Here is a 144,179-nt window from a genome sequence, read left to right on the forward strand (position 1 = left end):
TCAATGTCCCCCTGCAGACTATCCCTCCTCCGTGTGCCCCTGGAGACTATCCCTTCTCAATATTGCTCTGCAGACTATCCCTCCTCAGTGTCCCCTGCAGACTATCCCTCCTCAGTGTCCCCCTTCAGGTTATCCCCTCTCAGTGTCCCTCTGCAGACTATCCCTCCTCAGTATCCCCTGCAGACTATCCCTCCTCAGTGTCCCATGCAGACTATCCCTCCTCAGTGTCCCATGCAGACTGTCCCTCCTCACTGTCGCGCTGCAGACTATCCCTCCTCAGTGTCCCTCTGCAGACTATCCCTCCTCAATATCCCCTGCAGACTATCCTTCCTCAGTGTCCCCTGCAGACTATCCCTCCTCAGTGCCCCCAGAATATCTCTCCAGTGTCCCCTGCAGATTATTGCTCCTCATTGTCCCCTGCAGACTATCCCTCCACATTATCCCCCTGCAGACTGTCCCTCCACAGTATGCCCCTGCAGACTATCCCTCCTCAGTGTCCCCCTTCAGGTTATCCCCTCTCAGTGTCCCTCTGCAGACTATCCCTCCTCAGTATCCCCTGCAGACTATCCCTCCTCAGTGTCCCATGCAGACTATCCCTCCTCACTGTCGCGCTGCAGACTATCCCTCCTCAGTGTCCCTCTGCAGACTATCCCTTCTCAATATCCCTCTGCAGAATATCCTTACTCAGTGTCCCCCACAGACTATCCCTCCTCAGTGTCCCCTGCAGACTATCCCTCCTCAATGTCCCCCTGCAGACTATCCCTCCTCCGTGTGCCCCTGGAGACTATCCCTTCTCAATATTGCTCTGCAGACTATCCTTCCTCAGTGTCCCCTGCAGACTATCCCTCCTCAGTGTCCCCCTTCAGGTTATCCCCTCTCAGTGTCCCTCTGCAGACTATCCCTCCTCAGTATCCCCTGCAGACTATCCCTCCTCAGTGTCCCATGCAGACTATCCCTCCTCAGTGTCTCATGCAGACTATCCCTCCTCACTGTCGCGCTGCAGACTATCCCTCCTCAGTGTCCCTCTGCAGACTATCCCTTCTCAATATCCTTACTCAGTGTCCCCCACAGACTATCCCTCCTCAGTGTCCCCCTGCAGACTATCCCTCCTCAATATCCCCTGCAGACTATCCTTCCTCAGTGTCCCCTGCAGACTATCCCTCCTCAGTGCCCCCAGAATATCTCTCCAGTGTCCCCTGCAGATTATTGCTCCTCAGTGTCCCCTGCAGACTATACCTCCTGTGTCCCTTTCAGACTATCCCTCCACATTATCCCCCTGCAGACTGTCCCTCCACAGTATGCCCCTGCAGACTATCCCTCCTCAGTGTCCCCCTTCAGGTTATCCCCTCTCAGTGTCCCTCTGCAGACTATCCCTCCTCAGTATCCCCTGCAGACTATCCCTCCTCAGTGTCCCCTGCAGACTATCCCTCCTCAGTGTCCCATGCAGACTATCCCTCCTCACTGTCGCGCTGCAGACTATCCCTCCTCAGTGTCCCTCTGCAGACTATCCCTTCTCAATATCCCTCTGCAGAATATCCTTACTCAGTGTCCCATACAGACTATCCCTCCTCACTGTCGCGCTGCAGACTATCCCTCCTCACTGTCGCGCTGCAGACTATCCCTCCTCAGTGTCCCCTGCAGACTATCCCTCCTCAATGTCCCCCTGCAGACTATCCCTCCTCTGTGTGCCCCTGGAGACTATCCCTTCTCAATATTGCTCTGCAGACTATCCCTCCTCAGTGTCCCCTGCAGACTATCCCTCCTCAGTGTCCCCCTTCAGATTATCCCCTCTCAGTGTCCCTCTGCAGACTATCCCTCCTCAGTATCCCCTGCAGACTATCCCTCCTCAGTGTCCCCTGCAGACTATCCCTCCTCAGTGTCCCCTGCAGACTATCCCTCCTCAGTGTCCCATGCAGACTATCCCTCCTCACTGTCACGCTGCAGACTATCCCTCCTCAGTGTTCCCCTGCAGACTATCCCTCCACATTATCCCCCTGCAGACTATCCCTCCACAGTATCCCCCTGCAGACTATCCCTCCTCAGTGTCTCAAGCAGACTATCCCTCCTCAGTGTCCCCCTGCAGACTATCCCTCCTCAGTGTTCCCCTGCAGACTATCCCTCCACATTATCCCCCTGCAGACTATCCCTCCACAGTATCCCCCTGCAGACTATCCCTCCTCAGTGTCTCAAGCAGACTTTCCCTCCTCCGTGTGCCCTGCAGACTATCCCTTCTCAATATCGCTCTGCAGACTATCCCTCCTCAGTGTCCCCTGCAGACTATCCCTCCTCGGTGTCCCCTGCAGACTATCCCTCCTCAATGTCCCCCTGCAGACTATCCCTCCTCCGTGTGCCCCTGGAGACTATCCCTTCTCAATATTGCTCTGCAGACTATTGCTCCTCAGTGTCGCCTGCAGACTATCCCTCCTCACTGTCGCGCTGCAGACTATCCCTCCTCAGTGTTCCCCTGCAGACTATCCCTCCACATTATCCCCCTGCAAACTATCCCTCCACAGTATCCCACTGCAGACTATCCCTCCTCAGTGTCCCCCTTCAGGTTATCCCCTCTCAGTGTCCCTCTGCAGACTATCCCTCCTCAGTATCCCCTGCAGACTATCCCTCCTCAGTATCCCCTGCAGACTATCCCTCCTCAGTGTCCCATGCAGACTATCCCTCCTCAGTGTCCCATACAGACTATCCCTCCTCACTGTCGCGCTGCAGACTATCCCTCCTCAGTGTCCCTCTGCAGACTATCCCTTCTCAATATCCTTACTCAGTGTCCCCCACAGACTATCCCTCCTCAGTGTCCCATACAGACTATCCCTCCTCACTGTCGCACTGCAGACTATCCCTCCTCAGTGTCCCCTGCAGACAATCCCTCCTCAATGTCCCCCTGCAGACTATCCCTCCTCCGTGTGCCCCTGGAGACTATCCCTCCACATTATCCCCCTGCAGACTATCCCTCCACAGTATCCCCCTGCAGACTATCCCTCCTCAGTGTCCCCTGCAGACTATCCCTCCTCAGTGTCCCCCTTCAGATTATCCCCTCAGTGTCCCTCTGCAGACTATCCCTCCTCAGTATCCCCTGCAGACTATCCCTCCTCAGTGTCCCATGCAGACTATCCCTCCTCAGTGTCCCATGCAGACTATCCCTCCTCAGTGTCCCATACAGACTATTCCTCCTCACTGTCGCGCTGCGGACTATCCCTCCTCAGTGTTCCCCTGCAGACTATCCCTCCTCAGTGTCTCAAGCAGACTATCCCTCCTCCATGTCCCCCTGCAGACTATCCCTCCTCCGTGTGCCCTGCAGACTATCCCTTCTCAATATCGCTCTGCAGACTATCCCCCTCCTCAGTGTCCCCTGCAGACTATCCCTCCTCAATGTCCCCCTGCAGACTATCCCTCCTCCGTGTGCCCCTGGAGACTATCCCTTCTCAATATTGCTCTGCAGACTATCCCTCCTCAGTGTCCCCTGCAGACTATCCTTCCTCAATGCCCCCCTTCAGATTATCCCCTCTGCAGACTATCCCTCCTCAGTATCCCCTGCAGACTATCCCCCCTCAGTGTTCCCCTGCAGACTATCCCTCCACATTTTCCCCCTGCATACTATCCCTCCATAGTATCCCCCTGCAGACTATCCCTCCTCAATGTCCCCCTGCAGACTATCCCTTCTCAATATCGCTCTGCAGACTATCCCTTCTCAGTGTCTCCTGCAGACTATCCTTCCTCAATGTCCCCTTGCAGACTATCCCTCCTCCGTGTGCCCTGCAGACTATCCCTTCTCAATATCGCTCTGCAGACTATCCGTCCTCAGTGAGCCCTGCAGACTATCCCTCCTCAATGTCCCCCTGCAGACTATCCCTTCTCAATATCGCTCTGCAGACTATCCCTTCTCAGTGTCTCCTGCAGACTATCCTTCCTCAATGTCCCCTTGCAGACTATCCCTCCTCCGTGTGCCCTGCAGACTATCCCTTCTCAATATCGCTCTGCAGACTATCCGTCCTCAGTGAGCCCTGCAGACTATCCCTCCGCAGTATCCCCCTTCAGATTATCTCCTCTCAGTATCCCTCTGCAGACTATCCCTCCTCAGTGTCCCATGCAGACTATCCCTCCTCAGTGTCCCATGCAGACTGTCCCTCTGCAGACTATCTCTTCTTAGTGTCGTGCTGCAGACTATCCCTCCTCAGTGTCCCTCTGCAGACTATCCCTTCTCAATATCCCTCTGCAGACTATCCTTCCTCAGTGTCCCTCTGCAGACTATCCCTCCTCAATGTCCCCCTGCAGACTATCCTTCCTCAGTGTCTCATGCAGACTATCCCTCCTCAGTGTCTCAAGCAGACTATCCCTCCTCAGTGTCTCAAGCAGACTATCCCTCCTCAGTGTCCCCTGCATATTATCCCTCCTCAGTGTCCCCCTGCAGACTATCCCTCCTCCGTGTGCCCTGCAGACTACCCCTCCTCAGTGTCCCCTGAAGACTACCCCTCCTCAGTGTCCCCCTGCAGACTATCCCTCCTCAATGTCCCCCTGCAGACTATCCTTCCTCAGTGTCCCCCTGCAGACTATCCCTCCTCAGTGTCCCCCCGCAGAGTATCCCTCCTCAGTGTCCCCCTGCAGACTATCCCTCCACATTATCCCCCTGCAGACTATCCCTCCACAGTATCCCCCTGCAGACTATTCCTTCTCAGTGTCTCAAGCAGACTATCCCTCCTTAGTGTCCCCCTGCAGACTATCCTTCCTCAATATCCCCCTGCAGACTATCCCTCCTCAGTGTCCCATGCAGACTATCCCTCCTCAGTGTCCCATGCAGACTATCCCTCCTCAGTGTCCCATGCAGACTATCCCACCTCAGTGTCCCATGCAGACTATCCCTCCTCAGTGTCCCATGCAGACTATCCCTCCTCAGTGTCTCCCTGCAGACTACCCCTGCTCAGTGTCCCCCTGCAGACTATCCCTCCTCAATGTCCCCTGCAGACTATCCCTCCACATTATCCCCCTGCAGACTATCCCTCCACAGTATCCCCCTGCAGACTCTCCCTCCTCAGTGTCCCAAACAGACTATCCCTCCTCAATGCCTCAATGCAGACTATCCCTCCTCAATGCCTCAATGCAGACTCTCCCTCCTCGATGTCCCCCTGCAGACTCTCCCTCCTCCGTGTGCCCTGCAGACTATCCCTTCTCAATATCGCTCTGCAGACTATCCCTCCTCAGTGTCCCCTGCAGACTATCCTTCCTCAATGTCCCCCTGCAAACTATCCCTCCTCCGTGTGCCCTGCAGACTATCCCTTCTCAATATCGCTCTGCAGACTATCCCTCCTCAGTGTCCCCTGCAGACTATCCCTCCTCAGTGTCCCATGCAGACTATCCCTCCTCAGTGTCCCATGCAGACTATCCCTCCTCAGTGTCCCCTGCAGACTATCCCTCCTCAGTGTTCTTCTGCAGACTATCCCTTCTCAATATCCCTCTGCAGACTATCCTTCCTCAGTGTCCCCCTGCAGACTATCCCTCCACATTATCCCCCTGCAGACTATCCCTCCACAGTATCCCCCTGCAGACTATACCTCCTCTGTGTCCCCTGCAGACTATCGCTCCTCCGTGTGCCCTGCAGACTATCCCTTCTCAATATCGCTCTGCATACTATCCCTCCTCAGTGTCCCCTGCAGACTATCCCTCCTCAGTGTCCCCCTTTAGATTATCCCATCTCAGTATCCCTCTGCAGACTATCCCTCCTCAGTGTCCCCTGCAGACTATCCCTCCTCAATATCCCATGCAGACTATCCCTCCTCAGTGTCCCATGCAGACTATCCCTCCTCAGTGTCCCATGCAGACTATCCCTCCTCAGTGTCGCGCTGCAGACTATCCCTCCTCAGTGTCCCTCTGCAGACTATCCCTCCTCAGTGTCCCTCTGCAGATTATCCTTCCTCAGTGTCCCCCACAGACTATCCCTCCGCAGAGTCCCCCTGCAGACTATCCCTCCTCAGTGTCGCGCTGCAGACTACCCCTCCTCAGTGTCCCTCTACAGACTATCCCTTCTCAATATCCCCCTGCAGACTATCCCTCCTCAGTGTCCCATGCAGACAATCCCTCCTCAGTGTCTCATGCAGACTATCCCTCCTCAGTGTCCCATGCAGACTATCCCTCCTCAGTGTCGCGCTGCAGACTATCCCTCCTCAGTGTCCCATGCAGACTATCCCTCCTCAGTGTCCCTCTGCAGACTATCCCTCCTCAGTGTCCCTCTGCAGATTTTCATTCCTCAGTATCCCCCTGCAGACTATCCCTCCTCAGTGTCGCGCTGCAGACTAACCCTCCTCAGTGTCCCTCTACAGACTATCCCTTCTCAATATCCCCCAGCAGACTATCCCTCCTCAGTGTCCCATGCAGACTATCCCTCCTCAGTGTCGCGCTGCAGACTATCCCTCCTCAGTGTCCCATGCAGACTATCCCTCCTCAGTGTCCCTCTACAGACTATCCCTTCTCAATATCCCCCAGCAGACTATCCCTCCTCAGTGTCCCATGCAGACTATCCCTCCTCAGTTTCCCATGCAGACTATCCCTCCTCAGTGTCCCATGCAGACTATCCCTCCTCAGTGTCCCATGCAGACTATCCCTCCTCAGTGTCTCCTTGCAGACTATCCTTCCTCAGTGTCCACTGCAGACTATTGCTCCTCTCCAGTATTGGTGGCTGCGCTGTCTCTGTTTCTCCCCCAGATGACGTTAACCCTTGCAGTGCCGCGGTCCCTGCTGTGAATGGTGGCCGTGTGGATGACGTCTGGGCCGGGGGTCTCGGCTTTGTGTCGGCTCATCCATCACCTGATTATATTTAGCCCCTGGACAATGGTGGTCTCCAGGCTCGGCGGCCATTGTCCCCCGGACGCACAGATTTATGGGGGGCTCTTTGTCCGGCTGCATTTTATTCCCAGCACATTCCAGAGTGAACGTCACAGGTGACGCGGGGCTGAAATAATGAGGGGGCTGCCCCCCCCCCACCTGGGAGCGGACCCCCGGCTCACCCCCAATGTACTATCCCCACCATCATCCTGTGCATTACTACACTCATCCTGTGCTGCCCCCGCTGTCTCCCCGGTGATGTATGGGGGGATTAGCGCAGATTACACTGATCCTCTGACTCCATCACCGGAAATAATGAGGCTCCGAATCCACCAGCTATAAATACTCGAATGTGCCACCGCCGAGGCCTGACAACCCGACGCGTCCCCCGCCGAGGCCTGACAACCCGACGCGTCCCCCTGCCGAGGCCTGACAACCCGACGCGTCCCCCGCCGAGGCCTGACAACCCGACGCGTCCCCCGCCGAGGCCTGACAACCCGACGCGTCCCCCGCCGAGGCCTGACAACCCGACGCGTCCCCCGCCGAGCCCTGACAACCCGACGCGTCCCCCGCCGAGGCCTGACAACCCGACGCGTCCCCCGCCGAGCCCTGACAACCCGACGCGTCCCCCGCCGAGCCCTGACAACCCGACGCGTCCCCCGCCGAGGCCTGACAACCGGACGCGTCCCCCGCCGAGGCCTGACAACCCGACGCGTCCCCCGCCGAGGCCTGACAACCCGACGCGTCCCCCGCCGAGGCCTGACAACCCGACGCGTCCCCCGCCGAGGCCTGACAACCCGACGCGTCCCCGCCGAGCCCTGACAACCCGACGCGTCCCCCGCCGAGCCCTGACAACCCGACGCGTCCCCCGCCGAGGCCTGACAACCCGACGCGTCCCCCGCCGAGGCCTGACAACCCGACGCGTCCCCCGCCGAGGCCTGACAACCCGACGCGTCCCCCGCCGAGCCCTGACAACCGGACGCGTCCCCCGCCGAGGCCTGACAACCCGACGCGTCCCCCGCCGAGGCCTGACAACCCGACGCGTCCCCGCCGAGGCCTGACAACCCGACGCGTCCCCCGCCGAGGCCTGACAACCCGACGCGTCCCCGCCGAGGCCTGACAACCCGACGCGTCCCCCGCCGAGGCCTGACAACCCGACGCGTCCCCCGCCGAGGCCTGACAACCCGACGCGTCCCCCGCCGAGGCCTGACAACCCGACGCGTCCCCCGCCGAGGCCTGACAACCCGACGCGTCCCCCGCCGAGGCCTGACAACCCGACGCGTCCCCCGCCGAGGCCTGACAACCCGACGCGTCCCCGCCGAGGCCTGACAACCCGACGCGTCCCCCGCCGAGGCCTGACAACCCGACGCGTCCCCGCCGAGGCCTGACAACCCGACGCGTCCCCCGCCGAGGCCTGACAACCCGACGCGTCCCCCGCCGAGGCCTGACAACCCGACGCGTCCCCCGCCGAGGCCTGACAACCCGACGCGTCCCCCGCCGAGGCCTGACAACCCGACGCGTCCCCCGCCGAGGCCTGACAACCCGACGCGTCCCCGCCGAGGCCTGACAACCCGACGCGTCCCCCGCCGAGGCCTGACAACCCGACGCGTCCCCGCCGAGGCCTGACAACCCGACGCGTCCCCCGCCGAGGCCTGACAACCCGACGCGTCCCCCGCCGAGGCCTGACAACCCGACGCGTCCCCCGCCGAGGCCTGACAACCCGACGCGTCCCCCGCCGAGGCCTGACAACCCGACGCGTCCCCCGCCGAGGCCTGACAACCCGACGCGTCCCCCGCCGAGGCCTGACAACCCGACGCGTCCCCCGCCGAGCCCTGACAACCCGACGCGTCCCCCGCCGAGGCCTGACAACCCGACGCGTCCCCCGCCGAGGCCTGACAACCCGACGCGTCCCCGCCGAGGCCTGACAACCCGACGCGTCCCCCGCCGAGGCCTGACAACCCGACGCGTCCCCCGCCGAGCCCTGACAACCCGACGCGTCCCCCGCCGAGCCCTGACAACCCGACGCGTACCCCGCCGAGCCCTGACAACCCGACGCGTCCCCCGCCGAGCCCTGACAACTCGACGCGTCCCCCGCCGAGGCCTGACAACCGGACGCGTCCCCGAGGCCTGACAACCCGACGCGTCCCCCGCCGAGGCCTGACAACCCGAAGCGTCCCCCGCCGAGGCCTGACAACCCGACGCGTCCCCCGCCGAGGCCTGACAACCCGACGCGTCCCCCGCCGAGCCCTGACAACCCGACGCGTCCCCCGCCGAGGCCTGACAACCGGACGCGTCCCCGCCGAGGCCTGACAACCCGACGCGTCCCCCGCCGAGGCCTGACAACCCGACGCGTCCCCCGCCGAGGCCTGACAACCTGACGCGTCCCCCGCCGAGGCCTGACAACCTGACGCGTCCCCCGCCGGGGCCTGACAACCTGACGCGTCCCCCGCCGAGGCCTGACAACCTGACACGTCCCCCGCCGAGGCCTGACAACCTGACGCCCCCCGCCGAGGCCTGACAACTTGACACCCTGATACGTCCCCCGCCGAGACCTGACAACTTGACACCCTGATACGTCCCCCGCCGAGGCCTGACATGTCACCCGCTAAGGCCTGACACCCTGACACGTCCCCTGCTGAGGCTTGACAACCTGACAAGTCCCCCGCTGAGGCCTGACAACTTGACACCCTGACACGTCCCCCGCTAAGGCCTGACACCCTGACACGTCCCCTGCCGAGGCCTGACACCCTGACACGTCCCCCGCTAAGGCCTGACACGTACCCCACCAAGGTCTGACACATACCCCACCAAGGTCTGACACCCTGAAACGTACCCCACCTTTAAATAGCAGGTTCTGAAACACAGGCAACCTCTTACTGACAGGTCCAGGAGCAAAGGCAACCTCTTACTGACAGGTTCTGGATCACATGTGATTTCTTACTGACAGGTCCTGGAGCACAGGCGTCCTCATACTGACAGGTCCTGGATCACAGGTGTCCTCTTACTGACAGCTCCTGGAGCACAAGTGTCCTCTTACTGACAGGTCCAGGAACACAGGTGTCCTCTTACTGACAGGTCCTGGATCACAGGTGACCTCATACTGACAGGTCCTGGATCACAGGTGACTTCTTACTGACAGGTCCTGGAGCACAGGCATCCTCTTACTGACAGGTCCTGGAGCACAGGCGACCTCTTACTGACAGGTCCTGGAGCTCAGGCATCCTCTTACTGACAGGTTCTGGAGCACAGGCGACCTCTTACTGACAGGTACTGGCGCACAGGTGACCTCTTACTGACAGGTCCTGGGTCACAGGCGACCTCTTACTGACAGGTCCTGGAGCACAGGCATCCTCTTACTGACAGGTCCTGCAGCACAGGCGACCTCTTACTGACAGGTCTTGGTGCACAAGCAACCTCTTACTGACAGGTCCTGGAGCCCAGGTGTCCTCTTACTGACAGGTCCTGGAGCCCAGGTGTCCTCTTACTGACAGGTCCTGGAGCCCAGGTGTCCTCTTACTGACAGGTCCTGGAGCCCAGGTGTCCTCTTACTGACAGGTCCTGGAACACAGGTGACCTCTTACTGACAGGTCCTGGAACACAGGTGACCTCTTACTGACAGGTCCTGGAACACAGGTGACCTCTTACTGACAGGTCCTGGAACACAGGTGACCTCTTACTGACAGGTCCTGGGTCACAGGTGACCTCTTACTGACAGGTCCTGGAGCACAGGCATCCTCTTACTGACAGGTTCTGGAGCACAGGCAACCTCTTACGAACAGGTTCTGGAGCACAGGTGACATCTTACTGACAGGTCCTGGAGCACAGGCAACCTCTTACTGACAGGTCCTGGAGCACAGGCAACCTCTTACTGACAGGTTCTGGATCACAGGTCACATCTAAGTGACAGGTCCTGGAGCAAAGTTGTCCTCTTACTGACAGGTCCTGGAGCAGAGGCAACCTCTTACTGACAGGTTCTGGATCACATGTGATGTCTTACTGACAGGTCCTGGATCACAGGTGTCCTCTTACTGACAGGTCCTGGATCACAGGTGTCCTCTTACTGACAGGTCCTGGAGCACAGGTGTCCTCTTACTGACAGGTCCTGGAGCACAGGCATCCTCTTACTGACAGGTCCTGGAGCAGAGGCTTCCTCTTACTGACAGGTCCTGGATCACAGGTGTCCTCTTACTGACAGGTCCTGGATCACAGGTGTCCTCTTACTGACAGGTCCTGGATCACAGGTGTCCTCTTACTGACAGGTCCTGGATCACAGGTGTCCTCTTACTGACAGGTCCTGGATCACAGGTGTCCTCTTACTGACAGGTCCTGGAGCCCAGGTGTCCTCTTACTGACAGGTCCTGGAACACAGGTGTCGTCTTACTGACAGGTCCTGGAACACAGGTGTCGTCTTACTGACAGGTCCTGGAACACAGGTGTCCTCTTACTGACAGGTCCTGAAACACAGGTGTCCTCTTACTGACAGGTCCTGGAACACAGGTGTCCTCTTACTGACAGGTCCTGGAATACAGATGACCTCTTACTGACAGGTCCTGGAACACAGGTGACCTCTTACTGACAGGTCCTGGGTCACAGGTGACCTCTTACTGACAGGTTCTGGAGCACAGGCAACCTCTTACTGACAGGTTCTGGATCACAGGTGACATCTAACTGACAGGTCCTGGAGCAAAGTTGTCCTCTTACTGACAGGTTCTGGAGCACAGGCATCCTCTTACTGACAGGTTCTGGAACACAGGCGACCTCTTACTGACAGGTCCTGGTGCACAAGCAACCTCTTACAGACAGGTCCTGGTGTACAGGCAACCTCTTACTGACAGGTCCTGGTGTACAGGCAACCTCTTACTGACAGGTCCTGGAGCACAAGCAACCTCTTACTGACAGGTTCTGGAGCACAGGCGACCTCTTACTGACAGGTCCTGGAGCAAAGGCGACCTCTTACTAACAGGTCCTTACTGACAGGTTCTGGATTATAGGTGACCTCTTATTGACAGGTCCTGGATCATAGGTGACCTCTTACTAACAGGTGCTTACTGACAGGTTCTGGATCATAGGTGGACTCTTACTGACAGGTCCTGGATCATAGGTGACCTCCTACTAACAGGTGCTTACTGACAGGTTCTGGATCATAGGTGACCCCTTACTGACAGGTCCTGGAGCACAGGCATCCTCTTACTGACAGGTCCTGGAGCACAGGCATCCTCTTACTGACAGGTCCTGGAGCACAGGCATCCTCTTACTGACAGGTCCTGGAGCACAGGCATCCTCTTACTGACAGGTCCTGGAGCACAGGCTTCCTCTTACTGACAGGTCCTGGAGCACAGGTGTCCTCTTACTGACAGGTCCTGGATCACAGGTGTCCTCTTACTGACAGGTCCTGGATCACAGGTGTCCTCTTACTGACAGGTCCTGGATCACAGGTGTCCTCTTACTGACAGGTCCTGGATCACAGGTGTCCTCTTACTGACAGGTCCTGGAGCCCAGGTGTCCTCTTACTGACAGGTCCTGGAACACAGGTGTCGTCTTACTGACAGGTCCTGGAACACAGGTGTCGTCTTACTGACAGGTCCTGGAACACAGGTGTCGTCTTACTGACAGGTCCTGGAACACAGGTGTCCTCTTACTGACAGGTCCTGGAACACAGGTGTCCTCTTACTGACAGGTCCTGGAATACAGATGACCTCTTACTGACAGGTCCTGGAACACAGGTGACCTCTTACTGACAGGTCCTGGGTCACAGGTGACCTCTTACTGACAGGTTCTGGAGCACAGGCAACCTCTTACTGACAGGTTCTGGATTACAGGTGACATCTAACTGACAGGTCCTGGAGCAAAGTTGTCCTCTTACTGACAGGTTCTGGAGCACAGGCATCCTCTTACTGACAGGTTCTGGAACACAGGCGACCTCTTACTGACAGGTCCTGGTGCACAAGCAACCTCTTACAGACAGGTCCTGGTGTACAGGCAACCTCTTACTGACAGGTCCTGGTGTACAGGCAACCTCTTACTGACAGGTCCTGGAGCACAAGCAACCTCTTACTGACAGGTTCTGGAGCACAGGCGACCTCTTACTGACAGGTCCTGGAGCACAGGCGACCTCTTACTAACAGGTCCTTACTGACAGGTTCTGGATTATAGGTGACCTCTTATTGACAGGTCCTGGATCATAGGTGACCTCTTACTAACAGGTGCTTACTGACAGGTTCTGGATCATAGGTGGACTCTTACTGACAGGTCCTGGATCATAGGTGACCTCCTACTAACAGGTGCTTACTGACAGGTTCTGGATCATAGGTGACCCCTTACTGACAGGTCCTGGAGCACAGGCATCCTCTTACTGACAGGTCCTGGAGCACAGGCATCCTCTTACTGACAGGTCCTGGAGCACAGGCATCCTCTTACTGACAGGTCCTGGAGCACAGGCATCCTCTTACTGACAGGTCCTGGAGCACAGGCTTCCTCTTACTGACAGGTCCTGGAGCACAGGTGTCCTCTTACTGACAGGTCCTGGATCACAGGTGTCCTCTTACTGACAGGTCCTGGATCACAGGTGTCCTCTTACTGACAGGTCCTGGATCACAGGTGTCCTCTTACTGACAGGTCCTGGATCACAGGTGTCCTCTTACTGACAGGTCCTGGAGCCCAGGTGTCCTCTTACTGACAGGTCCTGGAACACAGGTGTCGTCTTACTGACAGGTCCTGGAACACAGGTGTCGTCTTACTGACAGGTCCTGGAACACAGGTGTCGTCTTACTGACAGGTCCTGGAACACAGGTGTCCTCTTACTGACAGGTCCTGGAACACAGGTGTCCTCTTACTGACAGGTCCTGGAATACAGATGACCTCTTACTGACAGGTCCTGGAACACAGGTGACCTCTTACTGACAGGTCCTGGGTCACAGGTGACCTCTTACTGACAGGTTCTGGAGCACAGGCAACCTCTTACTGACAGGTTCTGGATTACAGGTGACATCTAACTGACAGGTCCTGGAGCAAAGTTGTCCTCTTACTGACAGGTTCTGGAGCACAGGCATCCTCTTACTGACAGGTTCTGGAACACAGGCGACCTCTTACTGACAGGTCCTGGTGCACAAGCAACCTCTTACAGACAGGTCCTGGTGTACAGGCAACCTCTTACTGACAGGTCCTGGTGTACAGGCAACCTCTTACTGACAGGTCCTGGAGCACAAGCAACCTCTTACTGACAGGTTCTGGAGCACAGGCGACCTCTTACTGACAGGTCCTGGAGCACAGGCGACCTCTTACTAACAGGTCCTTACTGACAGGTTCTGGATTATAGGTGACCTCTTATTGACAGGTCCTGGATCATAGGTGACCTCTTACTAACAGGTGCTTACTGACAGGTTCTGGATCATAGGTGGACTCTTACTGACAGGTCCTGGATCATAGGTGACCTCCTACTAACAGGTGCTTACTGACAGGTTCTGGATCATAGGTGACCCCTTACTGACAGGTCCTGGAGCACAGGCATCCTCTTACTGACAGGTCCTGGAGCACAGGCATCCTCTTACTGACAGGTCCTGGAGCACAGGCATCCTCTTACTGACAGATCCTGGAGCACAGGCATCCTCTTACTGACAGGTCCTGGAGCACAGGCATCCTCTTACTGACAGGTCCTGGAGCACAGGCATCCTCTTACTGACAGGTCCTGGAGCACAGGCATCCTCTTACTGACAGGTCCTGGAGCACAGGCATCCTCTTACTGACAGGTCCTGGAGCACAGGCGACCTCTTACTGACAGGTCCTGGAGCACAAGCAACCTCTTACTGACAGGTCCTGGTGCACAAGCAACCTCTTACTGACAGGTTCTGGTGTACAGGCAACCTCTTACTGACAGGTCCTGGTGCACAAGCAACCTCTTACTGACAGGTCCTGGAGCACAGGCTTCCTCTTACTGACAGGTCCTGGAGCACAGGCTTCCTCTTACTGACAGGTCCTGGAGCACAGGCTTCCTCTTACTGACAGGTCCTGGAGCACAGACGACCTCTTACTGACAGGTCCTGGAGCACAGGCTTCCTCTTACTGACAGGTCCTGGAGCACAGGCTTCCTCTTACTGACAGGTCCTGGAGCACAGGCTTCCTCTTACTGACAGGTCCTGGAGCACAGACGACCTCTTACTGACAGGTCCTGGAGCACAGACGACCTCTTACTGACAGGTCCTGGAGCACAGGCTTCCTCTTACTGACAGGTCCTGGAGCACAGGCTTCCTCTTACTGACAGGTCCTGGAGCACAGGCTTCCTCTTACTGACAGGTCCTGGAGCACAGACGACCTCTTACTGACAGGTCCTGGAGCACAGGCTTCCTCTTACTGACAGGTCCTGGAGCACACACTGCGGTTTCATCCATCATCAGCGGGATGAGAATCTGCTCGTTGCTCCGCAGGTCGCGGCGACATCTACACCTCTGTAAGTTGCTATGTGATTCAATGGGGTGATGGATGGAGGGGGTGACATTCCCAAGCCCCCTGTAATGGGGTGAGAGGGTCTCCCAGGGAAACGCTCCCCCTCACTCTGCAATAAATGAGCCCCCCCCTGATGCCCCTCCATATATATGTCTGCTCCCTTCGTCCGTCCTCAGACCTGACCAGTCCTGAAAGACCAGGACAGACACCAAACCCTGCGCCCCGGACCCCCGGCACCACCAGACAGCCCCACTGAAGTAGAGGGCAACAGACCCAGCACCAAGGCAGCTCAGGATGAAAGGATTCTCAGCGGTCACAGTGATGACCCTAATAATAGTGGGGGTCTCAAGCAGAGCATCCCCCCAACTCAAGCAACTGAAGGTAAGGGGCAGCCGAGAGTATATGAGTCAGCGAGGGGGGGGGTGTATAGATATGCACACACACACATACATACTAACATACACATACATATATACTGTACATACATATACACACACACATTATATATCTACACATATATACACACATATATACACACATATATATATATACACTAGTCAAGATGTCATTTGGTCCAATCTGAGGGGGACGAAATGTCATGCATAGTGTATACAGGAAGGAGGCGGTGTGTACAGTGTATAGCATATACGGGGAGGAGGTGTGTACGGTGTAAACGGGGAGGAGGCGTGTGCAGTGTATAGCATATACGGGGAGGAGGTGTGTACAGTGTATAGCATATACGGGGAGGAGGTGTGTGCAGTGTATAGCATATACGGGGAGGAGGTGTGTACGGTGTATAGCATATACGGGGAGGAGGTGTGTACGGTGTATAGCATATACGGGGAGGAGGTGTGTACAGTGTATAGCATATACGGGGAGGAGGTGTGTGCAGTGTATAGCATATACGGGGAGGAGGTGTGTGCAGTGTATAGCATATACGGGGAGGAGGTGTGTGCAGTGTATAGCATATACGGGGAGGAGGTGTGTACGGTGTATAGCATATACGGGGAGGAGGTGTGTGCAGTGTATAGCATATACGGGGAGGAGGTGTGTACAGTGTATAGCATATACGGGGAGGAGGAGGTGTGTGCGTTGTATAGCATATACGGGGAGGAGGTGTGTGCAGTGTATAGCATATACGGGGAGGAGGTGTGTACAGTGTATAGCATATACGGGGAGGAGGTGTGTACGGTGTATAGCATATAAGGGGAGGAGGTGTGTGCGGTGTATAGCATATACGGGGAGGAGGTGTGTACAGTGTATAGCATATACGGGGAGGAGGTGTGTGCAGTGTATAGCATATACGGGGAGGAGGTGTGTACAGTGTATAGCATATACGGGGAGGAGGTGTGTACGGTGTATAGCATATACGGGGAGGAGGTGTGTGCGGTGTATAGCATATACGGGGAGGAGGTATGTACGGTGTATAGCATATACGGGGAGGAGGTGTGTACAGTGTATAGCATATACGGGGAGGAGGTGTGTACGGTGTATAGCATATACGGGGAGGAGGTGTGTACGGTGTATAGCATATACGGGGAGGAGGTGTGTACAGTGTATAGCATATACGGGGAGGAGGTGTGTACGGTGTATAGCATATACGGGGAGGAGGTGTGTGCAGTGTATAGCATATACGGGGAGGAGGTGTGTACAGTGTATACGGGGAGGAGGTGTGTACAGTGTATACGGGGAGGAGGTGTGCACAGTGTATAGCATATACGGGGAGGAGGTGTGTGCAGTGTATAGCATACACGGGGAGGAGGTGTGTACAGTATATAGCATATACGGGGAGAAGGTGTGTGCAGTGTATAGCATATACGGGGAGGAGGTGTTTGCAGTGTATAACATATACGGGGAGGAGGTGTGTACAGTGTATAGCATATACGGGGAGGAGGTGTGTACGGTGTATAGCATATACGGGGAGGAGGTTTGTGCGGTGTATAGAGTATACGGGGAGGAGGTGTGTACGGTGTATAGCATATACGGGGAGGAGGTGTGTACGGTGTATAGCATATACGGGGAGGAGGTGTGTGCAGTGTATAGCATATACGGGGAGGAGGTGTGTACAGTGTATAGCATATACGGGGAGAAGGTGTGTGCAGTGTATAGCATATACGGGGAGGAGGTGTGTACAGTGTATAGCATATACGGGGAGAAGGTGTGTGCAGTGTATAGCATATACGGGGAGGAGGTGTGTACAGTGTATAGCATATACGGGGAGGAGGTGTGTGCAGTGTATAGCATATACGGGGAGGAGGTGTGTACAGTGTATAGCATATACGGGGAGAAGGTGTGTGCAGTGTATAGCATATACGGGGAGGAGGTGTGTGCAGTGTATAGCATATACGGGGAGGAGGTGTGTGCAGTGTATAGCATATACGGGGAGGAGGTGTGTGCAGTGTATAGCATATACGGGGAGGAGGTATGTACGGTGTATAGCATATACGGGGAGGAGGTGTGTACAGTGTATAGCATATACGGGGAGGAGGTGTGTACGGTGTATAGCATATACGGGGAGGAGGTGTGTACGGTGTATAGCATATACGGGGAGGAGGTTTGTGCGGTGTATAGCATATACGGGGAGGAGGTGTGTACGGTGTATAGCATATACGGGGAGGAGGTGTGTGCAGTGTATAGCATATACGGGGAGGAGGTGTGTACAGTGTATAGCATATACGGGGAGGAGGTGTGTACGGTGTATAGCGTATACGGGGAGGAGGTGTGTACGGTGTATAGCATATACGGGGAGGAGGTGTGTGCAGTGTATAGCATATACGGGGAGGAGGTGTGTACGGTGTATAGCATATACGGGGAGGAGGTGTGTACGGTGTATAGCATATACGGGGAGGAGGTGTGTACGGTGTATAGCATATACGGGAAGGAGGTGTGTACGGTGTATAGCATATACGGGGAGGAGGTGTGTGCAGTGTATAGCATATACGGGGAGGAGGTGTGTACGGTGTATAGCATATACGGGGAGGAGGTGTGTACGGTGTATAGCATATACGGGGAGGAGGTGTGTACGGTGTATAGCATATACGGGGAGGAGGTGTGTACGGTGTATAGCATATACGGGGAGGAGGTGTGTACGGTGTATAGCATATACGGGGAGGAGGTGTGTACGGTGTATAGCATATACGGGGAGGAGGTGTGTGCAGTGTATAGCATATACGGGGAGGAGGTGTGTACAGTGTATAGCATATACGGGGAGGAGGTGTGTACGGTGTACAGCATATACGGGGAGGAGGTGTGTGCAGTGTATAGCATATACGGGGAGGAGGTGTGTACAGTGTATAGCATATACGGGGAGGAGGTGTGTACAGTGTATAGCATATACGGGGAGGAGGTGTGTGCGGTGTATAGCATATACGGGGAGGAGGTGTGTACGGTGTATAGCATATACGGGGAGGAGGTGTGTACGGTGTATAGCATATACGGGGAGGAGGTGTGTACGGTGTATAGCATATACGGGGAGGAGGTGTGTACGGTGTATAGCATATACGGGGAGGAGGTGTGTGCTGTGTATAGCATATACGGGGAGGAGGTGTGTACGGTGTATAGCATATACGGGGAGGAGGTGTATGCGGTGCATAGCATATACGGGGAGGAGGTGTGTACGGTGCGTAGCATATACGGGGAGGAGGTGTGTACGGTGAATAGCATATACGGGGAGGAGGTGTGTACGGTGTATAGCATATACGGGGAGGAGGTGTGTACGGTGTATAGCATATACGGGGAGGAGGTGTGTACGGTGTATAGCATATACGGGGAGGAGGTGTGTGCGGTGTATAGCATATACGGGGAGGAGGTGTGTACGGTGTATAGCATATACGGGGAGGAGGTGTGTACGGTGTATAGCATATACGGGGAGGAGGTGTGTACAGTGTATAGCATATACGGGGAGGAGGTGTGTGCAGTGTATAGCATATACGGGGAGGAGGTGTGTACAGTGTATAGCATATACGGGGAGGAGGTGTGTACAGTGTATAGCATATACGGGGAGGAGGTGTGTGCGGTGTATAGCGTATAAGGGGAGGAGGTGTGTGCGGTGTATAGCATATACGGGGAGGAGGTGTGTACGGTGTATAGCATATACGGGGAGGAGGTGTGTACGGTGTATAGCATATACGGGGAGGAGGTGTGTACAGTGTATAGCATATACGGGGAGGAGGTGTGTACGGTGTATAGCATATACGGGGAGGAGGTGTGTGCAGTGTATAGCATATACGGGGAGGAGGTGTGTACAGTGTATAGCATATACGGGGAGGAGGTGTGTACAGTGTATAGCATATACGGGGAGGAGGTGTGTGCGGTGTATAGCGTATAAGGGGAGGAGGTGTGTGCGGTGTATAGCATATACGGGGAGGAGGTGTGTACGGTGTATAGCATATACGGGGAGGAGGTGTGTACGGTGTATAGCATATACGGGGAGGAGGTGTGTACGGTGTATAGCATATACGGGGAGGAGGTGTGTACGGTGTATAGCATATAAAGGGAGGAGGTGTGTGCAGTGTATAGCATATACGGGGAGGAGGTGTGTACGGTGTATAGCATATACGGGGAGGAGGTGTGTACGGTGTATAGCATATACGGGGAGGAGGTGTGTGCGATGTATAGCATATACGGGGAGGAGGTGTGTGCGGTGTATAGCATATACGGGGAGGAGGTGTGTACGGTGTATAGCATATACGGGGAGGAGGTGTGTACGGTGTATAGCATATACGGGGAGGAGGTGTGTACGGTGTATAGCATATACGGGGAGGAGGTGTGTACGGTGTATAGCATATACGGGAGGAGGTGTGTGCGGTGTATAGCATATACGGGGAGGAGGTGTGTACAGTGTATAGCATATACGGGGAGGAGGTGTGTGCGGTGTATAGCATATACGGGGAGGAGGTGTGTGCGGTGTATAGCATATACGGTGAGGAGGTGTGTGCAGTGTATAGCATATACGGGAGGAGGTGTGTGCAGTGTATAGCATATACGGGGAGGAGGTGTGTGCGGTGTATAGCATATACGGGGAGGAGGTGTGTGCGGTGTATAGCATATACGGGAGGAGGTGTGTGCGGTGTATAGCATATACGGTGAGGAGGTGTGTGCAATGTATAGCATATACGGGAGGAGGTGTGTGCAGTGTATAGCATATACGGGGAGGAGGTGTGTACGGTGTATAGCATATACGGGGAGGAGGTGTGTGCGGTGTATAGCATATAAGGTGAGGAGGTGTGTGCAGTGTATAGCATATACGGGAGGAGGTGTGTGCGGTGTATAGCATATACGGGGAGGAGGTGTGTACAGTGTATAGCATATACGGGGAGGAGGTGTGTACAGTGTATAGCATATACGGGGAGGAGGTGTGTGCGGTGTATAGCGTATAAGGGGAGGAGGTGTGTGCGGTGTATAGCATATACGGGGAGGAGGTGTGTACGGTGTATAGCATATACGGGGAGGAGGTGTGTGCGGTGTATAGCATATACGGGGAGGAGGTGTGTGCGGTGTATAGCATATACGGGGAGGAGGTGTGTGCAGTGTATAGCATATACGGGGAGGAGGTGTGTACGGTGTATAGCATATACGGGGAGGAGGTGTGTGCGGTGTATAGCATATACGGGGAGGAGGTATGTGCGGTGTATAGCATATACGGGAGGAGGTGTGTGCAGTGTATAGCATATACGGGGAGGAGGTGTGTACAGTGTATAGCATATAAGGGGAGGAGGTGTGTACGGTGTATAGCATATACGGAGTGGAGGTGTGTGCAGTGTATAGCATATACGGGGAGGAGGTGTGTACAGTGTACAGCATATACGGGGAGGAGGTGTGTACGGTGTATAGCATAAACGGGGAGGAGGTGTGTGCAGTGTATAGCATATACGGGGAGGAGGTGTGTACAGTGTATAGCATATACGGGGAGGAGGTGTGTACGGTGTATAGCATATACGGGGAGGAGGTGTGTACAGTGTATAGCATATACGGGGAGGAGGTGTGTACAGTGTATACGGGGAGGAGGTGTGTGCAGTGTATACGGGGAGGAGGTGTGTGCAGTGTATACGGGGAGGAGGTGTGTGCAGTGTATAGCATATACGGGGAGGAGGTGTGTACAGTGTATAGCATATACGGGGAGGAGGTGTGTGCAGTGTATAGCATATACGGGGAGGAGGTGTATGCAGTGTATAGCATATACGGGGAGGAGGTGTGTACGGTGTATAGCATATACGGGGAGGAGGTGTGTACAGTGTATAGCATATACGGGGAGGAGGTGTGTACGGTGTATAGCATATACGGGGAGGAGGTGTGTGCAGTGTATAGCATATACGGGGAGGAGGTGTGTACGGTGTATAGCATATACGGGGAGGAGGTGTGTGCGGTGTATAGTATATACGGGGAGGAGGTATGTGCGGTGTATAGCATATACGGGAGGAGGTGTGTGCAGTGTATAGCATATACGGGGAGGAGGTGTGTACAGTGTATAGCATATAAGGGGAGGAGGTGTGTACGGTGTATAGCATATACGGAGTGGAGGTGTGTGCAGTGTATAGCATATACGGGGAGGAGGTGTGTACAGTGTACAGCATATACAGGGAGGAGGTGTGTACGGTGTATAGCATAAACGGGGAGGAGGTGTGTGCAGTGTATAGCATATACGGGGAGGAGGTGTGTACAGTGTATAGCATATACGGGGAGGAGGTGTGTACGGTGTATAGCATATACGGGGAGGAGGTGTGTACAGTGTATAGCATATACGGGGAGGAGGTGTGTACAGTGTATACGGGGAGGAGGTGTGTGCAGTGTATACGGGGAGGAGGTGTGTGCAGTGTATAGCATATACGGGGAGGAGGTGTGTACAGTGTATAGCATATACGGGGAGGAGGTGTGTGCAGTGTATAGCATATACGGGGAGGAGGTGTATGCAGTGTATAGCATATACGGGGAGGAGGTGTGTACGGTGTATAGCATATACGGGGAGGAGGTGTGTACAGTGTATAGCATATACGGGGAGGAGGTGTGTACGGTGTATAGCATATACGGGGAGCAGGTGTGTGCAGTGTATAGCATATACGGGGAGGAGGTGTGTACAGTGTATAGCATATACGGGGAGGAGGTGTGTGCAGTGTATAGCATATACGGGGAGGAGGTGTGTACAGTGTATAGCATATACGGGGAGGAGGTGTGTACAGCATATACGGGGAGGAGGTGTGTGCGGTGTATAGCGTATAAGGGGAGGAGGTGTGTGCGGTGTATAGCATATACGGGGAGGAGGTGTGTACGGTGTATAGCATATACGGGGAGGAGGTGTGTACGGTGTATAGCATATACGGGGAGGAGGTGTGTACAGTGTATAGCATATACGGGGAGGAGGTGTGTACGGTGTATAGCATATACGGGGAGGAGGTGTGTGCAGTGTATAGCATATACGGGGAGGAGGTGTGTACAGTGTATAGCATATACGGGGAGGAGGTGTGTACAGTGTATAGCATATACGGGGAGGAGGTGTGTGCGGTCTATAGCGTATAAGGGGAGGAGGTGTGTGCGGTGTATAGCATATACGGGGAGGAGGTGTGTACGGTGTATAGCATATACGGGGAGGAGGTGTGTACAGTGTATAGCATATACGGGGAGGAGGTGTGTACGGTGTATAGCATATACGGGGAGGAGGTGTGTACGGTGTATAGCATATACGGGGAGGAGGTGTGTACGGTGTATAGCATATAAAGGGAGGAGGTGTGTGCAGTGTATAGCATATACGGGGAGGAGGTGTGTACGGTGTATAGCATATACGGGGAGGAGGTGTGTACGGTGTATAGCATATACGGGGAGGAGGTGTGAACGGTGTATAGCATATACGGGGAGGAGGTGTGTGCGGTGTATAGCATATACGGGGAGGAGGTGTGTACGGTGTATAGCATATACGGGGAGGAGGTGTGTACAGTGTATAGCATATAAGGGGAGGAGGTGTGTACGGTGTATAGCATATACGGAGTGGAGGTGTGTGCAGTGTATAGCATATACGGGGAGGAGGTGTGTACAGTGTACAGCATATACAGGGAGGAGGTGTGTACGGTGTATAGCATAAACGGGGAGGAGGTGTGTGCAGTGTATAGCATATACGGGAAGGAGGTGTGTACAGTGTATAGCATATACGGGGAGGAGGTGTGTACGGTGTATAGCATATACGGGGAGGAGGTGTGTACAGTGTATAGCATATACGGGGAGGAGGTGTGTACAGTGTATACGGGGAGGAGGTGTGTGCAGTGTATACGGGGAGGAGGTGTGTGCAGTGTATAGCATATACGGGGAGGAGGTGTGTACAGTGTATAGCATATACGTGGAGGAGGTGTGTGCAGTGTATAGCATATACGGGGAGGAGGTGTATGCAGTGTATAGCATATACGGGGAGGAGGTGTGTACGGTGTATAGCATATACGGGGAGGAGGTGTGTACAGTGTATAGCATATACGGGGAGGAGGTGTGTACGGTGTATAGCATATACGGGGAGCAGGTGTGTGCAGTGTATAGCATATATGGGGAGGAGGTGTGTACAGTGTATAGCATATACGGGGAGGAGGTGTGTGCAGTGTATAGCATATACGGGGAGGAGGTGTGTACAGTGTATAGCATATACGGGGAGGAGGTGTGTACAGTGTATAGCATATACGGGGAGGAGGTGTGTGCGGTGTATAGCGTATAAGGGGAGGAGGTGTGTGCGGTGTATAGCATATACGGGGAGGAGGTGTGTACGGTGTATAGCATATACGGGGAGGAGGTGTGTACGGTGTATAGCATATACGGGGAGGAGGTGTGTACAGTGTATAGCATATACGGGGAGGAGGTGTGTACGGTGTATAGCATATACGGGGAGGAGGTGTGTGCAGTGTATAGCATATACGGGGAGGAGGTGTGTACAGTGTATAGCATATACGGGGAGGAGGTGTGTACAGTGTATAGCATATACGGGGAGGAGGTGTGTGCGGTCTATAGCGTATAAGGGGAGGAGGTGTGTGCGGTGTATAGCATATACGGGGAGGAGGTGTGTACGGTGTATAGCATATACGGGGAGGAGGTGTGTACGGTGTATAGCATATACGGGGAGGAGGTGTGTACGGTGTATAGCATATACGGGGAGGAGGTGTGTACGGTGTATAGCATATACGGGGAGGAGGTGTGTACGGTGTATAGCATATAAAGGGAGGAGGTGTGTGCAGTGTATAGCATATACGGGGAGGAGGTGTGTACGGTGTATAGCATATACGGGGAGGAGGTGTGTACGGTGTATAGCATATACGGGGAGGAGGTGTGTACGGTGTATAGCATATACGGGGAGGAGGTGTGTGCGGTGTATAGCATATACGGGGAGGAGGTGTGTACGGTGTATAGAATATACGGGGAGGAGGTGTGTACGGTGTATAGCATATACGGGGAGGAGGTGTGTACGGTGTATAGCATATACGGGGAGGAGGTGTGTACGGTGTATAGCATATACGGGAGGAGGTGTGTGCGGTGTATAGCATATACGGGGAGGAGGTGTGTACAGTGTATAGCATATACGGGGAGGAGGTGTGTGCGGTGTATAGCATATACGGTGAGGAGGTGTGTGCAGTGTATAGCATATACGGGAGGAGGTGTGTGCAGTGTATAGCATATACGGGGAGGAGGTGTGTGCAGTGTATAGCATATACGGGGAGGAGGTGTGTGCGGTGTATAGCATATACGGGGAGGAGGTGTGTGCGGTGTATAGCATATACGGGAGGAGGTGTGTGCGGTTTATAGCATATACGGTGAGGAGGTGTGTGCAATGTATAGCATATACGGGAGGAGGTGTGTGCAGTGTATAGCATATACGGGGAGGAGGTGTGTACGGTGTATAGCATATACGGGGAGGAGGTGTGTGCGGTGTATAGCATATACGGTGAGGAGGTGTGTGCAGTGTATAGCATATACGGGAGGAGGTGTGTGCGGTGTATAGCATATACGGGGAGGAGGTGTGTACAGTGTATAGCATATACGGGGAGGAGGTGTGTACAGTGTATAGCATATACGGGGAGGAGGTGTGTGCAGTGTATAGCATATACGGGGAGGAGGTGTGTGCAGTGTATAGCATATACGGGGAGGAGGTGTGTACGGTGTATAGCATATACGGGGAGGAGGTGTGTGCGGTGTATAGCATATACGGGGAGGAGGTGTGTGCGGTGTATAGCATATACGGGGAGGAGGTGTGTGCGGTGTATAGCATATACGGGGAGGAGGTGTGTGCAGTGTATAGCATATACGGGGAGGAGGTGTGTACGGTGTATAGCATATACGGGGAGGAGGTGTGTGCGGTGTACAGCATATACGGGGAGGAGGTATGTGCGGTGTATAGCATATACGGGAGGAGGTGTGTGCAGTGTATAGCATATACGGGGAGGAGATGTGTACAGTGTATAGCATATAAGGGGAGGAGGTATGTGCGGTGTATAGCATATACGGGAGGAGGTGTGTGCAGTGTATAGCATATACGGGGAGGAGGTGTGTGCAGTGTATAGCATATACGGGGAGGAGGTGTGTACGGTGTATAGCATATACGGAGTGGAGGTGTGTGCAGTGTATAGCATATACGGGGAGGAGGTGTGTACAGTGTACAGCATATACGGGGAGGAGGTGTGTACGGTGTATAGCATAAACGGGGAGGAGGTGTGTGCAGTGTATAGCATATACGGGGAGGAGGTGTGTACAGTGTATAGCATATACGGGGAGGAGGTGTGTACCGTGTATAGCATATACGGGGAGGAGGTGTGTACGGTGTATAGCATATACGGGGAGGAGGTGTGTACAGTGTATACGGGGAGGAGGTGTGTGCAGTGTATACGGGGAGGAGGTGTGTGCAGTGTATAGTATATACGGGGAGGAGGTGTGTACAGTGTATAGAATATACGGGGAGGAGGTGTGTGCAGTGTATAGCATATACGGGGAGGAGGTGTGTGCGGTGTATAGCATATACCGGGAGGTGTGTACAGTGTATAGCATATACGGGGAGGAGGTGTGTACAGTGTATAGCATATACGGGGAGGAGGTGTGTACAGTGTATAGCATATACGGGGAGGAGGTGTGTGCGGTGTATAGCATATACGGGGAGGAGGTGTGTGCAGTGTATAGCATATACGGGGAGGAGGTGTGTACGGTGTATAGCATATACGGGGAGGAGGTATGTGCGGTGTATAGCATATACGGGAGGAGGTGTGTGCAGTGTATAGCATATATATGGGGAGGAGGTGTGTACAGTGTATAGCATATAAGGGGAGGAGGTGTGTACGGTGTATAGCATATACGGATTGGAGGTGTGTGCAGTGTATAGCATATACGGGGAGGAGGTGTGTGCAGTGTACAGCATATACAGGGAGGAGGTGTGTACGGTGTATAGCATAAACGGGGAGGAGGTGTGTGCAGTGTATAGCATATACGGGGAGGAGGTGTGTACAGTGTATAGCATATACGGGGAGGAGGTGTGTACGGTGTATAGCAAATACGGGGAGGAGGTGTGTACAGTGTATAGCATATACGGGGAGGAGGTGTGTACAGTGTATACGGGGAGGAGGTGTGTGCAGTGTATACGGGGAGGAGGTGTGTGCAGTGTATAGCATATACGGGGAGGAGGTGTGTACAGTGTATAGCATATACGGGGAGGAGGTGTGTGCAGTGTATAGCATATACGGGGAGGAGGTGTATGCAGTGTATATCATATACGGGGAGGAGGTGTGTACGGTGTATAGCATATACGGGGAGGAGGTGTGTACAGTGTATAGCATATACGGGGAGGAGGTGCGTACGGTGTATAGCATATACGGGGAGCAGGTGCGTGCAGTGTATAGCATATACGGGGAGGAGGTGTGTACAGTGTATAGCATATACGGGGAGGAGGTGTGTACAGTGTATAGCAAATACGGGGAGGAGGTGTGTACAGTGTATAGCATATACGGGGAGGAGGTGTGTACAGTGTATAGCATATACGGGGAGGAGGTGTGTGCAGTGTATAGCATATACGGGGAGGAGTTGTGTACGGTGTATAGCATATACGGGGAGGAGGTGTGTACAGTGTATAGCATATATGCTGAGGAGGTGTGTACGGTGTATAGCATATACGGGGAGGAGGTGTGTACAGTGTATAGCATATACGGGGAGGAGTTGTGTACGGTGTATAGCATATACGGGGAGGAGGTGTGTACAGTGTATAGCATATACGGGGAGGAGTTGTGTACGGTGTATAGCATATACGGGGAGGAGGTGTGTACAGTGTATAGCATATACGGGGAGGAGGTGTGTACGGTGTATAGCATATACAGGGAGGAGGTGTATACGGTGTATAGCATATACAGGAGGAGGTGTGTGTGGTGTATAGCATATACGGGGAGGAGGTGTGTGCGGTGTATAGCATATACGGGGAGGAGGTGTGTGCAGTGTATAGCATATACGGGGAGGAGGTGTGTACGGTGTATACCATATACGGGGAGGAGGTGTGTGCGGTGTATAGCATATACGGGAGGAGGTGTGTGCAGTGTATAGCATATACGGGAGGAGGTGTGCGCAGTGTATAGCATATACGGGAGGAGGTGTGCGCAGTGTATAGCATATACGGGAGGAGGTGTGCGCGGTGTATACCATATACGGGGAGGAGGTGTGTACGGTGTATAGCATATACGGGAGGAGGTGTGTGCAGTGTATAGCATAAACGGGAGGAGGTGTGCGCAGTGTATAGCATATACGGGGAGGAGGTGTGTACGGTGTATAGCATATACGGGGAGGAGGTGTGTGCAGTGTATAGCATATACGGGAAGGAGGTGTGTGCAGTGTATAGCATATACGGGAGGAGGTGTGCGCAGTGTATAGCATATACGGGAGGAGGTGTGCGCGGTGTATACCATATACGGGGAGGAGGTGTGTACGGTGTATAGCATATACGGGAGGAGGTGTGTGCAGTGTATAGCATAAACGGGAGGAGGTGTGCGCAGTGTATAGCATATACGGGGAGGAGGTGTGTACGGTGTATAGCATATACGGGGAGGAGGTGTGTACGGTGTATAGCATATACGGGGAGAAGGTGTGTACGATGTATAGCATATACGGGGAGGAGGTGTGTACAGTGTATAGCATATACGGGGAGGAGATGTGTGCAGTGTATAGCATATACGGGGAGGAGGTGTGTACGGTGTATAGCATATACGGGGAGGAGGTGTGTGCGGTGTATAGCATATACGGGGAGGAGGTGTGTGCGGTGTATAGCATATACGGGGAGGAGGTGTGTGCAGTGTATAGCATATACGGGGAGGAGGTGTGTACGGTGTATACCATATACGGGGAGGAGGTGTGTGCGGTGTATAGCATATACGGGAGGAGGTGTGTGCAGTGTATAGCATATACGGGGAGGAGGTGTGTACAGTGTATAGCATATACGGGGAGGAGGTGTGTACGGTGTATAGCATATACGGGGTGGAGGTATGTACGGTGTATAGCATATACGGGGTGGAGGTGTGTGCAGTGTATAGCATATACGGGGTGGAGGTGTGTGCAGTGTATAGCATATACGGGAGGAGGTGTGTGCGGTGTATAGCATATACGGGGAGGAGGTGTGTACAGTGTATAGCATATACGGGGAGCAGGTGTGTACAGTGTATAGCATATACGGGGAGGAGGTGTGTACGGTGTATAGCATATACGGGGAGGAGTTGTGTGCAGTGTATAGCATATACGGGGAGGAGGTGTGTACAGTGTATAGCATATACGGGGAGGAGGTGTGTGCAGTGTATAGCATATACGGGGAGGAGTTGTGTACGGTGTATAGCATATACGGGGAGGAGGTGTGTACAGTGTATAGCATATACGGGGAGGAGTTGTGTACGGTGTATAGCATATACGGGGAGGAGGTGTGTACGGTGTATAGCATATACAGGAGGAGGTGTGTGCGGTGTATAGCATATACGGGGAGGAGGTGTGTGCGGTGTATAGCATATACGGGGAGGAGATGTGTGCAGTGTATAGCATATACGGGGAGGAGGTGTGTACGGTGTATAGCATATACGGGGAGGAGGTGTGTGCGGTGTATAGCATATACGGGAGGAGGTGTGTGCAGTGTATAGCATATACGGGAGGAGGTGTGCGCAGTGTATAGCATATACGGGAGGAGGTGTGTGCAGTGTATAGCATATACGGGGAGGAGGTGTGTACAGTGTATAGCATATACGGGGAGGAGGTGTGTACGGTGTATAGCATATACGGGGAGGAGGTATGTACGGTGTATAGCATATACGGGGAGGAGGTGTGTACAGTGTATAGCATATACGGGGAGGAGGTGTGTACGGTGTATAGCATATACGGGGTGGAGGTGTGTGCAGTGTATAGCATATACGGGGAGGAGGTGTGTACAGTGTATACGGTGAGGAGGTGTGTGCAGTGTATAGCATATACGGGAGGAGGTGTGTGCGGTGTATAGCATATACGGGGAGGAGGTGTGCACAGTGTATACGGTGAGGAGGTGTGTGGAGTGTATAGCATATACGGGAGGAGGTGTGTGCGGTGTATAGCATATACGGGGAGGAGGTGTGTACAGTGTATAGCATATACGGGGAGGAGGTGTGTACAGTGTATAGCATATACGGGGAGGAGGTGTGTACGGTGTATAGCATATACGGGGAGGAGGTGTGTGCAGTGTATAGCATATACGGGGAGGAGGTGTGTACGGTGTATAGCATAAACGGGGAGGAGGTGTGTACAGTGTATAGCATATACGGGGAGGAGGTGTGTACGGTGTATAGCATATACGGGGAGGAGGTGTGTACGGTGTATAGCATATACGGGGAGGAGGTGTGTACAGTGTATAACATATACGGTGAGGAGGTGTGTACAGTGTATAGCATATACGGGGAGGAGGTGTGTGCAATGTATAGCATATACGGGGAGGAGGTGTGTACAATGTATAGCATATACGGGGAGGAGGTGTGTGCAGTGTATAGCATATACGGGGAGGAGGTGTGTACGGTGTATAGCATATACGGGGAGGAGGTGTGTACAGTGTATAGTATATACGGGGAGGAGGTGTGTACAGTTTATAGCATATACGGGGAGGAGGTGTGTACAGTGTATAGCATATATGGGGAGGAGGAGGTGTGTGCGGTGTATAGCATATACGGGAGGAGGTGTGTGCAGTGTATAGCATATACGGGGAGGAGGTGTGTACGGTGTATAGCATATACGGGGAGGAGGTGTGTGCAGTGTATAGCATATACGGGGAGGAGGTGTGTGCAGTGTATAGCATATACGGGGAGGAGGTGTGTACAGTGTATAGCATATACGGGAAGGAGGAGGTGTGTGCGGTGTATAGCATATACGGGAGGAGGTGTGTGCAGTGTATAGCATATACGGGGAGGAGGTGTGTACGGTGTATAGCATATACGGGGAGGAGGTGTGTGCAGTGTATAGCATATACGGGGAGGAGGTGTGTGCAGTGTATAGCATATACGGGGAGGAGGTGTGTACAGTGTATAGCATATACGGGGAGGAGGAGGTGTGTGCGGTGTATAGCATATATGGGGAGGAGGTGTGTACAGTGTATAGCATATACGGTGAGGAGGTGTGTACAGTGTATAGCATATACGGGAGGAGGTGTGTGCAGTGTATAGCATATATGGGGAGGAGGTGTGTACGGTGTATAGCATATACGGGAAGGAGGTGTGTACGGTGTATAGCATATACGGGAAGGAGGTATGTACGGTGTATAGCATATACGGGGAGGAGCTGTGTGCGGTGTATAGCATATACGGGGAGGAGGTGTGTACAGTGTATAGCATATACAGGGAGGAGGTGTATACAGTGTATACGGGGAGGAGGTGTGTACAGCGTATACGGGGAGGAGGTGTGTACGGTGTATAGCATATACGGGGAGGAGGTGTGCACAGTGTATACGGGGAGGAGGTGTGTACGGTGTATAGCATATACGGGGAGGAGGTGTGTGCGGTGTATAGCATATACGGGGAGGAGGTGTGTGCAGTGTATAGCATATACGGGGAGGAGGTGTGTACAGTGTATAGCATATACGGGGAGGAGGTGTGTGCGGTGTATAGCATATACGGGGAGGTGGTGTGTGCGGTGTATAGCATATACAGGGAGGAGGTGTGTACAGTGTATAGCATATACGGGGAGGAGGTGTGTACAGTGTATAGCATATACGGGGAGGAGGTGTGTGCAGTGTATAGCATATACGGGGAGGAGGTGTGTACAGTGTATAGCATATACGGGGAGGAGGTGTGTGCGGTGTATAGCATATACGGGAAGGAGGTGTGTACAGTGTATAGCATATACGGGGAGGAGGTGTGTACAGTGTATAGCATATACGGGGAGGAGGTGTGTACGGTGTATAGCATATACGGGGAGGAGGTGTGTGCAGTGTATAGCATATACGGGGAGGAGGTGTGTACGGTGTATAGCATAAACGGGGAGGAGGTGTGTACAGTGTATAGCATATACGGGGAGGAGGTGTGTACGGTGTATAGCATATACGGGGAGGAGGTGTGTACGGTGTATAGCATATACGGGGAGGAGGTGTGTACAGTGTATAACATATACGGTGAGGAGGTGTGTACAGTGTATAGCATATACGGGGAAGAGGTGTGTGCAATGTATAGCATATACGGGGAGGAGGTGTGTACAATGTATAGCATATACGGGGAGGAGGTGTGTGCAGTGTATAGCATATACGGGGAGGAGGTGTGTACGGTGTATAGCATATACGGGGAGGAGGTGTGTACAGTGTATAGTATATACGGGGAGGAGGTGTGTACAGTTTATAGCATATACGGGGAGGAGGTGTGTACAGTGTATAGCATATACGGGGAGGAGGAGGTGTGTGCGGTGTATAGCATATACGGGAGGAGGTGTGTGCAGTGTATAGCATATACGGGGAGGAGGTGTGTACGGTGTATAGCATAGACGGGGAGGAGGTGTGTGCAGTGTACAGCGTATACGGGGAGGAGGTGTGTACTGTGTATAGCATATACGGGGAGGAGGTGTGCACAGTGTATACGGGGAGGAGGTGTGTACGGTGTATAGCATATACGGGGAGGAGGTGTGTGCGGTGTATAGCATATACGGGGAGGAGGTGTGTGCAGTGTATAGCATATACGGGGAGGAGGTGTGTACAGTGTATAGCATATACGGGGAGGAGGTGTGTGCGGTGTATAGCATATACGGGGAGGTGGTGTGTGCGGTGTATAGCATATACAGGGAGGAGGTGTGTACAGTGTATAGCATATACGGGGAGGAGGTGTGTACAGTGTATAGCATATACGGGGAGGAGGTGTGTGCAGTGTATAGCATATACGGGGAGGAGGTGTGTACAGTGTATAGCATATACGGGGAGGAGGTGTGTGCGGTGTATAGCATATACGGGAAGGAGGTGTGTACAGTGTATAGCATATACGGGGAGGAGGTGTGTACAGTGTATAGCATATACGGGGAGGAGGTGTGTGCGGTGTATAGCATATACGGGGAGGAGGTGTGAACGGTGTATAGCATATACGGGGAGGAGGAGGTGTGTGCGGTGTATAGCATATACGGGGAGTAGGTGTGTACAGTGTATAGCATATACGGGGAGGAGGTGTGTACAGTGTATAGCATATACGGGGAGGAGGTGTGTACAGTGTATAGCATATACGGGGAGGAGGTGTATACAGTGTATAGCATATACGGGGAGGAGGTGTGTGCGGTGTATAGCATATACGGGGAGAAGGTGTGTGCAGTGTATAGCATATACGGGGAGGAGGTGTGTACAGTGTATAGCATATACGGGGAGGAGGTGTGTGCGGTGTATAGCATATACGGGGAGGAGGTCTGTGCGGTGTATAGCATATACGGGGAGGAGGTGTGTGCAGTGTATAGCATATACGGGGAGGAGGTGTGTGCGGTGTATAGCATATACGGGGAGGAGGTGTGTGCGGTGTATAGCATAAACGGGGAGGAGGCGTGTACGGTTTATAGCATATACGGGGAGGAGGTGTGTACAGTGTATACGGGGAGGAGGTGTGTGCAGTGTATAGAGTATACGGGGAGGAGGTGTGTACAGTGTATAGCATATACGGGGAGGAGGTGTGTACGGTGTATAGCATATACGGGGAGGAGGTGTGTGCGGTGTATAGCATATACGGGGAGGAGGTGTGTGCGGTGTATAGCATATACGGGGAGGAGGTGTGTGTTGTGTATAGCATATACGGGGAGGAGGTGTGTACAGTGTATAGCATATACGGGGAGGAGATGTGTGCAGTGTATAGCATATACGGGGAGGAGGCGTGTGCGGTGTATAGCATATAAGGGGAGGAGGTGTGTACAGTGTATAGCATATACGGGGAGGAGGTGTGTACAGTGTATAGCATATACGGGGAGGAGGTGTGTGCGGTGTATAGCATATACGGGGAGGAGGTGTGTACAGTGTATAGCATATAAGAGGAGGAGGTGTGTGCAGTGTATAGCATATATGAGGAGGAGGTGTGTACAGTGTATAGCATATACGGGGAGGAGGTGTGTGCGGTGTACAGCATATACGGGGAGGAGGTGTGTACGGTGTATAGCATATTCGGGGAGGAGGTGTGTACAGTGTATAGCATATACGGGGAGGAGATGTGTGCAGTGTATAGCATATACGGGGAGGAGGTGTGTGCGGTGTATAGCATATACGGGGAGGAGGTGTGTACAGTGTATAGCATATACGGGGAGGAGATGTGTGCAGTGTATAGCATATACGGGGAGGAGGCGTGTGCGGTGTATAGCATATACGGGGAGGAGGTGTGTACAGTGTATAGCATATACGGGGATGAGGTGTGTGCGGTATATAGCATATACGGGGAGGAGGTGTGTACAGTGTATAGTATATACGGGGAGGAGGTGTGTACAGTGTATACGGGGAGGAGATGTGCACAGTGTATACAGTGAGGAGGTGTGCACAGTGTATACGGGGAGGAGGTGTGTACAGTGTATAGCATATACGGGGAGGAGGTGTGCACGGTGTATAGCATATACGGGGAGGAGGTGTGTGCAGTGTATAGCATATACGGGGAGGAGGTGTGTACAGTGTATAACATATACGGGGAGGAGGTGTGTGCGGTGTATAGTATATACGGGGAGGAGGTGTGTACAGTGTCTAGCATATACAAGAACGAGGCGGTGTGTACGGTGTATAGCATATACGGGGAGGAGGTGTGTGCAGTGTATAGCATATACGGGGAGGAGGTGTGTACGGTGTATAGCATATACGGGGAGGAGGTGTGTGCGGTGTACAGCATATACGGGGAGGAGGTGTGTACGGTGTATAGCATATACGGGGAGGAGGTATGTACGGTGTATAGCATATACGGGGAGGAGGTGTGTACCGTGTATAGCATATACGGGGAGGAGGTGTGTACGGTGTATAGCATATACGGGGAGGAGGAGGTGTGTGCGGTGTATAGCATATACGGGGAGGAGGTGTGTACAGTGTATAGCATATACGGGGAGGAGGTGTGTACGGTGTATAGCATATACGGGGAGGAGGTGTGTACGGTGTATAGCATATACGGGGAGGAGGTGTGCACAGTGTATACGGGGAGGAGGTGTGTACGGTGTATAGCATATACGGGGAGGAGGTGTGTGCGGTGTATAGCATATACGGGGAGGAGGTGTGTGCAGTGTATAGCATATACGGGGAGGAGGTGTGTACAGTGTATAGCATATACGGGGAGGAGGTGTGTGCGGTGTATAGCATATACGGGGAGGAGGTGTGTACGGTGTATAGCATATACGGGGAGGAGGAGGTGTGTGCGGTGTATAGCATATACGGGGAGGAGGTGTGTACAGTGTATAGCATATACGGGGAGGAGGTGTATACAGTGTATAGCATATACGGGGAGGAGGTGTGTGCGGTGTATAGCATATACGGGGAGGAGGTGTGTGCAGTGTATAGCATATACGGGGAGGAGGTGTGTACAGTGTATACGGGGAGGAGGTGTGTACAGTGTATACGGGGAGGAGGTGTGTAGTGTATACGGGGAGGAGGTGTGTGCGGTGTATAGCATATACGGGGAGGAGGTGTGTGCGGTGTATAGCATATACGGGGAGGAGGTGTGTGCGGTGTATAGCATATACCGGGAGGTGTGTACAGTGTATAGCATATACGGGGAGGAGGTGTGTACAGTGTATAGCATATACGGGGAGGAGGTGTGTACGGTGTATAGCATATACGGGGAGGAGGTGTGTACGGTGTATAGCATATACGGGGAGGAGGTGTGCACAGTGTATACGGGGAGGAGGTGTGTACGGTGTATAGCATATACGGGGAGGAGGTGTGCACAGTGTATACGGGGAGGAGGTGTGTGCGGTGTATAGCATATACCGGGAGGTGTGTGCGGTGTATAGCATATACGGGGAGGAGGTGTGTGCAGTGTATAGCATATACGGGGAGGAGGTGTGTACAGTGTATACGGGGAGGAGGTGTGTACAGTGTATACGGGGAGGAGGTGTGTAGTGTATACAGGGAGGAGGTGTGTGCGGTGTATAGCATATACGGGGAGGAGGTGTGTGCGGTGTATAGCATATACGGGGAGGAGGTGTGTGCGGTGTATAGCATATACCGGGAGGTGTGTACAGTGTATAGCATATACGGGGAGGAGGTGTGTGCAGTGTATAGCATATACGGGGAGGAGGTGTGTACAGTGTATAGCATATACGGGGAGGAGGTGTGTGCAGTGTATAGCATATACGGGGAGGAGGTGTGTGCAGTGTATAGCATATACGGGGAGGAGGTGTGTACGGTGTATAGCATATACGGGGAGGAGGTGTGTACGGTGTATAGCATATACGGGGAGGAGGTGTGTGCAGTGTATAGCATATACGGGGAGGAGGTGTGTACGGTGTATAGCATATACGGGGAGGAGGTGTGTGCAGTGTATAGCATATACGGGGAGGAGGTGTGTACGGTGTATAGCATATACGGGGAGGAGGTGTGTACAGTGTATAGCATATACGGGGAGGAGGTGTGTGCGGTGTATAGCATATACGGGGAGGAGGTGTGTACAGTGTATAGCATATACGGGGAGGAGGTGTGTACGGTGTATAGCATTTACGGGGAGGAGGTGTGTGCGGTGTATAGCATATACGGCGAGGAGGTGTGTACAGTGTATAGCATATACGGGGAGGAGGTGTGTACGGTGTATAGCATTTACGGGGAGGAGGTGTGTGCAGTGTATAGCATATACGGGGAGGAGGTGTGTACAGTGTATACGGGGAGGAGGTATGCACAGTGTATACGGAGAGGAGGTGTGCACAGTGTATACGGGGAGGAGGTGTGCACAGTGTATACGGGGAGGAGGTGTGCACAGTGTATACGGTGAGGAGGTGTGCACAGTGTATACGGTGAGGAGGTGTGCACAGTGTATACGGGGAGGAGGTGTGTACAGTGTATACGGGGAGGCGGTGTGTACAGTGTATACGGGGAGGAGGTGTGTAGTGTATACGGGGAGGAGGTGTGTGCGGTGTATAGCATATACGGGGAGGAGGTGTGTGCGGTGTATAGTATATATGGGGAGGAGGTGTGTGCGGTGTATAGCATATACCGGGAGGTGTGTACAGTGTATAGCATATACGGGGAGGAGGTGTGTGCAGTGTATAGCATATACGGGGAAGAGGTGTGTACAGTGTATAGCATATACGGGGAGGAGGTGTGTGCGGTGTATAGCTTATACGGGGAGGAGGTGTGTGCAGTGTATAGCATATACGGGGAGGAGGTGTGTGCAGTGTATAGCATATACGGGGAGGAGGTGTGTGCAGTGTATAGCATATACGGGGAGGAGGTGTGTACAGTGTATAGCATATACGGGGAGGAGGTGTGTACGGTGTATAGCATATACGGGGAGGAGGTGTGTACGGTGTATAGCATATACGGGGAGGAGGTGTGTGCAGTGTATAGCATATACGGGGAGGAGGTGTGTGCAGTGTATAGCATATACGGGGAGGACGTGTGTACAGTGTATAGCATATACGGGGAGGAGGTGTGTACAGTGTATAGCATATACGGGGAGGAGGTGTGTGTAGTGTATAGCATATACGGGGGGGAGGTGTGTACGGTGTATAGCATATACGGCGAGGAGGTGTGTACAGTGTATAGCATATACGGGGAGGAGGTGTGTACGGTGTATAGCATTTACGGGGAGGAGGTGTGTGCAGTGTATAGCATATACGGGGAGGAGGTGTGTACAGTGTATAGCATATACGGGGAGGAGGTGTGTACGGTGTATAGCATATACGGGGAGGAGGTGTGTACAGTGTATAGCATATACGGGGAGGAGGTGTGTACGGTGTATAGCATATACGGGGAGGAGGTGTGTGCGGTGTATAGCATATACGGGGAGGAGGTGTGTGCGGTGTATAGCATATACGGGGAGGAGGTGTGTGCTGTGTATAGCATATACGGGGAGGAGGTGTGTGCGGTGTATAGCATATACGGGGAGGAGGTGTGTACGGTGTATAGCATATACGGGGAGGAGGTGTGTACGGTGTATAGCATATACGGGGAGGAGGTGTGTACAGTGTATAGCATATACGGGGAGGAGGTGTGTACGGTGTATAGCATATACGGGGAGGAGGTGTGTACAGTGTAAAGCATATACGGGAGGAGGTGTGTGCGGTGTATAGCATATACGGGGAGGAGGTGTGTACAGTGTATAGCATATACGGGGAGGAGGTGTGTACAATGTATAGCATATACGGGGAGGAGGTGTGTGCAGTGTATAGCATATACGGGGAGAAGGTGTGTGCAGTGTATAGCATATACGGGGAGGAGGTGTGTGCGGTGTATAGCATATACGGGGAGGAGGTGTGTACAGTGTATAGCATATACGGGGAGGAGGTGTGTGCAGTGTATAGCATATACGGGGAGGAGGTGTGTGCAGTGTATAGCATATACGGGGAGGAGGTGTGTGCGGTGTATAGCTTATAAGGGGAGGAGGTGTGTACAGTGTATAGCATATACGGGGAGGAGGTGTGTGCAGTGTATAGCATATACGGGGAGGAGGTGTGTGCAGTGTATAGCATATACGGGGAGGAGGTGTGTGCTGTGTATACCATATACGGGGAGGAGGTGTGTACGGTGTATAGCATATACGGGGAGGAGGTGTGTGCGGTGTATAGCATATACGGGGAGGAGGTGTGTGCAGTGTATAGCATATACGGGGAGGAGGTGTGTACAGTGTATACGGGGAGGAGGTGAGCACAGGGTATACGGGGAGGAGGTGTGTACGGTGTATAGCATATACGGGGAGGAGGTGTGTGCGGTGTATAGCATATACGGGGAGGAGGTGTGCACAGTGTATAGCGTATACGGGGAGGAGGTGTGTGCGGTGTATAACATATACGGGGAGGAGGTGTGTGCAGTGTATAGCATATACGGGGAGGGGGTGTGTGCGGTGTAGAGCATATACGGGGAGGAGGTGTGTGCGGTGTATAGCATATACGGGGAGGAGGTGTGTACAGTGTATAGCATATAAGGGAGAAGGTGTGTACAGTGTATAGCATATACGGGGAGGAGGTGTATGCGGTGTATAGCATATACGGGGAGGAGGTGTGCACAGGGTATACGGGGAGGAGGTGTGTGCGGTGTAGAGCATATACGGGGAGGAGGTGTGTGCGGTGTATAGCATATACGGAGAGGAGGTGTGTACAGTGTATACGGGGAGGAGGTGTGTGCGGTGTATAGCATATAAGGGGAGGAGGTGTGTGCGGTGTATAGCATATAAGGGAGAAGGTGTGTACATTGTATAGCATATACGGGGAGGAGGTGTATGCGGTGTATAGCATATACGGGGAGGAGGTGTGTGCGGTGTATAGCATATACGGGGAGGAGGTTTGTGCAGTGTATAGCATATACGGGGAGGAGGTGTGTACAGTGTATACGGGGAGGAGGTGTGTGCAGTGTATAGCATATACGGGGAGGAGGTGTGTGCGGTGTATAGCATATACGGGGAGGAGGTGTGTACGGTGTATAGCATATACGGGGAGGAGGTGTGTACGGTGTATACGGGGAGGAGGCGTGCACAGTGTATACGGGGACGTGTGCACAGTGTATACGGGGAGGAGGTGTGTACGGTGTATACGGGGAGGAGGTGTGCACAGTGTATACGAGGAGGAGGCGTGCACAGTGTATACGGGGAGGTGTGTACAGTGTATACGGGGAGGTGTGTACAGTGTATACGGGGAGGAGGTGTGTACGGTGTATAGCATATACGGGGAGGAGGTGTGTACGGTGTATAGCATATACGGGGAGGAGGTGTGTGCAGTGTATAGCATATACGGGGAGGAGGTGTGTACGGTGTATAGCATATACGGGGAGGAGGTGTGCACAGTGTATACGGGGAGGAGGCGTGCACAGTTTATACGGGGAGGTGTGCACAGTGTATACGGGGAGGAGGCGTGTACAGTGTATACGGGGAGGAGGTGTGTACAGTGTATACGGGGAGGAGGTGTGTACAGTGTATACGGGGAGGAGGTGTGTACAGTGTATACGGGGAGGAGGTGTGTACAGTGTATACGGGGAGGAGGCGTGTAGTGTATACGGGGAGGAGGTGTGTAGTGTATACGGGGAGGAGGTGTGTAGTGTATACGGGGAGGAGGTGTGTACAGTGTATACGGGGAGGAGGTGTGTACAGTGTATACGGGGAGGAGGTGTGCACAGTGTATACGGGGAGGAGGCGTGCACAGTGTATACGGGGAGGAGGTGTGTACAGTGTATACGGGGAGGAGGTGTGTACAGTGTATACGGGGAGGGGGTGTGCACAGTGTATACGGGGAGGAGGTGTGTAGTGTATACGGGGAGGAAGTGTGTAGTGTATACGGGGAGGAAGTGTGCACAGTGTATACGGGGAGGAGGTGTGAACAGTGTATACGGGGAGGAGGTGTGTGCAGTGTATACGGTGAGGAGGTGTGTGCAGTGTATACGGGGAGGTGTGCACAGTGTATACGGGGAGGAGGTGTGTACAGTGTATACGGGGAGGAGGTGTGCACAGTGTATACGGGGAGGAGGTGTGCACAGTGTATACGGGGAGGAGGTGTGCACAGTGTATACGGGGAGGAGGTGTGTACAGTGTATACGGGGAGGAGGTGTGCACAGTGTATACGGGGAGGAGGGGTGTACAGTGTATACGGGGAGGAGGTGTATACGGGGAGGAGGTGTATACGGGGAGGAGGTGTATACGGGGAGGAGGTGTATACGGGGAGGAGGTGTGCACAGTGTATACGGGGAGGAGGTGTGCACAGTGTATACGGGGAGGAGGTGTGCACAGTGTATACGGGGAGGAGGTGTGCACAGTGTATACGGGGAGGAGGTGTACACAGTGTATACGGGGAGGAGGTGTGCACAGTGTATACGGGGAGGAGGTGTGTACAGTGTATACGGGGAGGAGGTGTGTACAGTGTATACGGGGAGGAGGCGTATACGGGGAGGAGGTGTGTACAGTGTATACGGGGAGGAGGCGTGTAGTGTATACGGGGAGGAGGCGTGCACAGTGTATACGGGGAGGAGGTGTGTACAGTGTATACGGGGAGGAGGTGTGTAGTGTATACGGGGAGGAGGTGTGTAGTGTATACGGGGAGGAGGTGTGTAGTGTATACGGGGAGGAGGTGTATACGGGGAGGAAGCGTGCACAGTGTATACGGGGAGGAAGTGTGTACAGTGTATACGAGGAGGAGGTGTGTATAGTGTATACGGGGAGGAGGTGTGTATAGTGTATACGGGGAGGAGGCGTGTAGTGTATACGGGGAGGAGGCGTGTAGTGTATACGGAGAGGAGGCGTGTAGTGTATACGGGGAGGAGGTGTATACGGGGAGGAGGCGTGCACAGTGTATACGGGGAGGAGGTGTGCAGTGTATACGGGGAGGAGGCGTGTAGTGTATACAGGGAGGAGGCGTGTAGTGTATACGGGGAGGAGGTGTATACGGGGAGGAGGCGTGCACAGTGTATACGGGGAGGAGGCGTGTAGTGTATACAGGGAGGAGGCGTGTAGTGTATACGGGGAGGAGGCGTGTAGTGTATACGGGGAGGAGGCGTGCACAGTGTATACGGGGAGGAGGTGTATACGGGGAGGAGGCGTGCACAGTGTATACGGGGAGGAGGTGTATACGGGGAGGAGGTGTGTACAGTGTATACGGGGAGGAAGTGTATTAGGCGGAGGAAGTGTGTATTGTGTGTACGGGGAGGAGGTGTGTAGTGTATACGGGGAGGATGTGTATACGGGGAGGAGGTGTGTAGTGTATACAGGGAGGTGTATATGGGGAGGAGGTGTATACGGGGAGGAGGTGTGTAGTGTATACGGGGAGGAGGTGTATACGGGGAGGAGGTGTGTATAGTGTGTACGGGGAGGAGGTGTATACGGGGAGGAGGTGTGCACAGTGTATACGGGGAGGAGGTGTATACGGGGAGGAGGTGTGTATAGTGTATACGGGGAGGAGGTGTATACGGGGAGGAGGTGTGTATAGTGTATACGGGGAGGAGGTGTATATGGGGAGGAGGTGTGTAGTGTATACGGGGAGGAGGTGTATACGGGAAGGAGGTGTGTATAGTGTATACGGGGAGGAGGTGTATACGGGGAGGAGGCATGTAGTGTATACGGGGAGGAGGCGTGTAGTGTATACGGGGAGGAGGCGTGTAGTGTATACGGGGAGGAGGTGTGTAGTGTATACGGGGAGGAGGTGTGTAGTGTATACGGGGAGGAGGTGTGTACAGTGTATACGGGGAGGAGGTGTGTAGTGTATGCGGGTTGGAGGTGTGTAGTGTATACGGGGAGGAGGTGTGTAGTGTATACAGGGAGGTGTATACGGGGAGGAGGCGTGCACAGTGTATACGGGGAGGAGGTGTATACGGGGAGGAGGCGTGTAATGTATACGGGGAGGAGGTGTGCACAGTGTATACGGGGAGGAGGTGTATACGGGGAGGAGGCGTGTAGTGTATACGGGGAGGAGGTGTGTAATGTATACAGGGAGGTGTATACGGGGAGGAGGTGTATACGGGGAGGTGGCGTGTAGTGTATACGGGGAGGAGGTGTATACGGGGAGGAGGCGTGTAGTGTATACGGGGAGGAGGTGTATACGGGGAGGAGGCGTGTAGTGTATACGGGGAGGAGGTGTGTAATGTATACAGGGAGGTGTATACGGGGAGGAGGTGTATACGGGGAGGAGGCGTGTAGTGTATACGGGGAGGAGGTGTATACGGGGAGGTGGCGTGTAGTGTATACGGGGAGGAGGCGTGTAGTGTATACGGGGAGGAGGTGTGTAGTGTATACGGGGAGGAGGTGTGTAGTGTATACGGGGAGGAGGTGTGTAGTGTATACGGGGAGGAGGTGTGCACAGTGTATACGGGGAGGAGGTGTGCGCAGTGTATACGGTGAGGAGGTGTGTGCAGTGTATACGGGGAGGAGGTATGCACAGTGTATACGGGGAGGAGGTGTGCACAGCGTATACGGGGAGGAGGTATGCACAGTGTATACGGGGAGGAGGTGTGCACAGTGTATACGGGGAGGAGGTGTGCACAGTGTATACGGGGAGGAGGTGTGCACAGTGTATACGGGGAGGAGGTGTGCACAGTGTATACGGGGAGGAGGTGTGCACAGTGTATACGGGGAGGAGGTGTGCACAGTGTATACGGGGAGGAGGTGTGCACAGTGTATACGGGGAGGAGGTGTGCACAGTGTATACGGGGAGGTGTGCACAGTGTATACGGGGAGGAGGTGTGTACAGTGTGTACGGGGAGGAGGTGTGTACAGTGTATACGGGGAGGAGGTGTGTACAGTGTATACGGGGAGGAGGTGTGCACAGTGTATACGGGGAGGAGGTGTGCATAGTGTATACGGGGAGGAGGTGTGAACAGTGTATACGGGGAGGAGGTGTGTACAGTGTATACGGGGAGGAGGTGTATACGGGGAGGAGGTGTGCACAGTGTATACGGGGAGGAGGTGTGCACAGTGTATACGGGAAGGAGGTGTGTACAGTGTATACGGGGAGGAGGTGTACACAGTGTATACGGGGAGGAGGTGTACACAGTGTATACGGGGAGGAGGTGTGCACAGTGTATACGGGGAGGAGGTGTGCACAGTGTATACGGGGAGGAGGTGTGTACAGTGTATACGGGGAGGAGGTGTATACGGGGAGGAGGTGTGTACAGTGTATACGGGGAGGAGGCGTGTAGTGTATACGGGGAGGAGGCGTGCACAGTGTATACGGGGAGGAGGTGTGTACAGTGTATACGGGGAGGAGGTGTGTACAGTGTATACGGGGAGGAGGTGTGCACAGTGTATACGGGGAGGAGGTGTGTAGAGTATACGGGGAGGAGGCGTGTACGGCGAGGAGGCGTGTAGTGTATACGGGGAGGAGGCGTGTAGTGTATACGGGGAGGAGGCGTGTAGTGTATACGGGGAGGAGGTGTATACGGGGAGGAGGCGTGCACAGTGTATACGGGGAGGAGGTGTGTAGTGTATACGGGGAGGAGGTGTATACGGGGAGTAAGCGTGCACAGTGTATACGGGGAGGAAGTGTGTACAGTGTATACGAGGAGGAGGTGTGTATAGTGTATACGGGGAGGAGGCGTGTAGTGTATACGGGGAGGAGGCGTGTAGTGTATACGGGGAGGAGGCGTGTAGTGTATACGGGGAGGAGGCGTGTAGTGTATACGGGGAGGAGGCGTGTAGTGTATACGGGGAGGAGGCGTGCACAGTGTATACGGGGAGGAGGTGTATACGGGGAGGAGGTGTATACGGGGAGGAGGTGTATACGGGGAGGAGGTGTATTAGGCGGAGGAAGTGTGTATTGTCTGTATGGGGAGGAGGTGTGTAGTGTATACGGGGAGGATGTGTATACGGGGAGGAGGTGTGTAGTGTATACAGGGAGGTGTATACGGGGAGGAGGTGTATACGGGGAGGAGGTGTATACGGGGAGGAGGCGTGTAGTGTATACGGGGAGGAGGTGTATACGGGGAGGAGGTGTATACGGGGAGGAGGTGTGTATAGTGTATACGGGGAGGAGGTGTATACGGGGAGGAGGTGTGCACAGTGTATACGGGGAGGAGGTGTGTGCGGTGCATACGGGGAGGAGGTGTATACGGGGAGGAGGTGTATACGGGGAGGAGGTGTATACGGGGAGGAGGTGTGCACAGTGTATACGGGGAGGAGGTGTATACGGGGAGGAGGCGTGCACAGTGTATACGGGGAGGAGGTGTATACGGGGAGGAGGTGTGTATAGTGTATACGGGGAGGAGGTGTATACGGGGAGGAGGTGTGTATAGTGTATACGGGGAGGAGGTGTGTGCAGTGTATAGCATATACGGGGAGGGGGTGTGTGCGGTGTAGAGCATATACGGGGAGGAGGTGTGTGCGGTGTATAGCATATACGGGGAGGAGGTGTGTACAGTGTATAGCATATAAGGGAGAAGGTGTGTACAGTGTATAGCATATACGGGGAGGAGGTGTATGCGGTGTATAGCATATACGGGGAGGAGGTGTGCACAGGGTATACGGGGAGGAGGTGTGTGCGGTGTAGAGCATATACGGGGAGGAGGTGTGTGCGGTGTATAGCATATACGGAGAGGAGGTGTGTACAGTGTATACGGGGAGGAGGTGTGTGCGGTGTATAGCATATAAGGGGAGGAGGTGTGTGCGGTGTATAGCATATAAGGGAGAAGGTGTGTACATTGTATAGCATATACGGGGAGGAGGTGTATGCGGTGTATAGCATATACGGGGAGGAGGTGTGTGCGGTGTATAGCATATACGGGGAGGAGGTTTGTGCAGTGTATAGCATATACGGGGAGGAGGTGTGTACAGTGTATACGGGGAGGAGGTGTGTGCAGTGTATAGCATATACGGGGAGGAGGTGTGTACGGTGTATAGCATATACGGGGAGGAGGTGTGTACGGTGTATAGCATATACGGGGAGGAGGTGTGTACGGTGTATACGGGGAGGAGGTGTGTACGGTGTATACGGGGAGGAGGCGTGCACAGTGTATACGGGGACGTGTGCACAGTGTATACGGGGAGGAGGTGTGTACGGTGTATACGGGGAGGAGGTGTGCACAGTGTATACGAGGAGGAGGCGTGCACAGTGTATACGGGGAGGTGTGTACAGTGTATACGGGGAGGTGTGTACAGTGTATACGGGGAGGAGGTGTGTACGGTGTATAGCATATACGGGGAGGAGGTGTGTACGGTGTATAGCATATACGGGGAGGAGGTGTGCACAGTGTATACGGGGAGGAGGCGTGCACAGTTTATACGGGGAGGTGTGCACAGTGTATACGGGGAGGAGGCGTGTACAGTGTATACGGGGAGGAGGTGTGTACAGTGTATACGGGGAGGAGGTGTGTACAGTGTATACGGGGAGGAGGTGTGTACAGTGTATACGGGGAGGAGGTGTGTACAGTGTATACGGGGAGGAGGCGTGTAGTGTATACGGGGAGGAGGTGTGTAGTGTATACGGGGAGGAGGTGTGTAGTGTATACGGGAATGAGGTGTGTACAGTGTATACGGGGAGGAGGTGTGTACAGTGTATACGGGGAGGAGGTGTGCACAGTGTATACGGGGAGGAGGCGTGCACAGTGTATACGGGGAGGAGGTGTGTACAGTGTATACGGGGAGGAGGTGTGTACAGTGTATACGGGGAGGGGGTGTGCACAGTGTATACGGGGAGGAGGTGTGTAGTGTATACGGGGAGGAAGTGTGTACTGTATACGGGGAGGAAGTGTGCACAGTGTATACGGGGAGGAGGTGTGAACAGTGTATACGGGGAGGAGGTGTGTGCAGTGTATACGGTGAGGAGGTGTGTGCAGTGTATACGGGGAGGTGTGCACAGTGTATACGGGGAGGAGGTGTGTACAGTGTATACGGGGAGGAGGTGTGCACAGTGTATACGGGGAGGAGGTGTGCACAGTGTATACGGGGAGGAGGTGTGCACAGTGTATACGGGGAGGAGGTGTGTACAGTGTATACGGGGAGGAGGTGTGCACAGTGTATACGGGGAGGAGGGGTGTACAGTGTATACGGGGAGGAGGTGTATACGGGGAGGAGGTGTATACGGGGAGGAGGTGTATACGGGGAGGAGGTGTATACGGGGAGGAGGTGTGCACAGTGTATACGGGGAGGAGGTGTGCACAGTGTATACGGGGAGGAGGTGTGCACAGTGTATACGGGGAGGAGGTGTGTACAGTGTATACGGGGAGGAGGCGTGTAGTGTATACGGGGAGGAGGCGTGTAGTGTATACGGGGAGGAGGCGTGTAGTGTATACGGGGAGGAGGTGTATACGGGGAGGAGGCGTGCACAGTGTATACGGGGAGGAGGTGTGCAGTGTATACGGGGAGGAGGCGTGTAGTGTATACAGGGAGGAGGCGTGTAGTGTATACGGGGAGGAGGTGTATACGGGGAGGAGGCGTGCACAGTGTATACGGGGAGGAGGCGTGTAGTGTATACAGGGAGGAGGCGTGTAGTGTATACGGGGAGGAGGCGTGTAGTGTATACGGGGAGGAGGCGTGCACAGTGTATACGGGGAGGAGGTGTATACGGGGAGGAGGCGTGCACAGTGTATACGGGGAGGAGGTGTATACGGGGAGGAGGTGTGTACAGTGTATACGGGGAGGAGGTGTATTAGGCGGAGGAAGTGTGTATTGTGTATACGGGGAGGAGGTGTGCACAGTGTATACGGGGAGGAGGTGTGCACAGTGTATACGGGGAGGAGGTGTGTACAGTGTATACGGGGAGGAGGTGTACACAGTGTATACGGGGAGGAGGTGTGCACAGTGTATACGGGGAGGAGGTGTGTACAGTGTATACGGGGAGGAGGTGTGTACAGTGTATACGGGGAGGAGGCGTATACGGGGAGGAGGTGTGTACAGTGTATACGGGGAGGAGGCGTGTAGTGTATACGGGGAGGAGGCGTGTAGTGTATACGGGGAGGAGGCGTGCACAGTGTATACGGGGAGGAGGTGTGTACAGTGTATACGGGGAGGAGGTGTGTAGTGTATACGGGGAGGAGGTGTGTAGTGTATACGGGGAGGAGGTGTGTAGTGTATACGGGGAGGAGGTGTATACGGGGAGGAAGCGTGCACAGTGTATACGGGGAGGAAGTGTGTACAGTGTATACGAGGAGGAGGTGTGTATAGTGTATACGGGGAGGAGGTGTGTATAGTGTATACGGGGAGGAGGCGTGTAGTGTATACGGGGAGGAGGCGTGTAGTGTATACGGGGAGGAGGCGTGTAGTGTATACGGGGAGGAGGTGTATACGGGGAGGAGGCGTGCACAGTGTATACGGGGAGGAGGTGTGCAGTGTATACGGGGAGGAGGCGTGTAGTGTATACAGGGAGGAGGCGTGTAGTGTATACGGGGAGGAGGTGTATACGGGGAGGAGGCGTGCACAGTGTATACGGGGAGGAGGCGTGTAGTGTATACAGGGAGGAGGCGTGTAGTGTATACGGGGAGGAGGCGTGTAGTGTATACGGGGAGGAGGCGTGCACAGTGTATACGGGGAGGAGGTGTATACGGGGAGGAGGCGTGCACAGTGTATACGGGGAGGAGGTGTATACGGGGAGGAGGTGTGTACAGTGTATACGGGGAGGAGGTGTATTAGGCGGAGGAAGTGTGTATTGTGTGTACGGGGAGGAGGTGTGTAGTGTATACGGGGAGGATGTGTATACGGGGAGGAGGTGTGTAGTGTATACAGGGAGGTGTATATGGGGAGGAGGTGTATACGGGGAGGAGGTGTGTAGTGTATACGGGGAGGAGGTGTATACGGGGAGGAGGTGTGTATAGTGTGTACGGGGAGGAGGTGTATACGGGGAGGAGGTGTGCACAGTGTATACGGGGAGGAGGTGTATACGGGGAGGAGGTGTGTATAGTGTATACGGGGAGGAGGTGTATACGGGGAGGAGGTGTGTATAGTGTATACGGGGAGGAGGTGTATATGGGGAGGAGGTGTGTAGTGTATACGGGGAGGAGGTGTATACGGGAAGGAGGTGTGTATAGTGTATACGGGGAGGAGGTGTATACGGGGAGGAGGCATGTAGTGTATACGGGGAGGAGGCGTGTAGTGTATACGGGGAGGAGGCGTGTATACGGGGAGGAGGTGTGTAGTGTATACGGGGAGGAGGTGTGTAGTGTATACGGGGAGGAGGTGTGTACAGTGTATACGGGGAGGAGGTGTGTAGTGTATGCGGGTTGGAGGTGTGTAGTGTATACGGGGAGGAGGTGTGTAGTGTATACAGGGAGGTGTATACGGGGAGGAGGCGTGCACAGTGTATACGGGGAGGAGGTGTATACGGGGAGGAGGCGTGTAATGTATACGGGGAGGAGGTGTGCACAGTGTATACGGGGAGGAGGTGTATACGGGGAGGAGGCGTGTAGTGTATACGGGGAGGAGGTGTGTAATGTATACAGGGAGGTGTATACGGGGAGGAGGTGTATACGGGGAGGTGGCGTGTAGTGTATACGGGGAGGAGGTGTATACGGGGAGGAGGCGTGTAGTGTATACGGGGAGGAGGTGTATACGGGGAGGAGGCGTGTAGTGTATACGGGGAGGAGGTGTGTAATGTATACAGGGAGGTGTATACGGGGAGGAGGTGTATACGGGGAGGAGGCGTGTAGTGTATACGGGGAGGAGGTGTATACGGGGAGGTGGCGTGTAGTGTATACGGGGAGGAGGCGTGTAGTGTATACGGGGAGGAGGTGTGTAGTGTATACGGGGAGGAGGTGTGTAGTGTATACGGGGAGGAGGTGTGTAGTGTATACGGGGAGGAGGTGTGCACAGTGTATACGGGGAGGAGGTGTGCGCAGTGTATACGGTGAGGAGGTGTGTGCAGTGTATACGGGGAGGAGGTATGCACAGTGTATACGGGGAGGAGGTGTGCACAGCGTATACGGGGAGGAGGTATGCACAGTGTATACGGGGAGGAGGTGTGCACAGTGTATACGGGGAGGAGGTGTGCACAGTGTATACGGGGAGGAGGTGTGCACAGTGTATACGGGGAGGAGGTGTGCACAGTGTATACGGGGAGGAGGTGTGCACAGTGTATACGGGGAGGAGGTGTGCACAGTGTATACGGGGAGGAGGTGTGCACAGTGTATACGGGGAGGAGGTGTGCACAGTGTATACGGGGAGGAGGTGTGCACAGTGTATACGGGGAGGAGGTGTGCACAGTGTATACGGGGAGGTGTGCACAGTGTATACGGGGAGGAGGTGTGTACAGTGTATACGGGGAGGAGGTGTGTACAGTGTATACGGGGAGGAGGTGTGTACAGTGTATACGGGGAGGAGGTGTGCACAGTGTATACGGGGAGGAGGTGTGCATAGTGTATACGGGGAGGAGGTGTGAACAGTGTATACGGGGAGGAGGTGTGTACAGTGTATACGGGGAGGAGGTGTATACGGGGAGGAGGTGTGCACAGTGTATACGGGGAGGAGGTGTGCACAGTGTATACGGGAAGGAGGTGTGTACAGTGTATACGGGGAGGAGGTGTACACAGTGTATACGGGGAGGAGGTGTGCACAGTGTATACGGGGAGGAGGTGTGCACAGTGTATACGGGGAGGAGGTGTGTACAGTGTATACGGGGAGGAGGTGTATACGGGGAGGAGGTGTGTACAGTGTATACGGGGAGGAGGCGTGTAGTGTATACGGGGAGGAGGCGTGCACAGTGTATACGGGGAGGAGGTGTGTACAGTGTATACGGGGAGGAGGTGTGTACAGTGTATACGGGGAGGAGGTGTGCACAGTGTATACGGGGAGGAGGTGTGTAGAGTATACGGGGAGGAGGCGTGTACGGCGAGGAGGCGTGTAGTGTATACGGGGAGGAGGCGTGTAGTGTATACGGGGAGGAGGCGTGTAGTGTATACGGGGAGGAGGTGTATACGGGGAGGAGGCGTGCACAGTGTATACGGGGAGGAGGTGTGTAGTGTATACGGGGAGGAGGTGTATACGGGGAGTAAGCGTGCACAGTGTATACGGGGAGGAAGTGTGTACAGTGTATACGAGGAGGAGGTGTGTATAGTGTATACGGGGAGGAGGCGTGTAGTGTATACGGGGAGGAGGCGTGTAGTGTATACGGGGAGGAGGCGTGTAGTGTATACGGGGAGGAGGCGTGTAGTGTATACGGGGAGGAGGCGTGCACAGTGTATACGGGGAGGAGGTGTATACGGGGAGGAGGTGTATACGGGGAGGAGGTGTATTAGGCGGAGGAAGTGTGTATTGTCTGTATGGGGAGGAGGTGTGTAGTGTATACGGGGAGGATGTGTATACGGGGAGGAGGTGTGTAGTGTATACAGGGAGGTGTATACGGGGAGGAGGTGTATACGGGGAGGAGGTGTATACGGGGAGGAGGCGTGTAGTGTATACGGGGAGGAGGTGTATACGGGGAGGAGGTGTATACGGGGAGGAGGTGTGTATAGTGTATACGGGGAGGAGGTGTATACGGGGAGGAGGTGTGCACAGTGTATACGGGGAGGAGGTGTGTGCGGTGCATACGGGGAGGAGGTGTATACGGGGAGGAGGTGTATACGGGGAGGAGGTGTATACGGGGAGGAGGTGTGCACAGTGTATACGGGGAGGAGGTGTATACGGGGAGGAGGCGTGCACAGTGTATACGGGGAGGAGGTGTATACGGGGAGGAGGTGTGTATAGTGTATACGGGGAGGAGGTGTATACGGGGAGGAGGTGTGTATAGTGTATACGGGGAGGAGGTGTGTGCAGTGTATAGCATATACGGGGAGGGGGTGTGTGCGGTGTAGAGCATATACGGGGAGGAGGTGTGTGCGGTGTATAGCATATACGGGGAGGAGGTGTGTACAGTGTATAGCATATAAGGGAGAAGGTGTGTACAGTGTATAGCATATACGGGGAGGAGGTGTATGCGGTGTATAGCATATACGGGGAGGAGGTGTGCACAGGGTATACGGGGAGGAGGTGTGTGCGGTGTAGAGCATATACGGGGAGGAGGTGTGTGCGGTGTATAGCATATACGGAGAGGAGGTGTGTACAGTGTATACGGGGAGGAGGTGTGTGCGGTGTATAGCATATAAGGGGAGGAGGTGTGTGCGGTGTATAGCATATAAGGGAGAAGGTGTGTACATTGTATAGCATATACGGGGAGGAGGTGTATGCGGTGTATAGCATATACGGGGAGGAGGTGTGTGCGGTGTATAGCATATACGGGGAGGAGGTTTGTGCAGTGTATAGCATATACGGGGAGGAGGTGTGTATAGTGTATACGGGGAGGAGGTGTGTGCAGTGTATAGCATATACGGGGAGGAGGTGTGTACGGTGTATAGCATATACGGGGAGGAGGTGTGTACGGTGTATAGCATATACGGGGAGGAGGTGTGTACGGTGTATACGGGGAGGAGGCGTGCACAGTGTATACGGGGACGTGTGCACAGTGTATACGGGGAGGAGGTGTGTACGGTGTATACGGGGAGGAGGTGTGCACAGTGTATACGAGGAGGAGGCGTGCACAGTGTATACGGGGAGGTGTGTACAGTGTATACGGGGAGGTGTGTACAGTGTATACGGGGAGGTGTGTACAGTGTATACGGGGAGGAGGTGTGTACGGTGTATAGCATATACGGGGAGGAGGTGTGTACGGTGTATAGCATATGCGGGGAGGAGGTGTGCACAGTGTATACGGGGAGGAGGCGTGCACAGTTTATACGGGGAGGTGTGCACAGTGTATACGGGGAGGAGGCGTGTACAGTGTATACGGGGAGGAGGTGTGTACAGTGTATACGGGGAGGAGGTGTGTACAGTGTATACGGGGAGGAGGTGTGTACAGTGTATACGGGGAGGAGGCGTGTAGTGTATACGGGGAGGAGGTGTGTAGTGTATACGGGGAGGAGGTGTGTAGTGTATACGGGAATGAGGTGTGTACAGTGTATACGGGGAGGAGGTGTGTACAGTGTATACGGGGAGGAGGTGTGCACAGTGTATACGGGGAGGAGGCGTGCACAGTGTATACGGGGAGGAGGTGTGCACAGTGTATACGGGGAGGAGGTGTGTACAGTGTATACGGGGAGGGGGTGTGCACAGTGTATACGGGGAGGAGGTGTGTAGTGTATACGGGGAGGAAGTGTGTAGTGTATACGGGGAGGAAGTGTGCACAGTGTATACGGGGAGGAGGTGTGAACAGTGTATACGGGGAGGAGGTGTGTGCAGTGTATACGGTGAGGAGGTGTGTGCAGTGTATACGGGGAGGTGTGCACAGTGTATACGGGGAGGAGGTGTGTACAGTGTATACGGGGAGGAGGTGTGCACAGTGTATACGGGGAGGAGGTGTGCACAGTGTATACGGGGAGGAGGTGTGCACAGTGTATACGGGGAGGAGGTGTGTACAGTGTATACGGGGAGGAGGTGTGCACAGTGTATACGGGGAGGAGGGGTGTACAGTGTATACGGGGAGGAGGTGTATACGGGGAGGAGGTGTATACGGGGAGGAGGTGTATACGGGGAGGAGGTGTGCACAGTGTATACGGGGAGGAGGTGTGCACAGTGTATACGGGGAGGAGGTGTGCACAGTGTATACGGGGAGGAGGTGTGTACAGTGTATACGGGGAGGAGGTGTACACAGTGTATACGGGGAGGAGGTGTGCACAGTGTATACGGGGAGGAGGTGTGTACAGTGTATACGGGGAGGAGGTGTGTACAGTGTATACGGGGAGGAGGCGTATACGGGGAGGAGGTGTGTACAGTGTATACGGGGAGGAGGCGTGTAGTGTATACGGGGAGGAGGCGTGCACAGTGTATACGGGGAGGAGGTGTGTACAGTGTATACGGGGAGGAGGTGTGTAGTGTATACGGGGAGGAGGTGTGTAGTGTATACGGGGAGGAGGTGTGTAGTGTATACGGGGAGGAGGTGTGTACAGTGTATACGAGGAGGAGGTGTGCACAGTGTATACGGGGAGGAGGTGTGTAGAGTATACGGGGAGGAGGCGTATACAGCGAGGAGGCGTGTAGTGTATACGGCGAGGAGTTGTATACGGGGAGGAGGCGTGCACAGTGTATACGGGGAGGAGGTGTGTAGTGTATACGGGGAGGAGGTGTGTAGTGTATACGGGGAGGAGGTGTATACGGGGAGGAAGCGTGCACAGTGTATACGGGGAGGAAGTGTGTACAGTGTATACGAGGAGGAGGTGTGTATAGTGTATACGGGGAGGAGGTGTGTATAGTGTATACGGGGAGGAGGCGTGTAGTGTATACGGGGAGGAGGCGTGTAGTGTATACGGGGAGGAGGCGTGTAGTGTATACGGGGAGGAGGTGTATACGGGGAGGAGGCGTGCACAGTGTATACGGGGAGGAGGTGTGCAGTGTATACGGGGAGGAGGCGTGTAGTGTATACAGGGAGGAGGCGTGTAGTGTATACGGGGAGGAGGTGTATACGGGGAGGAGGCGTGCACAGTGTATACGGGGAGGAGGCGTGTAGTGTATACAGGGAGGAGGCGTGTAGTGTATACGGGGAGGAGGCGTGTAGTGTATACGGGGAGGAGGCGTGTAGTGTATACGGGGAGGAGGTGTATACGGGGAGGAGGTGTGTACAGTGTATACGGGGAGGAGGTGTATACGGGGAGGAGGCGTGCACAGTGTATACGGGGAGGAGGTGTATACGGGGAGGAGGTGTGTACAGTGTATACGGGGAGGAGGTGTATTAGGCGGAGGAAGTGTGTATTGTGTGTACGGGGAGGAGGTGTGTAGTGTATACGGGGAGGATGTGTATACGGGGAGGAGGTGTGTAGTGTATACAGGGAGGTGTATACGGGGAGGAGGTGTATACGGGGAGGAGGTGTGTAGTGTATACGGGGAGGAGGTGTATACGGGGAGGAGGTGTGTATAGTGTGTACGGGGAGGAGGTGTATACGGGGAGGAGGTGTGCACAGTGTATACGGGGAGGAGGTGTATACGGGGAGGAGGTGTGTATAGTGTATACGGGGAGGAGGTGTATACGGGGAGGAGGTGTGTATAGTGTATACGGGGAGGTGTATATGGGGAGGAGGTGTGTAGTGTATACGGGGAGGAGGTGTATACGGGAAGGAGGTGTGTATAGTGTATACGGGGAGGAGGTGTATACGGGGAGGAGGCATGTAGTGTATACGGGGAGGAGGCGTGTAGTGTATACGGGGAGGAGGCGTGTAGTGTATACGGGGAGGAGGTGTGTAGTGTATACGGGGAGGAGGTGTGTAGTGTATACGGGGAGGAGGTGTGTACAGTGTATACGGGGAGGAGGTGTGTAGTGTATGCGGGTTGGAGGTGTGTAGTGTATACGGGGAGGAGGTGTGTAGTGTATACAGGGAGGTGTATACGGGGAGGAGGCGTGCACAGTGTATACGGGGAGGAGGTGTATACGGGGAGGAGGCGTGTAATGTATACGGGGAGGAGGTGTGCACAGTGTATACGGGGAGGAGGTGTATACGGGGAGGAGGCGTGTAGTGTATACGGGGAGGAGGTGTGTAATGTATACAGGGAGGTGTATACGGGGAGGAGGTGTATACGGGGAGGTGGCGTGTAGTGTATACGGGGAGGAGGTGTATACGGGGAGGAGGCGTGTAGTGTATACGGGGAGGAGGTGTATACGGGGAGGAGGCGTGTAGTGTATACGGGGAGGAGGTGTGTAATGTATACAGGGAGGTGTATACGGGGAGGAGGTGTATACGGGGAGGAGGCGTGTAGTGTATACGGGGAGGAGGTGTATACGGGGAGGTGGCGTGTAGTGTATACGGGGAGGAGGCGTGTAGTGTATACGGGGAGGAGGCGTGTAGTGTATACGGGGAGGAGGTGTGTAGTGTATACGGGGAGGAGGTGTGTAGTGTATACGGGGAGGAGGTGTGTAGTGTATACGGGGAGGAGGTGTGCACAGTGTATACGGGGAGGAGGTGTGCGCAGTGTATACGGTGAGGAGGTGTGTGCAGTGTATACGGGGAGGAGGTATGCACAGTGTATACGGGGAGGAGGTGTGCACAGTGTATACGGGGAAGAGGTATGCACAGTGTATACGGGGAGGAGGTGTGCACAGTGTATACGGGGAGGAGGTGTGCACAGTGTATACGGGGAGGAGGTGTGCACAGTGTATACGGGGAGGAGGTGTGCACAGTGTATACGGGGAGGAGGTGTGCACAGTGTATACGGGGAGGAGGTGTGCACAGTGTATACGGGGAGGTGTGCACAGTGTATACGGGGAGGAGGTGTGTACAGTGTATACGGGGAGGAGGTGTGTACAGTGTATACGGGGAGGAGGTGTGTACAGTGTATACGGGGAGGAGGTGTGTACAGTGTATACGGGGAGGAGGTGTGCACAGTGTATACGGGGAGGAGGTGTGCATAGTGTATACGGGGAGGAGGTGTGAACAGTGTATACGGGGAGGAGGTGTGTACAGTGTATACGGGGAGGAGGTGTATACGGGGAGGAGGTGTGCACAGTGTATACGGGGAGGAGGTGTGCACAGTGTATACGGGAAGGAGGTGTGTACAGTGTATACGGGGAGGAGGTGTACACAGTGTATACGGGGAGGAGGTGTGCACAGTGTATACGGGGAGGAGGTGTGCACAGTGTATACGGGGAGGAGGTGTGTACAGTGTATACGGGGAGGAGGTGTATACGGGGAGGAGGTGTGTACAGTGTATACGGGGAGGAGGCGTGTAGTGTATACGGGGAGGAGGCGTGCACAGTGTATACGGGGAGGAGGTGTGTACAGTGTATACGGGGAGGAGGTGTGCACAGTGTATACGGGGAGGAGGTGTGCACAGTGTATACGGGGAGGAGGTGTGCACAGTGTATACGGGGAGGAGGTGTGTACAGTGTATACGGGGAGGAGGTGTGCACAGTGTATACGGGGAGGAGGGGTGTACAGTGTATACGGGGAGGAGGTGTATACGGGGAGGAGGTGTATACGGGGAGGAGGTGTATACGGGGAGGAGGTGTGCACAGTGTATACGGGGAGGAGGTGTGCACAGTGTATACGGGGAGGAGGTGTGCACAGTGTATACGGGGAGGAGGTGTGTACAGTGTATACGGGGAGGAGGTGTACACAGTGTATACGGGGAGGAGGTGTGCACAGTGTATACGGGGAGGAGGTGTGTACAGTGTATACGGGGAGGAGGTGTGTACAGTGTATACGGGGAGGAGGCGTATACGGGGAGGAGGTGTGTACAGTGTATACGGGGAGGAGGCGTGTAGTGTATACGGGGAGGAGGCGTGCACAGTGTATACGGGGAGGAGGTGTGTACAGTGTATACGGGGAGGAGGTGTGTAGTGTATACGGGGAGGAGGTGTGTAGTGTATACGGGGAGGAGGTGTGTAGTGTATACGGGGAGGAGGTGTGTACAGTGTATACGAGGAGGAGGTGTGCACAGTGTATACGGGGAGGAGGTGTGTAGAGTATACGGGGAGGAGGCGTATACAGCGAGGAGGCGTGTAGTGTATACGGCGAGGAGTTGTATACGGGGAGGAGGCGTGCACAGTGTATACGGGGAGGAGGTGTGTAGTGTATACGGGGAGGAGGTGTGTAGTGTATACGGGGAGGAGGTGTATACGGGGAGGAAGCGTGCACAGTGTATACGGGGAGGAAGTGTGTACAGTGTATACGAGGAGGAGGTGTGTATAGTGTATACGGGGAGGAGGTGTGTATAGTGTATACGGGGAGGAGGCGTGTAGTGTATACGGGGAGGAGGCGTGTAGTGTATACGGGGAGGAGGCGTGTAGTGTATACGGGGAGGAGGTGTATACGGGGAGGAGGCGTGCACAGTGTATACGGGGAGGAGGTGTGCAGTGTATACGGGGAGGAGGCGTGTAGTGTATACAGGGAGGAGGCGTGTAGTGTATACGGGGAGGAGGTGTATACGGGGAGGAGGCGTGCACAGTGTATACGGGGAGGAGGCGTGTAGTGTATACAGGGAGGAGGCGTGTAGTGTATACGGGGAGGAGGCGTGTAGTGTATACGGGGAGGAGGCGTGCACAGTGTGTACGGGGAGGAGGTGTATACGGGGAGGAGGTGTGTACAGTGTATACGGGGAGGAGGTGTATACGGGGAGGAGGCGTGCACAGTGTATACGGGGAGGAGGTGTATACGGGGAGGAGGTGTGTACAGTGTATACGGGGAGGAGGTGTATTAGGCGGAGGAAGTGTGTATTGTGTGTACGGGGAGGAGGTGTGTAGTGTATACGGGGAGGATGTGTATACGGGGAGGAGGTGTGTAGTGTATACAGGGAGGTGTATACGGGGAGGAGGTGTATACGGGGAGGAGGTGTGTAGTGTATACGGGGAGGAGGTGTATACGGGGAGGAGGTGTGTATAGTGTGTACGGGGAGGAGGTGTATACGGGGAGGAGGTGTGCACAGTGTATACGGGGAGGAGGTGTATACGGGGAGGAGGTGTGTATAGTGTATACGGGGAGGAGGTGTATACGGGGAGGAGGTGTGTATAGTGTATACGGGGAGGTGTATATGGGGAGGAGGTGTGTAGTGTATACGGGGAGGAGGTGTATACGGGAAGGAGGTGTGTATAGTGTATACGGGGAGGAGGTGTATACGGGGAGGAGGCATGTAGTGTATACGGGGAGGAGGCGTGTAGTGTATACGGGGAGGAGGCGTGTAGTGTATACGGGGAGGAGGTGTGTAGTGTATACGGGGAGGAGGTGTGTAGTGTATACGGGGAGGAGGTGTGTACAGTGTATACGGGGAGGAGGTGTGTAGTGTATGCGGGTTGGAGGTGTGTAGTGTATACGGGGAGGAGGTGTGTAGTGTATACAGGGAGGTGTATACGGGGAGGAGGCGTGCACAGTGTATACGGGGAGGAGGTGTATACGGGGAGGAGGCGTGTAATGTATACGGGGAGGAGGTGTGCACAGTGTATACGGGGAGGAGGTGTATACGGGGAGGAGGCGTGTAGTGTATACGGGGAGGAGGTGTGTAATGTATACAGGGAGGTGTATACGGGGAGGAGGTGTATACGGGGAGGTGGCGTGTAGTGTATACGGGGAGGAGGTGTATACGGGGAGGAGGCGTGTAGTGTATACGGGGAGGAGGTGTATACGGGGAGGAGGCGTGTAGTGTATACGGGGAGGAGGTGTGTAATGTATACAGGGAGGTGTATACGGGGAGGAGGTGTATACGGGGAGGAGGCGTGTAGTGTATACGGGGAGGAGGTGTATACGGGGAGGTGGCGTGTAGTGTATACGGGGAGGAGGCGTGTAGTGTATACGGGGAGGAGGCGTGTAGTGTATACGGGGAGGAGGTGTGTAGTGTATACGGGGAGGAGGTGTGTAGTGTATACGGGGAGGAGGTGTGTAGTGTATACGGGGAGGAGGTGTGCACAGTGTATACGGGGAGGAGGTGTGCGCAGTGTATACGGTGAGGAGGTGTGTGCAGTGTATACGGGGAGGAGGTATGCACAGTGTATACGGGGAGGAGGTGTGCACAGTGTATACGGGGAAGAGGTATGCACAGTGTATACGGGGAGGAGGTGTGCACAGTGTATACGGGGAGGAGGTGTGCACAGTGTATACGGGGAGGAGGTGTGCACAGTGTATACGGGGAGGAGGTGTGCACAGTGTATACGGGGAGGAGGTGTGCACAGTGTATACGGGGAGGAGGTGTGCACAGTGTATACGGGGAGGTGTGCACAGTGTATACGGGGAGGAGGTGTGTACAGTGTATACGGGGAGGAGGTGTGTACAGTGTATACGGGGAGGAGGTGTGTACAGTGTATACGGGGAGGAGGTGTGTACAGTGTATACGGGGAGGAGGTGTGCACAGTGTATACGGGGAGGAGGTGTGCATAGTGTATACGGGGAGGAGGTGTGAACAGTGTATACGGGGAGGAGGTGTGTACAGTGTATACGGGGAGGAGGTGTATACGGGGAGGAGGTGTGCACAGTGTATACGGGGAGGAGGTGTGCACAGTGTATACGGGAAGGAGGTGTGTACAGTGTATACGGGGAGGAGGTGTACACAGTGTATACGGGGAGGAGGTGTGCACAGTGTATACGGGGAGGAGGTGTGCACAGTGTATACGGGGAGGAGGTGTGTACAGTGTATACGGGGAGGAGGTGTATACGGGGAGGAGGTGTGTACAGTGTATACGGGGAGGAGGCGTGTAGTGTATACGGGGAGGAGGCGTGCACAGTGTATACGGGGAGGAGGTGTGTACAGTGTATACGGGGAGGAGGTGTGCACAGTGTATACGGGGAGGAGGTGTGCACAGTGTATACGGGGAGGAGGTGTGTAGAGTATACGGAGAGGAGGCGTGTACGGCGAGGAGGCGTGTAGTGTATACGGCGAGGAGGCGTGTAGTGTATACGGGGAGGAGGCGTGTAGTGTATACGGGGAGGAGGTGTATACGGGGAGGAGGCGTGCACAGTGTATACGGGGAGGAGGTGTGTAGTGTATACGGGGAGGAGGTGTATACGGGGAGTAAGCGTGCACAGTGTATACGGGGAGGAAGTGTGTACAGTGTATACGAGGAGGAGGTGTGTATAGTGTATACGGGGAGGAGGCGTGTAGTGTATACGGGGAGGAGGCGTGTAGTGTATACGGGGAGGAGGCGTGTAGTGTATACGGGGAGGAGGCGTGTAGTGTATACGGGGAGGAGGCGTGTAGTGTATACGGGGAGGAGGCGTGCACAGTGTATACGGGGAGGAGGTGTATACGGGGAGGAGGTGTATACGGGGAGGAGGTGTATTAGGCGGAGGAAGTGTGTATTGTCTGTATGGGGAGGAGGTGTGTAGTGTATACGGGGAGGATGTGTATACGGGGAGGAGGTGTGTAGTGTATACAGGGAGGTGTATACGGGGAGGAGGTGTATACGGGGAGGAGGTGTATACGGGGAGGAGGCGTGTAGTGTATACGGGGAGGAGGTGTATACGGGGAGGAGGTGTGTATAGTGTATACGGGGAGGAGGTGTATACGGGGAGGAGGTGTGTGCGGTGCATACGGGGAGGAGGTGTGTGCGGTGCATACGGGGAGGAGGTGTATACGGGGAGGAGGTGTATACGGGGAGGAGGTGTGCACAGTGTATACGGGGAGGAGGTGTATACGGGGAGGAGGCGTGCACAGTGTATACGGGGAGGAGGTGTATACGGGGAGGAGGTTTGTATAGTGTATACGGGGAGGAGGTGTATACGGGGAGGAGGTGTGTATAGTGTATACGGGGAGGAGGTGTATACGGGGAGGAGGTGTGTAGTGTATACGGGGAGGAGGTGTATACGGGAAGGAGGTGTGTATAGTGTATACGGGGAGGAGGTGTATACGGGGAGGAGGCGTGTATAGTGTATACGGGGAGGAGGTGTATACGGGGAGGAGGCGTGTAGTGTATACGGGGAGGAGGCGTGTAGTGTATACGGGGAGGAGGCGTGCAGTGTATACGGGGAGGAGGCGTATACGGGGAGGAGGCGTGTAATGTATACGGGGAAGAGGTGTGCACAGTGTATACGGGGAGGAGGTGTATACGGGGAGGAGGCGTGTAGTGTATACGGGGAGGAGGTGTGTAATGTATACAGGGAGGTGTATACGGGGAGGAGGTGTATACGGGGAGGTGGCGTGTAGTGTATACGGGGAGGAGGCGTGTAGTGTATACGGGGAGGAGGTGAATACGGGGAGGTGGTGTGTAGTGTATACGGGGAGGAGGTGTATACGGGGAGGAGGTGTGTATAGTGTATACGGGGAGGAGGTGTATACGGGGAGGAGGTGTGTATAGTGTATACGGGGAGGTGTATATGGGGAGGAGGTGTGTAGTGTATACGGGGAGGAGGTGTATACGGGAAGGAGGTGTGTATAGTGTATACGGGGAGGAGGTGTATACGGGGAGGAGGCATGTAGTGTATACGGGGAGGAGGCGTGTAGTGTATACGGGGAGGAGGCGTGTAGTGTATACGGGGAGGAGGTGTGTAGTGTATACGGGGAGGAGGTGTGTAGTGTATACGGGGAGGAGGTGTGTACAGTGTATACGGGGAGGAGGTGTGTAGTGTATGCGGGTTGGAGGTGTGTAGTGTATACGGGGAGGAGGTGTGTAGTGTATACAGGGAGGTGTATACGGGGAGGAGGCGTGCACAGTGTATACGGGGAGGAGGTGTATACGGGGAGGAGGCGTGTAATGTATACGGGGAGGAGGTGTGCACAGTGTATACGGGGAGGAGGTGTATACGGGGAGGAGGCGTGTAGTGTATACGGGGAGGAGGTGTGTAATGTATACAGGGAGGTGTATACGGGGAGGAGGTGTATACGGGGAGGTGGCGTGTAGTGTATACGGGGAGGAGGTGTATACGGGGAGGAGGCGTGTAGTGTATACGGGGAGGAGGTGTATACGGGGAGGAGGCGTGTAGTGTATACGGGGAGGAGGTGTGTAATGTATACAGGGAGGTGTATACGGGGAGGAGGTGTATACGGGGAGGAGGCGTGTAGTGTATACGGGGAGGAGGTGTATACGGGGAGGTGGCGTGTAGTGTATACGGGGAGGAGGCGTGTAGTGTATACGGGGAGGAGGCGTGTAGTGTATACGGGGAGGAGGTGTGTAGTGTATACGGGGAGGAGGTGTGTAGTGTATACGGGGAGGAGGTGTGTAGTGTATACGGGGAGGAGGTGTGCACAGTGTATACGGGGAGGAGGTGTGCGCAGTGTATACGGTGAGGAGGTGTGTGCAGTGTATACGGGGAGGAGGTATGCACAGTGTATACGGGGAGGAGGTGTGCACAGTGTATACGGGGAAGAGGTATGCACAGTGTATACGGGGAGGAGGTGTGCACAGTGTATACGGGGAGGAGGTGTGCACAGTGTATACGGGGAGGAGGTGTGCACAGTGTATACGGGGAGGAGGTGTGCACAGTGTATACGGGGAGGAGGTGTGCACAGTGTATACGGGGAGGAGGTGTGCACAGTGTATACGGGGAGGTGTGCACAGTGTATACGGGGAGGAGGTGTGTACAGTGTATACGGGGAGGAGGTGTGTACAGTGTATACGGGGAGGAGGTGTGTACAGTGTATACGGGGAGGAGGTGTGTACAGTGTATACGGGGAGGAGGTGTGCACAGTGTATACGGGGAGGAGGTGTGCATAGTGTATACGGGGAGGAGGTGTGAACAGTGTATACGGGGAGGAGGTGTGTACAGTGTATACGGGGAGGAGGTGTATACGGGGAGGAGGTGTGCACAGTGTATACGGGGAGGAGGTGTGCACAGTGTATACGGGAAGGAGGTGTGTACAGTGTATACGGGGAGGAGGTGTACACAGTGTATACGGGGAGGAGGTGTGCACAGTGTATACGGGGAGGAGGTGTGCACAGTGTATACGGGGAGGAGGTGTGTACAGTGTATACGGGGAGGAGGTGTATACGGGGAGGAGGTGTGTACAGTGTATACGGGGAGGAGGCGTGTAGTGTATACGGGGAGGAGGCGTGCACAGTGTATACGGGGAGGAGGTGTGTACAGTGTATACGGGGAGGAGGTGTGCACAGTGTATACGGGGAGGAGGTGTGCACAGTGTATACGGGGAGGAGGTGTGTAGAGTATACGGAGAGGAGGCGTGTACGGCGAGGAGGCGTGTAGTGTATACGGCGAGGAGGCGTGTAGTGTATACGGGGAGGAGGCGTGTAGTGTATACGGGGAGGAGGTGTATACGGGGAGGAGGCGTGCACAGTGTATACGGGGAGGAGGTGTGTAGTGTATACGGGGAGGAGGTGTATACGGGGAGTAAGCGTGCACAGTGTATACGGGGAGGAAGTGTGTACAGTGTATACGAGGAGGAGGTGTGTATAGTGTATACGGGGAGGAGGCGTGTAGTGTATACGGGGAGGAGGCGTGTAGTGTATACGGGGAGGAGGCGTGTAGTGTATACGGGGAGGAGGCGTGTAGTGTATACGGGGAGGAGGCGTGCACAGTGTATACGGGGAGGAGGTGTATACGGGGAGGAGGTGTATACGGGGAGGAGGTGTATTAGGCGGAGGAAGTGTGTATTGTCTGTATGGGGAGGAGGTGTGTAGTGTATACGGGGAGGATGTGTATACGGGGAGGAGGTGTGTAGTGTATACAGGGAGGTGTATACGGGGAGGAGGTGTATACGGGGAGGAGGTGTATACGGGGAGGAGGCGTGTAGTGTATACGGGGAGGAGGTGTATACGGGGAGGAGGTGTGTATAGTGTATACGGGGAGGAGGTGTATACGGGGAGGAGGTGTGTGCGGTGCATACGGGGAGGAGGTGTGTGCGGTGCATACGGGGAGGAGGTGTATACGGGGAGGAGGTGTATACGGGGAGGAGGTGTGCACAGTGTATACGGGGAGGAGGTGTATACGGGGAGGAGGCGTGCACAGTGTATACGGGGAGGAGGTGTATACGGGGAGGAGGTTTGTATAGTGTATACGGGGAGGAGGTGTATACGGGGAGGAGGTGTGTATAGTGTATACGGGGAGGAGGTGTATACGGGGAGGAGGTGTGTAGTGTATACGGGGAGGAGGTGTATACGGGAAGGAGGTGTGTATAGTGTATACGGGGAGGAGGTGTATACGGGGAGGAGGCGTGTATAGTGTATACGGGGAGGAGGTGTATACGGGGAGGAGGCGTGTAGTGTATACGGGGAGGAGGCGTGTAGTGTATACGGGGAGGAGGCGTGCAGTGTATACGGGGAGGAGGCGTATACGGGGAGGAGGCGTGTAATGTATACGGGGAAGAGGTGTGCACAGTGTATACGGGGAGGAGGTGTATACGGGGAGGAGGCGTGTAGTGTATACGGGGAGGAGGTGTGTAATGTATACAGGGAGGTGTATACGGGGAGGAGGTGTATACGGGGAGGTGGCGTGTAGTGTATACGGGGAGGAGGCGTGTAGTGTATACGGGGAGGAGGTGAATACGGGGAGGTGGTGTGTAGTGTATACGGGGAGGAGGTGTATACGGGGAGATGGTGTGTAGTGTATAAGGGGAGGAGGCGTGTAGTGTATACGGGGAGGAGGTGTGTAGTGTATACGGGGAGGAGGTGTGTAGTGTATACGGGGAGGAGGTGTGTAGTGTATACAGGGAGGTGTGTACGGGGAGGAGGTGTATACGGGGAGGAGGTGTGTAGTGTATACGGGGAGGAGGTGAGTATACGGGAAGGAGGTATATACGGGGAGGAGGTGTATAGTGTATACGGGGAGGAGGTGTATACGGGGAGGAGGTGAATATAGTGTATACGGGGAGGAGGTGTGTAGTGTATACAGGGAGCTGTATACGGGGAGGAGGTGTATACGGGGAGGAGGCGTGTAGTGTATACGGGGAGGAGGTGTGTAGTGTATACGGGGAGGAGGTGTATACGGGGAGGAGGCGTGCACAGTGTAGACGGGGAGGAGGTGTGTAGTGTATACAGGGAGGAGGTGTATACGGGGAGGAGGCGTGTAGTGTATACGGGGAGGAGGTGTGTATAGCATATACGGGGAGGAGGCGTGCACAGTGTATACAGGGAGGTTTATACGGGGAGGAGGCGTGTAGTGTATACGGGGAGGAGGTGTATACGGGGAGGAGGCGTGTAGTGTATACGGGGAGGAGGTGTATACGGGGAGAAGGCGTGCACAGTGTATACGGGGAGGAGGTGTATACGGGGAGGAGGTGTGTACAGTGTATACGGGGAGGAGGTGTATACGGGGAGGAGGTGTGTACAGTGTATACGGGGAGGAGGTGTGTAGTGTATACGGGGAGGAGGTATGTAGTGTATACGGGGAGGAGGTGTGTAGTGTATACAGGGAGGTGTGTAGTGTATATGGGGAGGAGGTGAGTATACGGGGAGGAGGTGTATACGGGGAGGAGGTGTGTAGTGTATACGGGGAGGAGGTGTAAACGGGGAGGAGGTGTGTATAGTGTATACGGGGAGGAGGTGTGTAGTGTATACGGGGAGGAGGTGTGTAGTGTATACAGGGAGGTGTATACGGGGAGGAGGCGTGTAGTGTATATGGGGAGGAGGTATGTAGTGTATACGGGGAGGAGGTGTATATGGGGAGGAGGTGTGTAGTGTATACGGGGAGGAGGTGTATACGGGGAGGAGGCGTGTAGTGTATACAGGGAGGTGTATACGGGGAGGAGGTGTGTAGTGTATACGGGGAGGAGGTGTATACGGGGAGGAGGCGTGTAGTGTATACGGGGAGGAGGTGTATACGGGGAGGAGGCGTGTAGTGTATACAGGGAGGTGTATACGGGGAGGTGTGCACAGTGTATACGGGGAGGAGGCGTGTAGTGTATACGGGGAGGAGGTGTATACGGGGAGGAGGTGTGTACAGTGTATACGAGGAGGAGGTGTGTACAGTGTATACGAGGAGGAGGTGTGTAGTGTATCCGGGGAGGAGGTGTGTAGTGTATCCGGGGAGGAGGTGTACGGGGAGGAGGTGTGTACAGTGTATACGGGGAGGAGGTGTGTAGTGTATCCGGGGAGGAGGTGTGTAGTGTATACGGGGAGGAGGTGTATACGGGGAGGATGCGTGTAGTGTATACGGGGAGGAGGTGTATTCGGGGAGGAGGTGTGTAGTGTATACGGGGAGGAGGTGTATACGGGGAGGAGGTGTATATGGGGAGGAGGCGTGTAGTGTATACGGGGAGGAGGTGTATACGGGGAGGAGGTGTGTACGGGGAGGAGGTGTGTACGGGGAGGAGGTGTGTACGGGGAGGAGGTGTGTACGGGGAGGAGGTGTATACGGGGAGGAGGTGTGTACGGGGAGGAGGTGTGTACGGGGAGGAGGTGTGTACGGGGAGGAGGTGTGTACGGGGAGGAGGTGTATACGGGGAGGAGGTGTATACGGGGAGGAGGTGTATACGGGGAGGTGGCATGTAGTGTATACGGGGAGGAGGTGTATTCGGGGAGGAGGCGTGTAGTGTATACGGGGAGGAGGTGTATACGGGGAGGAGGTGTATACGGGGAGGAGGCGTGTAGTGTATACGGGGAGGAGGTGTATACGGGGAGGAGGTGTGTACGGGGAGGAGGTGTGTACGGGGAGGAGGTGTGTACGGGGAGGAGGTGTGTACGGGGAGGAGGTGTGTACGGGGAGGAGGTGTGTACGGGGAGGAGGTGTGTACGGGGAGGAGGTGTGTACGGGGAGGAGGTGTAAACGGGGAGGAGGTGTGTATAGTGTATACGGGGAGGAGGTGTGTAGTGTATACGGGGAGGAGGTGTGTAGTGTATACAGGGAGGTGTATACGGGGAGGAGGCGTGTAGTGTATATGGGGAGGAGGTATGTAGTGTATACGGGGAGGAGGTGTATATGGGGAGGAGGTGTGTAGTGTATACGGGGAGGAGGTGTATACGGGGAGGAGGCGTGTAGTGTATACAGGGAGGTGTATACGGGGAGGAGGTGTGTAGTGTATACGGGGAGGAGGTGTATACGGGGAGGAGGCGTGTAGTGTATACGGGGAGGAGGTGTATACGGGGAGGAGGCGTGTAGTGTATACAGGGAGGTGTATACGGGGAGGTGTGCACAGTGTATACGGGGAGGAGGCGTGTAGTGTATACGGGGAGGAGGTGTATACGGGGAGGAGGTGTGTACAGTGTATACGAGGAGGAGGTGTGTACAGTGTATACGAGGAGGAGGTGTGTAGTGTATCCGGGGAGGAGGTGTGTAGTGTATCCGGGGAGGAGGTGTACGGGGAGGAGGTGTGTACAGTGTATACGGGGAGGAGGTGTGTAGTGTATCCGGGGAGGAGGTGTGTAGTGTATACGGGGAGGAGGTGTATACGGGGAGGATGCGTGTAGTGTATACGGGGAGGAGGTGTATTCGGGGAGGAGGTGTGTAGTGTATACGGGGAGGAGGTGTATACGGGGAGGAGGTGTATATGGGGAGGAGGCGTGTAGTGTATACGGGGAGGAGGTGTATACGGGGAGGAGGTGTGTACGGGGAGGAGGTGTGTACGGGGAGGAGGTGTGTACGGGGAGGAGGTGTGTACGGGGAGGAGGTGTATACGGGGAGGAGGTGTATACGGGGAGGAGGTGTGTACGGGGAGGAGGTGTGTACGGGGAGGAGGTGTGTACGGGGAGGAGGTGTATACGGGGAGGAGGTGTATACGGGGAGGAGGTGTATACGGGGAGGTGGCATGTAGTGTATACGGGGAGGAGGTGTATTCGGGGAGGAGGCGTGTAGTGTATACGGGGAGGAGGTGTATACGGGGAGGAGGTGTATACGGGGAGGAGGCGTGTAGTGTATACGGGGAGGAGGTGTGTACGGGGAGGAGGTGTGTACGGGGAGGAGGTGTGTACGGGGAGGAGGTGTGTACGGGGAGGAGGTGTGTACGGGGAGGAGGTGTGTACGGGGAGGAGGTGTGTACGGGGAGGAGGTGTGTACGGGGAGGAGGTGTATACGGGGAGGAGGTGTGTACGGGGAGGAGGTGTGTACGGGGAGGAGGTGTGTACGGGGAGGAGGTGTGTACGGGGAGGAGGTGTGTACGGGGAGGAGGTGTGTACGGGGAGGAGGTGTATACGGGGAGGAGGTGTATACGGGGAGGAGGTGTGTATAGTGTATACGGGGAGGAGGTGTGTAGTGTATACGGGGAGGAGGTGTGTAGTGTATACAGGGAGGTGTATACGGGGAGGAGGCGTGTAGTGTATACGGGGAGGAGGTATGTAGTGTATACGGGGAGGAGGTGTATATGGGGAGGAGGTGTGTAGTGTATACGGGGAGGAGGTGTATACGGGGAGGAGGCGTGTAGTGTATACAGGGAGGTGTATACGGGGAGGAGGTGTGTAGTGTATACGGGGAGGAGGTGTATACGGGGAGGAGGCGTGTAGTGTATACAGGGAGGTGTATACGGGGAGGTGTGCACAGTGTATACGGGGAGGAGGCGTGTAGTGTATACGGGGAGGAGGTGTATACGGGGAGGAGGTGTGTACAGTGTATACGAGGAGGAGGTGTGTACAGTGTATACGAGGAGGAGGTGTGTAGTGTATCCGGGGAGGAGGTGTGTAGTGTATCCGGGGAGGAGGTGTACGGGGAGGAGGTGTGTACAGTGTATACGGGGAGGAGGTGTGTAGTGTATCCGGGGAGGAGGTGTGTAGTGTATACGGGGAGGAGGTGTATACGGGGAGGATGCGTGTAGTGTATACGGGGAGGAGGTGTATTCGGGGAGGAGGTGTGTAGTGTATACGGGGAGGAGGTGTATACGGGGAGGAGGTGTATATGGGGAGGAGGCGTGTAGTGTATACGGGGAGGAGGTGTATACGGGGAGGAGGTGTGTACGGGGAGGAGGTGTGTACGGGGAGGAGGTGTGTACGGGGAGGAGGTGTGTACGGGGAGGAGGTGTGTACGGGGAGGAGGTGTATACGGGGAGGAGGTGTATACGGGGAGGTGGCATGTAGTGTATACGGGGAGGAGGTGTATTCGGGGAGGAGGTGTATACGGGGAGGAGGTGTATATGGGGAGGAGGTGTGTACGGGGAGGAGGTGTGTACGGGGAGGAGGTGTGTACGGGGAGGAGGTGTATACGGGGAGGAGGTGTATACGGGGAGGAGGTGTATACGGGGAGGAGGCATGTAGTGTATACGGGGAGGAGGTGTATTCGGGGAGGAGGTGTATACGGGGAGGAGGTGTATACGGGGAGGAGGTGTGTACGGGGAGGAGGTGTGTACGGGGAGGAGGTGTGTACGGGGAGGAGGTGTGTACGGGGAGGAGGTGTGTACGGGGAGGAGGTGTGTACGGGGAGGAGGTGTGTACGGGGAGGAGGTGTGTACGGGGAGGAGGTGTATACGGGGAGGTGGCATGTAGTGTATACGGGGAGGAGGTGTATTCGGGGAGGAGGCGTGTAGTGTATACGGGGAGGAGGTGTATACGGGGAGGAGGTGTATATGGGGAGGAGGCGTGTAGTGTATACGGGGAGGAGGTGTATACGGGGAGGAGGTGTGTACGGGGAGGAGGTGTATACGGGGAGGAGGTGTATACGGGGAGGAGGTGTGTACGGGGAGGAGGTGTGTACGGGGAGGAGGTGTGTACGGGGAGGAGGTGTGTACGGGGAGGAGGTGTATACGGGGAGGAGGTGTATACGGGGAGGAGGTGTATACGGGGAGGAGGTGTATACGGGGAGGTGGCATGTAGTGTATACGGGGAGGAGGTGTATTCGGGGAGGAGGTGTGTAGTGTATACGGGGAGGAGGTGTATATGGGGAGGAGGCGTGTAGTGTATACGGGGAGGAGGTGTATATGGGGAGGAGGCGTGTAGTGTATACGGGGAGGAGGTGTGTACAGTGTATACGGGGAGGAGGTGTGTACAGTGTATACGGGGAGGAGGTGTGTAGTGTATCCGGGGAGGAGGTGTGTAGTGTATACGGGGAGGAGGTGTATACGGGGAGGAGGTGTGTAGTGTATACGGGGAGGAGGTGTATACGGGGAGGAGGTGTGTCGTGTATACGGGGAGGAGGTGTATACGGGGAGGAGGTGTGTAGTGTATACGGGGAGGAGGTGTATACGGGGAGGAGGTGTGTAGTGTATACGGGGAGGAGGTGTATACGGGGAGGAGGCGTGTAGTGTATACAGGGAGGTGTATACGGGGAGGAGGTGTATACGGGGAGGAGGCGTGTAGTGTATACGGGGAGGAGGTGTATACGGGGAGGAGGCATGTAGTGTATACGGGGAGGAGGTGTATACGGGGAGGAGGCGTGTAGTGTATACGGGGAGGAGGTGTATACGGGGAGGAGGCGTGCACAGTGTATACGGGGAGGAGGTGTGTAGTGTATACGGGGAGGAGGTGTATACGGGGAGGAGGCATGTAGTGTATACGGGAAGGAGGTGTATAAGGGGAGGAGGTGTGTAGTGTATACGGGGAGGAGGTGTATACGGGGAGGAGGCGTGTAGTGTATACGGGGAGGAGGTGTATGCGGGGAGGAGGTGTGTACGGGGAGGAGGCATGTAGTGTATACGGGGAGGAGATGTATACGGGGAGGAGGCGTGTAGTGTATACGGGGAGGAGGTGTATACAGTGTATACGGGGAGGAGGTGTATACGGGGAGGAGGCATGTAGTGTATACGGGGAGGAGGTGTATACGGGGAGGAGGTGTATAAGGGGAGGAGGCGTGTAGTGTATACGGGGAGGAGGTGTGTACAGTGTATACGGGGAGGAGGTGTATACGGGGAGGAGGTGTATAAGGGGAGGAGGTGTATAAGGGGAGGAGGTGTATAAGGGGAGGAGGCGTGTAGTGTATACAGGGAGGTGTATACGGGGACGAGGCGTGTAGTGTATACGGGGAGGAGGTGTATACGGGGAGGAGGTGTATATGGGGAGGAGGCGTGTAGTGTATACGGGGAGGAGGTGTATACGGGGAGGAGGTGTATACGGGGAGGAGGCGTGTAGTGTATACGGGGAGGAGGTGTATACGGGGAGGAGGTGTATATGGGGAGGAGGCGTGTAGTGTATACGGGGAGGAGCTGTATACGGGGAGGAGGCGTGTAGTGTATACGGGGAGGAGGTGTATACGGAGAGAGGCGTGTAGTGTATACGGGGAGAAGGTGTGTAGTGTATACGGGGAGGAGGCGTGTAGTGTATACGGGGAGGAGGCGTGTAGTGTATATGGGGAGGAGGTGTATACGGGGAGGAGGTGTATACGGGGAGGAGGCATGTAGTGTATACGGGGAGGAGGTGTATACGGGGAGATGTATACGGGGAGGAGGCGTGTAGTTTATACGGGGAGGAGGTGTATACAGGGAGGAGGTGTATACGGGGAGGAGGTGTATACGGGGAGGAGGTGTATACGGGGAGGAGGCGTGTAGTGTATACAGGGAGGAGGTGTATACGGAGAGAGGCGTGTAGTGTATACGGGGAGAAGGTGTGTAGTGTATACGGGGAGGAGGCGTGTAGTGTATACGGGGAGGAGGCGTGTAGTGTATATGGGGAGGAGGTGTATACGGGGAGGAGGTGTATACGGGGAGGAGGCGTGTAGTGTATACGGGGAGGTGTATACGGGGCGCAGGCGTGTAGTGTATACAGGGAGGTGTATGCGGGGAGGAGGTGTATACGGGGAGGAGGTGTGTAGTGTATACGGGGAGGTGTATACGGGGAGGAGGCGTGTAGTGTATACGGGGAGGTGTATACGGGGAGGAGGCGTGTAGTGTATACAGGGAGGAGGTGTGTAGTGTATACGGGGAGGAGGTGTGTAGTGTATACGGGGAGGAGGTGTATACGGGGAGGAGGCGTGTAGTGTATACGGGGAAGAGGTGTATACGGGGAGGAGGCGTGTAGTGTATACGGGGAGGAGGTGTGTAGTGTATACGGGGAGGAGGCGTGTAGTGTATACAGGGAGGTGTATACGGGGAAGAGGCGTGTAGTGTATATAGGGAGGAGGTGTGTAGTGTATACGGGGAGGAGGTGTGTAGTGTATACGGGGAGGAGGTGTATACGGGGAGGAGGTGTGTAGTGTATACGGGGAGGAGGTGTATACGGGGAGGAGGCGTGTAGTGTATACGGGGAGGTGTATACAGGGAGGAGGCCTGTAGTGTATACAGGGAGGAGGTGTATACGGGGAGGAGGTGTATACGGGGAGGAGGCGTGTAGTGTATACGGGGAGGAGGTGTATACGGGGAGGAGGTGTATACGGGGAGGAGGTGTATGCGGGGTGGTGTATGCGGGGAGGAGGCGTGTAGTGTATACGGGGAGGAGGTGTGTAGTGTATACGGGGAGGAGGTGTATACGGGGAGGAGGTGTGTAGTGTATACGGGGAGGAGGTGTATACGGGGAGGAGGCGTGTAGTGTATACGGGGAGGAGGTGTATACGGGGAGGAGGTGTATACGGGGAGGAGGCGTGTAGTGTATACGGGGAGGAGGTGTGTAGTGTATACGGGGAGGTGTATACGGGGAGGAGGCGTGTAGTGTATACGGGGAGGTGTATACGGGGAGGAGGCGTGTAGTGTATTCGGGGAGGAGGTGTGTAGTGTATACGGGGAGGAGGTGTGTAGTGTATACGGGGAGGAGGTGTGTAGTGTATACGGGGAGGAGGTGTATACGGGGAGGAGGCGTGTAGTGTATACGGGGAGGAGGTGTGTAGTGTATACGGGGAGGAGGCGTGTAGTGTATACGGGGAGGAGGCGTATACGGAGAGGAGGTGTATACGGGGAGGAGGCGTGTAGTGTATACGGGGAGGAGGCGTGTAGTGTATACGGGGAGGAGGTGTATACGGGGAGAAGGTGTGTAGTGTATACGGGGAGGTGTATACGGGGAGGAGGTGTGTAGTGTATACGGGGAGGTGTATACGGGGAGGAGGCGTGTAGTGTATACGGGGAGGTGTATACGGGGAGGAGGCGTGTAGTGTATTCGGGGAGGAGGTGTGTAGTGTATTCGGGGAGGAGGTGTGTAGTGTATACGGGGAGGAGGTGTGTAGTGTATACGGGGAGGAGGTGTATACGGGGAGGAGGTGTATACGGAGAGGAGGTGTATACGGGGAGGAGGCGTGTAGTGTATACGGGGAGGAGGCGTGTAGTGTATACGGGGAGGAGGTGTATACGGGGAGAAGGTGTGTAGTGTATACGGGGAGGAGGTGTATACGGGGAGGAGGCGTGTAGTGTATACGGGGAGGAGGTGTATACGGGGAGGAGGTGTATACGGGGAGGAGGTGTATACGGGGAGGAGGTGTATACATAGAGCAGGGCCTGTGCTGACACCTCCGGGTCTCTGCTGTCTCTTCCCTCGGTCTCTGCAGTCTCTCATTGACCTCCTATCACACGACCTCTCGTCCTCGGAGGAGCAGACTCTCCTGGACACGATGGAAGAGTTGGGCGTTCCTCCCTCCGGGCCTCGTCCTCGGGACGCCCTGCTGACCCCAGATTCGGCCCAGGTGCCCCCCAACCGCGCTTGGCTCCGGCTCTTCAGCGATTTCATGAACAACCAGAAAAAATTTCGAGGTCGCACAAAGAAATCCGGCAGCAGCCGCGGGTGTTTTGGGATGAAGCTGGAACGGATAGGAAGCATGAGCGGATTAGGCTGCTGACACCCGGTGAGTGACCCCCCACCATGACCCCCGCATACTGCCCCCCGCCTGTAGAGGGCGCCAGAGCTGCTGCTGGCCCGGCCTCAATATCGACTGGGGGAGGTGGGAACCAATAAATACCGTCTCGTGTCCAGGGGGACAACCAGCAACAGACGCTCCTGGGGTCTTATGTGTTAGTATCTTTACTATCGTGAATATCACATGGCCTCTGTGGTTTATCCGAGCCTAGCCTCCTGCACCGCCGTACTACACTCCAGGCTACATGCCGCATACACCGGGTTACAGCAGCCAGCTCTGTACAGTCCATGCACCGGGTTACAGCAGCCAGCTCTGTACAGTCCATGCACCGGGTTACAGCAGCCAGCTCTGTACAGTCCATGCACCGGGTTACAGCAGCCAGCTCTGTACAATCCATGCACCGGGTTACAGCAGTCAGCTCTGTACAATCCATACACCGGGTTACAGCAGCCAGCTCTGTAAAATCTATGCACCGGGTTACAGCAGCCAGCTCTGTACAGTCCATACACCGGGTTACAGCAGCCAGCTCTGTACAGTCCATACACCGGGTTACAGCAGCCAGCTCTGTACAATCCACACACCGGGTTACAGCAGCCAGCTCTGTACAGTCCATACACCGGGTTACAGCAGTCAGCTCTGTAAAATCCATGCACCGGGTTACAGCAGCCAGCTCTGTACAGTCCATACACCGGGTTACAGCAGCCAGCTCTGTACAGTCCATGCACCGGGTTACAGCAGCCAGCTCTGTACAATCCATACACCGGGTTACAGCAGCCAGCTCTGTACAATCCATACACCGGGTTACAGCAGCCAGCTCTGTACAATCCATACACCGGGTTACAGCAGCCAGCTCTGTACAATCCATACACCGGGTTACAGCAGCCAGCTCTACACAATCCATACATCGGGTTACCCCAGCCCACTCTTCACAATCCATACACCGGGTTACACCAGCCAGCTCTGTACAATCCATACACCGGGTTACACCAGCCCGCTCTGTACAATCCATACACTGGGTTACACCAGCCGGCTCTTCACAATCCATACACTGGGTTACACCAGCCCGCTCTACACAATCCATACACTGGGTTACACCAGCCGGCTCTACACAATCCATACACCGGGTTACACCAGCCGGCTCTACACAATCCATACACCGGGTTACAGCAGCCAGCTCTGTACAATCCATACACCGGGTTACAGCAGCCAGCTCATCACAATCCATACACCGGGTTACAGCAGCCAGCTCATCACAATCCATACACCGGGTTACAGCAGCCAGCTCATCACAATCCATACACCGGGTTACAGCAGCCAGCTCATCACAATCCATACACCGGGTTACAGCAGCCAGCTCATCACAATCCATACACCGGGTTACAGCAGCCAGCTCTGTACAATCCATACACCGGGTTACAGCAGCCAGCTCTACACAATCCATACATCGGGTTACCCCAGCCCACTCTTCACAATCCATACACCGGGTTACACCAGCCAGCTCTGTACAATCCATACACTGGGTTACACCAGCCCGCTCTACACAATCCATACACTGGGTTACACCAGCCGGCTCTTCACAATCCATACACTGGGTTACACCAGCCCGCTCTACACAATCCATACACTGGGTTACACCAGCCGGCTCTACACAATCCATACACCGGGTTACAGCAGCCAGCTCTGTACAATCCATACACCGGGTTACATCAGCCGGCTCTTCACAATCCATGCACCGGGTTACAGCAGCCAGCTCTGTACAATCCATGCACCGGGTTACAGCAGCCAGCTCTGTACAATCCATGCACCAGGTTACAGCAGCCAGCTCTGTACAGTCCATACACCGGGTTACAGCAGCCAGCTCTGTACAATCCATACACCGGGTTACAGCAGCCAGCTCTGTACAATCCATGCACCGGGTTACAGCAGCCAGCTCTGTACAATCCATGCACCGGGTTACAGCAGCCAGCTCTGTACAATCCATGCACCGGGTTACAGCAGCCAGCTCTGTACAATTCATACACCGGGTTACAGCAGCCAGCTCTGTACAATCCATGCACCGGGTTACAGCAGCCAGCTCTGTACAATTCATACACCGGGTTACAGCAGCCAGCTCTGTACAATCCATACACCGGGTTACAGCAGTCAGCTCTGTACAATCCATACACCGGGTTACAGCAGCCAGCTCTGTACAATCCATGCACCGGGTTACAGCAGCCAGCTCTGTACAGTCCATGCACCGGGTTACAGCAGCCAGCTCTGTACAGTCCATACACCGGGTTACAGCAGCCAGCTCTGTACAGTCCATACACCGGGTTACAGCAGCCAGCTCTGTACAGTCCATACACCGGGTTACAGCAGCCAGCTCTGTACAGTCCATACACCGGGTTACAGCAGCCAGCTCTGTACAGTCCATGCACCGGGTTACAGCAGCCAGCTCTGTACAATCCATACACCGGGTTACAGCAGCCAGCTCTGTACAATCCATACACCGGGTTACAGCAGCCAGCTCTGTACAATCCATACACCGGGTTACAGCAGCCAGCTCTACACAATCCATACATCGGGTTACCCCAGCCCACTCTTCACAATCCATACACCGGGTTACACCAGCCAGCTCTGTACAATCCATACACCGGGTTACACCAGCCCGCTCTGTACAATCCATACACTGGGTTACACCAGCCGGCTCTTCACAATCCATACACTGGGTTACACCAGCCCGCTCTACACAATCCATACCCTGGGTTACACCAGCCGGCTCTACACAATCCATACACCGGGTTACACCAGCCGGCTCTACACAATCCATACACCGGGTTACAGCAGCCAGCTCTGTACAATCCATACACCGGGTTACAGCAGCCAGCTCATCACAATCCATACACCGGGTTACAGCAGCCAGCTCATCACAATCCATACACCGGGTTACAGCAGCCAGCTCATCACAATCCATACACCGGGTTACAGCAGCCAGCTCATCACAATCCATACACCGGGTTACAGCAGCCAGCTCATCACAATCCATACACCGGGTTACAGCAGCCAGCTCATCACAATCCATACACCGGGTTACAGCAGCCAGCTCTGTACAATCCATACACCGGGTTACAGCAGCCAGCTCTACACAATCCATACATCGGGTTACCCCAGCCCACTCTTCACAATCCATACACCGGGTTACACCAGCCAGCTCTGTACAATCCATACACTGGGTTACACCAGCCCGCTCTACACAATCCATACACTGGGTTACACCAGCCGGCTCTTCACAATCCATACACTGGGTTACACCAGCCCGCTCTACACAATCCATACACTGGGTTACACCAGCCGGCTCTACACAATCCATACACCGGGTTACAGCAGCCAGCTCTGTACAATCCATACACCGGGTTACAGCAGCCAGCTCTGTACAATCCATACACCGGGTTACAGCAGCCAGCTCATCACAATCCATACACCGGGTTACAGCAGCCAGCTCATCACAATCCATACACCGGGTTACACCAGCCCGCTCTACACAATCCATACACCGGGTTACACCAGCCCGCTCTACACAATCCATACACCGGGTTACACCAGCCGGCTCTTCACAATCCATACACCGGGTTACACCAGCCGGCTCTACACAATCCATACACCGGGTTACACCAGCCGGCTCTACACAATCCATACACCGGGTTACACCAGCCGGCTCTACACAATCCATACACCGGGTTACACCAGCCCGCTCTACACAATCCATACACCGGGTTACACCAGCCCGCTCTACACAATCCATACACCGGGTTACACCAGCCGGCTCTTCACAATCCATACACCGGGTTACACCAGCCCGCTCTACACAATCCATACACCGGGTTACATCAGCCGGCTCTTCACAATCCATACACCGGGTTACATCAGCCGGCTCTTCACAATCCATACACCGGGTTACACCAGCCCGCTCTACACAATCCATACACCGGGTTACACCAGCCCGCTCTACACAATCCATACACCGGGTTACACCAGCCCGCTCTACACAATCCATACACCGGGTTACATCAGCCGGCTCTTCACAATCCATACACCGAGTTACACCAGCCGGCTCTACACAATCCATACACCGGGTTACACCAGCCGGCTCTACACAATCCATACACCGGGTTACACCACCACTTCATGATCCTTCCACTGGTATAGTTGACCAGCTTGATTGTATCAGAGCTGACACTTCTTTTCTTGGATCCTCTAGGTGTTGAGCAGTAACGATTCCCAGTTTGGGATGAAGATCTTCACCCCCTCCCCTGACCGCAGTCTCTACAACTGAGAATGTAAATGCAACGGAACGAACCCCCCACCTGCACCCGACGACCTCCGCCCGGAGGGAGAGAAGCTGTCCTAGTATTTGATGTATAGACGTTTCGCCGGTCCGGTGCTGCCTCCTGGGAGACGCGCTCGCTGCCGAAGATCGAGTGAAGCTGCAGCACGGCGCCCAGGAGGAACTTTACACAGACAGAGGAGAAAGCTTTGCTCCTGTAATAAAATATCCCCCCTCCTGCTGTGTGTGATGACAGACCCCCACCATCGGGGGCTCCACCTAGAGTGCTAATAAAACAGACACCTCATATCACATGTGCATACTCTCATCATTGTGTCACAGAGAGGGGACAGTGTATGACAGCGGAGGCTCCCATCACCCCGGCCAAACGTGCAGAGCGCCTCATAGAAACGCTGCGGCTCGACACCTCCCGTTCTCAGTACGCAGCAGGAAACGCTTGAGGTCAAAATTCACGTCAGGACATCTGCTGCGTGCACACACAACACACTCAATTCATGTCTAATCCTCCAGAGCTGCAATCACACTTCTGATCATCTCTTATCCTCCAGAGCTGCAGTCACACTTCTGATCATCTCTTATCCTCCGGAGCTGCAGTCACACTTCTGATCATCTCTTATCCTCCGGAGCTGCAGTCACACTTCTGATCATCTCTTATCCTCCAGAGCTGCAGTCACACTTCTGATCATCTCTAATCCTCCAGAGCTGCAGTCACACTTCTGATCATCTCTAATCCTCCAGAGCTGCAGTCACACTTCTGATCATCTCTAATCCTCCAGAGCTGCAGTCACACTTCTGATCATCTCTTATCCTCCAGAGCAGCAGTCACAATTCTGATCATCTCTTATCCTCCGGAGCTGCAGTCACACTTCTGATCATCTCTTATCCTCCGGAGCTGCAGTCACACTTCTGATCATCTCTTATCCTCCGGAGCTGCAGTCACACTTCTGATCATCTCTTATCCTCCAGAGCTGCAGTCACACTTCTGATCATCTCTTATCCTCCAGAACTGCAGTCACACTTCTGATCATCTCTTATTCTCCGGAGCTGCAGTCACACTTCTGATCATCTCTTATCCTCCGGAGCTGCAGTCACACTTCTGATCATCTCTTATCCTCCAGAGCTGCAGTCACACTTCTGATCATCTCTTATCCTCCAGAGCTGCAGTCACACTTCTGATCATCTCTAATCCTCCAGAGCTGCAGTCACACTTCTGATCATCTCTAATCCTCCAGAGCTGCAGTCACACTTCTGACCATCTCTAATCCTCCAGAGCTGCAGTCACACTTCTGATCATCTCTTATCCTCCAGAGCTGCAGTCACACTTCTGATCATCTCTTATCCTCCAGAGCTGCAGTCACACTTCTGCTTTTCCATCAGGTCTTGTCCTCTTGTCATACTCTGTAGTTAAAGGGGTTTTCCCACAAACAAAAGTTGATTTTAATCAATTGTTCTTGGAATAATAATAACTTCCACAATTAGATGTGATTAAATAAAATGTTCCTGTGCTGAGATAATCTGATAAATGTCCCCTGCTGTGTATTGTGTAATGGTTGTGTCTGACCATACAGGAGCATGGTCTGATCATACCACATCTCCTGGGCAGGGGAGGGAGGCGGGAGAGTCTACAGGCAGGACAGCCGGGGAGGGAGGTGGGAGAGTCTACAGGCAGGACAGCCGGGATCACAGCTGATTCTTTCTATGAAGTAAAACATTGATTAAAGACAGTCAGGAAATGTTTTACCTCACAGTAAGAATCAGCTGTGATCCCCTGCTGTATTATCTGTATACTCTTTTGCGTCCCCCCCTGCCCAGGAGATGTGGTATGATCAGACCATGCTCCTGTATGGTCACACACAACCATTACACAATACACAGCAGGGGACATTTATCAGATTATCTCAGCACAGGAATATTTTATTTAATCACATCTAATTGTGGAAGTTATTATTATTCCAAGAACAATTGATTAAAATCAACTTTTGTTTGTGGGAAAACCCCTTTAAGTGTAGGTAATACGCTCTGTACAAGGAGCAGCTGAACTGTGAATGCAGCTCCAGATGGGACTGGAGAATAAAGCAGAGATCATGGAGACTCTGCGCTCACATGGTGCGGCCCATCCACTGCCCGGGGGTCCAGGGGCCGAGGCAGCTCCTCTTGCCCAGGATGACCACACCGGAAAGAGACACCAAGAACCAAAACTAAAAATAAAGAGACTTTATTGGAATGATGGAGATTGTGCAGAAGCGGGCGAGTCCAGGAGCCGCGGGCAGGTCCAGGAGCCGCGGGCAGGTCCAGGAGCCGCGGGCAGGTCCAGGAGCCGCGGGCGGCGAGAGGATGAACGCAGAGGGTGGGAACGGTCAGTAGACGCATCACTTTTTCTTCTTTTTCTTCTTCTTGTCGGCCGCAGAGCTGACGTTCCAGTAGTAAAGGAGCTGAGAGAATATCAGTCCATTACATGCAGAAGACACGACGTATGTGAGAGACATCAGGGGGTCTCCAGTCTCCTGCCGGGGGGATAAAAGTGCCAGGTCAGTGAGCGCAGCCCGGCCCCGTCCACACCACATGAGCAGTCATGGCCGATAGTGTCGGCACCCCTGAGATTGTTCCAGAAAATGAAGCGTTCCCCCCAGAACATGATCACAATCACACGGGATTATTTCCTTTTTGTGCATTTAAACAACACAAAGAAAAACTGAGGAAAAAGGCAAATAGGAGATAATGTCACATAAACCCCAAACATGGTCCGGACACAATTGTTTCCCCTCCTGACTATTCGGTTGCGCCCTGTGGAATAAATCCCTGCAATCAGTCGCTTCCTATAACCATCAGCGCCTCACTCCTCAGCTGGGGTCTCGGGGACTCGCCTCACTCCTCAGCTGGGGTCTCGGGGACTCGCCTCACTCCTCAGCTGGGGTCTCGCCTCACTCCTCAGCTGGGGTCTCGGGGACTCGCCTCACTCCTCAGCTGGGGTCTCGGGGACCCGCCTCACTCCTCAGCTGGGGTCTCGGGGACTCGCCTCACTCCTCAGCTGGGGTCTCGGGGACTCGCCTCACTCCTCAGCTGGGGTCTCGGGGACTCGCCTCACTCCTCAGCTGGGGTCTCGGGGACCCGCCCCCCTCCTCGGCTGGGGTCTCGGGGACTCGCCTCACTCCTCAGCTGGGGTCTCCGGGTCTCATATGTGAAGACGTCTTCTCCCAACAGCCATTGTAAGATCTCTGCACAGGTGATCAATGGGATTTAGATCCGGACTCATTGCTGCCACTTCACATCTCTCCAGCGTTTTGTTTCCATCCATTTCTGGGGGCTTCTTGAAGTCTGGAAGACCCTTGACCTAGGACGCACACCCAGCTCTCTAATAATGGTTACTACATTGCCAACCAGAATCCTTTGATGATCTTCAGATTTCATGATGCCTTGCACACAGTCAAGGCCCCCAGTGCCAGAGGAGGCAAACAACCCCAAGACATCTGTGACCCTCCACCATATCTGACTGTAGGTGCAGTGTTTTTTTCTTTGTAGGCCTCATTCCGTTTTCAGTAAACAGTACAATGATGTGCTTTACCAAAAAGCTCTATCTTGGTCTCATCTGTCCACAAGACACTTTCCCAGAAGGATTTTGGCTACTCTCATACATTTGGCACACTAAAGTCTAGCTTTTTTATGTCTCTGTGTCAGCAATGGGGTCCTCTGGGGTCTCCTGTGATAGCTTTTTATTTTTTAATTCTCATGTGGACGGATAGATCACGCTGGAATTTCTTTGGCACTTGATTGGGGCTTATCCACCATCCGGACTATCCAGCGTTGCAACCGTTCATCAATTTGTATCTGCCGTCCATGTCCAGGAAGATTAGCTGCAGTGCCAAGGGCTGTAAACTTCTTGATTATGTTGCAAAACTTGGACAAAGGAACATGAAGATCTCTGGAGATGGACTTGTAACCTGAAGATTGTTGATAGGTTGAGAGGTGGTGAGTTCTCCTTCAATGGACGTCTTCACACAGAGGCTGGACAGACATCTGTCTGAGATGATTTAGTGAATCCTGCTTTGAGCCGGGGGTAGGACCAGATGACCCAGGAGGACCCTCCAACTCTACCATTCTATGATTCTATGATTCTATGATATTGTTCAACAATTTTGTCCTCAGACAGTTCTCTTCTCCTCTTTCTGTTCTCCATGCTTAGTGTGACACACACACAATGCAGAGATTGAGGCAACTTCTCCCCTTTTTATCTGGTTTCAGGTGGGATTTCCATATTGTCCACACCTGTTACAGGTGAGTGTGAACGAGCATCACACGCTGGAAACAAAGTGATTTACCCACAATTTTGGAAAAGTGCCAACAATTTTATCCGACCCTTTTTGGGGTTTTGTGTGAAATTCTGTCCAATTTGCCCTTTTCTCTGTATTTTTGTGTTGTTCCAATACACACAGAGGAAATAAACCTGTGTATAAGAAAAGGTGTGTGATTGTGATCATGTTCTGGGAGGAATGCTTCACTTTCTGGAACAATCTCAGGGGTGCCGACACTTTCAGCCATGACATATATACACACACAGACTGGACATTGCTCCAGCACAGCCCGTACCTGCACCGAGGTGAATATCCGAGCCAGAGAGCCCAGGAACAACAGGGCGACCGTCACTGCCGACAGCTGCCCCGTGTGACCGTTCCTGTAGTTAGTCACTGCCTGTATGAGCTGCAGGAGGGAGACAAAGGACAGGTCAGAGCAATGTACAGAGGATGCCCCGCCCCCTGCAGGGTGATACAGACAGAAGGGAGCTATGACCCCACCCCCTGCAGAGTGATACAGACAGAAGGGAGCTATGACCCCGCCCCCTGCAGAGAGATACAGACAGAAGGGAGCTATGACCCCGCCCCCTGCAGAGTGATACAGACAGAAGGGAGCTATGACCCCGCCCCCTGCAGGGTGATACAGACAGAAGGGAGCTATGACCCCACCCCCTGCAGAGTGATACAGATAGAAGGGAGCTATGACCCCGCCCCCTGCAGGGTGATACAGACAGAAGGGAGCTATGACCCCACCCCCTGCAGGGTGATACAGACAGAAGGGAGCTATGACCTCACCCCCAGCAGAGTGATACAGACAGAAGGGAGCTATGACCCCACCCCCTGCAGAGTGATACAGATAGAAGGGAGCTATGACCCCACCCCCTGCAGGGTGATACAGACAGAAGGGAGCTATGACCCCACCCCCTGCAGGGTGATACAGACAGAAGGGAGCTATGACCCCACCCCCTGCAGAGTGATACAGACAGAAGGGAGCTATGACCCCGCCCCCTGCAGAGTGATACAGACAGAAGGGAGCTATGACCCCGCCCCCTGCAGAGTGATACAGACAGAAGGGAGCTATGACCCCACCCCCTGCAGAGTGATACAGATAGAAGGGAGCTATGACCCCGCCCCCTGCAGGGTGATACAGACAGAAGGGAGCTATGACCTCACCCCCTGCAGAGTGATACAGACAGAAGGGAGCTATGACCCCGCCCCCTGCAGAGTGATACAGATAGAAGGGAGCTATGACCCCGCCCCCTGCAGAGTGATACAGACAGAAGGGAGCTATGACCCCACCCCCTGCAGAGAGATACAGACAGAAGGGAGCTATGACCCCACCCCCTGCAGAGTGATACAGACAGAAGGGAGCTATGACCCCGCCCCCTGCAGAGTGATACAGACAGAAGGGAGCTATGACCCCACCCCCTGCAGAGTGATACAGATAGAAGGGAGCTATGACCTCACCTCCTGCAGAGTGATACAGATAGAAGGGAGCTATGACCTCACCCCCTGCAGAGTGATACAGATAGAAGGGAGCTATGACCTCACCCCCTGCAGAGTGATACAGACAGAAGGGAGCTATGACCCCCCCCCTGCAGAGAGATACAGATAGAAGGGAGCTATGACCTCACCCCCTGCAGAGTGATACAGACAGAAGGGAGCTATGACCTCACCCCCTGCAGAGTGATACAGATAGAAGGGAGCTATGACCTCACCCCCTGCAGAGTGATACAGATAGAAGGGAGCTATGACCTCACCCCCTGCAGAGTGATACAGACAGAAGGGAGCTATGACCTCACCCCCTGCAGAGTGATACAGATAGAAGGGAGCTATGACCCCACCCCCTGCAGAGTGATACAGATAGAAGGGAGCTATGACCTCACCCCCTGCAGAGTGATACAGATAGAAGGGAGCTATGACCTCACCCCCTGCAGAGTGATACAGACAGAAGGGAGCTATGACCTCACCCCCTGCAGAGAGATACAGATAGAAGGGAGCTATGACCTCACCCCCTGCAGAGTGATACAGATAGAAGGGAGCTATGACCTCACCCCCTGCAGAGTGATACAGATAGAAGGGAGCTATGACCTCACCCCCTGCAGAGTGATACAGACAGAAGGGAGCTATGACCTCACCCCCTGCAGAGAGATACAGATAGAAGGGAGCTATGACCTCACCCCCTGCAGAGTGATACAGATAGAAGGGAGCTATGACCTCACCCCCTGCAGAGTGATACAGACAGAAGGGAGCTATGACCTCACCCCCTGCAGAGTGATACAGATAGAAGGGAGCTATGACCTCACCTCCTGCAGAGAGATACAGACAGAAGAGAGCTATGACCCCACCCCCTGCAGAGTGATACAGACAGAAGGGAGCTATGACCCCGCCCCCTGCAGAGTGATACAGACAGAAGGGAGCTATGACCCCGCCCCCTGCAGAGTGATACAGACAGAAGGGAGCTATGACCTCACCCCCTGCAGAGTGATACAGATAGAAGAGAGCTATGACCTCACCCCCTGCAGAGTGATACAGATAGAAGGGAGCTATGACCCCACCCCCTGCAGAGTGATACAGACAGAAGGGAGCTGTGACCTCACCCCCTGCAGAGTGATACAGACAGAAGGGAGCTATGACCTCACCCCCTGCAGATAGATACAGACAGAAGGGAGCTATGACCCCACCCCCTGCAGAGTGATACAGATAGAAGGGAGCTATGACCCCACCCCCTGCAGAGTGATACAGACAGAAGGGAGCTATGACCTCGCCCCCTGCAGAGTGATACAGACAGAAGGGAGCTATGACCTCGCCCCCTGCAGAGTGATACAGATAGAAGGGAGCTATGACCTCACCCCCTGCAGAGTGATACAGACAGAAGGGAGCTATGACCTCACCCCCTGCAGAGTGATACAGACAGAAGGGAGCTATGACCCCGCCCCCTGCAGAGTGATACAGACAGAAGGGAGCTATGACCTCACCCCCTGCAGAGTGATACAGACAGAAGGGAGCTATGACCTCACCCCCTGCAGAGTGATACAGACAGAAGGGAGCTATGACCTCACCCCCTGCAGAGTGATACAGACAGAAGGGAGCTATGACCCCGCCCCCTGCAGAGTGATACAGACAGAAGGGAGCTATGACCTCACCCCCTGCAGAGTGATACAGACAGAAGGGAGCTATGACCCCACCCCCTGCAGAGTGATACAGACAGAAGGGAGCTATGACCCCACCCCCTGCAGAGTGATACAGACAGAAGGGAGCTATGACCTCACCCCCTGCAGAGAGATACAGACAGAAGGGAGCTACGACCCCACCCCCTGCAGAGTGATACAGACAGAAGGGAGCTATGACCCCACCCCCTGCAGAGTGATACAGATAGAAGGGAGCTATGACCTCACCCCCTGCAGAGTGATACAGACAGAAGGGAGCTATGACCTCACCCCCTGCAGGGAGATACAGACAGAAGGGAGCTATGACCTCACCCCCTGCAGGGTGATACAGATAGAAGGGAGCTACGACCCCACCCCCTGCAGAGTGATACAGACAGAAGGGAGCTACGACCCCACCCCCTGCAGAGTGATACAGATAGAAGGGAGCTATGACCCCACCCCCTGCAGAGTGATACAGACAGAAGGGAGCTATGACCCCACCCCCTGCAGAGTGATACAGACAGAAGGGAGCTATGACCTCACCCCCTGCAGAGTGATACAGACAGAAGGGAGCTATGACCTCACCCCCTGCAGAGTGATACAGACAGAAGGGAGCTGTGACCTCACCCCCTGCAGAGTGATACAGACAGAAGGGAGCTACGACCTCACCCCCTGCAGAGTGATACAGACAGAAGGGAGCTACGACCCCACCCCCTGCAGAGTGATACAGACAGAAGGGAGCTATGACCCCACCCCCTGCAGAGTGATACAGACAGAAGGGAGCTACGACCTCACCCCCTGCACAGTGATACAGACAGAAGGGAGCTATGACCCCGCCCCCTGCAGAGTGATACAGATAGAAGGGAGCTATGACCCCGCCCCCTGCAGGGTGATGTTACTCGGTCCTGCACTCACCCTGCTGACGATCACAGCCGGCATGTTGGTTGCCTGCAGCGCGGTGATGACGGCCATGGGGATGACAGGAGACAGCAGGATCGCCACCAGAGCGAAGTACACAGCCAGGAACAGGACACCTAGAAACACAGGGGGCGCTGATGAGGCAGGAAACAGAGAGGGCGCCAGGGGGGGGGGGGGCAGCACCGGCGGGGGGGGTACAGGGGGATAGCGCTGGGGGGGGGGGGGGGCGACAGCGCCAGCACCAACATGAGGAGGGCAAAGGATAGAGCGGAGGAGGCCCCGTACCCAGTGCTGTGCGTCCTCCGAGATGCTGGATCAGGAACCCGATGATCAGCGTCTGTATCATTAGGAAGAGAACTTCACCCCAGGAGCTGCAAGAGACAAAGGGGAGAGGTCCCGAGCACTGCACTGATAACAGGGGGAGAGGTCCCGAGCACTGCACTGATAATGGGCCAAGAAGCTGAGATACGGTCGCGGTGTAAACCTCCCCCCGCTGCCTTCTGCAGCACCTCAGAGTATGGGGGACGCGTCTCACCTGAAGGGGAACTCACGGGTGATGCTGTACACCATGGTGCCCGACAGCGCCAGCAGCTCCAGGAGGACCGACTTGAAGCTGAGCCCCTCCGCCGTCCCGGAGCGTACGATCTTAACGATCTGCGGCACCTTCACTGCGAGCAGAGAGGAAGCCACAAGGTCTCATCAGCCACGACACCACCACCGCCCCGGTACCGATCGGCCGCCCCCACGACACCACCACTGCCCCGGTACCGATCGGCCGCCCCCACCACACCACCACCGCCCCGGTACCGATCGGCCGCCCCCACCACCGCCCCAGTACCGATCGGCCGCCCCCACGACACCACCACCGCCCCGGTACCGATCGGCCGCCCCCACGACACCACCACCGCCCCGGTACCGATCGGCCGACCCCACCACCGCCCCGGTAACGATCGGCCGTCCCCATGACACCACCACCGCCCCAGTAACTTTCGGCCGTCCCCATGACACCACCACCGCCCCGGTAACGATCGGCCGTCCCCACACCACCACCACCCCGTTAATGATCGGCCTCCTCCGCAACGACACCACCCCAGTGATGATCCCTGCCATCAGCCAAGTCATATAGAGCAGCCCCCTCCAGCATCTTACATATCTAACAGCACCGACTGAGGACATCACCAGGACATGCCGGACTAATGATTACAGCCCAGGCGCTCAGGACTGAGGCGCCTCCTGGGTGCGGAGCCCCCCTAAGCTGGGCGCACCCTCCATACTAGTGAAGGACTCACCCAGGATGGAGCCGACGATGATCCCGATCCCCAGGATCTTACTGATCAGGATCTTCACACAATCAACTGCAAGAAGAAACAACATCAGCAACATGGCAGCGAGGGGGACGCAGCGCAGGGGGCCGCAGCGCAGGGGCCCGCGACAGGGGTTGTAGCGACAGGGGCCCGCAGCGCAGGGGGCCGCGACGGGGGCCCGCAGCGCAGGGGGCCGCGACGGAGGCCCGCAGCGCAGGGGGCCGCGACGGGGCTTGCAGCGCAGGGGGCCGCGACGGGGCTTGCAGCGCAGGGGTTGGTTGCATATTGGGGGCTCAGTGTCCTCAGTCGGGGGGTTGGTTGCATATTGGGGGCTCAGTGCCCCTCAGTCGGGAGATTGGTAGCATATTGGGGGCTCATTGCTGTCAGTTGAGGGGATGGTTGCACATTGGGGGCTCGGTGCCCCTCAGTCGGGGGGGTCTGCTGCACGTTGGGGGGCTCATTGCCTTCAGTCGAGGGGTCTGCTGCACGTTGGGGGCTCATTGCCCTCAGTCGGGGGGGGTCTGCTGCACGTTGGGGGCTCAGTGCCCTCAGTCGGGGGGGGGTCTGCTGCACGTTGGGGGCTCAGTGCCCTCAGTCGGGGGGGGGTCTGCTGCACGTTGGGGGCTCAGTGCCCTCAGTCGGGGGGGGGGGGGTCTGCTGCACGTTGGGGGCTCAGTGCCCTCAGTCGGGGGGGGGGTCTGCTGCACGTTGGGGGCTCAGTGCCCTCAGTCGGGGGGGGGTCTGCTGCACGTTGGGGGCTCAGTGCCCTCAGTCGGGGGGGGTCTGCTGCACGTTGGGGGCTCATTGCCCTCAGTCGGGGGGGGTCTGCTGCACGTTGGGGGCTCACTGCCCTCAGTCGGGGGGGGTCTGCTGCACGTTGGGGGCTCACTGCCCTCAGTCGGGGGGGGTCTGCTGCACGTTGGGGGCTCACTGCCCTCAGTCGGGGGGGGTCTGCTGCACGTTGGGGGCTCACTGCCCTCAGTCGGGGGGGGTCTGCTGCACGTTGGGGGCTCACTGCCCTCAGTCGGGGGGGTCTGCTGCACGTTGGGGGCTCACTGCCCTCAGTCGGGGGGGGTCTGCTGCACGTTGGGGGCTCACTGCCCTCAGTCGGGGGGGGGGTCTGCTGCACGTTGGGGGCTCACTGCCCTCAGTCGGGGGGGGGGGTCTGCTGCACGTTGGGGGCTCACTGCCCTCAGTCGGGGGGGGTCTGCTGCACGTTGGGGGCTCACTGCCCTCAGTCGGGGGGGGTCTGCTGCACGTTGGGGGCTCACTGCCCTCAGTCGGGGGGGGTCTGCTGCACGTTGGGGGCTCACTGCCCTCAGTCGGGGGGGGTCTGCTGCACGTTGGGGGCTCACTGCCCTCAGTCGGGGGGGGTCTACTGCACGTTGGGGGCTCACTGCCCTCAGTCGGGGGGGGGGGTCTGCTGCACGTTGGGGGCTCACTGCCCTCAGTCGGGGGGGGGGGGGTCTGCTGCACGTTGGGGGCTCACTGCCCTCAGTCGGGGGGGGTCTGCTGCACGTTGGGGGCTCACTGCCCTCAGTCGGGGGGGGTCTGCTGCACGTTGGGGGCTCACTGCCCTCAGTCGGGGGGGGGTCTGCTGCACGTTGGGGGCTCACTGCCCTCAGTCGGGGGGGGGGTCTGCTGCACGTTGGGGGCTCACTGCCCTCAGTCGGGGGGGGGTCTGCTGCACGTTGGGGGCTCACTGCCCTCAGTCGGGGGGGGGGTCTGCTGCACGTTGGGGGCTCACTGCCCTCAGTCGGGGGGGGGTCTGCTGCACGTTGGGGGCTCACTGCCCTCAGTCGGGGGGGGTCTGCTGCACGTTGGGGGCTCACTGCCCTCAGTCGGGGGGGGTCTGCTGCACGTTGGGGGCTCACTGCCCTCAGTCGGGGGGGGTCTGCTGCACGTTGGGGGCTCACTGCCCTCAGTCGGGGGGGGTCTGCTGCACGTTGGGGGCTCACTGCCCTCAGTCGGGGGGGGGTCTGCTGCACGTTGGGGGCTCACTGCCCTCAGTCGGGGGGGGGTCTGCTGCACGTTGGGGGCTCACTGCCCTCAGTCGGGGGGGGTCTGCTGCACGTTGGGGGCTCACTGCCCTCAGTCGGGGGGTCTGCTGCACGTTGGGGGCTCACTGCCCTCAGTCGGGGGGTCTGCTGCACGTTGGGGGCTCACTGCCCTCAGTCGGGGGGTCTGCTGCACGTTGGGGGCTCACTGCCCTCAGTCGGGGGGTCTGCTGCACATTGGGGGCTCACTGCCCTCAGTCGGGGGGTCTGCTGCACATTGGGGGCTCACTGCCCTCAGTCGGGGGGTCTGCTGCACATTGGGGGCTTATTGCCCTCAGTCGGGGGCTCAGTGCCCTCAGTCGGGGGTCTGCTGCACACTGGGGGCTCAGTGCCCTCAGTCGGGGGGTCTGCTGCACACTGGGGGCTCAGTGCCCTCAGTCGGGGGGTCTGCTGCACACTGGGGGCTCAGTGCCCTCAGTCGGGGGGTCTGCTGCACACTGGGGGCTCAGTGCCCTCAGTCGGGGGGTCTGCTGCACACTGGGGGCTCAGTGCCCTCAGTCGGGGGGTCTGCTGCACACTGGGGGCTCAGTGCCCTCAGTCGGGGGGTCTGCTGCACACTGGGGGCTCAGTGCCCTCAGTCGGGGGGTCTGCTGCACACTGGGGGCTCAGTGCCCTCAGTCGGGGGGTCTGCTGCACACTGGGGGCTCAGTGCCCTCAGTCGGGGGGTCTGCTGCACACTGGGGGCTCAGTGCCCTCAGTCGGGGGGTCTGCTGCACACTGGGGGCTCAGTGCCCTCAGTCGGGGGGTCTGCTGCACACTGGGGGCTCAGTGCCCTCAGTCGGGGGGTCTGCTGCACACTGGGGGCTCAGTGCCCTCAGTCGGGGGGTCTGCTGCACACTGGGGGCTCAGTGCCCTCAGTCGGGGGGTCTGCTGCACACTGGGGGCTCAGTGCCCTCAGTCGGGGGGTCTGCTGCACGTTGGGGGCTCAGTGCCCTCAGTCGGGGGGGTCTGCTGCACGTTGGGGGCTCATTGCCCTCAGTCGGGGGGTCTGCTGCACGTTGGGGGCTCATTGCCCTCAGTCGGGGGGTCTGCTGCACGTTGGGGGCTCATTGCCCTCAGTCGGGGGGTCTGCTGCACGTTGGGGGCTCATTGCCCTCAGTCGGGGGGTCTGCTGCACGTTGGAGGCTCATTGCCCTCAGTCGGGGGGTCTGCTGCACATTGGGGGCTCATTGCCCTCAGTCGGGGGGGGGGTCTGCTGCACATTGGGGGCTCATTGCCCTCAGTCGGGGGGTCTGCTGCACATTGGGGGCTCAGTGCCCTCAGTCCGGGGGGGTCTGCTGCACGTTGGGGGCTCAGTGCCCTCAGTCCGGGGGGGTCTGCTGCACATTGGGGGCTCATTGCCCTCAGTCCGGGGGGGTCTGCTGCACATTGGGGGCTCAGTGCCCTCAGTCCGGGGGGTCTGCTGCACATTGGGGCTCAGTGCCCTCAGTCGGGGGGTCTGCTGCACATTGGGGGGCTTATTGCCCTCAGTCGGGGGCTCAGTGCCCTCAGTCGGGGGGTCTGCTGCACATTGGGGGCTCAGTGCCCTCAGTCGGGGGGTCTGCTGCACACTGGGGGCTCAGTGCCCTCAGTCGGGGGGTCTGCTGCACACTGGGGGCTCAGTGCCCTCAGTCCGGGGGGTCTGCTGCACATTGGGGGCTCATTGCCCTCAGTTCGGGGGGGTCTGCTGCACGTTGGGGGCTCATTGCCCTCAGTCGGGGGGTCTGCTGCACACTGGGGGCTCTCGGTTCTGTTCACACCGTGCAGCAGGTTGTACTGGAGGAAGAACTCGTCATAGCAGCGCTCAGGGAGAATCCCCGGGACCAGCAGGCTCCGCATCGTCTCCAGTGTGTGCAGGTCACCGCTCAGCCGGTCATAGCTTCTCTTCCTGCTTCCTCCTGCCGCTCCTCTGACGTCACATCCGTCAGCCCCAGTCCGCCATATTAGTCGAGGCAGTTCCGCTTAAATGCTCTACAATGAAGCCACACATTTATTCTCTCCCTTATGGGCAGCTGAGTGACTGAGAGGAGCGGAGACATCGTGATGAGAAGGGTGGAAAATGGAGAATAATTTCGTCTCCTCACGGTGAAGAAACACACGACGCTGCTGTGAAGAAAAGGCGGGAAAGGACGCCCGAACCTTGGCCCCGCCTCCCGAGCCCTGGCCACGCCTCCAGAACTTTGGGCGGGAAAAGTGTGACTGGACCTCTGTGACTGGAGCCAGAGCCTTGCTGGTCAGCGGTGGACCCGAGCTGCCGGCCTGCCACCGATACTGGCGGATCAGGACCGGATAGACCGTGCGCAGCCCCTACAACTCATGGCTGCACAGTAACGGGCGTCGTGGCCGCCAACATGGAGCCTGAGAATCATGAGGAGAACGATGCGTCAGGAGGCGAGGGGCTGCCCGGGGGGCTTGGGCCGCTGTGTGCAGGGACGGTCGCCCTCTGCTCTTTCTATTACGTCCGCCTGATGAAGGACAGACGGAGGCGGGAGTGCGAGCGGCGGCGGAGGATGTTCTGTTTCCAGCGCACCAGGGCGAGGGAGCGCCTTCGCTTCGCCGTCCTCTGGACATCACGGCTGCTGAGCCGCGGGAACCCTTGTGTCACATCATCGGCGTCCGATGACGAGGGGCCGGCGAGTCGGGTGTGGAGTAACGGCGGCTCCTCGGCGCTCTGGAGCGCGGTGATGGAGAAAACCTTGACCAACTCGGACTGGATGGAGAGCTTCCGCATCACAAAGTCAACCTTTAACTATCTGTGTCAACAGCTACGGCCAGTCATCCAGAAAATGGACGCCAACGTGGGTGACGCCATCCCGCCGGAGGTGCGGCTGGCCATGACCTTGTGGCGCCTCGGCTCTACATGTGAATACCGATCCATTGAGAAAGTCTTTGGCGTGTCACGTTCCACGGTATGTAAGATCGTCCAGGACGTCTGTGAGGCGGTGGTCTCCATCCTGACCCCCAAGTTCATCTCCGTTCCTGAAGGAGAAGTTCTTCAGGACACAATGAAGGGTTTTGAGCAGCATTACGGTATACCGCGGCTGGCCGGCGTCGTTGGCACCTTCCATGTCGCTATAAGCCCCCCTAATGAATGTGCTGGGCAGTATTTCAATAGCAAGGGCTGGCACTCGGTGGTACTCCAGGCAGTCGTAGACTCGGCGCTTTGCTTCTGGGACCTGAATATCGGCAGTCCTGGAAACTCCTCCGACTCCCAGGTTTTATTGACGTCGGAGCTTTACGAGTGGGGTTCGGAAGGAACTCTGTTCCCTAACACAAGGTGCTCTGCGGACAGGATGGAAGTACCCATCCACCTGTTAGGATCCCGCTCGTATCCTCTTCTGCCCTGGCTGATGAAGCCTTTTTCAGCAGAGTCGCGTCCAGAGCGTTCAGAACTGAATAGGCAGTTTTCGTCTGCCCTGCGCGTGGCACCAGTGGCTTTCGGACGCCTTAGCGGCCGTTGGTGTTGTCTTTTAAAACGCGGTGACATTGATCTCTCGTTCCTACCGACTTTAATTGCTGCCTGCTGCACTCTCCATAATATTTGCGAGTCTCGTGGGGATCCGTTCCAAGAACGATGGCTAGAAAAAGCTGCCGAGGAAGAGCTGGACCAGCCCAGTGAGTGTGAGGAGGAAGAGTCCGACCCAGAACGGGTGTCGGAGGAGATTCGAGATGCCCTTGCTAATAGTGTATGGGCACAAAATGGTGCATTGTAAAGAAGGTTCAGGTCCGAAAACCATATCAGAATAGTATGATTATTCTGATTCCTATGCCATGATTATCCCTAAAGTAGGAGCATCTCCATATCTCCAGGATACGACATAAGTATACAAGATAGATAGGACTTATGGCATGAAAATGATTCATATGATAATCCCTTTAAGTCCAAGAATCCTCCTTTTATTTTTTTTTCCCCCACAATAGCTCCATTCTTATTTTTCCTGATGCAGCTATGAATACTGCATAGCTTACCTGTCTTGTGTTTTTTTCATAAATCAGTGCACAATACGACTACATGAAATATAGTATTGTTTCATTAGGCTAGAATAACGCAGTTTCGCACTCATAACTTGTGATAAAGGCACGTCCTCAGCGTTTCACTATGACAAGTTCTTAGTAACATGCACAGTCCTCCCTCTCCCATTACATCCAGCTCAATCTCTGTTTTTGAACCAGTCACGGAAGAAGTGATCAGGCTCCTTGCATCTTCTCGCCCTATTACCTGCACCAGTGACCCTATTCCCTCACATCTCCTTCAGTCTCTTTCCCCGTCTGTCACCACTCACCTAACTGAAATATTTACTCTCTCTCTCTCATCCGGTATCTTTCCCTCCTCATTTAAACACTCCAGCATACATCCATCAATTAAAAAGCCACCCCTCGACCAAAACTGTGCTGTTAACGACAGACCTGTGTCTAATCTTCCCTTCATCTCTAAACTACTGGAACGCTTGGTCTACGCCCGTCTAATCAACTATCTCTCAGATCATGTTCTTCTCCACCCTTTACAATCTGGTTTCCGCTCTTTACACTCCACTGAAACTGCCCTCTCTAAAGTCTCTAATGATCTACTAACAGCTAAATCTAATGGTCACTACTCCGTGCTGATCTCCTGGATCTCTCTGAAGCAATTGACACTGTGGATCACCAGCTCCTCACGATACTCTGCTCTATCGGGCTCAAGGACACTGTTCTCTCCTGGTTCTCCTATCTATCTGACCGCTCCTTCTTCCTCCCCTTTTCCCCTTACTATCGGGGTTCCTCAAGGATCGGTCCTAGGCTCCCTCCTCTTCTCATTATACACCATCCCTATTGAACAAACAATTAGTAGATTCGATTTTCAGTACCATTTCTATGCTGATGACACCCAATTATATACATCGTCTGCTAACCTCACCCCTGAATTATTACAAAATACCAGTGATTGTCTGTCCTCCGTCTCTAACATTATGTCCTCCCTCTATCTGAAACTGAACCCGAGAAAAACTGAACTTCTTGTGTTTCCTCCCTCGACTGATCTACCTATGCCCAATATTGCCATCTCTGTGTGGCTCCAACATTACTACCCAGCAACAAGCCCGCTGTCTTGGGGTTATACTTGATTCATATCTTTCCTTCTCTCCCCAGATCCAATCACTCGCCCGCTCATGTCATCTACACTTCAAAGACATTTATGAAACCTTTTCTTACCTTTTGACTCTGCAAAAACTCTTACTGTCACTCTGATTCATTCTCATCTGGACTACTGCAACTCTCTACTAATCGGTCTCCCTCTTACTAAACTTTCCCCTCTCCAATTTGTCTTAAATGCAGTAGTCAGGATCATATTCCTTGACAACCGCTACACCGATGCCTCTTCCCTGTGCCAGTCTTTGCACTGGTTACCCATCCGCTATAGAGTTCAATATAAACTCATCACCTCACCGACAAAGTTCTCCATGCTTCAGCACCGGCCTATATCTCCTCTCTCGTCTCAGTCTACCACCCTACCCCTGCCCTCCATTCTGCTAATGATTTAAGATTAACATCCTCAATAATCCGGACCTCTCCAAAACTTCTCACGTTTCGCCAATTCTTTGGAATGCACTACCCAGGACTCTTTGATTAATCTCCAATACCCATAGTTTTAAGCGTGCCTCAAAAATGCATTTCTTTAGACTGGCCTATCACCTCACCTATCTAACTAGCCCTTCTTTTTTTCCCCCCCATACAGAACTTCCTTCCAAACCAGGTCCCTCGTATCTTCTGTTCACACACCCCATCATTTAGTTCAAATACTGGTTGGTGACTGGTTCATTTAGCTTTAAGTGATTACCCTTTTTATTACAATGATGGTTGACCGTACAATACAAGTAATTGTTACCATCCACCTTTCGTGTCTCCCCGATTTCCTCATAGATTGTAGCTTGCGAGCAGCAGGGTCCTCGCTCCTCCTGGTATCTGCTGATTTATGGGATTATTGAGGACGCTGGGCTGTCTGGTGAAACAACATGTTTGGATAGGCTCTAAAATGTTATTATTCCTCCAACCATTTAGTTCTTACCTGGCATTTGGACACCATTATTCGTGTGTATACCTTACTGGATGTGTAGCATTATTGTGGATAAGAATGGGGGATTTTCTTGGTTATACGCTATCAATGCCTTCAAATTTTTTGAATAAGAGGAATTGTGCCACATTGTGGGAACTATTTCTGGCTGGCAGGTCTGTCTGATATCATTAGTTAGACCCCATGCATATTTGTAAGTCATGTAAATGTTTGTTTTTATCATTTTTTTTTTTCTGTGATGTCTCTATTTTCTCTTCTTTTTTTTTTTGAACTATGAAATATTGATTATCTATGAGTATTGGATGCGTCGTGCCTATAATATCAAAGTTTAGCTTTTTTTTCTGGTACTATATAATCAAGACCTCAAGGTTGAAACGTGTTGAGTTTTACTGAATAGGTGGTTTTGTAACGTTCATGCTCCTCGAATACTCGAATAAAAGTTACAAGGCTTTTAAGTCCGTTTTCAGAGTGCTGGATGTGCTTTTTCTGTGTGGTTATCTAACGTGCGCATGTCCTGTGCACCTGTACCAGGATTACATTGCAAGACCCAGAGTTTTATACTTCTTTCGTAAGTCATGTTCACCTGCTTACCAATTGTTGCCTTGAGCCGTGTTCACTCATTTTCCTTTAAAGGAATTGTCCACTACTTTCACATTGATGCCCCATCAATGGACGATCGGCCGCGCCAATCAGCTGTTTTCGGTGGCAGCAGGGCGTAAGTCCTTACCTGTGGTGCTTGGCCGTCAAGTTGTAGTGGCCAGCGCTTGTTGCTGCACATCCACCTCTTATTCAATTGAATGGGAGGCGGATGTGCAGTACCCCGCTGTGGCCACTACAGATGGACGACTAAGCACCGCAGGTAAAGACTTTCGGCCTGCTGCTGCCGCCGGCACCGATAACACCTGATCGGCAGGGGTGCCGCATGCGGGACCCGTACCGATCATACATTGATACCCTATCGGGTTCAATATGAAAGTTGTGGACAGCTCCTTTAAGCATTATTTGTGTGCAGGCTTCATGCAGCGTGCGCCAGAGTAAGATGTGCCCCTTTAATTAGTCACACCTTTCAGTTGCTGTGCACTACCATGTGCTGGAGTACATTTTTTCCATCATTTAGGCCACTTCTGTGGCGTAATTTATGATGACTTTGTCAGCTATCACTAGTCCACACCTCAGCTTGGTTCAACTCACTTTGCAAAAGTTGGCAGAGATGTCCAAGTGCTGGTGTTTGTAGCATCGGCCGGGCAGAGACGCCGTTCCCCTCACCGCCGCGGTCCAGGTCCGGCGTCCTTCCGCTCTCCTGCTGCTGTAGCGCGCACCGCTTGCAGCTTCCCGGGCGCTGTGCTTAGGGCGCCCTCCCTCTTAAAGGGGCCGCGCACCGTCCTAAAGAGTCCCCGGACTTCTCGTATATAAGGCTCCTCCTCCAATATGGAGGTGCCTGTGCAAGGTTGTTGTTCTGTGTGCTAACACTTGCTTCAGCCCTCAGGTCCTGCTGCCTGTCAGTCCCGCTCGCCAGTCTGACTACAGTTCTGCCCACCAGCCTGCTTACCTGGAAGCACCTGCCAGTTACCTGTCGTGCCCGCCAGCCAGCCTCATGCCCTCCAGCCTGCTTACTTGGAAGCACCTGTCTGTTACTTGTAGTGCCCGTCAGCCTGCCTACCTGGGCACCTGCCAGTTACCTGTCGTGCCCGTCAGCTCGCCTACCCAGAGCACTCGTCTGGCTATCTGCCGAACCAGCCTGCTTATCTACCCGGACCACCCATCAGCCTTCCTGCCGTGCTCATCCGCTGTACCGGTCAGTTCCTGCCATCTGACCTGTGGGAGTCACCTGCTCTAACACAAGGTCGGTCCCAGAGTGGCACCTGGTCCCCCTGCTCGGTCCCTCCCTGGTTCACGGAGTCGATTGAGTCACCGTGCGACCTTGGTCAGGCCGAGTAGGCACTTAGCCACGCCCCTCTGGTCCCTCCTTGCACCGAAGCACAGAGGTTCCACCATCCGGACCCGTAACAGTGTTCCGATATTGTATGGTCTAAAAGGTGTCAGAACTCCTTTTGTGTTCCTTTTAAGACCTGATTTGGTTAAGAGAGAGGCCTTCATCTGGTGATCAAAGGGGGGGTGTTTATAGCACAGGAACGCACGGCCAGGTATCCCTGTGTGTCGGTTAGTTGGGGGGAGATTTCCGGTGGCCTCGCGATCGTTCTGATGAAGCCATCTAATGTACAGCACCATGGATGGTTTGCTAAAGTTGTTCATTCTAGATGAGTCTATACAGTAAGTGTTATGTTCTGCTACCAGAGCTAAGGAAAGAGAGGAGATCTGTCCCTACGATAGAACTCCGCTTAATCCCTACGATGTAACAGGGAACCTGATCCTGCGATCAGACCTGCTAAAGTCCTAAGCTAGTCTGTACGGAGACCTATAGATGTGGGGAAGGAATCCCTACAAGTACTAAGGACTGGGAGGAATATGGGACACCTCCTAACAGAAATAGTAGCAGACAGACGAACAAACAAAATATATAGAACATAGAGGTCAGTAGACCAAGCAAACTAACAGAGCAAGACACAGAGCACAGGCTAGCTAGAAAGTAGATATACAATGAAGTCCAGCAAAGCCAGAAGGGCGGAGCAGGATTAAATAGGCCAACAAGGTCATGTGACCAGCAAAGGAAAAAAAACTAAGAGCAAGGTTCTAACAGTACCCCCCCTTCTAAGAGGATCCTCCGGATCCCCTAGGACCAGGCTTATCAGGAAATCTGTGAAACGCTCTGATAAGTCTGGACGCGGAAACATCATCCGACCTCACCCAAGAGTTATCCTCGGGACCGAAACCTTTCCAGGCCACAAGATACTGCAAACTACCTCTATACCGTCTAGAGTTAAGGATGCGAGAAATTTCATATTCCCCGTCCTCCACCACCGGAGGAACAGAGGCAGAAGCGTCACAATCCGATACAACAGCTTTTTTCAACAGAGAGACATGAAATACCGGATTAATTCTCCAGGAGGTAGGAACCTCCAACCTAACAGCAGATTGGTTGACAACCTGAAGCACCTTAAAGGGCCCTACAAACTTGGGACCCAATTTCTTTTAAGGAATCCTCAACCGCAGATTCCTAGAGGACAACCAAACCATGTCACCAACAGCGAACAAAACCGCCTGTCGTTTCCTATCAAAGTAGTCTTTAGATTTTCTGTTGGCCTCCTGAAGATTACCACGCACATCCGTCCAAACTCTCTCCAAATCACCGGAAAAATTCTCCTCCTCAGGCACGGCAGATCCCAACTTGGAGAACGACCCAAACGACGGATGTCTCCCAGAACAACAAAAAAAAGGCGAACAACCAGCAGAAGAAGATGTATGATTGTTCAGAGCAAATTCAGCAAGTGGCAGAAACTCAGACCACCCCTCTTGATTGTCTGCCACAAAACAACGCAAGAACTGCTCAACATCCTGGTTTTTCCTTTCTGTCTGGCCATTAGATTCAGGATGATATCCGGACGAGAACGACAAATGAACTCCCAACCTATCACAAAAGGCACGCCAAAAACGAGCCACGAACTGAGGACCCCTATCAGAAACAATGTCAGTAGGAACGCCATGAAGTCTGACAATTTCCTTGACAAAGGCCTTAGCGAGAGTTTTAGCGCAGGGCAGTTTGACGAAAGGAACCAAGTGACACATCTTGCTAAAACGGTCCACGACCACCCAGATGACAGTAAAACCCTCAGAGGGGGGAAGGTCAGTTATAAAGTCCATAGCCAAATGTGTCCAAGGAGCACTGGGAACCTCCAAAGGACAAAGCAACCCCGCAGCAGGAGTATGTGAGGACTTAGATCTAGCACATATAGTACATTGACGCACCCACTTAATGACTTCCTTCTGCCATCCAGGCCACCAAAAACTGCGACCCACCAGTCTCTTGGTCTCAGAGATTCCGGGATGACCTGCCATCCGAGATTCGTGACACTCAACAAACAAATCTCTCCTAAAGGTCCCAGGCACAAACAACCTCCCATGAGGAGTGTTAGAAGGGGCATTCTCCTGTGCTTTAAGAATCTCATTTTCCAAAACGGAGTCCAAAGCAGCTATCACAACACCTTCTTGTAAAATGTTCTCCTCTTTCTCAGCACCGACTATGGGAGAAAAACTGCGAGACAAGGCATCCGCCTTAACATTCTTAGTACCAGGGATGTAAGTAACGGAGAAATTAAACCGTGAGAAAAACAGTGCCCACCTAGCCTGACGGGCATTCAGGCGCTTGGCAGCATCAAGATATATCAGATTTTTATGATCCGTAAGAACCTGAACGGGAAATTCCGCACCTTCCAAGAAGTGGCGCCAGTGTTCAAATGCGAGTTTAATAGCCAATAATTCCCGATTACCAATATCGTAATTCAGTTCAGTCTCCGAAAATTTTTTTGAAAAAAAGGCACAGGGATGTAATCCATCCCCGTTATCCTGAGACAATACTGCGCCAACCCCCACAGAGGAAGCATCAACCTCAACCAAAAACGGCCTAGTAACATCAGGCTGCATAAGGATGGGAGCAGAGGTGAACCTCTCCTTGAGATACACAAAAGCTTCAATGGCCTCAGAAGACCACTGAACCGCATCAGCACCTTTCCTGGTGAGATCAGTCAGAGGTTTGACAATACTAGAAAAAAATTTTATGAATTTTCTATAGTAATTGGCGAAACCCAAAAACCTCTGTATCGATTTCAAACCAATAGGCCTAGGCCATTCCTGCACAGCCTGAACCTTAACCGGATCCATCTCAAAACCTTTGCTGGAGATAATGTAGCCCAAAAAACTAATTCTCTGTACAGCGAACTCACATTTCTCCAGCTTAGCAAAAAGCGAATTGTCTATTAATAACTGTAATACCTCACGCACGCTCCACCAATGAGACTCCAGATCAGGCGAATAAATCAAAATGTCATCCAAATACACAACCACATTTTTACCGATCAAAGGTCTAAGGATGTCATTAATCAGATTCTGAAAAAATGCAGGAGCATTAGTAAGACCAAAAGGCATAACCAGATTCTCAAAATGACCCACAGGAGTGTTAAAAGCAGTCTTCCATTCGTCACCCTCCTTCATGCGCAACAGATTGTATGCCCCCTTAAGGTCAATTTTAGAGAACCACTTGGCCCCCATTAACTGGTTAAACAGATCAGGAATCAATGGCAGTGGGTAAGGATTGCGTACAGTAATTTTGTTAATCTCACGAAAATCCAGACAAGGACGTAAACCGCCGTCCTTTTTTTTTACAAAAAAAAATCCAACCGCCACAGGAGACTTAGAGGGCCTAATGTGACCGGCGGCCAAACTTGTCTGTATGTATTCCTCCAAAGCCTTCCTCTCAGGAATAGTAAGGTTAAATAAACGACTTTTAGGAAGAGTCGCTCCAGGGACAAATTCAATAGAACGATCATAGTCTCTATGGGGAGGCAAAACCTGCGATTCCTTCTCAGAAAAAACTCTCCAAAAATCCTGAATAGGAACAGGCAATTCTCCCCTATCCAAAGCTGCAATACGCCCATTACAACACTTGTCATAACATTTATGGCTCCAGGATTTAATTTCACTGGTAGACCAATCCAGTACAGGATTGTGAAATTTTAACCAGGGCAATCCCAATATTACTGGAGAAGGCAAGTTATTCAACACTACCAAATCCAATTTCTCATGGTGAACACCATTAATAGTGAGAGGAAATTCACAGACCTTGAGAGTAATATTCTTCAAAGGGGAACCATCCACAGAAACCACAGCAATGGGGGATGATAAAGGTTCAGGTTTTAAATTGAGTCTTTCCACGAATCCCCCATCAATAACATTCAGAGTAGACCCACAATCAACAAACACCCGAAATTCCATTAATTTTTCCTGAGCAATCGTGGAAGCAGCTAAAAATACACCCTTGGAATTTAAACAGGCAATACGGGCATGACTGACCATTTTTTTTTCTTTCTTCATACGAAGCTCACAGCCTTTAATCAAATGACCAGATTTTCCGCAATAGAAACACAAGCCTTCAAAAAATCGACGGTCTTTTTCTTGAGAGCGAGGTGCCACCGATCCAATCTCCATCGGTTCACCACTGTTAGTACACACATTCTCATAACCAGAAACTGACATAGCAGAGGATTTGCTCTCATTAACCCTTGCACGCAGTCTTCTATCCACCCGTATAGCTAATTGCATAGCCTGTTGCAAATCTTCAGGTGTAGGATAAGCAATTAGCAGGTCTTTAACCCTTTCACTGAGCCCAGCAAGAAATAGACTTTTCAGAGTAGAATCGTTCCACCCTGTTTGAGTAGACCAACGACGGAAATGAGTACAATATTTTTCCACATTACCTGATCCTTGTTTTAAACGTCTCAACTCAGTCTCAGCAGATGCGACACGGTCAGGATCATCATATAATAGTCCCAAAGCAGAAAAAAAACTATCCACTGATCTGAAGCATGTATCACTAGGTTGCAAAGAAAAGGCCCACTCCTGAGGCTCTTTGCGCAAAAGTGACATTATGAACCCTACGCGCTGGGATTCATCCCCAGAGGACTTAGGTCTCAAACGAAAATACAATAAGCAAGCATTTTTGAATGAAAAAAATTCTCGGTGTTCACCAAAAAATAAATCCGGCAAACATACCTTAGGCTCCAAGAAATGTGCTCCAGGACAGTTACTCACGTGCTGACGGAGCTCGGCCACCTCCAGAGAGAGTCCCTGCAGGCGATGAACCAAATCCTGAACCGACACCATGATGGAACAGAAAAATCTTTCCTTAGAGAATTTGCTGGCTGGACTTACTGTTATATTCTGCTACCAGAGCTAAGGAAAGAGAGGAGATCTGTCCCTACGATAGAACTCAGCTTAATCCCTACGATGTAACAGGGAACCTGATCCTGCGATCAGACCTGCTAAAGTCCTAAGCTAGTCTGTACGGAGACCTATAGATGTGGGGAAGGAATCCCTACAAGTACTAAGGACTGGGAGGAATATGGGACACCTCCTAACAGAAATAGTAGCAGACAGACGAACAAACAAAATATATAGAACATAGAGGTCAGTAGACCAAGCAAACTAACAGAGCAAGACACAGAGCACAGGCTAGCTAGAAAGTAGATATACAATGAAGTCCAGCAAAGCCAGAAGGGCGGAGCAGGATTAAATAGGCCAACAAGGTCATGTGACCAGCAAAGGAAAAAAAACTAAGAGCAAGGTTCTAACAGTAAGAAGCTAAAAAGAAGAGGGAGATGCATCTGTACATATAGTCTAGACGAGCGCCATTGTTACAAACGCCCAGCTTTAAGAAAATTATTTCCGCTAAAAGATGTCCGTTGAGATCTTGAAAATGGTGACCAATTGAAACACACAATATATAGAGAATATAAACCTGTAAATGAAGATGGAAAAAAAACAACAACCCCCGACTTATTGTGTAATAGGGTTTTTGTGAAATAGCTCACGAGTGATTTCACTGAGGAAGTACAAGGGACGGATCAGCATTTTACTGATGAGTTTTGGCATTTCCAGAATTTCAGTCACATTAAAACCTTTTTAAACCGGAAAAAGTCATATGATTCCCCCCCGCCACAAAAGATAAGGAGCCAAGTTTACGAGAAACACGCACACAAACACCGTTAGCTGTCCACTACAGCTTCTTCCGAGATGAGGGCTGATGACCCTACAAGTAACGCGCTGAGATAGGCTTGTCCTGGTGTGTGTGACTCGATTAGGCCTGTAGATGGGGAATATATCTACCCGCTGGTCTCCTCCTCATACATAGACTGAAACGTGGACACAGAGCAGACAACGTATTTAATGATCATCCGAGCACATCTCATAGCGATTGGTAGCCTCTGTGACTCCGCTGACGTGCAACAATGTAAGCAATCACAACAATCAGGATCAATACCACAAGGACGATCCCAACCACGATTGGGACGGTCATATTCCGGGAACCATCGGAGCATTTCATCTCTGTGGAGATACAAATACAATGAAATGTTTTATACTGGACAAGAACTGGGAATATCACAGACTCCGCAACAAAAAGTGGGTTCTCTTTCTAAAGCCCCAGAAGGGTTTATGTGCTCCAAGGCTTAGGATAACTTTTCCATCATGCCTCCCTCGTTACTAGGATGAAATCTGTCTTGTTAGAAAGCTCACCTTTACCATAGTTTCCTTCATCCAGTTTAAAGGCCTGAGCTTTGACATTCATGACTGATAAGGTCACATTTGAGGTCACTTGAATGTTCACTCTTTCACAAGAGAAGGAGCGTCTGAGAGGGGTGACCATGGCTTTCAGACTGGAATTACCAAATTTCTCCGGTTCTGAAAAAAACAAAATTGAAATTTAGATGTTTCATATTCAATATCCCAGAACAAGGGCAGGGATATTACATAACGATACACCCCAGAACACGAGCAGGATTATTACAGGATGATACTCCCCAGAACATGAGCAGGATTATTACAGGATGATACACCCCAGACCACGGTCAGGATTATTACAGGACCATGCACTCCAGAACATGGTCAGGATTATTACAGGATGATACACCCAGAACATGGGCAGGATTATTACAGGATGATACACCCCAGAAAATGAGCAGGATTATTACAGGATGATACACCCCAGACCATGGTCAGGATTATTACAGGACCATGCACTCCAGAACAAGGGCAGAATTACTAGATGACAAGACACCACAGAACTCAGGCTGGATTATTTCAGGAGGATACACCCTAGAACACAGGCAGGATTATTACAGAACAATACACCCTAGAACATGGGCAGGATTATTACAGGACGATAAACCCAGAACATGGGCAGGATTATTACAGGACGATACACCACAGAACACGGGCAGAATTATTACAGGAAGATACACCACAGAACATGGGCAGGATTATTACAGGACGATACACCCAGAACATGGGCAGGATTATTACAGGACGATACACCCAGAACATGGGCAGGATTATTACAGGGCGATACACCACAGAACATGGGCAGGATTATTACAGGACGATACACCACAGAACATGGACAAGATTATTACAGGACGATACACCACAGAACATGGGCAGGATTATTACAGGGCGATACACCACAGAACATGGGCAGGATTATTACAGGACGATACACCCAGAACATGGGCAGGATTATTACTGGACGATACACCCAGAACATGGGCAGGATTATTACAAGGCGATACACCACAGAACATGGGCAGGATTATTACAGGACGATACACCACAGAACATGGGCAGGATTATTACAGGACGATACACCACTGAACATGGGCAGGATTATTACAGGACGATACACCACAGAACATGGGCAGGATTATTACAGGGCGATACACCACAGAACATGGGCAGGATTATTACAGGGCGATACACCCAGAACATGGGCAGGATTATTACAGGACGATACACCCAGAACATGGGCAGGATTATTACAGGGTGATACACCACAGAACATGGGCTGAATTATTACAGAACGATACACCACAGAACATGGGCAGCATTATTACAGGGTGATACACCCCAGACCATGGTCAGGATTATTACAGGACGATACACCACAGAACAAGGGCAGGATTATTACCGGACGATACACCACAGAACATAGGCAGATTATTACAGAACGATACACCCTAGAACATGGGCAGGATTATTACAGGACGATACACCCAGAACATGGGCAGGATTATTACAGGGTGATACACCACAGAACACGGGCTGAATTATTACCGAACGATACACCACAGAACATGGGCAGGATTATTACAGGGTGATACACCCCAGACCATGGTCAGGATTATTACAGGACGATACACCACAGAACAAGGGCAGGATTATTACCGGACGATACACCACAGAACATAGGCAGATTATTACAGAACGATACACCCTAGAACATGGGTAGGATTATTACCGGACGATACACCTCAGAACATGGGCAGGATTATTACAGGAAATACACCACAGAAAATGGTAAGGATTATTACAGGACGATACACCACAGAACATGGGCAGGATTATTACAGGACGATACACCACAGAACATGGGCAGGATTATTACAGGACGATACACCACAGAACATGGGCAGGATTATCACAGGACCATACACCACATAACATGGGCAGGATTATTACAGGACGATACACCACAGAACATGGGCAGGATTATTACAGGACGATACACCCTAGAACACGGGCAGGATTATTACAGGACCATACACCCAGAACATGGGCAGGATTATTACAGGACGATACACCACAGAACATGGGCAGGATTATTACAGGACGATACACCACAGAATATGGGCAGGATTATTACAGGACGATACACCACAGAACATGGGCAGGATTATTACAGGACGATACACCACAGAACATGGGCAGGATTATTACAGGACGATACACCACAGAATATGGGCAGGATTATTACAGGACGATACACCACAGAACATGGGCAGGATTATTACAGGACGATACACCCAGAACATGGGCAGGATTATTACAGGACGATACACCACAGAATATGGGCAGGATTATTACAGGACGATACACCACAGAACATGGGCAGGATTATTACAGGACGATACACCACAGAACATGGGCAGGATTATCACAGGACCATACACCACATAACATGGGCAGGATTATTACAGGACGATACACCACAGAACATGGGCAGGATTATTACAGGACGATACACCCTAGAACACGGGCAGGATTATTACAGGACCATACACCCAGAACATGGGCAGGATTATTACAGGACGATACACCACAGAACATGGGCAGGATTATTACAGGACGATACACCACAGAATATGGGCAGGATTATTACAGGACGATACACCACAGAACATGGGCAGGATTATTACAGGACGATACACCCAGAACATGGGCAGGATTATTACAGGACGATACACCACAGAATATGGGCAGGATTATTACAGGACGATACACCACAGAACATGGGCAGGATTATTACAGGACGATACACCACAGAACATGGGCAGGATTATTACAGGACGATACACCACAGAATATGGGCAGGATTATTACAGGACGATACACCACAGAACATGGGCAGGATTATTACAGGACGATACACCCAGAACATGGGCAGGATTATTACAGGACAATACACCACAGAACACGGGCAGGATTATTACCGGACGATACACCACAAAACATGGGCAGGATTATTACAGGACGATACACCACAGAACATGGGCAGGATTATTACAGGACGATACACCACAGAACATGGGCAGGATTATTACAGGACGATACACCACAGAACATGGACAAGATTATTACAGGACGATACACCACAGAACATGGGCAGGATTATTACAGGACGATACACCACAGAACATGGGCAGGATTATTACAGGGCGATACACCACAGAACATGGGCAGGATTATTACAGGACGATACACCACAGAACACGGGCAGGATTATTACCGGACGATACACCACAAAACATGGGCAGGATTATTACAGGACGATACACAACAGAACATGGGCAGGATTATTACAGGACGATACACCACAGAACATGGGCAGGATTATTACAGGGCGATACACCACAGAACATGGGCAGGATTATTACAGGACGATACACCACAGAACATGGGCAGGATTATTACAGGACGATACACCACAGAACATGGACAAGATTATTACAGGACGATACACCACAGAACATGGGCAGGATTATTACAGGACGATACACCACAGAACATGGGCAGGATTATTACAGGACGATACACCACAGAACATGGGCAGGATTATTACAGGACGATACACCACAGAACATGGGCAGGATTATTACAGGACGATACACCCAGAACATGGGCAGGATTATTACAGGACGATACACCACAGAACATGGGCAGGATTATTACCGGACGATACACCACAGAACATGGGCAGGATTATTAGAAGACAGTACACCCCAGAACATGGGCTGGATTATTAGAAGACAGTACACCCCAGAACAGGATTGGCATTTTAGAGGCTCTTGCACGTTTTACCTAAGTTCTTCAGAGTTATATTAACTTCGCTCAGGAAGAAATTGTTGTCTTTGGTATCCTGTAGAAGTAAAAAATGGAGTTATCAGCAAATGTCTGCGTTGTGTCCACACTTCACCCAGTTTATTTTTTGGATAGTTACTGCCAAGTATGGCTAGATGAGAACCCTAATACCACCCTTTCCCTTGTTACGCAGCTGATCGGCCATCTACAACACCTTGGTCTTTCGCCTCAGTACCTGGCTGAATGTGATGGTGACTTGTCCTTGTGGAAAGGTTAAGGTCAGCCAGGCCTTCTCCACAGAGCAGTTTCCAGAGGCTTCAGTGCCCGGTTCTGGTAGGTTCACAATCTGAACAGTGGGAATTGTACAATTACTAGACAGTTCACAGCCGCAAAAAAAAGTCCCGTGAAACTTGTTTTGCTTTGAAACATCATTTTATAGGACACAATTTACAGAATATTTTTAACTTTTGTATATATTTGGATGTGATTGGAGGACAAGATAAATCATGCAAACTATTTACATGTGTAGATTTAAAGTTGTTTTTTTTTCATTCCTAAACCGGCACCGCTTCTGTTTCTTCAGCTTATTTGCATTCTTTTTTCTTTTCCTTGTATGTAATAGATCAGGATAAACTAAAATTTGACTTGTGATCCCTGCATGCACTGTATGTTCAATGCGTTTTTGGGGTCATGAGGTGACTTCACTATTGATTTGTCCATAGCCATTCTCCTATTGACTTCCGGTGTCGTCGCTGCAACTTGAGTGATCATCGATCCGAGTCTGTTGAAGTCTTTAACAACTTCCAGTTTATCGTCGTCCATCTCAAATGATTGACATGATAATGAGTTGCAAGTGTTTGAAAGAAATATGCAACAATATTAGTCATTTCCAGCACTTTTTAAATCGCAACGATTCAATCAGTGACAAATAAGCAGATTCTCTCTAATCGCTCACTGTCACAATTGTTACCGACTGTGAACTTTTATTCGGTATCACAATATTCTATATGAAAATTGACCAATATAAAAAGTCCCCAGTTTACCTCTGATGTCTTTGTGTCATTATATGATATTTTGAAAGATGCCATAATCCTCAAGCATACGCCTGTAGTGCCATTAACAACATATTCTGCAGAAGGAGGCATTGTGGTGACCGGAAGTGACGTCTGAATTGTATGGGCAGTTGGATGGGGTGTAGATGTGTGGTTGGTGTGGGCAGTTGGATGGAGTGTAGATGTGTGGTTGGTGTGGGCAGTTGGATGGGGCGTAGATGTGTGGTTGGTGTGGGCAGTTGGATGGGGCGTAGATGTGTGGTTGGTGTGGGCAGTTGGATGGGGCGTAGATGTGTGGTTGGTGTGGGCAGTTGGATGGGGCGTAGATGTGTGGTTGGTGTGGGCAGTTGGATGGGGCGTAGATGTGTGGTTGGTGTGGGCAGTTGGATGGGGTGTAGATGTGTGGTTGGTGTGGGCAGTTGGATGGGGTGTAGATGTGTGGTTGGTGTGGGCAGTTGGATGGGGTGTAGATGTGTGATTGGTGTGGGCAGTTGGATGGGGTGTAGATGTGTGGTTGGTGTGGGCAGTTGGATGGGGTGTAGATGTGTGGTTGGTGTGGGCAGTTGGATGGGGTGTAGATGTGTGGTTGGTGTGGGCAGTTGGATGGGGTGTAGATGTGTGGTTGGTGTGGGCAGTTGGATGGGGTGTAGATGTGTGGTTGGTGTGGGCAGTTGGATGGAGTGTAGTTGTGTGATTGGTATGGGCAGTTGGATGGGGTGTAGTGGTGTAGTTAGTGTGTGAAGTAGTATGAGGCATAGTTGTGTGGTTGGTATGGGCAGTGGTTTGTGGTGTAGTTGTGTGTGATGTTAAGTGTGTTGTTGTGCGGTGTGTAGTCGTTTTCTTTGGGCACCACAGACATGGTGGAATTGCGTTTCTTCGGTCAGGTGCAGGATCTTGGTTACTACAACAAGCTGTAATACAAAGATAGAAGGAGTTGTGATTAATGAAAGATGTAGCCCTGAAATCCAAAATTCTTTGGTGGTGACTAGGGTTGAGCGAGTATGTTCTGTCCGAGTATGCTCGGGCCGAGCTCCGAGTATTTACAGCTGCTCGGTGATATGGTTGAATCGCTCCCCATGATTTGCAACTGTTTGACATCTTTATTACTTGTGATGTCTATTTCTTACACATTCCTCCCATGTAATAAAGCTGTCAAACAGTCGCAAATCATGGGGAGCGATTCAACCATATCACCGAGCAGCTGTAAATACTCGGAGCTCGGCCCGAGCATACTCGCCGAAAGGGTTAATAGAACATACTCGCTCAACACTAGTGGTGACCCGTTCCCCATCTCTCTTTATCCCATAACCATTTAATACGCTACTACATACCCCAGATATTCACATCTATAAGTTGTAGTTTACACCTAGAGATGATCACAAGAACACTAAACCCAAAATTACTATATCATCATAAGGTTGAAGAATTATAGTTCACCATCAGTATACAGTGGGTACGGAAAGTATTCAGACCCCTTTAACTTTTTCACTCTTTGTTTCATTGCAGCCATTTAGTAAATTCTATAAAGTTCATTATTTTTCTCATTAAAGTCCACTCTGCCCCATCTGGACTGAAAAAAAACAGAAATGTAGAAATTTTTGCAAATTTATTAACAAATAAAAACTGAAATCTCACATGGTCATAAGTATTCAGACCCTTTGCTCAGTATTGAGTAGAAGCCCCCTTTTGAGCTAGTACAGCCATGAGTCTTCTTGGGAATGATGCAACAAGTTTTTCACACCTGGATTTGGGGATCCTCTGCCATTCTTCCTTGCAGATCCTCTCCAGTTCCGTCAGGTTGGATGGTGAACGTTGGTGGACAGCCATTTTCAGGTCTCTCCAGAGATGCTCAATTGGGTTCAGGTCAGGGCTCAGGCTGGGCCAGTCAAGAATGGTCACAGAGTTGTTCTGAAGCCACTCCTTTGTTATTTTATCTGTGTGCTTAGGGTCATTGTCTTGTTCGAAGGTGAACCTTTGGCCAAGTCTGAGGTCCAGAGTACTCTGGAAGAGGTTTTCATCCAGGATATCTCTGTACTTGGCTGCATTCATGTTTCCTTCAATTGCAACCAGTCGTCCTGTCCCTGCAGCTGAAAAACACCCCCATAGCATGATGCTGCCACCACCATGTTTCACTGTTGGGATTGTATTGGGCAGGTGATGAGCAGTGCCTGGTTTTCTCCACACATACCGCTTAGAATTATCACCAAAAAGTTCTATCTTCGTCTCATCAGACCAGAGAATCTTATTTTTCATAGTCTGGGAGTCCTTCATGTGTTTTTGAGCAAATTCTATGTGGGCTTTCATATGTCTTGCACTGAGGAGAGGCTTCTGTCGGGCCACTCTGCCATAAAGGCCCAACTGGTGGAGGGCTGCAGTGATAGTTGACTTTGTGGAACTTTCTCCCATCTCCCTACTGCATCTCTGGAGCTCAGCCACAGTGATCTTGGGGTTCTTCTTTACCTCTCTCACCAAGGCTCTTCTCCCACGATTACTCAGTTTGGATGCTCTAGGAAGACTTCTGGTGGTCCCAAATTTCTTCCATTTAAGGATTATGGAGGCCACTGTGCTCTTAGGAACCTTGAGTAATGCAGAAATTCTTTTGTAACCTTGGCCAGATCTGTGCCTTGCCACAATTCTGTCTCTGAGCTCCTTGGGCAGTTCCTTTGAGCTGATGATTCTCATTTGGTCTGACATGCACTGTGAGCTGTGAGATCTTATATAGACAGGTGTGCGCCTTTCCAAATCAAGTCCTATCAGTTTAATTAAACACAGCTGGACCCCAATGAAGGAGTAGAACCATCTCAAGGAGGATCACAAGGAAATGGACAGCATGTGACTTAAATATGAGGGTCTGAGCAAAGGGTCTGAATACTTATGACCATGTGAGATTTCAGTTTTTCTTCTTTTAATAAATTTGCAAAAATTTCTACATTTCTGTTTTTTTTCAGTCCAGATGAGGCGCAGAGTGGACTTTAATGGAAGAAAATGAACTTTTTAGAATTTACCAAATGGCTGCAATGAAACAAAGAGTGAAAAATGTAAAGGGGTCTGAATGCTTTCCGTAACCACTGTAGGAAAGGCTTCACACTTAAAAATTATAAATGGGAAGAAGAGAAAATTACTCAAATCTAGCTACAGAAAAACAAATCGCGATTCCCAAAAAATGTTTATAAATACATTAATATCAAAAAGAAAAATCTGACAGCATCAGCTCCTTGAGAGATGATCATAGCGAGATAATTCTAGAGGACAACGAGAATCCTGAGATATGAAACAGGCACTTTTCATCTGTGCTCACCGATGAACTGACTGCTCCAGGGATCATTCAGCGGAGCAGAAATCAAAGTTTACCACCTGATCCAACTAATTTAACACAAGAATAAGTACGCCTGCGTCTGAGCAAATTAAATATTGACAAAGTACTCGGCCCAGATGGCATTCATCCACGGATATTGAGGGAGCTGAGCTCATTAATTGACAGACCGCTGTATCTCATCTCAGACTCTCTGGTAACACTATTAGTGCCACAGGATTAGAGGATGGTTAATGTAGTAGCGGTATGTAAGAAAGGTAAGAAGGTGGATCCAGGTGTAACGGCAGTAACTCGCACGCCTTCTCGGTGCTATCCTACTCACTGCGTTCGTCGCTCTGCTCCTTTCCGTGTCAGGCCGTCTCTCTGAGCTGCCTCATACAGTAAACCCAGCACTGCTGCTTCCTCCTTTCTCCACCTGGCTGTAGGGAGGTGCGGCCAGGCTCTGCAGGAATTTAACCCTGCTGTGTACTGCAGAATTTTGCTTCCCTGGCCTATTCCCTGTCAGCAGGGAATATATTAGGCCGCTCCTCCCTCTATACCTTGCCTGAACTTAGGTTCCTAGTTCCAGACAGTTTCTAGTTAGCTGTTTTGGTGCATTCCTGTTTTATCTCTCCTGTTACTGACCTGGCTTGTTTACTGGTTTTTGTCTGATCTCTCCACTCCTGACCACGACTTCAAATTCTGATCCTGTACTGCCTGCTGCGCCGCAGGTCCGGGCACTGCCCTTGAGTGGCACCTGTCGGCTACCCTAACAGCCCAAGCCTATCCTCACCATGAGAGGCTCTAGTGAAGATGAGGTAGCCACTTAGCCCCTACAAGGTAAGCCCAGCCTGTGGCGCAGTGGGTCCGCACCAACCACCGTCACACCAGGCAACTACCATCCGGTAAGTCTGACGTCAGTAGTGTGCAAAGTTTTTGAGGGTGTTATAAGAGACCTGCAGAGAATAATATAATAACTGACAGCCAGCACAGATTCATGAAAGATTGTGTCTAACCAACATATTGGGTTTTTATGAGGAGGTAAGTGCAAATATGGATGTTGGCCAAGTGGCTGACGTGATCTGTACTGGGAGCAGTGGGGATCGCAGGGATCTGTACTGGGGGCAGTGGGGACCGCAGGGATCTGTATCGGGAGCAGTGGGGATCGCAGGGATCTGTACTGGGAGCAGTGGGGGCCGCAAGGATCTGTATCGGGAGCAGGGGGGACTGCAGGGATCTGTACTGGGGGCAGTGGGGACCGCAGGGATCTTTACTGGGAGCAGTGGGGACCGCAGGGATCTGTACCGGGAGCAGTGGGGACCGCAGGGATCTGTACCGGGAGCAGTGGGGACCGCAGGGTTCTGTACTGGGAGCAGTGGGGACCGCAGGGTTCTGTACCGGGAGCAGTGGGGACCCCAGGGATCTGTACCGGGAGCAGTGGGGACCGCAGGGATCTGTACCGGGAGCAGTGGGGACCGCAGGGATCTGTACCGGGAGCAGTGGGGACCGCAGGGATCTGTACCGGGAGCAGTGGGGATCGCAGGCATCTGTACCGGGAGCAGTGGGGACAGCAGGGATCTGTACTGGGAGCAGTGGGGACCGCAGGGATCTGTACCGGGAGCAGTGGGGACCGCAGGGATCTGTACCGGGAGCAGTGGGGATCGCAGGCATCTGTACCGGGAGCAGTGGGGACAGCAGGGATCTGTACTGGGAGCAGTGGGGACCTCAGGGATCTGTACCGGGAGCAGTGGGGACCGCAGGGATCAGTACTGGGAGCAGTGGGGACCGCAGGGATCTGTACTGGGAGCAGTGGGACCGCAGGGATCTGTAATGGGAGCAGTGGGGACCGCAGGGATCTGTACTGGGAGCAGTGGGGACCGCAGGGATCTGTACCGGGAGCAGTGGGGACCGCAGGGATCTGTACTCGGAGCAGTGGAGACCGCAGGGATCTCTACTGGGAGCAGTGGGGACCGCAGGGATCTGTACTGGGGGCAGTGGGGACCGCAGGGATCTGTACCGGGAGCAGTGGGGATCGCAGGGATCTGTATCGGGAGCAGTGGGGATCGCAGGGATCTGTACTGGGGGCAGTGGGGACCGCAGGGATCTGTACCGGGAGCAGTGGGGATCGCAGGGATCTGTATCGGGAGCAGTGGGGACCGCAGGGATATGTACTGTGAGCCGTGGGGACCACAGGGTTCTGTACTGGGAGCAGTGGGGACCGCAGGGATCTGTACTGGGAGCAGTGGGGATCGCAGGGATCTGTACTGGGAGCAGTGGGGACCGCAGGGATCTGTACCGGGAGCAGTGGGGACCGCAGAGATCTGTATCGGGAGCAGTGGGGATCGCAGGGATCTGTATCGGGAGCAGTGGGGATCGCAGGGATCTGTACCGGGAGCAGTGGGGATCGCAGGGATCTGTACCGGGAGCAGTGGGGATCGCAGGGATCTGTACTGGGAGCAGTGGGGCCGCAGGGATCTGTACCGGGAGCAGTGGGGATCGCAAGGATCTGTACCGGGAGCAGTGGGGACCGCAGGGATTTGTACTGGGAGCAGTGGGGACCGCAGGGATCTGTACCGGGAGCAGTGGGGACCGCAGGGATCTGTACCGGGAGCAGTGGGGACAGCAGGGATCTGTACCGGGAGCAGTGGGGACCGCAGGGATTTGTACCGGGAGCAGTGGGGACCTCAGGGATCTGTACTGGGAGCAGTGGGGACCTCAGGGATCTGTACCGGGAGCAGCGGGGACCACAGGGATCTGTACTGGGAGCAGTGGGGACCGCAGGGATCTGTACTGGGAGCAGTGGGGACCGCAGGGATCTGTACTGGGAGCAGTGGGGGCCGCAGGGATCTGTACTGGGAGCAGTGGGGACCGCAGGGATCTGTAATGGGAGCAGTGAGGACCGCAAGGATCTGTACTGGGAGCAGTGGGGACCGCAGGGATCTGTAATGGGAGCAGTGGGGACCGCAGGGATTTGTACTGGGAGCAGTGGGTACCGCAGGGATCTGTACCGGGAGCAGTGGAGACTGCAGGGATCTGTACCGGGAGCAGTGGGGATCGCAGGGATCTGTACTGGGAGCAGTGGGGGCCGCAGGGATCTGTACCGGGAGCAGTGAGGGCCGCAGGGATCTGTACCGGGAGCAGTGGGGACCGCAGGGATCTGTACTGGGAGCAGTGGGGGCCGCAGGGATCTGTACTGGGAGCAGTGGGGACCGCAGGGATCTGTAATGGGAGCAGTGAGGACCGCAGGGATCTGTACTGGGAGCAGTGGGGACCGCAGGGATCTGTAATGGGAGCAGTGGGGACCGCAGGGATTTGTACTGGGAGCAGTGGGGACCGCAGGGATCTGTACTGGGAGCAGTGGGGACCGCAGGGATCTGTACTGGGAGCAGTGAGGACCGCAGGGATCTGTACTGGGAGCAGTGGGGACCGCAGGGATCTGTAATGGGAGCAGTGGGGACCGCAGGGATTTGTACTGGGAGCAGTGGGTACCGCAGGGATCTGTACCGGGAGCAGTGGAGACTGCAGGGATCTGTACCGGGAGCAGTGGGGATCGCAGGGATCTGTACTGGGAGCAGTGGGGGCCGCAGGGATCTGTACCGGGAGCAGTGAGGGCCGCAGGGATCTGTACCGGGAGCAGTGGGGACCGCAGGGATCTGTACTGGGAGCAGTGGGGGCCGCAGGGATCTGTACTGGGAGCAGTGGGGACCGCAGGGATCTGTAATGGGAGCAGTGAGGACCGCAGGGATCTGTACTGGGAGCAGTGGGGACCGCAGGGATCTGTAATGGGAGCAGTGGGGACCGCAAGGATCTGTGTTAGGACCGATTCTTTTTAACCTCTTTATTAATGACCTGGGGGATGGGATTGAGAGTAAAGTCTCAGTCTTTACTGACGACACCAAACTATGTCGGATATTAGAATCTGATCTTGACATTACGATATTACAGAACGATCTGGATAAGAGGCTGAATGGGAAACACTCGGCAGATGAGGTTAATGTAGATAAATGTAGGGTAATGCACCGAGTACGGAGTAATCCTATTGCTGTATACACATTAGATGGGAGTATACTCGGGACTACGGAGCAGGAGAAGGACGGGGGATTCTGGTTACAAGTAAGCTGAGCAGCAGCTCAATGTCAGGCAGCAGCCGCAAAAGCAAATGAGATTTTAAGATGTATAAAAAGAGAAATAAAATCCTGTGATCCCAATGTATTATAACATCTATATAAAGGTTTTATTACCCCTCTATAAATCACTTGTGAGGCCACATCTAGTATATGGGCTCCACATTTTAAAAGGATATTTGGAAGTTAGAGCCAGCTCAACAGTGGGCAACTAGATTATTACACGGGGTGGAGCCCTCTCCTATTTTACATGGGATGGAGGCCTCTCCTATAATACACCGGATGGAGGCTTCTCCTGTATTACACGGGATGGAGGCCTCTCCTATAATACACAGGATGGAGGCCTCTCCTATATTACACAGGATGGAGGCCTCTCCTATATTACACGGGATGGAGGCTTCTCCTATATGACACGGGATGGAGGCCTCTCCTATATTACACGGGATGGAGGCCTCTCCTATATTACACGGGATGGAGGCTTCTCCTATATTACACGGGATGGAGGCCTCTCCTATATTACACGGGATGGAGACTTCTCCTATATTACACGGGATGGAGGCTTCTCCTATATTACACGGGATGGAGGCCTCTCCTATATTACACGGGATGGAGACTTCTCCTATATTACACGGGATGGAGGCCTCTCCTATATTACACGAGATGGAGGCCTCTCCTATATTACACGGGATGGAGGTCTCTCCTATATTACACGGGATGGAGGCCTCTCCTATATTACACGGGATGGAAGCCTCTCCTATATTACACGGGATCGAGGCCTCTCCTATATTACACGGGATGGAGGCCTCTCCTATATTACACAGGATGGAGGTCTCTCCTATATTACACGGGATGGAGGCCTCTCCTATATTACACGGGATGGAAGCCTCTCCTATATTACACGGGATGGAGGTCTCTCCTATATTACACGGGATGGAGGCCTCTCCTATATTACACGGGATGGAGGCCTCTCCTATATTACAAGGGATGGAGGCCTCTCCTTTATTACAAGGGATGGAGGCCTCTCCTATATTACACGGGATGGAGGCCTCTCCTATATTACACGGGATGGAGGCCTCTCCTATATTACACGGGATGGAGGCCTCTCCTATATTACACAGGATGGAGGCCTCTCCTATATTACACGGGATGGGGGCCTCTCCTATATTACACGGGATGGAGGCCTCTCCTATATTACGAGGGATGGAGGCCTCTCCTATATTACACGGGATGGAGGCCTCTCCTATATTACACGGGATGGAGGCCTCTCCTATATTACACGGGATGGAGGCCTCTCCTATATTACAAGGGATGGAGGCCTCTCCTATATTACAAGGGATGGAGGCCTCTCCTATATTACAAGGGATGGAGACCTCTCCTATATTACACGGGATGGAGGCCTCTCCTATATTACAAGGGATGGAGGCCTCTCCTATATTACACGGGATGGAAGCCTCTCCTATATTACAAGGGATGGAGGCCTCTCCTATATTACACGGGATGGAAGCCTCTCCTATATTACACGGGATGGAAGCCTCTCCTACATTACAAGGGATGGAGGCCTCTCCTATATTACACGGGATGGAGTCCTCTCCTATATTACACGGGATGGAGGCCTCTCCTATATTACACGGGATGGGGGCCTCTCCTATATTACACGGGATGGAGGCCTCTCCTATATTACGAGGGATGGAGGCCTCTCCTATATTACACGGGATGGAGGCCTCTCCTATATTACACGGGATGGAGGCCTCTCCTATATTACACGGGATGGAGGCCTCTCCTATATTACACGGGATGGAAGCCTCTCCTACATTACAAGGGATGGAGGCCTCTCCTATATTACACGGGATGGAGGCCTCTCCTATATTACACAGGATGGAGGCCTCTCCTATATTACACGGGATGGGGGCCTCTCCTATATTACACGGGATGGAGGCCTCTCCTATATTACGAGGGATGGAGGCCTCTCCTATATTACACGGGATGGAGGCCTCTCCTTTATTACACGGGATGGAGGCCTCTCCTATATTACACGGGATGGAGGCCTCTCCTATATTACAAGGGATGGAGGCCTCTCCTATATTACAAGGGATGGAGGCCTCTCCTATATTACAAGGGATGGAGGCCTCTCCTATATTACAAGGGATGGAGACCTCTCCTATATTACACGGGATGGAGGCCTCTCCTATATTACACGGGATGGAGGCCTCTCCTATATTACACGGGATGGAAGCCTCTCCTATATTACAAGGGATGGAGGCCTCTCCTATATTACACGGGATGGAAGCCTCTCCTATATTACACGGGATGGAAGCCTCTCCTACATTACAAGGGATGGAGGCCTCTCCTATATTACACGGGATGGAGTCCTCTCCTATATTACACGGGATGGAGGCCTCTCCTATATTACACGGGATGGAGGCCTCTCCTATATTACATGGGCTGGAGGCCTCTCCTATATTACATGGCCTGGAGGCCTCTCCTATATTACACGGGATGGAGGCCTCTCCTATATTACACAGGATGGAGGCCTCTCCTGTATTACAAGGGATGGAGGCCTCTCCTATATTACAAGGGATGGAGGCCTCTCCTATATTACAAGGGATGGAGGCCTCTCCTATATTACAAGGGATGGAGACCTCTCCTATATTACACGGGATGGAGGCCTCTCCTATATTACAAGGGATGGAGGCCTCTCCTATATTACACGGGATGGAGGCCTCTCCTATATTACACGGGATGGAGGCCTCTCCTATATTACACGGGATGGAGGCCTCTCCTATATTACATGGGCTGGAGGCCTCTCCTATATTACATGGCCTGGAGGCTTCTCCTATATTACACGGGATGGAGGCCTCTCCTATATTACACTGGATGGAGGGCTCTCCTATATTACAAGGGATGGAGGCCTCTCCTATATTACACGGGATGGAGGCCTCTCCTATATTACAAGGGATGGAGGCCTCTCCTATATTACACGGGATGGAGGCCTCTCCTATATTACACGGGATGGAGGCCTCTCCTATATTACACGGGATGGATGCCTCTCCTATATTACACGGGATGGAGGCCTCTCCTACATTACACGGGATGGAGGCCTCTCCTACATTACACGGGATGGAGGCCTCTCCTATATTACACGGGATGGAGGCCTCTCCTATATTACATGGGATGGAGGCCTCTCCTACATTACACGGGATGGAGGCCTCTCCTACATTACACGGGATGGAGGCCTCTCCTACATTACACGGGATGGAGGCCTCTCCTATATTACACGGGATGGAGGCCTCTCCTATATTACACGGGATGGAGGCCTCTCCTACATTACACGGGATGGAGGCCTGTCCTATATTACACGGGATGGAGGCCTGTCCTATATTACACGGGATGTAGGCCTCTCCTATATTACACGGGATGGAGGCCTCTCCTATATTACACGGGATGTAGGCCTCTCCTATATTACACGGGATGGAGGCCTCTCCTATATTACATGGGCTGGAGGCCTCTCCTATATTACATGGCCTGGAGGCTTCTCCTATATTACACGGGATGGAGGCCTCTCCTATATTACACTGGATGGAGGGCTCTCCTATATTACAAGGGATGGAGGCCTCTCCTATATTACACGGGATGGAGGCCTCTCCTATATTACAAGGGATGGAGGCCTCTCCTATATTACACGGGATGGAGGCCTCTCCTATATTACACGGGATGGAGGCCTCTCCTATATTACACGGGATGGAGATCTCTCCTATATTACACGGGATGGAGGCCTCTCCTATATTACAAGGGATGGAGGCCTCTCCTATATTACACGGGATGGAGGGCTCTCCTATATTACACGGGATGGAGGCCTCTCCTATATTACAAGGGATGGAGGCCTCTCCTGTATTACACGGTGTAATGCACACGCCCGGACTGACTGGCGTGTGCGTGTTTAGTGGTTCCACTGGGCCATGAACCGGAGAGTGCCTGGAGGGGCGTAACTAAGTATCTGCTCGATCCGACCAAGGTCGCACGACGGCATACGACGCCAGTGCACCAGGGAGGAACCGAGCAGAGGGACCAGGGTCTACTCCAGGTCAGACTCCGGACACGGCTGTTGACCCACACCGGGGAATACAGGAACAGGCAGGCTAGAGCGCAGGCTGGGTAGGGTCCAGTACAGACTAGGAGACGAGTTCAGAGCCGCAGATGCGGTAATCAAATAGAGTAAAGCGAAACCGCAGGTGCGGTAGACAAGGCTGAGCAGAGCGAAACCGCAGACGCAGTGGACAAGGCTGAGCAGAGCAAAACCGCAGACGCGGTAGACAAGGCTGAGCAGAGCAAAACCGCAGACGCGGTAGACAAGGCTGAGCAGAGCAAAATCGCAGACGCGGTAGACAGGGCTGAGCAAAGCAAAACCGCAGACGCGGTGGACAAGGCTGAGTAGAGCAAAACCGCAGACGCGGCGGACAAGGATGAGCAGAGCGAAACCGCAGACGCGGTCGACAAGGCAGAGCAGAGCGAAACCGCAGACGCGGTGGACAAGGCTGAGCAGAGCGAAACCGCAGACGCGGTGGACAGGGCTGAGCAGAGCGAAACCGCAGACGCGGTGGACAGGGCTGAGCAGAGCGAAACCGCAGACGCGGTGGACAGGGCTGAGATAAATCGCCGAAGGGGTAAACAAAGACAAAGCAAAGGGGATAGGGCTCTGTTCACACGGAACAGAAAGAAAGGCAGAACCAGATACACACTAGATGCTTGCAAAGAAGTAGCGAGAGGACTCCAACTCACAAACGGAAGTACAGCGACAACGAGAAGGAGTTAGGTGCAGGTTCAGACTCTATAGAAAAAGGGAGCAAACGGACATAAAGACAAAACAGATAAGAAACTAGGAGACAGTTCAGACAGGAACTGTACTACAACAAATACAGGAGCGAGTCTGGGTATGCGGCCCCCAGAGGGCGAGACGAACAGGCAAGGAGCGTGTTCAGACAGGCCTGGAAATACAGCCTCCAGGAAGGCAGAGAGACAGCTGGCTAGAGTGCACAGACAGGACACAGTTTAGACACGGGAACTGATACCGTAAGGCAGGAAACATAGACAGGACCAGGCATGTCAGCGACCAGAAGCCAACTGACAGAACAAGATGCTCAGGCATGGATTCCAAGGAGGAGCTGGTTTAAATACCAGGTGACAGACAGCAATAGGCTGAGGACGCATTAGGGGTGTGTCTGCAGCAGCTACAAGAAACAGGAAGTTCAGCGGGCGTCGCCCTAAACAGCCAGAGCAGAGCAAAGCAGACAGCATGGAAAGAAGCCAGGGCGGCAGTCTGGACTGGAAATCAAGTGCGCTCTCCCGCACAGTGGGAGACGGACCACCACGCAAGGACGCCGCCAGGTATGTTACACACGGGATGGAGGCCTCTCCTGTATTACACGGGATGGAGGCCTCTCCTATATTACACTGGATGGAGACCTCTCCTATATTACACTGGATGGAGGCCTCTCCTATAATACAAGGGATGGAGGCCTCTCCTATATTACACGGGACGGAGGCCTCTCCTATATTACACGGGATGGAGGCCTCTCCTATATTACAAGGGATGGAGGCCTCTCCTATATTACAAGGGATGGAGGCCTCTCCTATATTACACGGGATGGAGGCCTCTCCTATATTACACGGGATGGAGGCCTCTCCTATATTATATGGGATGGAGGCCTCTCCTATATTACACAGGATGGAGGCCTCTCCTATATTACACGGGATGGAGGCCTCTCCTATATTACACGGGATGGAGGCCTCTCCTATATTACACAGGATGGAGGCCTCTCCTATATTACACAGGATGGAGGCCTGTCCTATATTACACGGGATGGAGGCCTCTCCTATATTACACGGGATGGTGGCCTCTCCTATATTACACGGGATGGAGGCCTCTCCTATATTACACGAGATGGAGGCCTCTCCTATATTACACGGGATGGTGGCCTCTCCTATATTACACGGGATGGAGGCCTCTCCTATATTACACGGGATGGAGACCTCTCCTATATTACACGGGATGGAGACCTCTCCTATATTACACGGGATGGAGGCCTCTCCTGTATTACACAGGATGGAGGCCTGTCCTATATTACATGGGACGGAGGCCTCTCCTATATTACATGGGATGGAGGCCTCTCCTATATTACACGGGACGGAGGCCTCTCCTATATTACACGGGACGGAGGCCTCTCCTATATTACACGGGACGGAGACCTCTCCTATATTACACAGGATGGAGGCCTGTCCTATATTACACGGGACGGAGGCCTCTCCTATATTACACGGGATGGAGGCCTCTCCTATATTACACGGGACGGAGGCCTCTCCTATATTACACGGGATGGAGGCCTCTCCTATATTACACGGGATGGAGGCCTCTCCTATATTACACGGGATGGAGGCCTCTCCTATAATTCATGGGATGGAGGCCTCTCCTATATTAAACGGGACGGAGGCCTCTCCTACATTACACGGGATGGAGGCCTCTCCTATAATGCATGGGATGGAGGCCTCTCCTATATTACACGGGACGGAGGCCTCTCCTACATTACACGGGATGGAGGCCTGTCCTATATTACACGGGATGGAGGCCTCTCCTATATTACACGGGATGGAGGCCTCTCCTACATTACACGGGATGGAGGCCTGTCCTATATTACACGTGATGGAGGCCTCTCCTATATTACACGGGATGGTGGCCTCTCCTATATTATACGGGACGGAGGCCTCTCCTATATTACACGGGATGGAGGCCTCTCCTACATTACACGGGATGGAGGCCTCTCCTATATTACACGGGATGGAGGCCTCTCCTATATTACACGGGATGGAGGCCTCTCCTACATTACACGGGATGGAGGCCTCTCCTATATTACACGGGATGGAGGCCTCTCCTATATTACACGGGACGGAGGCCTCTCCTATATTACACGTGATGGAGGCCTCTCCTATATTACATGGGATGGTGGCCTCTCCTATATTACACGGGACAGAGGCCTCGCCTATATTACACGTGATGGAGGCCTCTCCTATATTACACGGGATGGAGGCCTCTCCTATATTACACGGGATGGTGGTGTCTCCTATATTACAAGGGATGGAGGCCTCTCCTATATTACACGGGACGGAGGCCTCGCCTATATTACACGTGATGGAGGCCTCTCCTATATTACACGGGACGGAGGCCTCGCCTATATTACACGTGATGGAGGCCTCTCCTATATTACACGGGATGGAGGCCTCTCCTATATTACACGGGATGGAAGCCTCTCCTATATTACACGGGACGGAGGCCTCTCCTATATTACACGGGATGGAGGCCTCTCCTATATTACACGGGATGGAGGCCTCTCGTATATTACACGGGGTGGAGGCCTCTCCTATATTACACGGGCTGGAGGCCTCTCCTATATTACATGGGATGGAAGCCTCTCCTATATTACATGGGCTGGAGGCCTCTCCTATATTACACGGGATGGAGGCGTCTCCTATATTACATGGGATGGAGGCCTCTCCTATATTACACGGTACGGAGGCCTCTCCTATATTACATGGGCTGGAGGCTTCTCTCAACAAATGGCATATATATAGATCCAGTGTCAAAACTACAACCTCCACACCTTCCATGATTCCACAGAACTGGTAGCAACCACCTTGAAACAGAAGTCAACAGAAAAGTGGCATCTATAGGGTCTAGGCCCAATTGACCTTATTAAACAATCGGCTAGCTAGAGAGCAGAGCAGGCAATACTGTGCAAAGAGGGACAGACATCCATGCTGGACATCATGCTGGACATCCATGCTGGACATCCATGCTGGACATCATGCTGGACATCCATGCTGGACATCATGCTGGACATCATGCTGGACATCATGCTGGACATCCATGCTGGACATCATGCTGGACATCCATGCTGGACATCATGCTGGACATCCATGCTGGACATCATGCTGGACATCATGCTGGACATCCATGCTGGACATCATGCTGGACATCACAAAACATCAAGTGAGTGAGATAACGCTGAACATTTTGCAGACTGAAACCAGAAGAATTAGTATATACCATGCAGGAAATATTGCAATATTGAGGGGAGAAGTTCACACTTGACAGATATTAGACAAGCAGAATCAATGAGGATATATTGGTTTATAATCACGTGTGAATCCCTTCTGAGAGATCGGGAAGGATATGAGGTTCTACCTGGTAAACCCACCTCTGGGTATTGGCAGGAACTGAGGACCCTCTTGGAGGAGGGCTTCTCCAATAATCTCAAAAGTAAATCTGAGTTTGATGTTCTATTTCTAAAAATCCAGCACCAGATACCTGTTACTGCCTTACCAAAGTTCATAAGGGGTTGAAGCCCTGGAAGGGGAGACCGATTGTGTTCAGCATTGGAAGGTTGGACCAGAAACTTGGTATTTATAAGGTTCTTAGAACCTTTCTGACTTCTCTCCAGTTTTATACCCGGCATACAACCAATCTCCTCCTTAGGCTGGGTGGACTTACTTTTGACTGTCTCTCTTTTAACCAGTATCGATGTAAAGCCTTATATACTTCCATACTCCATGACAAGGGGGTGGGGGCAGCATGGTTCTTTTTAGACTCTAGAGGTTGTCAGTTCTGATCCCATAACGAGTTTGTTTTTTGACCACTCATGTTTCACCTCATCAAAAATTACTTTCTATTCAATGGGAGGTACCTCCACCAACTTTTGGGTACAGGAATGGAAAGCACCTGTGCCCCCTCATATGGCCAATGGGGACCATTTGTTTGCTGAAAAACAAATCTATAGGAAACCCACTGCCACCAATTACTCCTCAAATAGGATAGCAGCCTTCAAAAAGCATTAAAAAGTGGAGTACCCAAGAGACAATATCCGAGAGTACGGAGGAACTGCTCAGGTTTAAATCAGAGGTCAAGAAGCTAGAGAAAAGGTTCATTGGCTGAGAGCACTTCAAGAAACTACTGAGAAAAGCTCAGACGCCGGGGAACAATCCCCTCTCCTACGCCGGTATATACAAGCTTCCACGGCTGGGCGATTTCACCCTTCCATTATCCATGTAAGGCCCTGCCTTTACTTAGGACACAAATCCTGGACAGAGTTAAACGCCCTCCCTCCTTCTACCATTACACTGGTAGACCATATCCCCTGATGAATCATTATAGACGAAACGCCATTAGGGACACCTAGGACAAGATAATCAGAGAAAGCTGTGAACTGCCCTTGTTAGGGTGGGAACAACCAGGGTTTATAGGGACCAAGTGGCTCCTACAGGGTACAATAGGGCGTATCTGCACCGCAGTGCCCCCCTGCATCTTGGATGGAGGTCCTGATACACGTGATTTACCCCGAACACAGCTCCATTGCAGAGATGGGCGAGACCATTCCTTTTTCATTTAGTACATAGATGGTGCCCATTTACAGGAGAGACCTCGTATCCTGGCACTATAGAAGGATTATGGCTATGGCAGGACGACTCTGTATAACACCCTCCTCTACCAGAAGACCCCATAGAGTGACACATCGCCTGTATATTGAGATGGACCCTGTACAGTGACACGTCCCCTGTATATTGAGATGGACCCTGTACAGTAACCCGTCCCCTGTATAATGACCTGTCCCTTGTACAGTGACCCATCCCCTGTATAGTGACCCTTTCCCATACAGTGACCCGTCCCCTGTATAGTGACCCGTTTCCATACAGTAACCCATCCCCTGTATAATGACCCGTCCCCTGTTCAGTGACCCGTCCCCTGTATATTGAGATTGACCCTGTACAGTGACACATCCCCTATATAGTAGCATTTAGTAGCATTGCCCAGAGAATTCAGTTCAAAACTCTAACCATGGCATACAAAGCCACCCACAACCTGTCTCCCCCATACATCTGTGACCTAGTCTCCCGGTACTTACCTGCACGCAACCTCCGATCCTCACAAGATCTCCTGCTCTACTCCCCTCTTATCTCCTCCTCCCACAATCGTATACAAGATTTCTCCCGTGCTTCCCCCCTACTCTGGAACTCTCTACCCCAACATATCAGACTCTCGCCGACCGTGGAAACCTTCAAAAGGAACCTTAAGACCCACCTCTTCCGACAAGCCTACAACCTGCAGTAAACACTACTGCACGACCAGCTCTACCCTCACCTACTGTATCCTCACCCATCCCTTGTAGACTGTGAGCCCTCGCGGGCAGGGTCCTCTCTCCACCATACTGCTGCACAACCAGCTCTACCCTCACCTACTGTATCCTCACCCATCCCCTGTAGACTGTGAGCCCTCGCGGGCAGGGTCCTCTCTCCACCATACCGCTGCACGATCAGCTCTGCCCTCACCTACTGTATTCTCACCCATCCCCTGTAGACTGTGAGCCCTCGCGGGCAGGGTCCTCTCTCCACCATACTGCTGCACGACCAGCTCTACCCTCACCTACTGTATCCTCACCCATCCCCTGTAGACTGTGAGCCCTCGCGGGCAGGGTCCTCACTCCTCCTGTACCAGTCGCTGACTCGTTTTGTTAAGATTATGTAAATGCTTTTGTTATGTATATCCCTATCACATGTAAAGCGCCATGGAATAAATGGCGCTATAATAATAATAAATAATAATAATAATAGTGACCCGTCTCCTGTATAGTGACATGACCCCTGTACAGTGACCCGTCCCCTGTATAATGAGATGGACCCTGTACAGTGACACATCCCCTATATAATGACCCGTCCCCTGTTCAGTGACCCGTCCCCTGTATATTGAGATTGACCCTGTACAGTGACACATCCCCTATATAGTGACCCGTCTCCTGTATAGTGACATGACCCCTGTACAGTGACCCGTCCCCTGTATAATGAGATGGACCCTGTACAGTGACACATCCCCTATATAATGACCCGTCCCCTGTTCAGTGACCCGTCCCCTGTATATTGAGATTGACCCTGTACAGTGACACATCCCCTATATAGTGACCCGTCTCCTGTATAGTGACATGACCCCTGTACAGTGACCCGTCCCCTGTATAATGAGATGGACCCTGTACAGTGACCTGTCCCCTGTATAGTGACCCTTCCCCATACAGTGACCCTTCCCCTGTACAGTGACCCTTCCCCTGTAAAGTGACCCTTCCCCTGTATAATGAGATGGACCCTGTACAGTGACCTGTCCCCTGTATAGTGACCCTTCCCCGTACAGTGACCCTTCCCCTGTACAGTGACCCTTCCCCTGTATAATGAGATGGACCCTGTACAGTGACCTGTCCCCTGTATAGTGACCCTTCCCCGTACAGTGACCCTTCCCCTGTACAGTGACCCTTCCCCTGTACAGTGACCCTTCTCCCGTACAGTGACCCTTCCCCCGTACAGTGACCCTTCCCCTATACAGTAACCCTCTGTATACACGCACTGGCCGCCTGTTACCTTGGATGTAGATGCAGATGATGAGGACTGTGCTGGGCCTTCCCATGTCTCTGCAGTCTCTGCTCCTCGTCGCCTCTGCCTCGCTCTTCTTGCTGTGGACAGTGGACTCCTCTGCACCTTCTACCTCTTTTTCTATCCCCCCCCCCGCATTCGGTCTCATGTGATCTCACTTCTCATTTTTAAAGTGTCAGTAAAAGGAAACGAGAAAAGGAAGAGACGGTGATTGATGGCAGAAGACGCCGAGACCTGACTGTGAGGACCGCACACTGTGAGGGTCCGTGCCCACCGTCAGGAAATGCTGCGGGTGATGCGGCGTCCAGATGTTACAGCAGTGGATGTTATTTCTAGAAATCCCATCTGAGGCTGCGGGCCACCCGCGGACATGTGCCGCATCTTTCTGGACCGCAGCATGTCAATAATGTCTCTTGCGGGTCCGCAGGTGGACTTTACCATAGACTAACATCAATGAGGAAAGTCCGCAGGTGAAAAAAACTATCGCAGCCGCTCATTTGCATAATGAGGGCGGAAGTGGCGCAGCGGCTGCTCTGCAGCATCAGGGCCGCAGCGACTCCTCATCGTGGGCACGTACCCCAACAGTCTGATTAATCCGCACTGAGCGCACCATAAGTATATACACCCAGGAATGGGGCCGTATATGTGACTTCTAATTGTGCTTACCGCAGTGCCCCCATAATGACAGCGACCGCTACTGTGCCCCCATAATAACAGTGATATCCACAATGCCCCCATAATAGCAGTCACATCTGCTACATGTTGTCACATGACTCCGGTTATCACTTCCGCATGTTGTGGCGGCGGTGGCAGATGATCGGACTCTTCCCAGTATAACCAGTATGAGTATCACCTCCCCCAGTATAGGAAAGCGGAGGACACGTTATTACGACACTTCTGGTCACACTAAGGCTCAGAGATAGTGAAATGGCGGATGAGGAAGAAGACACAGAAGAACTGCGGTGTGGTCACCACAAGATGGAGAATGCAGTTTTCCCTAAAAATAGCTAAAACGCTGATGGTTCTGGAGGAAAACGTGCTGGATAGTGTTGAGCGAGCACTAAAATGCTCGGGTGCTCGAAGCTCGGGCCGAGTTTGCCGTGATACTCGGGTGCTCGACCCGAGCAACGAGCCCAATGTTAGTCTATGGGAGACCCGAGCATTTTTGCGGCGGCACCCCCGGCAGTCTTTTAAAAGCCTAACAAGTGCCCAAAACGATAGTGACAGTGCTCAAATGAGATCGCCCCAGGAAGCATTTCTGACCCCCAGGTCACTGCTGTCAACAACGTGGTCAGAGGTATTAAGCCACTTTTACAGGCTCACAATAAAACGTTCAAAAACGAAACTGAAACTGTTTTCCTGTGAAATATGTTAAGGAACTTCCTTTCCAGGGTAAAGACTTGTGTATAAGGTAAAATAAATAACCAAAAACAAAAATACTCCTCCACACCTTGGGCTATGTTCACAAGTAGCATTTTTTATGCGTTTTTGCACTTTTGTATTGCTTTCAACCGTGACAAATGCATTCACCGGGAAATGTCATTTTAACATTTTACAATCTTATCTAGCCATGTGCTGTGTGACACATGCATACAGTGCTGAAAAGACATGGGAACAGCATGGGGAAGACCCCTGGAAGCATCCCTGACACCCAGGTCACTGCCTAAAAGTGGGCCCATCAGAAGTGATCCTTGCCGCATCAGAAGATGCAGACTTGCAACTATCCCCATGCAAGTCCATACTCAGTCCCCGGCGGCCGGGTGTCCACGCTCGGTCCCCAGCCGCCAGGGGGCGGCCGGGTGTCCATACTCGGTCTCCAGTCGCCCCGCGGCCGGGTGTCCACACACGGTCCCCAGCCGCCTAGGGGCGGCCGGATGTCCATAAACGGTTCCCAGCCGCCCCTATTTCTCCTTGGAAGTTTCCCCACACTTTTCTTAGCCTGGCCTGCTTTAGTGCAGCATTGGACGAGCCCACCAGAGAACCAGACTCCTCCGGTGGGCCCTGGCTTCTCCATCAGGGGAGTTGAGAGTGCCAAGGTGAGGAGCATGATGATGATGATAGAAGTTAGCATCTGCTTTGTTTTCTTGGAATGCAAGCGTAAGTGTGCAACCTGCCACCCACCCACCCCCAAGCTGCAATACCATACTGCTAGCTTGCACTTGAAATGGGGCCTTTTAGTTTGGAGGAGGCCGAAGCTGGCCACTACCTCATGGCTGCTTCGGCAGCGAGGTATCCATACTCAGTCCCCAGCCGCCCGGCGGCCGGGTGTCCACGCTCGGTCCCCAGCCGCCAGGGGGCGGCCGGGTGTCCATACTCTGTCCCCATCCGCCCCGCGGCCGGATGTCCACACACGGTCCCCAGCCGCCTGAGGGCGGCCCAGTGTCCATAAACGGTCCGCAGTGGCCCCTATTTCTCCTTGGAAGTTCCCCCACACTTTTCTTAGCCTGGCCTGCTTTAGGGCAGCATTGGATGAGCCCATCAGAGAACCAGACTCCTCCGGTGGGCCCTGGCTTCTCCATCAGGGGAGTTGAGAGTGCCAAGGTGAGGAGCATGATGATGATGATAGAAGTTAGTGTCTGCTTTGTTTTCTTGGAATGCAAGCGTATGTATGTAGTAGTGGCTAGGCCTGAGGTGGTCAGCGTTTTGGCGCATATCCTACCTCCTCCGAGGATTGCTGGATGTTTTCCTGCTACTATCCCAGTTCTATGACTCCCGTTAAAACAAAGGTTCAGGTGATAAATGATGGATGAGGTGGTGGCAAAGGAGAAAGAGCAGAAGGGACAGGGACCATTCACATCAATATCAGGCCAGTCAACCACACATGTCTTGTAGGATATGTTTCTGTATCAAAAGGAGCGGTTCGGCTACACAGTTATAGGGCAAAATTTCGAGGCACTCCAATGCCCCTTGGAAGTGACATGGAGGTCAGAGGGTCTTTAAACCTTTTTTTCCATTTATAGCAACTGGGTCTCCTGTGCACTGTTGGCCTAAGCAGTGAATGGAAGGCTTTCCAAAAATTATGAGGAATTGTAATGCCCCTTGAAATAGACGTGGATTACAGCATACTAAAAACCTTCTACCCATTATTGGGGAGTGGGTCTCCCTTAGTGTTCGCCTATGTATTGAAAAGCAAAAGCTGACTAAAATTAAGAGGAAATGCAATGCCCGTTGGAAGAATGGTAGAGGTCGCAGTGGAATAAAAAGACAATATCAATGCCCCTTGAAAAAGTGGTGGAGGTCGCAGTAGCTTAACAAGACGGTTTTAATGCCCCTTGGAAAAGTGGTGGAGGTCGCAGTGGAATAAAAAGACAATATCAATGCCCCTTGAAAAAGTGGTGGAGGTCGCAGTAGCTTAACAAGACGGTTTTAATGCCCCTTGGAAAAGTGGTGGAAGTCGCAGTAGCTTAACAAGACGGTTTTAATGCCCCTTGGAAGAGACGTGGAGGTCGCAGTGGCTTAACAAGACTGTTTTAATGCCCCTTGGAAAAGTGGTGGAGGTCGCAGTAGCTTAACAAGACGGTTTTAATGTCCCTTGGAAGAGACGTGGAGGTCGCAGTATGCCGTTCCTCTCACCTTCCCGCTCCTGGCGCGGCGTCCTCCAGCGCTCCTCTCCCCACTGCTGCTGGCGCGTTCTCCTTCCCCGGCACCGTGCTTAGGGCGCGAGCACGCGCGCTCCCCCTCTCTTAAAGGGACCGCGCGCGCCGTCCTAAGGAGTCCCCGGCCAATAGCCAGAGGACCTCCCATATATAAGGCACCTCCTCCAAAATGGAGGTCCCCGAGCAAAGTTGTTGCACAGAATACTTACCTCTGCTTCAGCCCTCAGGTCCCGTTGCCAGCCTGACTACCAGTCCTGTCTGCCAGCTTCTCTTCCCTCCTGCCCGACAGTCTGCCTCCGGTCTTCTGCCAGTCTGTCTATGGGCAAGTCCACCTTCGTTCCAGGAAGCACCTGCCAGTTTACCTGCCTGCTACCTGTCGTGCCTGCTAAACCCGCTCACCTGGGAGTGCATGTCTGCTACCCGCCTGTTACCTACTAGCCTACCTGGAGGCTCTGCCGTCACATGCTGTGACCACCTGCCTGTCAGCCTAGAGACTACAGCCTGCTTGCCGTCACATGCCGTGACCACCTGCGTGTCAGCCTAGAGACTACAGCCTGCTTGCCGTCACTTGCCGTGACCACCTGCTAGCCTACCTGGAGGCTCCCGCTGTCACTTGCCGTGACCACCTACCCGCTTGTCAAGAGACTTCTTCCGTCACGTACCGTGACCACCCGTCAGCTAACCCAGAGACTGCTGCCTACCTGTTGTGTCCATCCGCTATACCGGTCAGTCCCTGCTGTCTGACCTGTGGGAGCCACCTGCTCTCTTATAAGGTCGTCCCCAGAGTAGCACCTGGTCCCTCTGCTCGGTCCCTTCCTGGTTACGGTGTCGTTTGTCGCCGTCCGACCAGGGTCGGTCCGGGTTGATACTTAGTTACACCCCTCTGGGTCCCTCCTTGCACCGCGGCACAGAGGTTCCACCACCCGGACCCGTAACACGGTAGCTTAACAAGACGGTTTTAATGCCCCTTGGAAGAGACGTGGAGGTCGCAGTAGCCTAACACGATGGTTTTAATGCCCCTTGGAAAAGTGGTGGAGGTCGCAGTAGCTTAATAAGACGGTTTTAATGCCCCTTTGAAAAGTGGTGGAGGTTGTAGTAGCTTAACAAGACGGTTTTAATGCCCCTTGGAAAAGTGGTGGAGGTCGCAGTGGAATAAAAAGACAATATCAATGCCCCTTGGAAGAGTGGTGGAGGTCGCAGTGGAATAAAAAGACAATATCAATGCCCCTTGAAAAAGTGGTGGAGGTCGCAGTAGCTTAACAAGACGGTTTTAATGCCCCTTGGAAAAGTGGTGGAGGTCGCAGTAGGTTAACAAGATGGTTTTAATGCCCCTTGGAAGAGACGTGGAGGTCGCAGTAGCTTAACAAGACGGTTTTAATGCCCCTTGGAAGAGACGTGGAGGTCGCAGTGGAATAAAAAGACAATATCAATGCCCCTTGGAAGAGTGGTGGAGGTCGCAGTGGAATAGAAAGATAATATCAATGCCCCTTGAAAAAGTGGTGGAGGTCGCAGTAGCTTAACAAGACGGTTTTAATGTCCCTTGGAAAAGTGGTGGAGGTCGCAGTCGCTTAGCAAGACGATTTTAATGCCCCTTGGAAGAGACGTGGAGGTCGCAGTAGCTTAACAAGACGGTTTTAATGCCCCTTGGAAGAGACGTGGAGGTCGCAGTGGAATAAAAAGACAATATCAATGCCCCTTGGAAAAGTGGTGGAGGTCGCAGTAGCTTAACAAGACGGTTTTAATGCCCCTTGGAAGAGACGTGGAGGTCGCAGTAGCTTAACAAGACGGTTTTAATGCCCCTTGGAAGAGACGTGGAGGTTGCAGTAGCTTAACAAGACGCTTTTAATGCCCCTTGGAAAAGTGGTGGAGGTCACAGTAGCTTAACAAGACGGTTTTAATGTCCCTTGGAAGAGACTTGGAGGTCGCAGTAGCTTAACAAGACGGTTTTAATGCCCCTTGGAAGAGATGTGGAGGTCGCAGTAGCTTAACAAGACGCTTTTAATGCCCCTTGGAAAACTGGTGGAGGTCACAGTAGCTTAACAAGACGGTTTTAATGCCCCTTGGAAGAGAGGTGGAGGTCGCAGTGGAATAAAAAGACAATATCAATGCCTCTTGGAATCTTGGAAAAGTGGTGGAGGTCGCAGTAGCTTAACAAGACGGTTTTAATGCCCCTTGGAAGAATGGTGGAGGTCGCAGTGGAATAAAAAGACAATATCAATGCCCCTTGAAAAAGTGGTGGAGGTCGCAGTAGCTTAACAAGACGGTTTTAATGCCCCTTGGAAAAGTGGTGGAGGTCACAGTAGCTTAGCAAGATGGTTTTAATGCCCCTTGGAAAAGTGGTGGAGGTCGCAGTAGCTTAACAAGACGGTTTTAATGCCCTTGAAAGAGACGTGGAGATCGCAGTGGAATAAAAAGACAATATCAATCTGTGGCCATTACCTTAAGTATGGCCATTAGCTGAAGTATGAGAAATTAGAATTAATCCTGAATTGAACCTGAAGGGAACTGAAGGTAACTGGATACTAAGTCACAGTAAACAATGTTTTTCTTTGTTTTCACTCTCACCCCCTTAATCCTTCGCTTCTTACAACCACCCCTAATCCCTACACCTAGTAAGGAACTCTTCATCTCTCCCTCCATTCTCTCTACCCACCTCACCTCCTCCTCAGAGCTATTCCTCAACATACAATCCTTTGTCTCCAAACACAGACAGCCACCTCATGCCCTCTCCTGCTCCCACCTGCTAACGCTTTCTCTGCTCCTCCTTACTGCCGGCGACATCTCTCCAAATCCTGGCCCTCCTCACCACATCCCTACAATCACTTCCACCTCCTACCCACGATCTACCCCAAACTCTCGTAACCCTTCTAATCTTATACCTATACGCCCAGCCCCTGCTTCCCCAGTCCCACTATCAGGAGCTCTATGGAACCCTCGCTCTGTCTGCAACAAACTTTCCTACATTCACGACCTCTTCATCACTAACAAGCTTTCCTTCCTCGCCATCACTGAAACCTGGCTCACCCCCTCTGACATGGCCTCTCCTGCTGCACTTTGGTACGGCGGATTCCACCTCTCCCATACCACCCGCCCCACCGGCAAGCACGGTGGAGGAATAGGTTTCCTCCTCTCAGATAACTGCTCCTTCACCCATATCCCACTGCTGCCCTCAATTACTCACTCCTCTTTTGAAGTGCACTGTGTGCGCATCTACTCCCCCTCCAACCTCCAACTGGCTGTCATTTACCACCCCCCAGGATCAACCACCACTTTCTTTGACCACTTCACCACTTGGCTACTTAATTTCCTCTCCGTTGACATCCCCACTATCCTCATGAGTGACTTTAACATCCCCATTGACACTTCCCTCTCAGCTGCCTCTAAGCTTCTATCCCTCACTTCCTCCTTCGGTCTTACCCAGTGGTCTTCCACACCCACCCACAAAGACGGCCACACGCTGGACCTCATCTTCACCCGCCTCTGTTCCCTATCTAACCTCTCTAACTCACCTCTCCCTCTCTCTGACCACAACCTACTTACATTCTCTACGTTCTCCTCTCCAGGGCAACAATCCCCACTCCACAAACTTGCACACCCTCGCAGAAATCTCAGACACCTTGACCTACACTCACTCTCTGAATCCCTTCTCCCTCTTACAGACATTAGTTCCTTACATGATGCAGATGTTGCTGCCACTTTATACAACACCACAACAGCTGCAGCTCTCGATTCGGTCGCCCCCCTCACACATACCAAAGCTCGCACAAACAACAGACAACCCTGGCACACCAGCCTAACTAAAGAACTGCTCCGGGCCTCCAGGGTTGCCGAGCGTAGGTGGAAAAAGTCCCACTCCAATGAGCACTTCATTGCATTCTAACAATCCCTCACTACCTTCAAGTCCACACTCACTGCAGCAAAACAAACATACTTCGCATCCCTCATATCCTCCCTGTCTCACAACCGCAAACAACTATTCAACACCTTCAATTCTCTCCTCTGTCCCGCAGTGCCTCCTCTGTCTCCTCTTATTTCAGTCGAAGACTTTGCTTCATTCTTCAAGCAGAAGATTGACACCATCAGACAAAGCTTTTGCCTAAAGCCCCCACAGCCCCTCCCCACACCTACTCAACACTCTTCCTCCAAAACCACTTTCTCCACCATTTCTGAAGATCAACTTTCCTCTTTACTCTCCAAATCACACCTCACGACCTGTAAACTTGACCCAATCCCGTCCCACCTCATCCCAAACCTTACCACTATCTTCATCCCAGCCCTAGCCCACCTCTTCAACCTGTCACTAACAACTGGTGTCTTCCCCTCATGCTTCAAACATGCCTCAATCACACACATCCTCAAAAAGCCCTCCCTTGACCCATCCTCTCTGACTAGCTATCGCCCCATATCATTTCTCCCCTATGCCTCAAAACTACTGGAACAACACGTCCATTCTGAACTGTCCTCCCACCTCTCCTCCTGCTCCCTTTTCGACCGCCTACAATCTGGTTTCCGACCGCACCATTCTACTGAAACTGCCCTGACTAAAGTCACCAATGACCTACTAACCGCCAAATCCAAGCGACACTACTCTGTCCTCCTCCTCCTAGACCTGTCATCTGCCTTCAACACAGTGGACCATTCCCTCTTACTACAAACTCTCTCATCTCTCGGCATCACAGACTTGGCCCTATCCTGGATCTCCTCATACCTAACAGACAGGACATTCAGTGTCTCCCACTCATGCACCACCTCCTCATCTCGCCCCCTATCTGTCGGTGTCCCCCAAGGTTCAGTCCTAGGACCTCTGCTCTTCTCCATCTACACCTTAGGCCTGGGGCAGCTCATAGAGTCCCATGGCTTTCATTATCACCTCTATGCTGATAACACACAGATCTACCTCTCTGGACCCGATATCTCCTCCCTACTAACCAAAATCCCACAATGTCTGTCCGCCATTTCATCCTTCTTCTCTGATAGATTTCTAAAACTTAACATGGACAAAACAGAATTCATCATCTTTCCGCCATCCCATTCACCCCCCCCCAACTGGCCTATCTATCAATGTCGATGGCTGTCCACTCTCCCCAGTCCCCCAAGCTCGCTGCCTTGGAGTAACCCTGGACTCTGAACTCTCCTTCAAACCACATATCCAAGCCCTTTCCACTTCCTGCCGACTACAACTCAAAAATATCTCCCGGATCCGCACATTCCTCAACCATGAATCTGCAAAAACACTAGTGCATGCCCTCATCATCTCCCGCCTCGACTACTGCAACCTCCTGCTCTGTGGCCTCCCTTCTACCACTCTTGCACCCCTCCAATCTATCCTAAACTCTGCTGCCCGACTAATCCACCTGTCCCCCCGCTATTCCCCGGCCTCTCCTCTCTGTCAATCTCTTCACTGGCTCCCCATTGCTCAGAGACTCCAGTTCAAAACCCTAAACATGGCATACAAAGCCATTCACAACCTGTCTCCTCCATATATCTCTGACCTAGTCTCCCGTTACATACCCGCACGCAACCTCCGATCCTCACAAGATCTCCTTCTCTACTCCCCTCTTATCTCCTCCTCCCACAATCGCATACAAGATTTCTGCCGTGCTTCCCCCCTACTCTGGAACTCTCTACCCCAACACATCAGACTCTCGTCGACCGTGGAAACCTTCAAAAGGAGCCTGAAGACCCACCTCTTCCGACAAGCCTACAACCTGCAGTAACCACCTCTGCATGACCAGCTCTACTCTCACCTAATGTATCCTCACCCATCCTTAATAGATTGTGAGCCCTCGCGGGCAGGGTCCTCGCTCCTCCTGTACCAGTCGCTGTTACATTGTGTTCAAGATTATTGTACTTGTTTTTGCTATGAATACCCCTTTTCACATGTAAAGCGCCATGGAATAAATGGCGCTATAACAATAAATAATAATAATAATATCAAGGCCCCTTGGAAAAGTGATGGAGGTCGCAGTAGCTTAACAAGACGGCTTTAATGCCCCTTGGAAGAGACGTGGGGGTCACAGTGGAATAAAAAAACAATATCAATGCCCCTTGGAAAAGTGGTGGAGGTTGCAGTAGCTTAACAAGACGGTTTTCATGCCCCTTGGAAGAATGTTGGAGGTCGCAGTGGAATAAAAAGACAATATCAATGCCCCTTGAAAAAGTGGTGGAGGTCGCAGTAGCTTAATAAGACGGTTTTAATGCCCCTTGGAAAAGTGGTGGAAGTCGCAGTAGCTTAACAAGATGGTTTTAATGCCCCTTGAAAGAGACGTGGAGGTCGCAGTGGAATAAAAAGACAATATCAATGCCCCTTGAAAAAATTGGTGGAGGTCGCAGTAGCTTAACAAGACGGTTTTCATGCCCCTTACAAGAGCCATGCAGTACAGCATATTAAAAAGGAATGATGAAGGAATTGAGGGTAAACTGATTAAATTTGCTGATGACACAAAGCTAGGAGGGATAGCTAATACTAGAGAAGAGAGAGAGAGGCTTCAAAAAGACCTAAATAAACTGGAGCAGTGGGCAGCAACTAACAGAATGGTTTTTAACAGGGAAAAATGCAAAGTACTACATCTGGGAAATAAAAATGAAAAAAGCATATACAGAATGGGAGGAATAGAGCTAAGCAACAGTACATGTGAAAAAGACTTGGGTATACTAATAGATCATAGACTGAATACAATTCTGGGATGTATTAACAGAAGCATACAGTCTAGATCACGTGAAGTCATTATCGGTCTTTACTCCTCTTTGGTCAGACCTCATCTGGAATACTGTGTACAGTTTTGGGCACCACATTTTAAAAAAGACATCGACAAACTGGAGCAAGTTCAGAGAAGAGCGACCAGAATGGTGACCGGTCTGCATACCATGTCCTATGAGGAACGGTTGCAGGATTTGGGAATGTTTAGCTTGCAAAAAAGAAGACTGAGAGGAGACTTAATAGCTGTCTACAAATATGTCAAGGGCTGTCACATTGTAGAGGGATCATCTTTATTCTCATTTGCACAAGGAAAGACTAGAAGCAATGGGATGAAACTGAATGGGAGAAGACACAGATTATAGATATTAGAAAAAACTTTTTGACAGTTAGGGTGATTAATGAGTGGAACAGGCTGCCACGAGAGGTGGTGAGTTCCCCTTCAATGGACGTCTTCAAACAGAGGCTGGACAGATATCTGTCTGAGATGATTTAGTGAATCCTGCTTTGAGTAGGGGGTTGGACCAGATGACCCAGGAGGTCCCTTCCAACTCTACCATTCTATGATTCTATGATTCTATGAAAAACATTATTCCCATTATTGTGGAGTGGGTCTCACATAGTCTTTGCCTATGCCTTCCAAGCAAAAGCTGCCAAAAATTAGGATGGAGGAACTTGCAATGCTGGCAACACGGACCACGGTCACCCTGGTGGTATAGTGGTGGTGGAAGCTGAGGATAAGGAGAAGAGGAAAATACAGCCGAAATGAGGAAGCGTATACCCATGGGTGGGTGTGAAGCGGTGCATGGGAATACACCTCCCGAAATAACACAGTGGATTTGACTTTATGTTACTCTGCTGTCATTTGGTGGTGATGAGAAGTCTGGCCCAATCCAGCCCTTGTTCATTTTGATAAGGGTCAGCTTGTCAGCATTGTCAGTTGACAGGCGAGTGCGCTTATCAGTTATAATCCCCCAGCGGCACTAAAAACACGCTCCGATAACACGCTAGCGGCAGGGCAGGCCAGGACCTCCAAGGCGTACAGAGCGAGTTCATTCCAAGTGTCCAGCTTGGATACCCAATAATTAAAAGGCACAGAGGAATCACGGAGGACGCTGGTACGGTCGACAAGGTACTCCGTCACCATCTTTTGAAACTTTCCACTCCTTGTGAGAGTACCCCGCGCCTCAGGGCCTGTGTAACGGGTCTGGGAGGTGGAACCTCTGAGCACCGATACAAAGGGGCAGTCCTTGTAAGGAAGCGGGTGGCTCCCAGGGTAGGCGGGCAGGTAGACACGGCAAGTGACGGGGACAGTCTCTGGGTAGAAGGGCAGGAGGTCACGGCAAGTGACGGGGACAGTCTCTGGGTAGAAGGGCAGGAGGTCACGGCAAGTGACGGGAACAGTCTCTTGACAGGCGGGTGGTCACGGCAAGTGACGGCTAAGCCTCCAGATAGGCTAGCAGGCGGGTAGCAAGTGGACGCTCCCAGGTGAGCGGGCAAGAGTCTCTGGACAGGCAGGTGGTCACAGCAAGCGATGGCTAAGCCTCCAGGTAGACTAGCAGGCAGGTAGCAGGTGGACGCTCCCAGGTGAGCGGGCAAGAGTCTCTGGACAGGCAGGTGGTCACAGCAGGTGACGGCAGAGCCTCCAGGTAGGCTAGCAGGCAGGTAGCAGGCGGACACTCCCAGGTGAGCGGGAAAGAGTCTCTGGACAGGCAGGTGGTCACAGCACGTGACGGCAGAGCCTCCAGGTAGGCTAGCAGGCAGGTAGCAGATGAGCGCTCCCAGGTGAGCGGGTAAGAGTCTCTGGACAGGCAGGTGGTCACAGCACGTGACGGCAGAGCCTCCAGGTAGTCTAGCAGGCAGGTAGCAGATGAGCGCTCCCAGGTGAGCGGGCAATCAGATCCATAGACAGACTGGCAGGGCTGGTAGGCAGACTGTCGGACCGCAGGAATGCAAGTAGATAGACAAGTATCAGGCAGGTATCAAGCAGGAATCTGGCAGGTAACTGGCAGGTAACTGGCAGGTATCTGGTAACGGGACCTGAGGGCTGAAGCAGAGTGATAGGCTATGCAACAACATTGCCCCCCCTTTTTTAGGCCAGACAGAAATTTATCAAGGATGAGAGGGGCATGGATGTTCTCCCGGGGCTCCCACGTTCTCTCCTCAGGACCAAGCCCCTTCCAATCCACTAGAAAAAAGGTCTTTCCTCTTACCCTTTTGGTGGCCAGAATGTTCTCTACCTCAAACTCGTTTTCAGCGGAAACCGGAGCAGGAGGCGTACCTGTAGACTTGGAAAAAGAGTTAAGTACCACGGGTTTGAGGAGAGATACATGGAAGGAGTTAGGGATCCGCAAGTTGGCCGGGAGTTTCAATTTACAGGCCACTGGGTTGATTTGTTTGATAACTTCCAGTGGGCCGATGAACCGAGGCCCTAACTTGTAGGAAGGAATCTTGAGCCGGACATACTTGGACGAGAGCCAGACTTTATCTCCAGGACGGAATTGTGGAGGATCCAGGCATTTTTTGTCAGCGTGTCTTTTCATCCGCTCGGACGACTGAAGGAGTGCGGATCGGGTACTCTCCCAAATGGAGGAGAATTCGCTAACGAGAGATTCCGCAGCTGGATTGTCCACCGAGGTGGAGACGGGAAATGGGATCCGAGGATACTGACCGAAGACTACAAAAAACGGGGATTTGGAGGAAGATTCGCTCTCGTGATTATTGTAAGAGAACTCGGCCCATGGTAGGACATCCACCCAGTCCGAATGGTGGGCATTAACGAAGTGCCGGAGGTAACTGGTCAGGATCTGATTGATCCGCTCCACTTGACCATTGGACTGTGGGTGGTAGGCGGAGGAGAAGTCCAGGGTGACGTCCAGCAGCTTACATGTGTCTCTCCAGAAGCGTGAGGTGAACTGACCCCCACGATCCGACACGATGTGGAGGGGCAGGCCATGGAGACGGAAGATGTGGCGGATAAAGTTTTTAGCTAGCTCGGGTGCAGACGGGAGGCCCGGCAGGGGAATGAAGTGAGCCATCTTGGAAAAGCGGTCAGCGACCACCCAAATGACCGTACAACCGGCAGAGACAGGGAGATCCGTTATAAAGTCCATAGCTATGCAGGTACTGGAAGAGGAAGGAGGCGACCGGCTGGCAGATGTCTCGGAACCTTGTTGCGGGCGCAGGACACACAGGCTGAAACAAAGTCTATTACGTCCTTGTGCAGGGTAGGCCACCAGTAATGCCGAGTAATAAGCTGGAGGGTCTTTTTCTGACCGGCGTGGCCAGCTAGCTTAGACGAGTGACCCCAGTGTAGGATCTTCTTCCGATCAGGTACAGTTACGAACGTCTTACCGGGAGGGAGACGATTTAGATTCACGGGGGACACCTGCATTACTCTGGCGGGATCAATGATGTGCTTAGGCTCCTCCTCTAGATCAGACACCAGGAAGGATCGGGACAAGGAGTCAGCTTTGATGTTTTTGTCTGCCGGGCGAAAATGAAGAACGAAATCAAAGCGGGCAAAAAACAAGGACCACCGGGCTTGGCTCGGGTTAAGTCTCTGGGCGCTCTGGAGGTAAGCCAAGTTCTTGTGGTCCGTGTAAATAATTACCGGGTGAAGAGCCCCCTCGAGCAGGTAACGCCACTCCTCCAGTGCCAGCTTAATGGCCAATAACTCTCGGTCTCCTATAGAATAATTGCGCTCAGAAGGGGAGAAGAGTTTGGAGAAGAAGCGGCAAGTTACCATTCTTCCGGAAGACAACTTTTGGGTAAGTACCGCTCCGGCTCCAGAGGAGGAGGCGTCCACTTCCAGGAAGAATTGTTTGTTGCCGTCCGGACGATACAGCACCGGGGCGGAAGAGAAAGCCTGTTTTAAGGAAAGAAAGGCTTCCTCTGCTTCGGGCGGCCATTCTCTGGGATTAGTGCCCTTACAGGTGAGCGCAGAGATTGGGGCAGTCCGGGAAGAGAAGTGCGGTATGAAGAGGCGGTAGTAGTTGGCGAAGCCCAGGAACCGCTGAATAGCCTTCAACCCCTCTGGTCGGGGCCACTTCTGGATGGCAGACAGTTTCTCAGGATCCATTCGTAGGCCGGTCTGAGAGATTATGTAGCCCAAAAACGGAAGCGAGGTCTGCTCAAAGAGGTACTTCTCATATTTAGCGTAGAGGTGGTTCTGCCTGAGCCTGAGCAGGACCTGACGAACATCCCTCCGGTGAGTGAGAAGATCCGGAGAGAAGACCAAGATGTCGTCCAGGTACACCACTACGCAGGAGTAGAGAAGGTCCCGGAAGATGTCATTGACCAACTCTTGAAAGACGGCGGGAGCGTTACAGAGACCGAAGGGCATTACCAGGTATTCATAGTGGCCATCCCGGGTGTTGAATGCCATCTTCCACTCATCCCCCTGACGGATACGGACCAGGTTATACGCCCCACGGAGGTCCAGCTTGGTGAAGATTCTAGCCCCCCTCAGACGGTCAAATAATTCCGGAATGAGCGGAAGGGGGTATTTATTCTTCACCGTGATCTGGTTAAGGCCTCTATAGTCTATACAGGGACGGAGTGAGCCGTCCTTCTTTTTGACGAAGAAGAAGCCTGCTCCCGCCGGGGAGGTCGATTTCCGGATAAATCCCCGGGCCAGATTCTCCTCAATATATTCAGACATGGACCGGGTCTCAGCAGCGGACAAAGGGTAAATACGCCCACGGGGAGGAGTAGCGCCGGGCATCAGGTCGATTGGGCAGTCGTATGGTCTATGAGGGGGTAATGTCTCTGCCTCCTTTTTATTAAAGACGTCCGCATAAGACCAATAGGGAACCGGAAGACCAGGTAGATTGGCTGGGATAGGAGAAGGACGGACAGGATGGACGGGAACTAAACAAGTCTTATGGCAGTCCTGTCCCCAGCGAAGGACTTCTCCGGTCTGCCAATCAAGCACGGGTGCATGTTTCTGAAGCCAAGGTAGGCCTAGCAAGAGGGCGTGAGAGAGTCCAGGCAGAACATGAAAGAAGATGCTCTCTGAGTGCAGCATTCCCACCTGCAGGGTTATGGATTCGGTGATGAGTTGGATGGGATGTGGTAAGAGGCCCCCATCTACGGCAGCGACAGACAAGGGTACAGCTAGAAGTTTGGTGGGAATGCGGTATTTCTCTACCAGGGACTGAGAAATGAGATTTCCGGCAGCTCCAGAGTCAAGTTTGGCTAGTTCAAAATAATGGTTCTCCCCGCAGATGATAGAGACCGACAGCAACAGAGATGGAGAGGGTTTACTCTTTTCTAGGACGACCTCTCTGAGCGATCCTAGACACAGGCGTTTCCCGACCTCTCCGGGCTGGAACGGATCCGGTGCTCCTTACTGCCACAGTAGAAGCAGCTCCCCTCTGCTCGGCGTAACTCTTGACGGGTCTTGACCATCTTGGTCTGGTCGACCTGCATAGGCTCGGGTGAGTGCGCCTGGGGAGTAACGGGAGAAGTGACGGGTTTCTGGAAGGTAGGGGCTAGACGAGGAAACCTCCTCTCACGGGTGACCTCTTTGGCGCGCTCCTGGAACCGGATGTCTATCCGGGTGGCAAGAGTTATTAAGTCGTCGAGAGTGGTAGGAATGTCCCGACCGGCGAGTTCATCTTTAATACGGCCGGACAGACCCTCCCAAAAGACAGACACCAGAGCGTCGTTATCCCAAGCCAGCTCCGAAGCAAGGGTACGGAACCGTATGGCATATTGGCCCACGGTGAGATTTCCTTGACGGAGGCGTAGCAGAGATGATGCGGATGAGGTCTTCCGTCCTGGTTCGTCGAAGACTTTCCGGAAAGCCGTGAGAAAGGCTGGCAGGTTGGACACCAGGGGGTCTCCTCTCTCCCATAGAGGATTTAGCTAAGCCAGTGCCTCTCCCGTGAGATTGGACATGATGAAGGCTACTTTGGCTCGGTCGGTGGAAAACTGGTGTGCCAACAGTTCGAAGTGCAGAGTGCACTGGTTAATGAAGCCCCGTGCCTGGCTGGGATCTCCGCCAAAACGAGGAGGAGCGGAGAGGCGGGGACCGGGAAGAGATGCCATGGTGTTGATGGGCTGCGGCGGTGCCGGGGTAGTAAGTGTGCGTGTGGAGGCTGCTCCCGAAGAGGTAGACAATGTGTCCAGGCGGGAGTTAACACTACGCAGATGACTCAGGATGGACTCCTGTTGGGACCTCTGATGGGAAAGTTCATGACACAAGTCCGAGAGCGAGGGAGCTTGGGTGCCACTGGGTTCCATGGCCCGAACAAACTGTAACGGGTCTGGGAGGTGGAACCTCTGAGCAACGATACAAAGGGGCACTTGTAAGGAAGCGGGTGGCTCCCAGGGTAGGCGGGCAGGTAGTCACGGCAAGTGACGGGGACAGTCTCTGGGTAGAAGGGCAGGAGGTCACGGCAAGTGACGGGGACAGTCTCTGGGTAGAAGGGCAGGAGGTCACGGCAAGTGACGGGGACAGTCTCTGGGTAGAAGGGCAGGAGGTCACGGCAAGTGACGGGAACAGTCTCTTGACAGGCGGGTGGTCACGGCAAGTGACGGCTAAGCCTCCAGATAGGCTTGCAGGCGGGTAGCAGGTGGACGCTCCCAG

At 53.3% G+C, this 144,179-nt stretch overlaps 3 protein-coding genes across 4 annotated transcripts; 1 reads left to right on the forward strand and 2 right to left on the reverse strand.

Annotated features, from left to right (window-relative positions):
* Positions 1-15,412: 15,412 nt before the first annotated feature.
* On the forward strand, positions 15,413-77,834 carry LOC141165479 (C-type natriuretic peptide-like). Its single transcript, XM_073651082.1, has 3 exons — positions 15,413-15,642; positions 72,914-73,207; positions 77,457-77,834. Exons 1-2 carry the CDS (start codon positions 15,556-15,558, stop codon positions 73,199-73,201), a joined length of 375 nt encoding a protein of 124 aa, XP_073507183.1. The 5' UTR covers positions 15,413-15,555; the 3' UTR covers positions 73,202-73,207; positions 77,457-77,834.
* A 1,908-nt stretch (positions 77,835-79,742) lies between these two features.
* On the reverse strand, positions 79,743-91,179 carry MPDU1 (mannose-P-dolichol utilization defect 1). Its single transcript, XM_073654592.1, has 7 exons — positions 91,000-91,179; positions 87,189-87,254; positions 86,435-86,567; positions 86,185-86,270; positions 85,897-86,015; positions 82,128-82,238; positions 79,743-80,047 (listed from the first exon to the last, which is right to left on the reverse strand). The coding sequence occupies exons 1-7, from the start codon at positions 91,076-91,078 to the stop codon at positions 79,913-79,915; spliced, it is 729 nt and encodes a 242-aa protein (XP_073510693.1). The 5' UTR covers positions 91,079-91,179; the 3' UTR covers positions 79,743-79,912.
* An 11,920-nt stretch (positions 91,180-103,099) lies between these two features.
* LOC141167178 (uncharacterized) lies at positions 103,100-127,454 on the reverse strand. Of its 2 annotated transcripts, XM_073654593.1 has the most exons (6): positions 127,280-127,454; positions 108,410-109,329; positions 107,602-107,712; positions 107,367-107,424; positions 103,470-103,634; positions 103,100-103,280 (listed from the first exon to the last, which is right to left on the reverse strand). In XM_073654593.1, exons 1-6 carry the CDS (start codon positions 127,437-127,439, stop codon positions 103,141-103,143), a joined length of 1,554 nt encoding a protein of 517 aa, XP_073510694.1. In that variant the 5' UTR covers positions 127,440-127,454; the 3' UTR covers positions 103,100-103,140. The 2 variants fall into 2 exon arrangements, with proteins under 2 accessions (XP_073510694.1, XP_073510695.1); XM_073654594.1 differs by lacking the exons at positions 103,100-103,280; positions 103,470-103,634; positions 107,367-107,424; positions 107,602-107,712 and adding an exon at positions 107,927-108,188.
* Positions 127,455-144,179: the final 16,725 nt, after the last annotated feature.

This window comes from Phyllobates terribilis, unplaced genomic scaffold (assembly GCF_046119375.1).
Source record: "Phyllobates terribilis strain yellow unplaced genomic scaffold, ASM4611937v1 Scaffold_11__3_contigs__length_659146591, whole genome shotgun sequence".
NCBI lineage: Eukaryota > Metazoa > Chordata > Amphibia > Anura > Dendrobatidae > Phyllobates > Phyllobates terribilis.

Coding starts and splice junctions, on each gene's coding strand:
- MPDU1 (XM_073654592.1), bottom strand. CDS start 91,078: ATGCGGAGCCTGCTGGTCCCGGGGATTCTCCCTGAGCGCTGCTATGAC. Junction 86,271..86,434: donor ACCCGTGAGTTCCCCTTCAG/GTGAGACGCGTC, acceptor TGTCTCTTGCAG/CTCCTGGGGTGAAGTTCTCT. Junction 82,239..85,896: donor CGGCTGTGATCGTCAGCAGG/GTGAGTGCAGGA, acceptor TCCCTCCTGCAG/CTCATACAGGCAGTGACTAA.
- LOC141165479 (XM_073651082.1), top strand. CDS start 15,556: ATGAAAGGATTCTCAGCGGTCACAGTGATGACCCTAATAATAGTGGGG. Junction 15,643..72,913: donor CCCAACTCAAGCAACTGAAG/GTAAGGGGCAGC, acceptor CGGTCTCTGCAG/TCTCTCATTGACCTCCTATC.
- LOC141167178 (XM_073654593.1), bottom strand. CDS start 127,439: ATGAGACCGAATGCGGGGGGGGGGATAGAAAAAGAGGTAGAAGGTGCA. Junction 109,330..127,279: donor CATCTGCATCTACATCCAAG/GTAACAGGCGGC, acceptor TTTGTATTACAG/CTTGTTGTAGTAACCAAGAT. Junction 107,713..108,409: donor ATGACACAAAGACATCAGAG/GTAAACTGGGGA, acceptor CCCACTGTTCAG/ATTGTGAACCTACCAGAACC.